The following is a 138,094-nucleotide window of genomic DNA, read 5'->3' as shown; positions in this document are numbered from 1 at the left end:
GTTTGCAGAAGATCTCACCAAAAGCTGGCTCCGACTATTTTAGTAGCGTATGAATTATTTTAGTTACAAGTTTCCTTCCCACTGCTTTTCGACAACAGTTATTGCACTAAGAGAAGTGAAAGAGACAGCTGTGACTGCATCTAGATGGTTCTTTTTAAAACCCTGAAGAGCGTGGCAAAAAAAGCCAAGCATTCCTCCAAATTTCTTTGGCCTAAGGATGACTGGTAAAGAGGAACTCTGGTGCCTTCTTTTTCATTGTCATTACAAAACCCTTCCAAGGTTGTTTTTGCTGCTTCTAAGAAAACCTCCAGTTCTATCTTTGTGGGTTTTAGGAAATGTTGATCAGGTGTTTGAGACAGATGTATCAGATAATACAGAGACTGAGGCTTTTCCTTCCTGCTGCTCAGGTTTCAGCCTCTGGTGGAGCACAACTCTCAGCCTCATGTACCTGACATTTGCTTTGTCTACTCCCATTCCAAAACTGATGGTAGCAACAATAACTGGGATCTTCTCCTCCATCCATTCATTCTGGATTGAAGTCCGGTCAGCTGCCTTGAGTCCTGGAAAAGGAAAAAAGTGGAAGGAAACAAACCAAAACAAAACGGCAAGTAGAAGCATTTTCTTCCTCCTCCATTCCCCCATTACGAGCCAAGCCCCTCAGTAAAAACAGATCGATGTACACACTCCTCTCTGCCCATGTTTAAACTGGCCTGGGATCAAGCAGAAATCATCAGCAGCTGTTTCTATTTCAAAAAGAAAAATGTAGAACACTCTTGTGAGGAAACTGGTTGTTATATTTAGGCCATGCAAGATCCAACAAAATGAGCAGTTCTGGAGCAAAGGGAATGCCATTCCGCTGAGTGGTCCGTACTTACCTCAAAGACCTGATGTGTGAGCATTAGACACATTGCAGACCATGTCTAGAAAGCTGCTTGCTAGGTAACCCCAACCCAGGCCTTAAAGGTGGTACGGTTCAGTTCTACCAGCTCCTGAGAGATACAGAAGCAGCCTCCAGTACCTGCATGATAGGCCTTGGCTTTCACTCCTCGGTAGCTCAATTCAATAGCCAGCTGGTCACACACGTCCCTCATCCTGCAGTACACAATGCCGCAACCGGAGTACACCTGGGCAGAGAGGGGAGAAAGTCTGTGAAACTGCCTGAAGCCCATCAGCAAAGCTGCAGTCCTCAGTACGGATGAAATGGAGGGATGCCCAAGGCTCATCTCATCTCCAAGCTGATTCTCCAGCAACTTAAAGACATTGTCATGACACAAAAATAAAGAGAGTTTCCTACAAGGCCTAGGAGACATGGACTGAATATGGTCTCCCAATCTTTTCCCAGTGAACACAAGGCAAGCAGCAGTCTCTCTTCACATTACAGACAAATTGAGGTGCGGAGGCTGATGGAGTTGCTGAGAGTTATTCCGGAAATTAGTGTTACCACAAGAAATTCAATACGACACTAAGTGCTGCGGCTCACCCTTGCTATATTTCACCCTCAGCATAGAGAAAGAGCAGAACCCAATCAAACACACACTTATCGCCAGGGACACGACAAGCCAAGACAGAAATGCTATTTGCATATTCCTAATACATTTTCTTTTAGACCAGCCCTTTTCGGAGGACACCTCTGTTTGAAAGAAATGCAGCTCAATATTCTAATTATTTTAGAGGAACTCAAAAAACTATTGAGCACTTTCCTTCAGGGACCTCCTCCTTTCCCACCACAGACCTGTCAGGGCCATACCAACCACTGGAAGATCTCTGACCATTAAGGAAGATTTTATTCAGTTTAGCCTTCTTCCCCCACTGAAAAACCTACCCCAGTGGTGTCCTTCACTTCAAGTGCCTTCAGACAGAAATCCTTCAAGTTGGCATAAGGATCAGTCAAGAGCTCTTTGAACTGCACGTCGTAGAACAAGTTAGATCTGAAGCAGGGAGTCTTAAAGGTGGCAAGCGGCTGCTTTAGCTTAAGTGCCATCACAATGTCCTCCTGGACCTGCTTGGTGGCAGTGGCAGTCAAGGCAACACACGGTGTATTGGGTATGCGAGTGCGCAAGGTGCCCAGCCGCAGGTAGTCAGGTCGGAAATCGTGTCCCCACTGGGAGACACAATGCGCTTCATCAATTACTAGGTAGGACAGGAGATTTCGAGACAGCAGGGAGTTCAGCGTAGGCTGGAAGGAAGAGGAAGCTGCCATCTCTGGGGTGATGTACAGGAGCTTTACTTGGGGCTTCTCACTTGCAAGGTCAGCCAGGATGGCCTTCTTTTCCTGGGCTGAAAGCTTGGAGTTGAAAGAGCAGGCTTTGATCTTCAGAGCCAGCAGGTGATCCACTTGGTCCTAAGGTAAATATAAAATGAAAATGAAATGAGAAACAAACAGCTTTAAAGAAAGCCACCATCACTACGAATGTCTACTGGAGAGATCCACGTGAGGCCCCAACTTCCACCTCCAGGTTCAAGTCTCGGGACAACATTCACCTATAGCCCAGCTGTTTAGAACTTCAACTCTAGATGCCTTTATTTCATTGCTGAGTGTATCTGTTCAGCTCTAGCATCCACCTCCTTTTCTTTTGGCTTCCATTCACTTTAAGACAGTCATTTTGCTGCTAGGGCACATCAGCATGGAACTGTGCAAAGTACTCGATGATAGCCACAGTGAGCTGAAACAAGCCACCAGCGTGGCTCAGGATTTACACTATCAAGTTGTCACAGATGGAAACTGAGTAACGCCACCCTACGAAAACAGAGCGCGCTTCATTCCAAAATAACCAAAAGACTTTATAAACACAGCTGAGACATGAGATACGGCAAATCACCTCTGCAATACAACTGAGTGTGAACAAGAATCATGCCTTGAAAACCAAGAAGAAAACACAGCATCACATTCAGATACATCCAGACAAACACTGGACACACAATTCACCTACCTGCACTGAGCTGTTCACTTGCACTTGACTAGCACATAACATTTCAGAAGGTATGAATAGTCCTGAAAGATGGATGTCTCATTATTTCACTCAATAACTGGTTTCAGCGACTGATTTAATAGGCACTGATTCTGCTCAGTCAACTCTCAACCTTCCCTATAAACTACACAGACTAAGCTCTTGAAGTTGGGTTAGAATGAAATATATCATGACCTTTTCAGGCACAGCCTCCCCATCGCAGGGCTGAATGAGAAAACCTCTGGAGGCTCACTCCAGCTCTGTTCCCTAGGACTCATTTAGCCCATCTCCATCTACCTGTTGCTCTGACACATTCTGCTTCACCTGCAAATCTTACCTCTGGTAATCCGTTTAACCTCTATTTCACTGATAGAATATTTCCTGTACTGGAGCTTAATTAGAAATTATCTCATTTGGAAAGAGTTCACTATAACACCTTTTTGAGATGCATCACAAAGCCTGTTTTTAATTCTTGATGTGTATTACATTGAGACCGCAGAGGAGTTAAAAAAAAACAACAACATGACAGCAAAAAAACAAAACAGCAGCCAACGCCACCAGATATCATGCAACGTTAATGCTACAGCTGCTATTATAGGAAAGTGTGAGGTGATGAAAACAGTAGAAAAGGCAAAATACATAAGCGAAAAGTCACACAGATGAAAATGTTCAAGGAGGAGCTCTGCTACGACAGCTTATCCCCATGACACAAAGATCACAACAAAAGGACAGTTTGGTGGAGAGCAATTTATGCCTACAAAGGCAACTTCTTCATTCCCAGAGTTATTACTTTATAAATAAAATGGAGTTTTTTTGTGGTTAAAGACTCAGTTTAGTACATTTGAGGTACTCTGCTGCTTTTGTACAGCACACTGTACAAAAGACAACTGGAGAAAATAGAGAAAGGGTCAGTTATAAAAACCACTAGGCTATTATCGAAGAAAAACCTTCTTTAGCAGAGCTGCATAGTATCAAACCAGAGTTACGCTAAGTTGCAGCCTCTTCATCTGTCACCAGGCTAAGGAAAACACACCAAGACATCAAGACAGGAATCCAGAGGCAGGCTAACAGCAGACTTGAGGACAGAAAGGCAAGAGGCAGCGTGCCTCCAGAGTCTCCCGACCCCCTTCACTGACTGCTTTCCACAGCTGACAGGAGACAGTTACCTGAATCAGTGCAATCAGAGGTGAAATGACAATGGTGATGCCCACTGCCAGAACTGCAGGAAGCTGGTAGCACAAGGATTTCCCTGCCCCTGTGGGCATGCATACAAAGACATCCTTCTCGCCTGCAAAGACAACAGAACAAAGCTCAAGGCTACTGAGTGGTGGCGAGTTCCCAGGGCTCTGTCTGGAGGGGTGGGCACAAAGGCCTGTAATCTGTGAGAAAAGGCATATCTGTGCGTGTACCTTGTGGCATACCAACAAAAGACACCTCATTTTAGGTTCTAAAAGCATCATAATACTTTGTATGCCTGCAACGGTTTCCTTCAAAGAACCTCTGATCACTTTTTAAACATTATGAAACAGCCTTACCTAAATACCAGAAGTTACCCAGAAACCAAGATAAAGAGGCGTTAAACAACTGGTCCATGCTCATGTTAATTCTCTTCCACATGAGCTGCTTTCATTCGTCTTACAGCCCTCCAGTTACCAAACCACCAGTCCCAGGGCAGATCTGTATCACACCCTGTGAAAGCTTATCCCAAGAAGTAAATCCCAACCACGTAGGCAGTATTATTTAGTAACTACCACCATGCTAAGGAGCACCCACTTCACGTCAGGGAGATGCCAACGCATACAGCGTTAACAGGCAGAGCCACCCTGCTCACAGAACACTACTTTTGGCCAGTCTGTTATCAGCAGCACAACTGCTGGAGACGAATGAAAACTGTAACTGTGTCCTGCACGCTGGGTTTGGTGCTGTTCTGGTTTGCATTATGAGACCTGAGAGGAGAATGGACGGTCAGCAGCCCGTGTGTGCGTGAGCTGCCTGCCGAACCCGCGGCGGTGTGCTGGTGGATGTGTTAACACCAGGAAAAATGTGTGTTTCTGGTAACACCCATGTGATTCACGGATATAAACCTTACCAGAGAACTAAGTCTTCTGCTGGTACCACCTGTGTCTAACACCATTACAGTAAGGTTTACCCTGCAAGCATGCGAGTGCAAATAGGTTCAACCTCATCTGGCCACAAACTGGCGGACACCTCTAGATCAGATACCGGCACCACCAGACCTGAATGTTACCTGTACTGTGTTTGATGCAACCACGTTCTTACAAAACACGTGCAAAGGACAGCAGGTAGAGCAAAGCCCTGCTCGGGGAGCTTCGATTGCAGCTCAGCCACAGGAGTGACCTCGGAGGGCTGGGGCCCCATCTCCTCAGAGAGAAGGCTCCCGGCTCCTGCAGACCCTGCAGCCGCCGCCCCTCACCTCTCACCACCGCCATGGTCGCGCTCTCCTGCAGGGAAGTCTTGAAGGCCTCAAAGCCGAACACCTTCCTCAGCGCCTTCCGCGCCCTGCCCTCCGGCCCGGGGGCGGCCGTGCTGCTCATCGCGGGGGCGCTGCGGGCGGGAGAAGCGGCAGTGACCGCCCCGCTCCCCCTGAGGCGAGCCCCCGGCCCTCCCCTCCTCCTGCCAGCGCCCCCGGCCCCTTGCCCCCTATTTTATTATTATTATTATTATTATTATTATTTTGGGGCCCCCCCCAAGGCAGCTGCCCCCCACCCTTAGGGCTCTGGGGCTCGTTCCTGACGGGACAACCGCCCCTCCCCCCCCCCCCGGCTGAGGGGGCTCAGAGCCCCTCTCAGGGCCCCCCCCTCCTCAGAGCTTCCTCACTCGCCCCCCCCGCCCCTCAGAGCCCCCCCCACCCGCTCAGGGTCCGCCAGGTGCTGCCCGCGGCGCCGCGCGATGACGTCAGAAGCCGCTCTTAAAGGGCCAGCACCCTCAAAAAAATTAAACACCCCCACCCCCACAAAAAGACCCCCAGCGCACCTCCGCCCCTTCTCCTCATCCCCCAGCCTCCCCCCGGTGCCTCGCTCAGGGGTTTTGTCGCCTCGCTCCGAGCCTTCCCCCGGGCGGCCGCAGCCCGGTTCCGGCAGCGGTAGGAGGGCGCCGTTGCTATGGCGACCCCCGCCGCCTGCGTCACGGGCACGCGCCGGAAGCGCGGCGGGGCCGGGCAGAAGATGGCGGCGGCGAAGCGCAGCGTCCTCTCCTCCCTGGCCGTGTACGCCGAGGACTCGGACCCGGAGTCCGACAGCGAGGCCGGGCCGGCGGGCGGCGAGGGGGCTGCGGGTGAGGGCGGGCGCGGGCAGAGGGCCGCGGGTGGGACCCGGGGGGTGTCCCTTGTTGCCATCTCGCCTTCCTCGCGGTTTTTTGTTTGTTGCCTTTTTCTTTATTTTTGCCTTTTTTTTCCCCTCTCTGTGCTCTCCTCGCAGGAGAGAAAGGCGGGCTCGTCTCCGTCGGGTACGGGGAGGACGACTTCACGCGGCTGGACGGCGATGAGGAGGGCTACGAGGAGGAGGACGAGGAGACCAGCAGGCAGTCAGTAAGTACCCCCGGCCCCTCAGCGCTCACCCAGCCCCACACCAACCACAGACTCTCCCTGTGGCCTCCAGCACCTTCCAAATGTTTCCGTTCACTTTGCTGTCAAGGCAAATGCCTTCTCCTTGACGCCCAGCATCTTTCGGTGCAGGTCTTGTTGCTCGTTACTAACCCATCGATGCTCTTTGACTCTTCCGTGGAAGATTGTCATGAGACACGCAGCTCCTCCTTCCGCAGAGTTAGCACACATGGAAATGCTGTCAGAGAAACGTGCTGGTGCATGGGCAGCTGGATAACCAAAAATAATAAAGTTCTGTGATGTCCTAAATTATTCTTTTATGTCTAACTCAGCTTACTACATCTGGTTAACTTGATGTAGTGGTGTCTTGTCTAGGCTTGAGTGGCTTTCGTTTGTCGTAGGTGCATGGCATGTAGATAATTCCACCTGAATACCGAGGTACTTGGTGCATTGTCAGGCAGGGCACGTAGCTCCCTGCATCTGAGTGCAGCTATAACATACTAAAGGATAAATGTTTCTGTGTCTAGAGTAGAAAAGCAGTAAGTCTTGGGAAAATGCGGGGAGGTTCTCTTCTTTCTCATCAACCTTCTGCTTACCTCCACGTTGATGTGTTGGCCCTGCTCAAGTTTTTTGGCTACTTAGTACACGAAGGAAATAGTGTTACTACAACTTTTTCTTAATGAAATCTACTTTACGTGCGTTAGTTCATTCTCATACAAGACATTCACTGTTCTTGCTATTTGCTTCCCCAAGTAGCAGACAAGAAACTTGTCTATTTTTTCTTTTTTTTTTCTTCTGCCTCTAACTGGAAGAGGTGCAAGTAAGAGCATTCAGGGTCAGTGTCTGGCTAAGCCAAGTAATGAAGCTTTTCTACTGCTTTAGTCATTCTTCTGTTTATATGCAAAGCTTGGAGACTCTTTCAATAAGATCTCTCTGTTTTAAAGAAGGTGGTAGTTGTGATCCAGTGTTCATTGACAGCTACATGTGTAAATGGGGTAGACTTTATTGCACACACAATTTTCAGTGTAAGTTGCAGTCATCTATCATCTGGGAGGTTCCAGATGTCATTCAAGTAACGGCGATTGGTTTAGACACTGGTGTTTAGCCAGTGGATCTTGCACTTATTTTCAGTTACTGTGCAAATGAATGCACGTTACAGAGGGTATGTTCTCTCTAGTCTCATTGCAGGACAGCAACATGCATTTTTATATATTCTTTGACCAGAATTGTGAGCGTCCTTAATAGATCCTAGCACTGGTATTTCTTGGTTATGAGCTGTTTTTGGAAAGCAGTGCAAATTGGTTTCAGGCTGTCTTGGGTTTTTATCCAAACAACTTTGTACTTACATTATCTGCTTTAACTATAACTGAAAAGCCTTTTTTTCAAGGGCAGTTTCAGTAATGTTTTTTTGTTGTTGTTGCTGTTGTTTCTGAGATGCCTTCTAGTAGGTTAGAAGGTTTTAGGAGCTGTTTCCGTTAAGTGTCTGTATCATGAGTGATTCAACCTGTTCTTTCGTTGAAAATTGCTTATCTTTTTACTATGAGTGGGAGTATGGATGGGAGGGAAATGTTATATGTGATCAAGTACCAAGTAATTTGGTACTATGGTTGTTTTTTTGGTTATACACTTACTCTTATTAACCTTTGAATTATTGGCACACATGCGTGTTTTTGGAAGGTACACTGGAGAGCAGCTGAAGTGAGGGGGTTTGGTGTGTCACTTCTGTGGGATATGCATGTTAATTCAGGCAATTAAAACTTACTGACATTATTGTGTGATCATCCTCTAGCTTGCCTTGTCAGAACTTGCTTGTGTGCTAATACCTAGAGGTGGACACTTCATTGTAAGCCCTTCTTTCAACTGCATGTAATCACCTCACTTCTTTTTTGTTTTTCCTTTGGAAGCTGAAACACCAAATTCTTGTTTTGGGGTCAAAGTTGAAATTGAGCAGCAGAGTTTGGAGGAAAACCCATTCCACTGAGTTGTGTGAGCAAGGAAAACTTTTTTTCTGCTCCTCAAACTTGTTTTGAACCCAGAGTATGTATGTATGTCTAGAAGCGTACCTGACTCTAGGATCCCCAGCGAAGTAGCTCATGGGGCAGTGGAACAGTAGGTTTACTTACCAGTTTTGGATCAAAGCTGTATGTTACGTCTCACATGGTACAGAATTTTTCTTAAAGCTGAGTTCAGTATTTTAAGCTCTTGGGAAGAAATTTGTCCAGTTTTTTCGTTTATTCCTGGGTAGAAAACCGAATGGAGGCTGTTACCTAAAACTAAAGTTAGTTAGAAAACTGAAGTTAGTCCGTTCCCTTCTGTGGAGGTTCATGTCACCTGCAAGTGAGGGTGTGAGATCACTGCACAAGTAAGGAAAGGTGTGGTGTCACCTGGCATCTCTGGGACTTGTGAACTTGGTGCTAGGGCAGACCCTCACCAAGCCTGCATGCTTGGTTGTATGGCAGGCACGCTGTGTCCTGTTTGTGTTGCTGATGTATGCTTGGGAGAGTAATGGGCCTTGCAAACACCGCTTTCTGCGAGTACCACTAAACAGGGGCGAGTGCAAAGCCCCTGCCCGCCAACTGGAAAAAGACAATTATCAATGAATGCTTTTTTCCGCAGTTTTGTTGCTTCTTATTGTTTAGCTCTGCACACTCAGGAGCTGCATGAGTTTTGCGGAGGACATCTTCTACTGAGTGATGCTTTTGCCTTAAAAGGGAAACAAAAAAACCCTACAACTACACTTCTTTTTGTGATTGTAGGGCTTGTTTTCTGGTCCTGAGTGGGTGGGGCAAAGCTGACTTCCATTCAAAGGGTCTTGGACTGCTGCTGGACTGCCAAGCACAAGCCCTTTGCTTTAAGTGCAGTTACTTGCCAAGCCTGCTCTTTAAGCTTAATCCTGTAAATTCTTGTCTTGTAGGAAGATGACGATTCAGAGACTGAAAAACCTGAGGCTGGTGACCTAAAGGTATTTGGAAGTGTGGTGCGGTGGGGGAGGGAAAGTTCAGTACAAGAGGAATAAGTCTTAACAGCATGGCTTTGGTTTTCATTTCTGATCTTCTATAGCTAGTTTCGTACATTCCTTTTTGTAGCTGTAATGTGATTTCTGACTTGAGTTCTGGCTTCTGCCAAAGGTAGTTAGCCAGTTAGGCTATGGACTGAATAATGATCAAGATCTGTGTTCATGAACTTAAGTCTTCTTGTGAATTAGATCTGAGGTGGGTTTTCTGACAGCATCTTGTCTATTTTGCAGTGATCTGGGAGACGTAGCATTCACTACAGAATTCTCTTATGTCTGACCAGCATCAGCTGAAAGACTTTAGTTAGAACAACTTAATGAATAAGTGATCTTATGTTCCTAGAGTTCATGAAACATGTCAAAAGGTATCTCCCTCTCTCTATCCTTCTAAATGGAATTGTTTTGTAAAGACTGTGTTCAAAATTTGTTTAAAAAAAAAAAAGGTGGTAAGATCCCCAGATAATTATCATAAATAGTTGAAATAATCTTTATCCTGAGGTTACATCTTGTTTCTGCTCAACGTGTTTAGCAGCATGTAGGAACATACATCAGGCAAAAAAAACATGAAGAAAAGCCATATACCAAATCCATTTGAAACTTCATAGAGATGTGTTCCCAATTTTCTCTGTCAGATCAATCCCCAAAGTAATATAAGCAGTTGTGTGGGATACAGAATGAATGACAATTGAAAAGGCCTTTATTTTATCCAGTAGCTTCCTGAAGGATGCAGACAATCTCCGAGTTCTACTTAGGAATCCAGAGGGCCATGTAGCAAACGGAAATTCTGCAGAGCATGTGAAATAGCTTAGGGCTTTCGTGGAACCATGAGAAGGCAAATGAACGTGTTTAGCTATCCTGCTTAAATGAGATTTGTAGCAGCACCCTCTTCCAGTTTCCGCAACACTTGTATGGGTTTACAGTGACAGGCAGAGCTGAATCTTGGCCGCTGTACTGCGCTTGGTGAGGTCTCTTGCATACACGTGTGAAATATCTTGTGGTGCCCTTGGCACAGAAGTAGGAGGCACTTGGAAATGGAATATATTGTCTACTTCCCTTGTTGTAATGAAAATAAATTATGGTTTGTTTTGTTTTTTTTGGGGGGGGTTTCTTGGAAGAGAGGAAAGCCATCTCATTTTTATCCCTCTCCTACTCTTAAATTTTTACATTATGCCTGGTTAAGCATGCTAGCAAAATGCTTCTGTTTAAAAAAAAAAAAAAAAAGCTAGATTCAAATAAGTACTATTTTTTTACACCTCTTAAAAGACAAATAGATGGGTTTCTCTCAAATGAGATATGTGGTGTATATCATCATAATGAGTGTTATGAGGGCCCTGTTGCAATTGTTTGCATTTCTGCCTCCTCTAGAAGGACTCTAGGGCTTCAGGACAATGTAGAAGAAGTCTGACAGCTAGAGAAAGGGGAAAAAAAATCAGACTAGAGTAGTTCTTGTCTGAGTAAAGATGGAAATCTTCCAGCTGAGTTGTGGCTACTGCTTTAATATGTTGTTGATGTTTCACGTTAGCTTATTTAAAAAGCTTCTTGATTTCAGTGAGTTCTGCATGCTACCATACAGATGCATTTTTCCCTTCTGAAGAGGAACTCCGTGTGGCTACAGGGCAGCGTCACAGCTTCAGTGGGGAAGCAAGAAACTACCTTAAAAGAACTTGGTATCGAGTGCATTCTGAAATAGGAACTCCACAAGAGCTGAAGTGATCATATATGAATTGTTCTTTGTTCAGAGAGAAACATTTCCAGGTTTTTATGTATTGTAAAGATGTCGGAAGAAAAGGCTGAACAGATTGTAAAAATGACAGTAAGTAGAATGGGCATCTTTCCTCTCAGCTTCTTGAATTTGGAATGTTCTTATTCAGCACAGACATGCCTGAGTAGAAACAGGCAGTTCAGGTAACAGCATTCTTAGTAGTTAACAACAAAAGATGTAGGTGAACTGAAGTGGTAGAGAAAAACAGTTATTCAGACCATAACTGGACCACTTCTGCTTCAGTGTAAAGTTACCAGCTGTCAAGCTGGTGTTACCTCCCTTACAAAATTAGCTAAAATTGATTGTAGCTTTTGGCCTTCACAGATATAAATAAAACACAATTCCTTCCATCTTATCGTGGCATGGAAAGTGGGGATTTGAGAAGAATACCAGGGAGGCAAATCTGAACATCAGCAATTTCAGACTTCTATGTCATCCTTAATTGTTGTTTTTAAATGTATGCGAAAAAGGCAGTAGCCTCCTTTGCTATGTAGTACGCTGCAAGGCAGCCCAGCGCCGTGCTGGTAACGGAGCAGGGGTGTTGTTGGAAAGCATCATGTGGGGCAGTGATGAAGTTGCACTAGCCATGCTGTTAAGAAATTCACTTGGGATGGAGGAGGATGGAACATTACTGTAAAAGCAGGTTTACTTGGAGCAGTAGTAGATGTTTCCTATCCTCCTTTTCCACCAAGTGGCAGTGTTCTCCTGGTTCCTTCCTCATTGCATTGAGCTTGCGTTATCTGAAAACTAGAGAGTAAGAGTTGTAGTTACTCTAAGTTAGACACTTGATTAATTTGAAATTTTACTTTGGGGTAATATTTCTTTTTGTCCCAGCTGAGGGCTGTAACTCTTCTTCCTCTATCAATTTCATTGCAAGATGTCAAAGACCTGGAAACATGTCTAAGTAGCTGGCATGGACGTCGTGTATGTGGCCGGGTTGTTTCCAGGGTCTGAACCTGTGTGCAGTCCTTCAAAATGCATGACTGAGATAAAACCCATTGCAAATGATCAGTTACTTACAGTCTTTTCAAGCCCTGAGTATATATTCAGTTTTTTTCTAGTGTTTGCTTCTCTGGATGTGTGGTGAACGAACTATTTTGAGATTCTCATTTGAATAATTCACCAGGACACTGCGTATGGAGAAGGAGTTCCCTCATTGCTGGTGCATCCCGTGGTGTGGCCTCGTTCTGCGGTTGGACAGTAACAAACACAAAACCTCCAGAAATTTCAGCTGGTGCCAGTTGTGGATATAGGCTGAGGTGACTAAAAAGGGGAATGATGTGAAAACTGGCAGTGACAATTATAATAGCAAAGTGGTGGTGGGGATAGTGGAATTTGTGGCCTGTCTCATAGCTCCAAGGGAGAGAGATTTTTCTACTCCACCCTACGGTATTTAAAATTACCTCTGTTTCTTAATCTTGATTCCAGGGAGCGTGCCCTTATTGATCTTGAAAGCACATCCGTCTGTCCTTACAGCCTTTGTTCCTCACTAGAGATAAAGGCAGTATAAAGGGCTGGATGGGACTGCAGTTCTCATGATCTTTTTTTTCCTGCTTAGCAGCAAGTCACAATCAGCATTTTAACTTGAAAAGCTTATGTCTAACTGCTGTGTTCTGTCTATCCTCAAAGAGTCAAGTGGAGATTTATTATAAATCTGTATGGGGGAAAGAGGTATAGAAGAATGTTTAAATTTCATCAGTCATCTGGAAGTGTTCTTCCAGAACTAGCCCATAGGATTCTCTGTTACTGAGCACCTGTAAGACAGTCTCGAACACTGTATGCTTATAACAACAAAAAAAAGTTCTCCTCTTTAAGGAGTAAAGTAAAATTTCTTAACATCCTGTGACTGTTTGAGATGCTTCATGGACCCTTGGAAAACGGGAGATTCAAATCTAGGTAAAACTAATTGATCTTCCACATTTGACTCTGGGAGGATGTGCTCAGACTCTGAAGCAGAACATGTTCATTAGTAACCAAAATCACTTCAGTGGTCCCTGCTTTTAGTATTAAATAAGCAAAGTGCAGACAAAGCTATTGTCTTAAAGGGATTTCAGAAATAAAGCTTTCTTGCTTAGAAGGGAAAAGAAATGGTCAACAGCAGCTGCTGGCAGAGGATTGATGTTAAGATGGAATCCCACAGCCTGGATGGAAATTTTATGTTCTTTCCTCAGATGATGGAACCGTGAGTACAAAACAAAGGACACTGAAAATATCCGAAATTCGGTGTTCTGGTAGCGGTGTTGGTTTGGAATGAGGAGGGTTAAAGGGCTCTGCAGTGTGTGCAAGTTGCTTGGGCTCCTGCCAGCAGCTGACTATGGTTACAGCCTTGATGCAGTAACAAGATACCAGCCTTCAGAGCTCACTAAATGGACCAGCCCTGCAGGAAGTAGGAAAATGAACCTTAAATGAAATATTGACCTTGTGCTCCAAGTCTCACCTGAGGGATTCTGTACTTCATGTTGTAGGGCTGGATGAATAACAGATTGCAGGCGTTGATCGAGCCCAGCCCTTCAGCTTGGCCGACTGGAGTTTTCACAGGGGGAATCATTAACTCTTGAGCTTTGATTGCAGACTAGCCCGCACAGGAAAGCTGATAAATATTGACACTCCCTTTGCAAGTGAATGCCTGACGCATGGTAACAGTTCTTGAAAGCAATGGCTTTCAGAAGTAGCTCCGTTTTCTGGTTTTTGTTGTAAGGGTCCCCCTGCATCTTTGTGGTGTTGTAGTGAGAGGCATCCAAAGGGGGAGCTAGCAGAAAGGCGTTAAAGTCTCAGAAGAATGCTATGTTTCCGAGCATGTCTAAGTACCCCTCTTTGGTAGTCATCGGAGCTGTTTAGCTCTTATTGATCCACTCAACCTGTGAAATAATTTCCGTGTGTTGTGGTGCGTAGATGTGCACTAATACTTAAGTGGAGGCTTTTGATTGTGATGTTTATTTTGCCTGCCCATTAACCTGTTTGTTTAAATACCAAAATTATCTTGATTTCAAATAAAGGCGATAAGGGATAAGAACTAGTAAATGGGGGATTGTTCAGTGAGTAGTAGTCCTAGTAAGTCACTCGTATTTTGATAAGGCGTTTTAGTTTTTCTGTATTCAGCATTCATTCATCAAGCCAGATTCTCAAAAGATGTCTGAATCTACTTAGTTACTTTTATCTTAATGTAACTTTTGCTCTGAAGAAGGAAGGAAAAAGTGTATTTGGGAAAAGTCGTATCAATAGAGAGCTGTTGTTATATTTAGATATTCCACTGCAAACCCTAAAAATGGAGCTGGCCTTAGTAAACTCTAGAAAATGAATTGGAATTGTTTACTTTGGTGGTGGCAAAGTATGAAAGTTGCTTAGGAAATAGCAGCCCTTGATGCATTCAGCTGCTGAGAGGGAATTCTAAAAATTCTGTTTAGAATATATTTAAGGTCATCTGACTGAAGAACAAGCATTGAAACTACTGTTCTGCCCTGAACCAGTATGCTCTTGATGGCTGGAGGGGCTGTATATTATTTGTCTTGCAGTGGCTGGATCTGGTAGGATATAACCACTTTGTAAATGTGCTGTAGAAAGGCACTCCTAATGTCTCATCAGAATCAAAAAATAAAAGAAAAATCATTATGTTCCCCTGCCCTCCCTTCTCTTGGCATTTTGACACTATCTGGGTTAGTGTTTTGGCCTCTGACGGACAGAACTGGCAAAAGAACAGCCGTACTCTAAAAATGCCCTTGGGTTATGCATGGCTGTGCTAGGTGCCTCCATGCAGTTTTCAGGGCTGGAGTTAAGGTTAGATCTCCAGTGGCTTGTTTCCCACTCATTTCTGTGCCTGTGAGTACAGCCTGAAGCTGCAAATGATAAGCTGTGCAGTTATTCATCGTATTCTGTACTCAGTTTTCCTCCTAATATACTTCTGCAAAATGCTCTCTGCACTTCCAGCTCTGCATACTTTCCCTCGTTTTGGCACGCTGTCTTCCAGAAAGTTTGGCAGTTCAGCAGGCGGCATTACATGTGGAAAGCCTTTAGGGGGAGTAGAGTTAACTCAGCCTCTGAAGCTGTCCTCTGTGCCATTAAAATGAGTGTTCAAACATAAAAACAGCTGATACCTCTCCTGCTTCCCGCTTTTAACCACGTGGCTGACCTTGGTTGATGCCAAAGAGTAGTATCAGCAGCAGGTAAATGGCTTTGCATGCAGGAAACATAGTAAAGTTCAGCATCTTTGACTTTTTTTTTGTCCCTTTCCCTTGTGTACTTCTGTGTCTCCAGTTCTCTCTGCCTGAGAGGGAGATAGATCACAGCATCGTTGGTCTTCAGAGCTGCCTTACCTACTTCAGAGCTGCTGGCTTCAGTCCAGCTCGTGAGCTGTTTGGAAGATGAGACATGTCCACGGACATGCTTGTTCCTTCCTCCCCGCCAGGCATACATGCTGCGGCAGACTCCTCGCTCCCTGCAGTACTAAATACCACAGATTATTGACACAGGTGTGGCTTGCTTTTCTCCAAAGGAAGAGCCAGGTTTTTTTCTATTTGCCTTTAAACTTGAAGAAAAGTCCTTTCTGGAGCTGCTTCCCATTGCATATTTCACCTGATAAAGGTCTGAGTTCTTCAAGTCCAGTTCTGTTGTGTTGCAATTATTTGTCTGCTGTACTGAAATAGCCTGTTCTGAGCCTGCACGTTGGTGCTTGTCAGAGTGAGAGTCTGAACAGTCAGCACGGATGGAGGATTGCCTCAAACACCAACAAATAGCAGAAAATAACTCCTTCCAGCCTCCCTGTTCTCAGTACAGAAGGCTGGAAATCTGCTAAAGCTCCATGGGATCTGCTCATCCCAAGGAGGATGTTTTTACACCCGGCCTCTACTCCAGACCCTGAAGAAGAATGTTCAGTAGTATGTACCTGGGAAGAAAGCTTGTGCAAGAAGTTGTCGCAGCTCTTTTGAGCCTTTTGCTCGTTGCTGTTGAGGTTTAAGACTTCTCACAGTCCAGCTTCACCTTTAGCTTTGTTTGGCATTGCAACAATCTGTTTTTTTTTTTTTTTAAATAAATCAGGGTAGCTTGACACCTCAAACCATGTCATGTGGTGCTGATACTTGACCTCTGAATTCCTGTTCCACTGTAGGAAGCAAAAGTGACTTGAAAGCAGAATTAATGGGCTCTGCAGATGAAGAAACCTCCCTCTGGACCTTGGTGGCTTCTGGTGGAGCCTGCCGGGAGCTATGCTGGCTGCTCTCAGTGTGGCAGCTGGTAGCTGCTATTCTGCTCTCGGGGGCTGCACAGTCTTCATGTAGGTTGCTTTGCACGCTTGCACCAGAGTGTCCTGGTCAGTGTTTGTGCTGTGGAGAGGTCATATTATATGGGCTTGTAGTAAAGTGTATGCACAGGGTGACTTGGAGGCATTTAGCCTAGCAGCAGTCCCGATGGGAGTGAGGTGGAGGAGAGAAAAGGGGCAGCACACTGAGGCATGTGGCTGTGGGGCCAAGCATGGTAGCGAGGCAGGCATTATTAATTGTCCCTCAGCTTGGAGAACAGGAGTCTTGGCGCACGGTTCCTTGACTGGAAATTACTTCTTGCATATCTTTGTCAAATATTGAGCTAGCATATGTCTGTCAGGTGAGTGCAATCAAGTTTCAAAGAAGTTATTTAAAGGCTCTTATAGTATGAAAGCTTCTTTCTTCTAAAGCATTTTCTCACTGAAACGTTTTGCCAGATCTCGGTGTTTTTCAGTGTTTTTTTCAATAGAATTGAAATTAACTGAGGGAGTATCTTTAGACTTCATTTAGCTTAAAAACTAAGAGGCAGTGTCAGCTACTCATGTTCTTTGTTTTGGTAAGGATTAGATAAGGATTTAAGAAGGAATGTCTCAGGAGTTGACTCTTTCTTGTCTTGTTCTTCCTTCCCTCATTTTGCCCGTGACAATAATATCTCAAAATAGGTTTGTACAGGCTGTACGTAGGCTTCCCTGAAGATGAATGCACCAGTTGATTCCCATAGGTGGCTTATTTCTAAGCTGCTGTGCTGCTCTTGCTATCTGGATTGTGGTGCCGGCAGGTTTTTCTTAGTTAAATTTCTTATCCTGTGCTGGGCAGTTTGCCTGGAGCTATGTATCAGAGTTGGCAAACAGGATGTGGCTGTAGGAAATGGGCTTATTTCAAGCTTTCTCTTGGGATTCTCCCATCTCACAATACAAAAAAACAAGGGGGGTTGGAATAAAAGCACTGTACTTCAGTTCCCTTACTTTCTCTTCCCCCATACTGAGTACACATTGCATCTACTCTGGTTGTCCTCTGCCTAGTAGCATGTCAACATTGAGCGGGTCTGGTGAGCGAGAGATAGAAAGCTCTTGTCATGCACTTCTAATATTAAATGAGAAGTTTCTGGTGTTCTCTACCTATGGGCACTCCTGATGCTTGTAGAACATAACTGTTCCTTTAAAACAAAAACAAAATCCCTCTTTAAAAAAAAAACAAACACACAAATACACCTTATCCAGAGATCTTTCTCTTGCTTGCCTATGTATGAACATTTCACCTGCTTGCTCTGACGAGGCCATCTTCACTGTCAGCCTCGACAACTGTCAAGTGTTCTAAGAATTTGTGCAGTTAGTTTCTTTCCATCATTCTCAGCCAAGTAAACGTTGTTGATATGTTAGGACTACAGGACAGAGTCTGAATTGTAGATAGGAGGGGAAAAATACAAAAATTCCTGGCAGTAGTTCAGATGAGAGAAATCCATTGTAACAACTGTTGCAGCAGCAGGTCCACTGGCTAGTGATGGAGGGACTGCACTGAAAAATCCTCTGCATCAGTATCTTCAGACTTGTCTATCGTGACAACAGTGTGACTGGCCTACACATTCTGTGGGTGTCAGTCTAAATTGTTGTTAAATGTCTGTGTCTACATGCAAGCAATCAGGTGAAATAGTTGGGGGGGAGAAGAAATTCTGCGATGCAACAGCAACACCTCTGAAAAAAGAATGTTGTTGAGGTGTACTGTGGAAGCTTCCTAACTACGCTTTTTTTAATATGATCTGCAAGTGGGCGGAAGAAGGGAGCTGTAGGGCTAGTTGGCTGCAAGTCTGGGAAAGCAATGGAGTGGTGGTAAATCTGGCATCAGTGTCTCCATTTTTTTTTTTTTTTTTTTTACAACTTATAACTTAAAACAATCGGCTTCTGTTTTTCCATCTTTTCTGCCTCCCTGCACAACCATTTCTTCTTGTAGTTTGTTAGTGCAGGTGTACTTCATATTCAAGTGCTTCTATGAGAAACTGAAGGTTGGATTTGTACCCTTTGGCAACAGTGAATGCCAGCAGTTATGTCCAATGTGAGCTTTGTACTGGATTTATGGATCTTGTTTCAGGAAGGATTTAGCAGGCATTGTTGTAAGTCAGTCCATTCTTTCCATTAAATAAAGCTGTTCTGGGCAAACCTTTCCAAACGTGAATTCATCAGTCTCAGATTCATATTGTTTTTGTTTCCTTCCGTTAATCTGTGTTCCACACTGCGAGGATTGTGTTTGCTTGTGTTTCTTTTCCATGGAATCTGAGTAGAGGCTGGTTTTTATGTAACTGAATGAAAACACTACAACTGAAATGATGGTCTGTATTTCACCTTTCTGAGGTGAAGTCTTAAGCCAAAATGCATTGCTCTCCTTACATGCGAATACACACACACACTTTCAGCTTGCTGTTCTTCCTTAACTGATTATAATACATGAACACGTTATAATACCTAACTTTCAAACTGGGTTCATGTCAGCCAGGCTCTTACAGGCAGCATTGTCTTGCCCAGGGTTTGAAGAAAGCATGTGTCCGGGAGTAGAGGTGGCAATGGAAAAGCTTTACCTGATTGTAGATGGGAATAGCAATAGAACATCTGCTTTATGCTGTAAGTGAGGTGATATCTAAAGTGTGCTGAATCACTCTTAGAAGCACAGAAATTGTGATTTATCTTGGTGGTCCAGATGTTTTTTTAATACCTTGTTTTTATCTTTAGCAGTTTATGTTCTTCAGAGGTTGCCCTTTGTTAGTGTCTGCATCAGGGGGAGGGAGTCTGTCTTCTGCTTGTCTTGCTGTCTGTCCTTAAGTCCTCTTCCAGCTTGGATCTGAACTTCTACAGCATCCCTTGACTCATTTCAGTCAGTCTGTTGGAGCAAGGCTGCCTGCCTTTAGGCCCTTAAACAATTGATCTTGTGAAATCCAGGTTGCAAAATAAATAGCAGCCAGAAAATCAACTTGCTGAGTACATGAAGAGTGGAGTGCAGTACTGCTTTTTTTTGAACTTATTCTGGCTGTTCTTAGAGGCTATCATATAACACTAGATGGGATAAAGTGGTTGGAGAAAAAGAATAAGCAAGGAACTTTTTTTTGCATGAGTTTTGTATTTCAAAATGTTAGAATTTTTAATATAACTGATGTGTCCAGGCTGACTTTGTGCAAGTAGCAAGAGCCTGGCTGCAGAAGTCAATTCAGAGATGCTCCCATGCAGCCTTTCAGAGGTTGGGTTTGTGAAAACTGTGCAGTATTGGAAGGTGCCACTAGGGAAGTCTTAACCTTGTTATTTTTCACTGATCAGGAAACAGATCAGAAACACCAGATCAGAAACAGATCCATTAAGTAATGCCTGAAGCTCTGGGATACTTGAAGGCTGTAAGAGCTTACATATACATACTCTGATGGAGAGGTTTGATGTATTGTGCTTGTAACCTCTGCTTATAACCACTCACCTGCTTGATTTTTGTGCTCTTCATGTGAGATACTGGTACGTAGGAATGTGGGTGTTGATGTAGCAATCTACAAAAAGATCATCTTGTCCTGAATGGATTTAGATGATTTCCCTACTTTAAGTCCAGTTATATTCCAAATTTTCCATTGCTTAAATGCCTTGGTGTTCCTTTAGAAATTTCTTGTCTGTGTACAGAATGCCTTCCCTTTCACAGCTAAAACATAGTAATTGTGTAGTATTTATTGTACCTTGTTACCCCACTTGTTGATTCTCTATCTCGTTTAACCTCCTATTGGGTTAGATCTGCAGAAAATGCTTGTTTGCAAATGCTATCTGTTCTAATCAATTCAGTGTGTTCAACATCTGTCTCAGACTTAAATTAGCCTAGAGGAATGTAGGGCATTACTCGACTGAAGGTTTGACTGTCCTTAATTTCTGGTTCGTCAGTAGATGCTCAGAGGTTTGAACAAGACCTCTTAAATCTCGCATCGGCCGAACTGTACGTCTTCAGTCAAGCTGTTGATACTTGCCTTGCCATAGTGTTGGACAGTAAACTGAGCAAATATGAACAAGCACGGGAGGAGGAGTAGGTCATCCCTTTGTTTTTGGAAGACATTTGGGAGGCTTGAAAGTAGTCCGACTTAATGAAAAGCTGTGTTGATGTCTTCAGCTCGTTAACGACGGAGCAGTGGGTGTAGGTACGCGGTAACTCGTCAGTAAGCAAAATTCATATCCTTTGGGCAGCGAGGTGTGGTTATAATGCTAGTGAGCTTGTTTTCTTTTTGCTTGAATGTAGCTCTAGGGTTTCTGGTGTCTTAGCTATGTCCTGAGGATGCGGAGACTAGACTTGCTCGAGCGGCTGCGGTGAGACGGGTGTAGGCGATCAGGCCAGGTAGATGCACAGCGGTGGCTTTAGGATTGGCTTTATTCAGCATGTTATAAACGGAGTGGATTCATACTGTAGTTCTAGGATTAAAGGATACAGGTTAAAGTAAAACTTGCTTCTGGTGACAGGAAACATGTTGACGATTCCAGAAATTCATAAAACATACAATTAAACACATCTGACACTTCAGAGAGATGCTTGTCTAATGTAAGGTACGTACTGGGAGAGGTTTTGGCCATCAAATCATCCCTTAGAATATTACTGCATATCTCCTGAGGACTGTGTGCTTATGTTTGGTGCTGGTCCTGAACAGCTATAGGAGACTTGAAAGTGGGCTTCTGAAAACTTCAGAAATACAGCAAATGTCCTTGCAACCCCTGGCCAAATGAGAGGGCGGCCTTCTTGAGGGCACTTAGTACAGGTCTGAAGCTCCTGAGTTGGACTGTGCCACTGGGCTGCTTAAGTAATGCTTGGCACTTGGTCTCTTTGGGGATTTTTCTTTTGGATGATGGGAGGAGGGTTGGGCAGGAGAAGGTTACTGGAATAATAAGTACAGTGCTGGGTAAGCATCAAGAGGTGCTCGGGAACCTCGTCTTTTTTTTCCTCTTCTCTCTCAGTCCATTCAAAACAAAACTTTGAAAAGAAGGGACTGGGCAATGTGATTCAGAATTCAGTTAGGGTTGAAACAAAAGCAGTCACCTCCTCTCACCCCAACAATTTGTTCATTGTCTCAGACCAAGGTGAGAAACACTTTTAAGTAAATACCTAGCAAGTTCTCTGTCTGGAGGAGATAGAGCGGCCTTCTGACCTAATGTGTTTGCTGCCTGGTGAGTAACTGTATACTGCCTGGGCATAAGTTTCTCACATCTGTAGCTCTATGAACTCTTCCAGGCTGAATGCAACACTTCCATACTAATCTGAATTTGTCCTCACAATCTGATAGCTACCACAGAATTGTTTCCGTTTTACCAGTGGTAAACTGAGGCTCACCGTGTTACTGACCTCTCGACGTGGCTGAGGCTCGCCACGTTAATGCTGCATCCGGGTAGGTTTGTGGAGAGCACAGCCTGGATTCCCTGAATTCCTGCCCAGTGCTCTCACCAAAGAGAGCTCCTTATCTTGGCATATGCTTAATTTACTGCTTTGAAATGTCATGCTTCAGTTTTATTTATTTTTCTGCTTGTCATTTCTGAGGACCCTGGGAGAAGAGGTGTTAATGCACTACGTGGAGCACGGTCGGAGCTGTTACACGAGGGCCTGTGCCTCACAAAGGGGCCTGGTGCCTCGCCAGCTGGCCGGCAGGGAGATGCGTGTTCCTTCATGTACTTGATTTTCTGAAATAGCTTCAGCCTTTTTTATTTGTGATCCAAGTGTTCTTATGGAGAAACAGTGCTTTTTTCATGAATGACTATGAAAAATGCCACACAGCAGCTAGTGCCACACAAAGAATTTGTTTTTCTGCACCCCGAGGGCTCTGGTTTCTCTGGCAATCGGTGGCTTTTCACAATTAATTTGACACAGCCTGTTCCCAGATTTGGCTTGGTGACCTTGCTCCTTTCTCCTCACCTTGGCCATCTCTCACCTGATTGGAAATGGAGGAAAGGAGGGGATTTAGAGAGCGGTTACTAAGCAGCGAGAAGGCAGCACTATGTCTGTGTCAGGTTGAATGAATAGCTTCTGTGTTCGGAGGCACTGAGGAATTTTGGACGCACAGTCCAGTGAGTCACAAAAAGTCTTTGGGAGGGAGGCAGGGGGAAGAGGACAATGTTAGCATACAGCTGATATTGTTTCAGAAACTTTGTTTGTGTTGAACTTGATATTGCTTGTGGCTCCCTCGGGGTCTTGCAGAAGTACCAAAATATTTGAACATTAGTCTCAATATGGTGAAAGCATATTTTAAAATGCCTTGTCCTACATAACGCTCCTGCTTAGCAGACTCTGCCACAAACATCTGCTGTGCTCCTCCAATTGAAGCTGCCTTAATTTATATTAGTATAACTAATGAGGGGTTGGCTGTGTTGAGAAAATCTCTGAACACAGCTTGCCCTAGAGTTCCTGGCACAGCAGATCTATATCGCTCCTGGAAAGTAGCAGCCAGGTGGGAGCATTCTTCCAAAATGGGAATACAGGCTCCACATCATCACCACACTCCTCAGCATTTTGTCTCTTAGAGGGTTTATCGGTCAAAGCCAAAGTGGCGAATTCTGTCATCACAGGTAACTGGCAGGCCCCTGCAGCTGGGGACCCCACAGAGCCCTGGGTACCCACAGAGGGCTGCGGGCTCTGGCAGCGTTTCCTTTGTTCCTGTGTAACCCCAGGGAACGGGTCCTGCAGGCCCTACTTAGAGACCGTCGGTTGCCTTTGGGAGGCATTCCCGTGGATTAAGAAGTTTGGGGGGCTAGGTCAAGCTTGTTATTTAGCTATGCTCTAAAACACTGGCTCTCAGCCGGTGCCAAAGGCCAGCCACCAAAAATGAAGAATCTGTGGTTTGATCTATCTTGAGGAAAGGCTTCAAGCACGGCAATTTTCGTGGAATTCAAAAGGAGCTGAGTGTTCAGGACTCACAGAAACAAAGCCTTAATTCTTTCATTAAATTTAGACTCTAGCTTTGAGAGGAAATGGAGCATCCTGTTAGGCTTTGACTTTCCATGGTATGAACATTGCCCTATGATCTAATAACATGCATTTCATTCTTAATATATGTTCTTTTGTCTCAGAAGTAATATGAGAGTTTCTAAACAAATGGACAGTATAGCTTTTCAGACTGGAAGAATACCTTGACTAAAATCTGTTTCTTCCCCCTTTTCTCCCAGGAATTCTCAGAACTGGAGAAAAGAGATCCTCAGGAGCTAGTTGGTAAGTGCTCAGAAGTATTTACTCACATGGTTTTTTTTCAAACTAGACCTTCTAGGCTCCTCTTCCTGTAAGTATGGTGGGGAAAGACATCTCCACTTTGTCCTGGCAATACTGTAGTTTGAGTTACTGCCTCCAATGTTTTACCTCAGTGGAATATTTTCAGTGAAGTCTTCGTCTGGGAGAAGGATGCCATGCCTAAAATATATTACATGTCTAAGACACGGGTACGTAAAGGTTAACATTGATGTTCTTCTAGATGAGCCTGAAAACAAAGATGTAGCTTTGTCCAGATGCCCCTGTGAACATCAGTATAACCAGAAAGGATGATAGGTGACTTGTCTGACTTAAGGATATTTCAATACTTTTTTTAACCCAAATTTGGTCCATTTAGCAATTTGTAGCTGATGTGTTGATGTGGCATACTGTGTTTTGTAATGATTGTAGAAAATTTTGGGTTTTTTTTTGTGACACTTCATTTACTTGTTGCACCATAATTAGATTTAGAAAAAATGCTTGGAAAATACAGCGTAGTCAGCTTGAAGTAGTATCCTCTGTTTGCTCTCTGAGGGGTTATAGAGAAAATGCTGTTGTATTTTATGTTGAAGCTCTTACTGTCTTGAACTAACCCATTGTTCCTGGGGTTACTGGTAGAGTTGTGTGGTAGTATATGATAGTACCATTAAAAAAAACACATGAATTTGGTACTTTATTATCTGTCAAGTCAGCTTGTCCAAGCGTAGGTGTGATACTTCAGCCATAGTGTGGTAAATGTAAAATAAGACATTGGACAGTAAATACTAAGATGTTAAGCCGTAACCCTTCACTCCAAATTTTTTGCATTTGAATCCTTTTCAATTGGCCTGCCCAGACTTTGCACCAACCTAACACTTTAAATGAATTATCATACTCTAGAGGACAAAGTTGCTTTAACCAGTGTTATCGTGGAATACAACAGATCTTTCTCCAGACTGCTGATCTGCCCTCAAAATGCACATTAGAAAAACAGAGGAGACAACAGCACATAGGGTAAAAAGTAAGAATATCTGAAAACCATCTGCCCTTTGTCCTCTAATTTACATGTGAGTGAAGCTCTGCACTTACAAAGCCATGTAGTGGTAAGTCCTTTCTTAGCTAAGGTATAAGGCTCAGGTTACAATTCTGTCAGTCTGCTTTTTTCCCAGTGACCGCCCCATTGACGGGAGATTGAGACTGAATATCTCGTATGTCCTATGATAACCCAGGCTTGCGTGCAGGTTTGGAAACTGCCCAGAGGGTACTCGTACTCATGGGTGGACAGTATTGGTGAGTCAGAGACGTGGATTAAGGCTGCAATACATCTTTATCCTTTCCCAGCAGTGGTGCACACAGAGCAGCACTTAGGCTAGCTTTGTGCAGAAACAGCTACTAGAGGTCAGCATACTTGCTGTGCTGGATTCTGTAGGTCCCTCGCATTAGACCATATCTTATCTAGTTGAAAAGGAACTGTTGCAAGAGCCTTATGGTTGGTAATATAAGAACCACTCCCTTCCTGGAAATTTGAGCTTTCAGAGGTAGGATTCTTGAATGGAAAAACCTGCAGGATTTTCAGACAGAAAGCAAATAACTTCTCCAATCTGGAGAACTAAAATTTTTGTTTAATATCAGTACGTGGAAGTCTAAGTCTTCCTTAAACAGTTTTCTAAAATGGCTTTTTCCATTAAAAGCTTGTGGCTTGCCCTTCTCAGGTAACCTGACGTTGTCCAGCGTCATCTTCATTAAAGTCTATGGTTACGCAGTTGCTTAGGTACAGCATAAATGTAGACTCCTGCCAAAATGTTTCTGTTTTACCTTCCCTGGACTCATGCTAAAATTGTGTGCTGTGAACTGGTCTGGGAGATGGAGCCAACTGAGATCCACCTTCCTTGTTCTTTTTTTTCCCAATGTGAGGCTCCCAGCTGGATCTATTTCCTCATCTTTTTAATACATGCTATGTGAGTACTAGAGTTGGCACAAAAAACAACATCTAGGATGAGCACTTGGGAAAGGGCATGGGTATCTTGACTTATGTTGAATTAGTGATTGTGTAATCAAAGCTTGGAAGAGTGGGAGGGGAGGTTTAGAGCAGTGACCGCACTATAGTTGAAAAGGAGGTGTGTTTGAAATGTCTTTTGATAAATTTCTGCACCAGTGTTGCCCGTCTTTATTTTGTAGCACTCTAGTGCTAACAGCACATCTGCATTTGCTGTTTTGCAACATAATACTTCTAGGATGCTTTTTTTTCTTCCTGAAGTTCTTCGTAGCATAGTTGTTTACCTTTTGGGGTATAAGAAATGTTCTTTCAACTCTTAAGATATCAGAGCACAAAGTCAGTGTTCATAGCAGCAGAAAATATGGCTGAGTTGCAGGTCTCTTTCTGCATTTCTCAGCCCACAGAGCAGAAAGGGAACTAGTGTCCTTCCATGGATGGGTGACTCACTGGCATGTTGTTGCCTCCAGTTCTTCCCTGTGATTTGGCTGTTCTGGTGCCAGGAAATTAGAAACCCACACACCCTGGTTTATGCCAAGCAGATTTGATTAGAGTGCCAGAGAATGCAGTTTTAGAGACCAGGCACCAGTGGTTTACATTTCTCCAGGGGAAAACCATGTCCCTCTGAATACCCTTTCCAGGTCTTTACTTGATTTTTTTTTGTTGTTGTGTTCTTTACTGGGGAGTGTGGCCTTTGTAGACAACAAACTGACACCTGGTACTGCCTGTAATCCCTTGTGGTTGCCTAAGAAGCAGCATGTAAGTGAACCTTGAAGGGGACAAGAGGTTTTAATCCCACCTGGGGAGCAGTGTTATTCACAGAGTTGAGGTAAGATGCTTTAGTAGACCTCGTGAGATTGGCACCCCACTGTGCCCAGGTCCAGCCAGCCGTTCCTATACTCCCTATTAATTTGGTTTTCTCTACACTCGGGATAACTTTCTACCCATTTGTAGGAATCAAAGTTCTAGTGTGCCCTCCCGTCCATGTCTCCAGCATAGCCTTTGGACTGCAAGCAGTCATTTTCTTCTGGAATGAGCCGAGCACATAGTGTGTCCCTGTGGTGCTTTCTGTGGTCCTGTGCAATATGTCTGTACCGTTGTATATACTGGCCAAATAACCCATCTATCAGAAACTGAAGCATATAACCAGATGAAAGTGCTGTATTTATCTGTCTCATCGAGATCTGGAAAGCAAATATTCTCCATTGACTACTGAGATGCTGAATCTTTGCTGAGTACAACCTGATAGTTGGCTGTCCTTTGGCCAGAGCCGAAGGAGCAGCTGAACATCTTTTCCTGCCTTGCAGCACTGCATGCACTGACTACACAAAAAGCCACAAGCACCTATTGCTTCTGCTGCTGAAACTTCTAACTTTTAGGTCAGCTTGTGGAAGGATGCATGGACTAAGAGTGAGTCGCCCTGTCCCTCTTCAGCAGCAGGATACTTTGAGTTGCTGGGCTGGCAGTGCCTTGGCTCCCACTTTCCGAGTCAAGGCATCTGTGTTTTACGACCTTAGTTCTTTCAAATGTTCTTTATCTGTGCTGTGAATCTGATTAGGGGAAGATATTTACTTACTGTGAACCAGAACTTGGGTGTGCCCATGAAGATTAATCATGCTAACGGCCAGCTTCCTGAGGTCCCCACGTGGAGATCCTCTAGGTAGTGAGCCAGCAAATCACAGGTCCAATTAGAAACTGCAGCCAGTGTCACTGCGTTGACTCATGTGAAAGTAAAGCTTAGAGCCTGGCAGAAATAGCAGGATGCATAAAGCAGCTGGATGTATCCTGTGAGGACACACCTTGGCATTAGTTGTCCATCCACGCTTACCACTGTATAGCCAGTGGAAAGCTGTGCTAGGGACTTGGGAAACACAAGATCTTTTACACAGGAGCCTGGGGATATATGTACAAGTTCCAGGATTCCCTTGAATAATAATCCACGCTGTCCCTTTCTCTATGGAAATTATTTGGTGGAAAGAGGCTGTGGAATTGGCCTTTCTGGTATCTGTTTGGAGAGGAAGTATGAGGGCTGCTCAAGGGCATGGGTTATTTGCACTTCCTTACTGTATATATGCCTGAAGGGGTTTAAATCATCTCTTGCTTCATAATGATGTGGATTCTCAAACGGGCTGTGATGTGATGAAATAACTGACTAACGATGAATGTTTGTGTGCTCATGTTTGCCTGTGCTGGGTTTGTGAGGCTGAACAGGGTGCACGTAGCCTTGCTGCTGACTCAGTCTTCAGCCACGTACGGCTACGGTGGGTTAGCCGTAGACAGAGATGTCTAAATTCCAGTTCCTTACAAGCTAAGAGATGCTCTCCCCCATCAGTATAGTGTTGATAAATGGCTGTTTTCACACATCTCAAACAAAAGAGCAAACGAACACCAAAACCTGGAAAGATACGGGTCAAAATGTTGTCTCAGTGGGAGTTAGTTCTGTTTCAAGGGAGCTTTGAATGGGTTGCTGAACATAGTCTTTAAGACTTTGTGACTTTGCAGAGTTCTAGCCCATGGTTCCTGAGTTTATATGAGCCTATAATTCCCCTTTCTGTAAATATGTTGTTTCTCTGTTTTTTTTCTGATCATCTGCAAAGACGAGAAGCCTACGGGATGTCTAGCCTGGAGCTAGGCTAAATTTTTCAGTCCTTTCTTTGCCTTACAAAGTCTGGTTTCTTTTTTTTGTTAATGTTTCTAGTGGTGTTGTGAATCTCTTAAGCCATTAATCAGCTTTCACCTTTTCTGGAAAGCCTCGTGTGCTGTCTATTATGAACACCTCTGTCTATTTGCTACTGTGTCTCCGGGTTCCTGAAACTCTAATTAAGTTAGAGGCTGTGCTGTCCAACCAGCAGCTGTAACCTACAACAAATGTCTGCCTTGTTGTCACGGAGCTCTAGTTTCCCTGCCTTTTTGTAGGGGCTCTGGCAAGCTTTCCTTCTTCCATAAAGGCACCCTCTTAGTAAATGCTAAAGGACACTTTTTGTTCATTGCTAGCAACTGCTGAAGACTTTAACCCTCAGCAACATCTTGATCAAGCAGAATGAGTGGTTGCCTGCCAGCTTTGCATCTCCAAAGGATGTTGTCCTTAGAGCTTTGCGTTTTTGCAGAAGAACTCGAAACCCTAGTAGCACTGAACATGTGTAGTGTTGGTTATCTGTAACCTCAGCTATCTGATGGGCTGTGCTGGGAGGCAGGAGAGCTGCTGCGTTCAAATGCCAGTGTCTGCCCTTTGGGTACTTCTGGGCTTTAGTCAAAGGAGCTGGACTCGAGTGTGCTGGAACTGCAGTTCAAGCAGCTTTTGTTCCCAGATGTATAATTGGAGAGCCACAAATGTGAGTGACTTGCTCGATACAACTTTTGTGCTGGTGTCAGGTCTTTTTTTTTTTTCCCAATACAGACTGTGACTCTGGAATGTGTTCTCTGTACAAATCACGATTGAAAACAATCCCAGCTGCTTCAATGTGACACAAAGCTCTGCTTCAAGATTTAGGTAGAAAACTGCCTGGGTTTCCCGTAACCGAGTGGCAAAGTAGCAAGCAAGAGGGGGACACAGCTGTTTCTCTTTATGCTGTTTTTGTAAACTCATCTTCACAGAGTGATCAGGTACTGTAATAGTATATCCCAACACAAACAGCTGTAGAAAGCTGGCAGTCTATACTGGTCTTTCCTCAGTGCTGCAGAACTAGTTGTTCTTTCTAGTAATAGTCTGACTCTGTAAGCAAAGATCAAAGTGCCTGTTAAGGAAGTACTAACTTAAGGATGACATTTAGTTTCTTGTGGTTAACTGCTGTCAGTCTTGGAGAGGGTTGTTCACTTTGAACCATTTTGGTTCATGTCTTAAAAGGAATGAGGTCCAAACTGATTGCCTCCCAGAAAATGGCCATGAGCTGGGCTGCTCTAGATCGACCCCGTGATCCTCTGCATGCACAGTCTGATTCTCTCTGAGTGTCCTGTCACAAGCTTTGTCACACTCCAGGTTATCTGAGCTGCTCAGGGCAAGACTTGGAAGTGCATATGGAAGACCTGGAGTAGTGGAGAGCTTGGTATGTTGTGTGCAGTGCAGGGTAATAGAGGAAGACTCCACGAACATACGTTCCTCTGCAGATCCTTTGCCTTTGAGGATCTCAACAATTGCAGCTAGAGTGGGGACTGGTTTTGCACGTCCCAGCTCCCTTCTGGAGTGAAGAGACACCTTAAAACGAAGCGTGGGTGCGACACAGCCACAGTAGAAGGTAAACATCAATAAAGCAAGCATCCCATCATTTTGCCAATAACCTAACCTTTAGGTTAGTTGCTTGCTGCTCGGCACTTGGAAAATGCCACGAGTACCAGTTAATGTCATTCCTGTTGCCTTTACACACTGTAACTGATAGACTCATACCAGCAAGGGCATAAAACAATTACGTTGCTTAACTATCCTTCACTATTGCCAGAACTCATTCCTGGTTTGCTCTCCACAGCTTCTTTTTCAGAGAGAGTGCGCAACATGTCTCCAGATGAAATCAAAATCCCCCCTGAGCCTCCTGGCAGATGTTCTAATCACTTGCAGGTTGGTATAATGGTATAAGGCCTCTCTTACTTTATTTTTTTTTAAAGGCTTATATTTCAGTAGCGAGGGGGTATTTGGGAACTCCTAGTGTTTTTCCACAAGTCAAAAATCCAGCATTGAAGTTGAATTCCTGGAACAGTGAGTTTATGTGTACACTGTTAATGCTTTAAATTTTATAGGAATTCCTAGTTTAGGAATCTCAAATTAGCTTAAAACTGTTTTCCACAGTCTGCGTCACTTATGCTTTAAAATGGCTCTCGATCCCACCAGTGATACAGAAGCAATGTTTACTGTGAAGGCTGGTATCTTCTTACCTCAGCAAATTAAGCTCTGTAGGAGAGAACAAATGATTGTTTTTCTACATGAGTCTGAGAATCCCCTAACTGGAATAGTTGAGGCAACATTGATAAGATTCCTTCTCCACCTACGTATCACTAGATGACAAACGTTTAGAGGGAATGCTAGTAACTTAGAGGCAGCAAAAGAAAACATGCATGTTTTCACTGGTACACGCCCAAATAATTGCAATAACCAACTTTTAATCAGTCTAGAACTTTGTCACAGTCTGCTTCCATGAACGTCTCAGCTCTGTCTTGTGATGTAAGTCTATTTTTCATCAATTGGATGTTAATTTACAAAAAATAAATGGTGCTAAGGACTTGATTCATACAAGTCTGCAACTTGCAATATTACAAACTGAGCCTCTGGCTCTGAGTTTGGAGCAGAAATGATAGTGTCCTTTTGGAGTATTTCATGTACCCAGCTTGCAGCGTGCACAGAGGAGTTGGTGCGAGCATTTGTTGATGGCATGCTATTTAACACCTATCCAAACTGTGAGCTACTACGGGGCTGTTTGCCAACGCTGCCTCTTAACTGAATATCGAGGAATGTGTCATCTGCTCTAGAGCAAAAGAAATGAGCTTAAGCTACCTTCCATTGGCAGACTTTGACTTATGGTTTGAGAGGAATTCTGTAGGCTTCTATGTATAACAAAACTTATTCCCAGGAGAAGTGGAGGAGCACCTTCTGCTCTGTTTTCCCATCCCTGATGGAGGGCAAATGAAAGAGCTGTGGCTGCTGTTTTCTACCATTCCCCTGAGTTTAACTGCAGTTGTCTGCCTAGTAAAAGTACATGTAAAGAATCACTTCTGGAGTGCTCTATAAAGTAAGGTACTAATGTGATCTGGATGGTGAGTCATTCTGAATCACACTTTCTTCTCCTCCGCTTATTGTACCTGGGCACACCCATTCGCCCTTTTATGCTGTAGGAGGATTCTGTTGTTCTGACATCAGTGAATTCGTGTGTTAGATCCGAGGAATGCACAGAGCTTGAGAGAATAGGCAGAATAAAGCAGATTTTATTCCCCTTTGACAGCAGTTTACTATGTTAAATCAAAGGAGAGAACTTGTCCTCTGTTAACAGGTCAAACCACATCTTAGAGCACTTTGAGCAAGGAGATGGGATTGTTCTTCAGATTCAAAACATTCTAGGCTTTTACTGCTGATGCACTATTTTCTTCTGTTAGCTATTCGTCTAATAAACTGTATCTTAGCCAAGGGGAATATTCCTTGTTATACAGGTGACCCAGTAGTTCCTCATCTGTGGACATTATGAATGTGAACCATGTTTCTACCTCCAGGAGAAGGTCACAAAAGGGGACATTATTCAATGATTTCAACTCCCCAAATTAACCTCCTTTTTGTAGTTGTTCCTTCAAACTTAATGGCATGTATATTGCATGTGAAGACTACGTGACTTCTTGCTAGTTTTGTGATGACCTGATGAAAACTATCCCACAAAGCTTTTTTTAAAAAGTTGATGAAATAAGTTCTTTTATTCAGATGTCAGTGAACCCTTAGAAAATAGTTGTGTTTGAGTTGACTACCCATACAGAGGGATACAATAAGTGACTTATCCGGAAGCAACACAGGAAAACTGACTCACCTCTGGCATCTTGAAAGACTGAAGTCCTAGCCTTGGATCTTCTGTGAATCCTGCTAAAGTCTGTGTTCCATCCGAAAGTTTCCACTTTGGCATCACCAGAGTAAAAAATACTCCTAAGGCCTTCTACCTTGCTGAAGGAGGAGGAAAAAATAATTATTATCTTTAAATTGTTCAACCTTCTTGGTAGGTCGACTGCTTGTTTCCCACCTGAGTCAGTTGAGATCTTTCATATCTTAGGGGCTTTCATCATTCCTAAGAGTGATCATTCCTCTCATTATTCCTTTGCATCATTCCTAAGAGTGTGTGGCTGCTGGCATTCACCACCAGCAATACCTGCTGATCGCATTGTCCGGTGGGCTGGCTTAGTTTTAGTTCTCCAGCAGAATGTGGCCCATCTGTCACCCAGGTGTAGCCGTGAGCCTTGACTTCTGCACACTGCAGCCCAGCCGCTAGTCTTCAGGTGTGTGGCAGACTGAAGGGAGGTGGGATGGTCACTGTATGTTGTGGGAGAACCCTTGTGGAATTCACCTGTCCCTCCTGGAGCAGGCTTCTGCTCCCCTTCTGAGGGCAAGGAGTGTGCACTGCTGCCTCAAATGCAAATCTTTAATCACTGGAGCCTTCAGGAAGTGCAAAGATCAATTGCTGTACCCATGCAGTCGTTCATGGAGAAGACGCTGTCAGACCTTAAAGCAGGAAGTGTCTGTACTAACCGATCTGCCTGGCCTTAGGGTAGAGGTGGAATCCTTGCTCAGTGCGAGGTCACTGGTTCAGTTGTCTTGTTTCCACATGTATGCTTTGATAGTCGGCTGGAACACTCATCCTTTTTGTATTGTCTCACCCTGTAATCTTGCTCCCTTAGGATAAAATTCAAAAGCTGTATGAGAGGAAGATAAAAGAGGGCATGGATATGAACTACATCATTCAAAGGAAGAAGGAATTCCGCAACCCCAGGTGAGCTACCATCTTTTCCTTCGAGGCCAAAGCACCACACAGCAAAGTTCAAGAATTTTCCTCTTGGTTGGAGCAGTAGCAGGAACAAGATCCTGAGCAAGAAGTGCTATTGCTTGCAAAATTGAGAAGTGCGTAATTTGACAGTAACCAAAATGGTAAAACTCTTCTTTGGTGCTCTATGAGGCAGCAACTAGGTTAGCATAAGTTAGGTATGTAAATGTACAGGCTTCGGATGAAGTATTTTAGAAATTTGTCTGCTCTGGGCGCTGGGAGATTGACCGGAAAGAAGTAGGAAATAATGTGGTTAATGGCATGCTACATCCATCACAGCAAGCACGGCAGCATAGGTGGTGCTTTTATCCTTAGCGTAAAGAGGTGACAACCACTTTTTACTAACAAATCTGAAGCACTTCAGTTTAGAAGAGTGAGCGAGCTTCTGAGTAATTTCTGGTCTTTCCTTTGCAGCATCTATGAAAAGCTGATCCAGTTCTGTTCAATTGATGAACTTGGTACAAATTATCCAAAGGTGAGGTGCAATAATTTTGTCTGTCAAGGTGGAAGATGATATAGGGCTGTGAGCTCTTACATCTGGCTTTCTTTACCCTTCTTGTTTGGAGGTCCTGTAAGGAACTTTTGTCTGATCCTCTGTATTGAAGTGAACATTTTCATGTGGTATTGAGCCTCAGTGCCTCCAACTTCATTTTAATGACTCTGAATGAAAATTGCTGAAGTGTGTACTCCTGGGGGGAATAGAAGCTGAACAGCAAAAGAATGTGTATCTTATCCCAGCATCCTTTTAGTTTCAAGGCTGTTTATTCTTCTACAACAGTACATGGACCCATAAAAGAAAATCCGACTTAATATTTGTGTCACTGGCATACAACAAATAATCAGTAATGAATATCATCAGTGAACAGCAATATATATAATATTTTGAGCTGGGGTTTGCGTATATGTGGAAATAGACCTAATGTGATTTTTTTCATCTTTAGGATATGTTTGATCCTCATGGCTGGTCAGAGGATTCGTATTATGAGGCACTAGGTAATTCCAGGATTTTTTTTTCCTGTCCTAACTTAGCTCTTTGTGTTTTGTAGTTAATTAACTGCACTGGAGTCTTCACCTTCTTTATAAATGAAAAGTATCACATGCTGCTTTTTAACTACATCATTCTGGTTGGATGTGCCTCAATGTTATTGATGCTTCATCAGTCTGGAAAGCCCTTTCATTGAAATCAGTTCTTCAATGTTTTCATCTTAAATCATTAATTTAGTGCAATAATGCTTTTTTTGTACACAATTTGAAGTTCTTGATTGCTTGTTATGGGAAGTGTGTGAGCGAGATAGTTATGGCTTCTTACTGTTTTACTGTTTCACTGTTTCCAGTGTTTCTTGTAACTTCTGTTTTTTCTCAGCAAAAGCCCAGAAGATTGAGATGGACAAATTGGAGAAGGCCAAGAAGGAGCGCACAAAGGTAGCTATTCAAAACCAAAAGAGGACTGAGGTGCAGGGATTTTTTTTTGTTTCCCTGCTGAACTTCATTTTGTTCCTTTGCTGTTTTTTGTGAACTACATTCTGTACTAATAATTCCCATTTTCCCTAGTTCTTTCTTTTTGCATGTCTTTTTTCCTAGACTGAACAAATAAAGTTGTTTGCCCTTTCTTATAGGTCCATTTATCTAGGCTGTTTATCCCCCTATTTTTGTTGATGTTTTGTCAGTATTTTTAAGCCAGAGCTCATAAAATGGTATGCAGTAAGGCAGATACAGGCAAGATACTTTATAAAGCACAGCTTTTTTGTCTTAATCTATGACATTTTGCCTGGTGACATAGCCTAGTATAGCTTGATTTCTTCACCGTATCTCATTGTGAGACAATATTTACTTTCTTTTCTCTTCGATACTGCCTTCTTGCTTCTAATTTCCAGAAATGTTGGGCATATTTTAACTTTAACTGGCAGTGTCTGGGCTTGTCACAAAATGTATGTTCTTCTGTATCTCCCCAAAAAAAGAACACAGAGGAGCTTTATATTCCTGTCCTGTAGTGGTGTTGCCTTTTAGCTAGTGGCTGGCATTAGAGAACTGTCTAAAATCAGAGGCTGCCTTCTAACCTTGCAGAACGCTGCTACAATATTCAGTATGTGAAGGTATTTTTTTCTTGCAGTGCATGCTGTATCTTGCTACTTGTTTTGTTTTTTTGCACAGCAACCCAGGTATCTGATTCTTTCTTTGCCCATATCTGCAGTTTTGAAAATATGAGATTGCATGCTGTTGTAGGTCATGTTGCTAGGTTTCCTGCTATGATGCAGTCGCAGTAAATCATACAGGTAGAGGCTTGTTCTGCATGTTCCTTAAAGAAAAAAGCACAGGGGTTTCTAACTATAAATATACATACTTTAATACCAGGATTTCTCCTTTCTGAGTTGTCAAATTTCTATGCTTATGCCAGTTAACAAATGTTGTCATACCTGACTTAAGATCTGGGATACAGGGATCCTCAATGATCATGACTTCAGCACACTTTGACCTCAGGACTGCATCTTACTTCCTGCGTGGCAGTGAGCTCTGAGACCAGTGTTTCATGTGGCACTAAAGCTGGTCTTTAAAAACAGAGAGGTGTTGTGGGTTTAAAAAAGAAACGCAAACCTATAATATATTAACACTTCATTTTTATCTTCTCCCCTTTCTCTTATTTTTTGTCTCCCTTCCCAGATTGAGTTTGTGACTGGGACTAAGAAGGGTACAACAACAAGTGCTGCCTCTACAACAACCACAACAGCCAGTACCACGGTGGGAGGTAAAGACAAGTTGTAACTGTACTTATTAAGCTGTAGTAAGGCTGGGGTTAATGCTTCCTGGGAACCCTGAAAGCTGCTTGTCGACTGTGTGTGTAATACAAGACAATATTCCTTCCAGGGACTAATGGACTAACTTTCCTCTTGCCCCTATATCCCATGGCTGTCCTTTTGCAGTGAAAGCCTGGGGACGGGTAAGATGATAAGGTTTATTAGTGGGTCAAGAAATCCGCTGATGTCTGGACTGTCAGAGTCAACTGTCTCCCGTTTTGCTGGAGTTCATGTGTACAGTCTTACTTTGACCCTTGAGGTATAAAGTCACCTATCTTCCACAACATTTACTGACAGTGTATGCTGACATTAATGTGAGGGAAAGCTGTCGAGCAAAGTAGTGATGCTTTAAGAGTTGACAAGACAGGCTGTTATGAAAGGATTGGTGTGACCTTTAACACAATGCTAATCCTTGTTTGCTTGATCCAACTCACAGATGCACAGAAGAGGAAGAGCAAATGGGACTCAGCCATCCCTGTAACAACGATAGCTCAGCCCACCATCCTCACCACTACTGCAACGCTGCCAGGCGTTGTCACAGTGACAACAAGTGCGAGTGGATCCAAAACTACGGTCATATCAGCTGTTGGCACCATTGTGAAAAAGGCAAAGCAATGACTAGCATGCTGGGCCTGGATTTTCAGACTGATTGTCATTGAAGCTATTGTTCTCGAAAGGGAGGGGTAGCTTTTGCCTTTGGTAAAAGATGACAAGATTCTTTGAAACAGGCCACAGTTCCCATTTGAAAGAATGGGGGCAGGAGCAGGCATGCCAGCTGTGTGCCCACAGGAATGGACCTCTGCCGAAAATGCCTCTGTCTTTTCTTGCTGCAGGAAGAACCAGTCTATGTGTTGTGCTTGGAGGAAGGTTGTATGGAAAGTCAGCTTGTAAAAGTTAGCTTATTAAATTACTGCATTAGGTTCTTATCCTACTTGCGAGTCTGGTGTAAAAAAAAAAGTGGTGATGGAATATCATATTACCCTTGTGTATTCCAGGTCATCCTCAAAGGCTGCTGCTCGTGATACGTACCTCCCTCACGTGCACTAATTCAGTTTCAAGGGAAGTAGAGCAGAGACAATTGGTTAGTGTCCCTCTTCAAATGTGTAGCAGAGACTTAAGGATCAATCTACATCTCTGAATGTAGGCTCACTCTTTGTTGTAGTACTGACATCTATCTGTACCTGTGTGCATATCTGTGTAGATCTTAGTGATCATGTGTTAAATAGCTGAAATACTGAGGTAACTACTGAAATTGTCACGTTACCATCTATCGGGATGGAGATTTCTATGCAGAAGCCGTAAGCTGTAGAGGTTTGATTTGTGAACTCATTTGTAAAGACCTGTGCAGAAAACTGTTCCATTGCCATGGAATGAGATTGGACAGCAGATAATCAGAGAGTACCTGAACTTGACTGTGACATTGTCTTTGTAGTAGTGTTGTACCCTGAAGTGCACACATGGCACTGCTTGCTCCACTGTTGTGAAAAAGTATTTTCAGTTGAAATTTTTATTGTATAAATCTTCTTACTTGTGTTGCAAAAAGTTATTATAAAAATGGAAAGTCTTTAAAAAAAAAAGTGTCATTCATGTGTTTGCATTTCTCATCTCGGTGATGGAGAATAAATTATCCATTTGTTACACCTTAGGTTACAGATAGCATTAGGCAAGTATGTCACGATTTCGTGAGAGATGGGATGGTGTCACACTACTGATTTTTTTTTGAAATATCAAACACTGGAGGAAAAAAATGGGGCATTAAAATTATTTTAATTGGAGATCCTTTTATTATAGAGGATGTCCTGAAATAGCTGGTAACTCAGCTGCTCTTAATGGTATTTTTTCACATCTGCTCCAGCACCTTGAACTTCAAGTTACCTTCAAGCACTAGCAGCTGTGTTTTTCCTTAAAACCTTTATCTACAGAGGCCAGTCACCTAAAGAGGAGCTCAGCAGCAAATGAAGCATTTTGTTTGCTGTTTTGAGGTAAGTGGGATAGATAACTTGAATGGTTCCGTCTGTTTATAGAAAAAGTTGCTAATGTGGATTTATTTTCTTTGCAGTGGTCACTCCATATTATTTTAATAAGTCTTTAATTCTTATACCATGACTTTTCAGATTTGGTAGTTCTACAGTTTTCTACTGCTTTAAGTTAATTTGAAGTTAAATTCCTACTTAAAGCCTTTTTTTTTTTCCTAATGCATAAGCGGTGATAGAAGATAAGGTTGCTACATCAGTAGAAGTGTAAGGTTCTTAGGATTCAATGTTGCTTTTTCAGGTTTTTATATACCTTATGTCACTCCTGATTTAAATCTTGCGTTTATGGAGACTTAAAGATAAATAAGAGTCTTCTCTCTTGGGACTTAGAGTACTCTACAGAGGCTGGCATTTTCCACCTCAGCTGTTGAAGGTGTTTCTTCCTTTGTCTTGAGGAGAGTTCATAGTTTTTGGGTGTTTCTTTTAAAGGCCAAGGACTTACTTTTGGTGGGAAATACAAGCCACCAGATAGCTTTGCAGCCTTGTAAAGTCTTCTGTCTAGAATATCTGTACAATTCCAGCCTATTTAAAACCTGTATGGTTTAAACATTTTAAAGTTTTGCTGAACAGCATGTGGATGAAGATACAGCAGTAAAAAAAAAAAAAAAATGGGTCCCAGCTGCTTCAGTTTTTCAGCCTATAGATTAATGGCAAACTGGGCACCAGAATGATCACTGCAATTAGTTTAATCCTATGAACAGGAGTGGGAGGTGTGTCTGGGCTTCTACAACAACAAACACTCCTCTAATGAATGTCCATGATATGTATGCTGTGAGCAAGTCTGTCTGAAGCTGGGTGAGATTAAATATCTTGCTGGAGTGTGTTCCCATACCCAAAGTGCAGCCTAGTACCAGAGGTACCAGCCACTCTTGTGCATCCATTCTTCTTCCCTAATAATTTTAACTGGTGGTAAACACAAAGTTGGAGAGTTTGAGACTATGTTGATGTACCTGACCTTGCAGATTAAGCCTAAACACGAATGTAAGCTTTAATGGAAAAGACTTTTTCTGTAACAACTGGTTATCTTTTGCCTAAGGCCTTACAGGTCCTAGTAATGTTGAATCAGAAGTGGTCACTGTTTTCTGATAGACAAAAAAAAAAAAAAAAAAACAAAAAAAAAAACCTTGCAGATGCAATCTTTTTTAGACTGCTTACACTACTGTGATGTAAAACTTGTTCCTGATTTTTTTCTTATGTTTGCTTTCTCAATTTCATTAGTTATTTGGAAAAACTGTATTCCTTGCAAGTAAACAACTGAATCTGACTGATAATGCAGTAAAAGTCATTCTTGATCCTAACCTGAAATAACTGTGCTAGATGACTTAGCTTGATTACAGGGAAATATTATTCACCTAGTTAAACATGTCAGCGCTTGTATCTCTGTATGCTGTACCATATCAGGAAAAGTAGCCGGGGAAAGCGTGTGAATTTCTTTCTGAAAGTTGCTACTAGGTACCAGCATGCAGCTCTGCATGCACCAAGGGAATATGTTTGCAGGAGGAGAAGGACTTCAGAGAAAAAGCGTTGTCAGCTGCTGTGAATTTGAAGCTGGGCTCCAGCCTCTTTCTTGGCACCTGATACAAGGCAAATGCTGAAGTGTTTGGGGGGATGAATCATTTAACTACAGAAGCTACCAAACATTGTTGAAGTGCAAGTATCTTATTCATATCTGACATCCTGGCACCCCACCCTTCCTCTTTCCATGCACCCTCTTCCTTCGTGCTCTGTTGTTCCAGACTTCTGGCTTTCTTTGTGTGCTTTGTGGTCAGAGCTGCTCATTTCACTCCCGCCTTGCTGAGGCATGCTGGGACTGACAATGCCCTACAAATGCTCTTCAGTAGGACTTAATATTCCTGAAAAGGTTAAGGAAGAGACTTCCTAAACATAGCTCCTGGGTAGTGCTGAGGCGAGCTGCACAGAGGTGGCAGGGAGGCAGGCACCTGGAGCAACAGTTTTCAAACTCCTCAAGTACCCAGCTCTGCAAGAGACCTGGCAGCTCGATCTCATGATTTAGTGTTTGTTATCTGCAGTAGAGAAAGCTAACTTGAAGCATGAATGGCTTTTTTTTTTTCCTCCTCTCTCCTTTCCAAAAAGCTGAGGTAGAAATGCCAACCATTGTATAACAACCTTCCAGCTCTTACAATAGCTCGTTGCTCGTTTATCCTGCGTGCTACTATCGGAAGTAATATACAGACACAGTTTGGAAAACACAGTTCTAGGAAAAAAAAAAAAACTGCTGTTTCTGAAGGATAGGGCATACAGGTTGGTAGCTTGCACTCAGCTGTGGTCAGCCAGTGGATGAAAAAGGTGGAGGGAGCTTCAGGTGTGCAGAAGTAATGTCCTGACAAAAACACTCTCCTTTCCTAGCCTCTGACAGCCACTGTCTTAAGTCCTAAAACAGGAGCTTCAACTAATTTGCTTGTTACAAATCTGTGCTCATACCAAACACCACAGTGGCTGTGTCGCTGCTGCTGATCTCCAGAGGGCTGAAGAGACCTGCTGGAATGTTTAAAGGTGTTTTTAAACAGCTGTGAGCTGTGTCCGAGCTCCCCTAAAGCAAACTTGCAACTTACATGGCTAAAAGGTTCTTTATGCTGCTTCAATAATTATTGCTCAGGCTGCACTTCCAACTACTCAAAGTCTTGCTGCTTCTCCCCGAAGGAGACTAATCAAACCCAGGAGAGTAAAACTGGTCCCACTCTCATTACTCCTCCTGAGAACTAAAGGCTAAAGCTCCTAGAAAACCACAGGTCTTCTCCTTACCGCATTTAAGCACAGGTATTTCCCAACCTGAGTGGGTTTCTTAGCTGAAACTCCATGCTGGTGTCTGCCTGCCATGCCGGGCTGCTCTGAGGAGGGAGGAGATCTCCTGTGGCCAAGTCCTTCTTGGCAGGCTTGGTTCTGCTTTCACCCTCCCTTCTGAAACCTTTTCTCCCACCTCCGTGCCCCGAGGTGTTGATTTTCTTTCCTCTTTGCTTATTGTGATTTAAAGACCCGTCCTCCTTTGATGCTGTTGTGGGGAGGGATTTTGTTAAGGATTTGCTTTGGTTTGTGTCTGGCTTGGTGCTAACTGAAGGAGCAGGTGAGGAGGGGCAGCCCTTGCCAGCCCCACCTCGAAATAAAATGTGAGCACCTGAAGCTATGTTTTAGTTGGACCGCTGCTGTGCTTTCTGTTTTAAGAGAGTTATTTACTGAGGCTTTAAAAAAAAAAAAAAGTTCTTACCAAGGCTTTGCGCTATGCCAGGGCTTTGCCGAGGATCCAGTTGGTGCGAGCAGTGCGGAGGTGAAGGCTTCAGCAGGCGCCCAGCCAGCCGCCACCTGCACGAGCTCCTTTCCAGCTCTACATCGGTGCAGGGGAGATGGAAAAACACGCGCACACAGACACACGTAGCTTTCTGCAAAGCCCCCTCGAATAGATGGTCTTTGCAGTGTACCCAGACAGTTCCCAAAGAAGCACGGGTTGCTTGTTCCCATAAAGTAGTGAATCGGGGAGAGCACGGGGCTCTGAGCTTCAGAGATGTTTTTCAGCAGGGCGCTCCCTAACAGTAAAATAAATACACTGCTGTTGAGAAGCAAGTCTCCTTTTCCCTTTGGTGACCGTTCACACCAGCTACCAGTGTTTAGGCATCACTTTTGCAGCACAGTTTCCCACCTCTTAGCCTTGTTCGTGCACCACTGTTCCTCTTAGCGTTTATATTCAGCTTCCTTCCTTTTGTTCCAAGTGAGCGCCATGGACACTGGCGGCTCCCAACATTTAAGCCTTTGTTTATTTGAAACCAGTCTTTGGCTGAGGCTGGGCTCGTGCCTTCGGTTGCCAGTAAACAGCGAAGCATCAGGATTTCACAAGAAAAGGTTTTGCCTTTTCACGTAGAAAGGCGTCCGTCTGTCTGTCTGTCCTCCACCACGTTTGTGTGAGCCAGCGTTAGGAAGCAAACAAAGCCGTGGGCCTGCCTGTCAGAGCAGTGCTAAGAGGTGGTCGCTGGTGCTTCTAACCCCTCCTCGTCACACAGCCTGTTGCAGTCCTGGTGTAACGTGACAAAAGGTGACTGTCCCTCTTCGCTCCTGGTTTATGCTGGCTGGCTCCTTACAGCACCTCACCCACACGTTGCTGTCTTGCACAGCGCCAGCCAACACAAACTGGGAGAAAAGGAGAAATCCCAGGGAATCTTTCAAATGTAACATTGGGGTGTTTTCAGCCTTGGGCTGCAGGACGAGATGCCAGAGTGGAGGGCTTTCTCCGTGTGGATGTTGCCATTGTCCCAGGCTGAAGTTTTGTCCTGGATCCTTTACCTCTGGTGTTGTGGCAGCTCACTTACCTCTTGCTGCCTGTATATCCTGGGGGAAATGGGTGTCTGGTGCTCAGCACAGAGATTTCCCTTTACGTACGTGTTTATGAGAGGGGGCATCCATTGCACAACAGAGGACATGCACAGTGAAGGCTGTCCTAGGGAGAAGTCTGAGGAAGAACACCTGGGAGGATTTCACCCTGTGCTTTTAATTACCTAGATAATTATATTAAGCCTACTTTAGTGTAATAAATTACTTACACACTAATAATACTATTAAGCATTCCTTAGATTGCCAGATAGTCTAAAGGATATTGCCAATACAGTGAAAAGGATAGTATTGCAATCAAGAAAAACGCCTATTTTTCTTTTATCAGTGTATGTGTGTGTGTTGGTATAGAATTCAGAAAGGGAGTGAATGTGTTTCAGCAGTAGGATGTTGGATGTTGCTGCTCGATGGATCTGGAGAAGGCTCCAGAGCTGCCTCTGGGTGCACTGTGGTAGCAGGACAGGGAGAAGAAAGGTTCTGTACAAGAGAGAATTAACCCTAAAACCACTTGTAATTATCAGCAATTGGCACTTAGACTGGTAGTCCCAGCAGGGAGATAAATAATCTACTGGGAGCTATAAAAATGGCTGTCAGCGACTCCAGAGACTCTTTCCAGGAGCCAGCGTGAGCATCCTCCGTCTCAGGTGCAGAAAGGAGGCTGGTCAGAAAGAAAGGACAGAGGGGATCACGGTGGAAGTCAACTGCTTCTCTGGGGAGCATCAGTGGGGCTCCACAGCTCCTGTTGGGGAATCATTGCTAAAATACATTTTTTAGTAGTATATTTCTTGCTTGGAGCCCAAACTGCATGTTTTACCTCAGTGCCTGGCAGCACGGCTTACCACAGCACAAAGGAAGGAGAAGGGCAGAGGCTGCCAGGAGCTGGGCACAGCTGGTGGATGGGACCAGAGAGCCAGGGGCTGCGAGCAGACATGTCTGCTGCCCTCCAGCCTCAGGACCCAAACCCAGCTTTTCCCTACATGCAACAGCATAAACCTGTGCCGCTGCTCCTGTGGCTCCCCCAGCCTCACTGGGACTGATCTGCCCCCTGCCACCAGCTGCTTCCATTTCTTAAGCATCAGAGCCCCACCTGTGGTGTTTCAGCAAATGTTTGTTGTGGTTCCAAACAAAGCAAGCGAAAGCAAAACCCTTAATCTGCACATTTATTTGTTTTAATCTGGGGAATGGCATCTCCAAAAGGGCGAGATTAATGGTGAGATTGCAAAGCTGAGCGCTCAGAAACTGGGCAATAGCAGAGTTAAGCTGCCTGTGCCACCCTCGGTTGCCCCCCTGCCCATTTCCTGTTTGCTGTGATTTTTCATGGAGCGAGCACATCCTCCTTTTTTCCTGGGGATTAATCCATTTGCTCATATTTACTCAAGCTTCATATTTCTTGCAGTGAAAGGAATCCGGTTCCTTGCTTTCGTTTCTTTAGACGCTCAGTCACTGTCGTTGTGGAGTCAACCAGCAGCCACCGTGATGCTGTGTTAAAAATGAGAGGCCCAAAGCGCCCCGCTAATATTTTTAATCTCCGAGCCAGACAGGAAACATCAGATTTACGACTGTGATCAGCTTTTTTTTTTTTTTTTTTTTTTTTGCCTGTCCTTTACTATTGTTGGTAGTGAAGTCAGAGGGGACGCAGCTTGCAGTGTGATCGGGGAGCTAGCGCATAGCCTCTGCTCTGGTCCTGTGCGCTCAGCACCAAGCAGGGCTGCTGCACAGCTCAGCTCTGAGCCCCGAGAGACCCCAGCCCCTAAATCAAAAGGCAGCTGTGGGGCACAGAAAGCCTTCCCTGGGGCTGGCAGTGCGGCCAGGCTCCGTGCCCGCTGCCTGCTCAGCCCTTTTCCTGAAGGATGGTGCTGGTGCGCACGGGAGGGAGGGTCCAGGGCGGCTGCACGGGCTGTGCCTGCCCGTACAGGTGTGCGAGACGCAGAGGAATGCCAACCACTGAGTCACGGCCCCCCTCCCGCCCCAGCTGGGATAAAGCTCGTCCTCACCTGGGCACGGATCTCACTAGCGCGGCTCCCAACTCCGCTCCCCCCTCCCCAGCCTCTCCACGGGCACCCCTGGGACCAAGGGGCGGCAGCGAGGGGAGAACAAAGCCAATTTTTCGGCTGGGGGGGCACAGGAATCGCAGCAGAGGTATGTCAGCCTGCCGGCTGCCTGCCCTCCCCGCAGGACTGGAAGTTGACGTTTAACCGGAAAGAGAAAGGGGACAGAAAATAGAGAGGAGGGAATTAAAAAAAAAAAAAAAAAAAAAAAAAAAAAGAAAGAAAGAAAAGGCCGAGCCTGGAGCTCAACTGGTGGCAGCGGAGCAGCAAGCTCTCCCCTTGCCTTCAGAAGAATTTCTTGGCTTGCTGTGTGGGTGCCTGTTATTTGGATTGTGGCAGAGGATTTGGACGTTGAGTCAGCTCCAGCGCTAATGAGGTTTGTGGAATTAATTCATCTGCGCTCTGTATTGTCAGGCTTGTTTTAATTTTGCCATGTTGATTAACTCGGGGGGCTAATGAAGGTGCAGGGCTTGCTGCACGAGGAGGTAGGCGCAGAGCAGAGCTGGGTGGGTTCAGCTGCGTGTCTGCCTGTTTTCCCCTTTTCATCCAGGTTTAGTTACGTGCTTTCTCCTGCCTTTTTGCTGGAAACGGCAGCACTCGTGCCTGAGCAGCTTAGCTTTGCAGAGCCGTGCAGGGCGCTTTTCCTTTCCCAAGTTACTCAGTTGAACGAAGCTGCCTGGAGGTGCTGTGCCCGTGCCGCGGGCCGGAGGGATAGCAAAGAGCCTGCAGGGAGCAGGTTGTTGCCATCGCTTTTTGGAGACAATTTGTGAGAGGTTACAAAGATGACCTTCTCTCCCTCTGCCTGCCCCATTTCCAGGAGAAAAGCCAGTGGTGCCGTGGAGCTGGCACCTGGGGCACAGCTCCTGGGCTGGCACAGCCCCCGGAGGACACAGAGGCTATTTTGCAAAACAGGTCACTGGGTGCAAACCCCATGAAAGGCGGGAGCTGTTTGGAGCAAGGGGAAGGGGGTGATCTGGAGAGAAAAAGGCCGAGTGTGAGTTGGGGTCAAGCTGTTTTTTTGCAGAGCTGCAAATGCTGGTGTGTTTTCTAGCTGATGAATCTGAAATTTGGAGTGTGGAGACTCCCAGCTGCAGGGGCTCACCTGGAGAGGGAGAAGTAAAAGTTTTTGCTGAAACTAAACAAAATCAAAGGCAAACGTGTTGCGGTGTTTAAACAACGCTTTGATTTGTGAGTCAGGTTTCTGGTGCTTTTCTGGGGGTCTATCCTGATCATTTACAAGTTTTTTGAGGTCGGTGCCTCCGTGTGTGCCACGAAGGGAGCAGCCCGGGGCGGGGAGAGCTGGTGAATTCCAGCACCGATCCGTGCACCCGCAGCCCTGCCCCGGCTGGGAGAGCTGCTCCCTGCGGGGGGCACCCTGCTGCCCCTTGGCTTTGCCTTCATTGCTGATTGCTCTCCCTTGGAGCCTGAGCCCCATGCTGAGGCTGACAGCGGTCCCCAGCCCCCTGCCCGCCCCAGCAGGCTGCAGGGTTTCCCCTGGCGCAGCGGGTGGATGCTCCTGCAGATGCTTCCCACCCAGCGAGGCATCCGTCCCCTGCTCCATGGCACGGAGTCCTGCTGCAGCCCCGGCAGGACGGCGGGGATGTGACCACAGAGGGAGGACAGGCTGCACTGGGGGTCCCCAGCACCATGTCCCCTGTCCCCTGGGCTGCTTTGATGCTGGGTTAGGTCCCTGCGTGCTCCAGCACCTCTGGCTGTGGGAGCAGAGGACTGATGTGTCCCGATGTGTATCAGGATTCACAGCAGGGAGGAAGGGATTTTCAGATGCTTGGACACCCTGAGGCTGCTGTCCCCAAAGGGGGAGTGAGCCAACAGCCCCATCCCAAAGGCACTGAGCTGCTGGTGTTTTGTGGGTCTGAATGCAAGGAAAGGCTGCTGTTGAAGGCTGCGTGGTTGAAGGTGGGGACAGATGGGATTTGGGCTTTCATATCTCCATGTCCCCATCCTGCCCTCCTGCCGTGGCACATCTGCTCCCATTCCTTGATCCCTGTCCCTCATCCACCCCAGGACAGAGCCTGGCTGCGACCTCGTCCTACCCAGCACCGAGCTGCTGGGGGGACACGGGGACAAAGCTCTGCTGCTGCAACCTGTCCCCTGTCTCGTTGCTCCAGTGGGTTCTCTAGAGAAGCTCCTCCTTGTTCAGGGATGAGTGATCCAGCCCAGGGGTTCCCAGGTGCTTTCCAGAGCTGTTTTGTTGACTGCCAAGGCAGAGATGGAGGCTGGGAGGAGAGGAAGAAGAACAGGGGGAAATGTGTGGCCTGGGAGGGGTGGGATGTTTTTGTGCCGCTGGGAGCTGCTCTACTTCGTCCCCTGGTTTTGCACAACTGGACGGGTTTTTTTGTTGTTGTTTTTGTAATGAAAATCCAACCAAACTGCAGCACTTTTCCAAAGCAAAGTGACGTTTCCCCTTCCGGAGGAAATTTTTGAGATCGAGGGATGGCTGTTGGCCTGTTTTTACACCAAGCATGTCCACTCCCGCAGCTGGCAGCGAGGCTCTGTGATGTCCTAGAGCCACCAACGCCCTTGGTTGATTTCAGCCCCACCAAACTTCAAAGTCTGCGGCCCACGGGTATCAGAACATCAATATCAACCTGAGTTTTATAGCCTCTTATCTCAGCACTTGAAAAGACGTGACAGCAGCTGGTGTGTCCAAGGCCCAGGGTGTGCCGGGCCATCCCCTGGTGACTCCTTCTGGACCCGTGGTTGGGAAAGGAACCGGATCTGTACTTTGAGGCTGCCTTGGGTCTGAGCTAAGTGCTCCTGCCCCTGAATCAGGGCAGGGGCTGGTGTCCCCAGTGGGGATGCCCTCCTGAGATTTCCCTATTTTCCACATTTCAACCACAGGGCGTGTATTTGTCGTTGTGTGATAAGCCACTGAGCCAAGCTGACGAGATAAATGAGTCACCCGCATCTCGTCCCGTATCAGCCATGTCCCCAGATACTGCGGGAATAAGGTGCAAGCCCCCAGGGAGGCATCTCCTGGCTCAGCACTGCATGTGCTCAAGACCTTGCCACGGTGACTTCTGCAAACACACAGCCTTGTGCAGTCAGTGTATTCCCAAGGGTTTGGTGACCACGTATGATCCCCACCCATTGATATTTGAGCTGCTCTTCCCAGTAACTTCCCAGGGCTCCGGATCAGCACCTAACTGACCAAGTGCCAGGGCTGTGCTCTGGGTTTCCCTCTGGGAACTCAGACATCCTCAGCTATTCCCGTTATCCTTGAAAGTCCTTGTTTTCAGGGCTTTTCATGGCATTTCTGTTTTGTTTTGTAGAATCAGGGATTATGCTACACAGCAAGAAGCTATAAATCTGTTTGTATCTGATATTTCACGCTTGCATCTTCCAGAAAGATGCCTTACAAATATCTTTATGCCAGAGACTTTTCCTTGACTGTTCTCTTTGCCTTGCCGTGGTGCCAGAGCTGGCACAGCAGTTGCAGAGCTCGAGTTGCAGCTCTGTCTCTCCTGTTTACCACCTCTGACCGCAGACTTCTGGGCAGCACTGGTCGCTCTGCCAGCCAGGTAATCCATCACGTGTGGAGGCAAGGAGAGTGGTTTATTCTGTCTGGGTTTTGGCCTCCGGATCTGCACAAGGGGTCCCAGAGCTGCTGGGCTCTGAAGACCATGAAGTCTTTCAACAGCTCCAGGCAGGCCAGAGTTCCAGGTCTGGTGTTCCCAAAGCCTCACCCTCTGTTTGTTGTGTGCCCATTCTGGAAACTCTTAGTGCCATAGGAAATAGCCGGAGGGAGGGCCCTGCTCTGCTTTTGGGGTGCAGGCGCCTTTGATCTCCTCCTCCCCAGCCCGAGCAAGGCCTCGACCCGGTCGGTCGCTGCTCTCACGTGCGGAGGGTGCTGGGCTCCAGCCGTCTGCGGCGCGGCAGCCGCCCTGCCCCAGTGCCTGGGGACTTTGAGCCTCTCGCACAAGCCCGCATGGAGCAGGAGCCGCTCTCGGTTTTGATTTCGTGCTCTGCCCTGCTGAGACCAGAGATTGCGGCCAGGCTCCAGCTCTCCAGGGCACACGGGGCCATCCCACCGCATCTGTCCTCCTCCGGGGCTGTTTCCCCTGCCGAGCCCTTGGAGCCCCGCAATTTCAGCGTGCCATGTGTTTCAGGAGGAAGAGGATGGCTGCCCTGCCAAGGGCATGTGCCGTGCTGCTGCTGCTGTCCCTGCTCTGCACCACCACCCTCTGCCAAAGGAGCAAAAGTAAGTGCAGCCTTTGTACGTCTACCCTCGACCTCTGCTTGGTGCTGCTCCATGGGACCACGCGAGTCCCCATGGGCTGTGCCACGTGCCTTTCCTCCTGTCTGCTGTCCCCCCAGCACTTGGGTCTCCTCTCTTGCAAACCCCGCTGCTGTTTTTTTGCTATTTTCTGCTAAACAACCCAGCAAAACCTCCACTGGCTCCCCCAGGGATGGGGGCAGCCCTTCCACTGCTCACCCTTTTTTTTTTTTTTTTCTGCTTCCTCCCCCCCAGATAACCGCTGTGTGCAGAGCCGGGCAAAGAGCTGCTCTGAGTGCATCCGAGTGGACAAGGAGTGCTCCTTCTGCACCGAAGAGGTGAGACCTGGCAGGGGACACTGGGGCTCTGCTTCCAGGCTGGTTTCACGCCCTGCATCCCACCACCCCCGGGCAAAACCCAGGAAAGGAACCCAAGAGTGGAGCCAGCTCCCAGCTCCAGCTTCGCCAGACCGAAAGCTCCGAGACGTGGATTTCCCTTGGCTCAGGCACTGGCAAGCGGGGAGGAGGGAGAGTCTGGGGCAAACTTCCAGAATACAGGGATTTATCAGAAAACGCCTGTTGGCCAGGCCTGAAGCTCTCTGTGCGGAGGAGTGCCCGAGGGACGGAGGCAGAGTCTTGTCCCAGACAGCCCAATAACTTGCTGGTGCTCAAATTCCCCTGGTGCCGGAGGACATTGGCGCTTTTAGATGAAATTCATCCCCATTTCCCTGCCCCTCTGCTGCTTGCAAGGGCTCTCTGGACCCAATCACGTCAGCAGGGACCCTCCTATCTTCACAAGCTCCGTGCCCTCCCTGCAGGGAGGATTTGCTGCTTTTGGTGATCGTAATGCTGCTCTCTCCCTGTTGCAGAGCTTCGACGAGCCCCGCTGCGACCTGCGGGAGAACCTGCTGCGCTACGGCTGCAGGGAGGCCAGCATCGTCTACATGAGGGGCGAGATACGGACAGAGCAGGTGGGTGCTGGGAGGCACTGGTGTCTTGGCTCCTCCCGAGGGGCCCCACCATCCCCAGCCTCTTTCCTAGATAATCTCCTGCAGGAAAAATGCAAGATCCAGACCATTTTTTATGTAGGGTCTACTCAAAATCAGCTCCCTCCCACCTGTCCTGGCCCTTTGACTTCCCCTCCTGGCCTTCCCCTAATTGCGCCCTCCTGGGAGCTGATGTCCGTCCCCTCACACCGCTCTCCCCTCGCAGAATATCAGCATCAACACGCGCCTGCAGAGGACCCAGGTGGCCCCCCAGGGCATGTTCATGCGGTTGCGGGCTGGGGAGGAGATGAGCTTCTACATGGATGTCTTCCAGCCCCTGGAGAGCCCCGTGGATCTCTACATCCTCATGGACTTCTCCTACTCTATGTCCGATGATCTGGACAACCTCAAAAGCATGGGCCACAACCTAGGTGAGATGAGAGCTGGGTGAAGCAGGGAGACGGGTCTTGTGCCCGTGAAGAGGGGCAGCTCGCTCCTGCCTGCAGCCCCAAATCCTTTGCTGGCAAAGGACTGAGAGGTGCCTGTATTGATTAGATTATAATTGCGCTTGCCCCGTGCAGCTTGGTGGGGGAATGTCCCTCCTGGCCCTGCAGGGACCTTCCTGTGTCCTCCCAGTGTGGGACTGCTGTCCTGCAGGGCTGTTCTGTGCGGTCCTTTGGCATCCTGACCCTGCCGGTGGGGCTTGTGCTGTTGCAGAAGCCTCAGTCTTGGCAAGGAGCTCCCAAATGTGACATAGATTACTACCCAAAAAAAGACAAGTCCTAAGCCTAAAGAGCTTTAAAGCTGACAGTCTGGGAGTTTTAGCTAAGACATGACCAGCCAGGAAGATGCTAGGAAAGGACACCCTGGAGCAGCAGCCTGGTGGGCGTCTCCTTATTCACGTCCCTTCTTCCCTCCCTCCCAGCCGACTTCCTGCAAGCCCTGACCTCCAACTACACCATCGGCTTTGGCAAGTTTGTGGACAAAGTCTCGTCCCCGCAGACAGACATGAGGCCTGAGAAGTGAGTGGGGCTGAGGGGTCCCTGGGGGCAGCGAGGGGAGGGCAGGAACCCCCTTGTGCTTCTCTGTGGCTTTCTCTGTCTGCAGTGCCAGAGCCTCTGTCCATCTTTCTCCTGCTCTGCCATGACAGGTTGCATGGCTTTCCTTTGCCTCCACCTCCTCCTCTTCTGCTTGGTGTCTGCCCAAATGCTCTCCCACCCTTCCCCTCCTTGTGGCCATGCAGCCGGGGGGCAGCAAGCAGCTCCGTGAGGTCCCCAAAGTGAGGAGAGGTTGAGACTTTCACTCCTCCAGCCACTGGGCAAGCAGCGCTTTGCTGGAGCATCCCTTTGCTCTCCTACTCTCTCCTAGGCTTCGCGAGCCCTGGAACAATGCCGACTCCCCCTTCTCCTTCAAAAACGTCATCCGTCTGACCAACAACATCAACTACTTCAGCCAGGAGCTCAGGAAGGAGCGCATCTCCGGCAACCTGGATGCCCCTGAGGGCGGCTTTGATGCCATCCTGCAGACAGCTGTGTGCAAGGTGAGGGGCTGGGGGCATGGGGAACGAATGGGGTGGGGGTCTGGTCTTAATGAGCCCATCTGGGTAATGAGGGAAAGAGAAGCAGCATGGGGACATCCATGCATTAGGGTGCAGCTGGGGGAGGCAGAGAACTGCGGGCTGGCATTGCTGGGGCCACGTAGCTGGTTGTGTTTGCTGCCAGGTGGAGGTGATGCCGTGTCCCTGGGGTTTTCTGAATCCTGACCTGCCAACGTGCAGTGGTTTGGGCTTGGAGACAATGGTCTCTTCTCCCCCTCCCTGGCTGTAGGACAAGATCGGCTGGAGGAAGGACAGCACGCACCTGCTCGTGTTCTCCACCGAGTCTGCCTTTCACTACGAAGCTGACGGCACCAATGTCCTGGCAGGGATCCTAGCAAGGAACGACGAGAAGTGTCACCTGGACGCCAGGGGCACCTACGTGTATGACACCAAGCAGGACTATCCGTCGGTGCCCACCCTGGTGCGCCTGCTGGGCCAGCACAACATCATCCCCATCTTTGCTGTCACCAACCACTCCTACAGCTACTACGAGGTGAGGAGACCCTGGCGGTGGGGGAGCTGTGGGGGCTCACCTGTCCTCCAGGACCATCACTCCTCTGCTTGCAGCTCAGCTGTCAGGAGAAAATGTTCTCTCATCTCTGGTCCCCACGTGCTGAACCGATGCCCTGGCAATTCAGGAGGGTGCCGTGGCACTTGGTGTCTGCTCTGGGGTGTGGGAGGTCTCAGGGTGTCTTGCTTGGGGTGCAGGAGCCTGAGCTTCTGGAGGTCTCCTAATTTTGGTGGCTGCTTCGTGTAAAGCAGTGTGGGGAGAGCTGGGGAGCAGTTGAGGTTGTGAGGGATCTTAAGAGGTCTCTGCTCCACTGAACAAAAGCTCAAAGCCGAGCCCATGGCAGCGTTAGATGAGGTTTCCCAAGACCTTGATGCAGCTGAGCTGAGAACATCCCTGAGGACCCGACTTAGTTGATGCAAGGACTTTCTCCCAGGCAGTTCCCTGCCTGCTTCCTACTAAAAAATGTTTTCTTTCTTGCTAAAATCATGTCTGCATATCCCAGCAGCCCCAAATAGCACTGCCCTGGTCTCAGGCTGGGCTGAGCACCAGACCCTGGGAGCTGTAGGGGTTGCTGCCCCCAGGCAGCTCCCGGCCACCCAGGAGGGGCAGCAGCTGGACCTGCCATGGCTGTGCTGTGCCCCACTGAGCTCCTTTCTCCCTGCAGAAGCTGCACAAATATTTCCCCATCTCTGAGATTGGGGTGCTCCAGGAAGACTCATCCAACATCGTGGAGCTGCTTCGCACAGCCTTCGAGGTAACAGTGCCCTCTGGGTCTTCGCTCTTGCTCCCAGGGCAGGTTGTGGCCCCTCCGGGGCAGGCCATGGGGTGGCCACAGTGGGGCTGCAGAAAAATCAGGGCTGTAATCACCTCCTGCCCCCCTAGCGCATCCGCTCCAAGATGGACATCCGGGCTGACTACGTCCCCAAGGCCTTGAAGACAGAGTTCAGCTCCTCCATGTACCAAAAGACAGAATCCGGCTCCTTCAACATCACCCGAGGGGAAGTGGTAGGTGCACGGGATGGGAGGCACGAGTGGGGTGCCAGCGGCGGGGTCGCTCCACAGGGCTCACGCAACTGCCCCTTCCCTGCAGGGCAAGTTCAAGGTGCGCGTGAGGGCACTCGAGTACGTCGGTGGGCAGCATGTCTGCAGCCTCCCGGAGAAAGACCGGCAGGGAGTTATCCACGTGAAGCCCACGTCCTTGAGCGACAGCCTTGAAGTCAGAGCCTCGGTGGTCTGCGATGTGTGCCCTTGCGAACAGGTACGGGTTGTGTTTGCCGATGTGCCCCCCTCCTGGGAATGTGCCAGTCAACGTGTGCGGGTCCCGGTCAGCCCTTGCAGCTCAGTGCCAGCAGCTCCCGGTTTTTGGAGCTGGAGGTTTTGAGTTCTGGGCTGGGAGACCCCAGGATGCAGCTTTGAACACCCAAGAGACTGCTATGGGGTGCTGGGCACCCATCCTGCCCGTGCTGAGCAGGCCGGTCTGTGCTACCTGGCTGGAGATGCTGGCTCGCAGGTGACAGGAGGTGGCTGCCCCCAGCTGCCCCCAGAGCTCAGCCCAAGGACATTTTCACCACAGCCCACACTGAGCTGTCCTACAAAGCTCGGTCTCGTGGGCAAAGCCTTTCCCCTGGCTCTGCCTCTGTGATTCCTGAAATGGTCCTGGGGGGAACTGAGTCCACCCAGCAGCACCTCCTCACTCTCTCCTTGCAGCATGCAGTCGTCTCCTCACCCAAGTGCAGCTTCCATGGGGACTTCATCTGTGGACAGTGCATCTGCCACAAAGGCTGGTAAGGACTTTGCTAAGCCTTGTGCCCCTCTGGGGGTTCTGGCCATGTCTGGCAACCCACCGGGATGCACACTTGTGCCCCGGGGGCAGCCCCGTGGCCTGCTCCTGCCTCTCTCAGCGCCATCTCCTCTCCATCAGGCAAGGGGACACGTGCCACTGCTCCTCGGAATTGTCCTCCAACAAAACAGACTGCATCCGCCCTGGCGATGAGAAGGTGTGCTCGGGCCGGGGCGAGTGTCTCTGCGGGAAGTGCCAGTGCAACCTCGAGGGCCAGGCACAGCGCTTCGATGGCGACTTCTGCCAGTATGACGTCCTGCAGTGCCCGCGCACCTCCGGCTTCCTCTGCAATGGTGAGTGCCACCCCACTGCCCTGTTCTCTGGTGCCTGCAGGTCTGAGTGTCCCCAGACGCTGGCACAGAGGGGTGAATAATGAACGGGCTGCGGGGACAGGGGAGATTGGGGCATTCCTGAGCTCAGGATGCACCCCAAGATGGTGGGAAAGCCCAGGGAGGGTACCTGGGATTGGTGCAGCACGGTGACGTCCCCTCTTGCAGATCGCGGTCGCTGCTCCAAGGGTGCCTGCGTGTGTGAGAGCGGCTGGGAGGGCCCAGGCTGCGAGTGTCCCACGAGCAACGACACCTGCATCGACAGCCGGGGGGTACGTCCTGGCAGGGCCACGCCAGGCCGTAGCAAATGTCCCTGTGCTGGGGAGCCGGCAGCAGCTTGCTGGCACCCGGTGCTGCTGCCTGTGGCTGCTCTCAGACACCAACTGTCCCCTCTGCTTCCCAGGGCATCTGCAACAACCAGGGGAGGTGCGAGTGTGGCAGGTGCATCTGTGACAAGGCATCTGTGTACATCAGCTCCACCTGCGAGATCAGCTACTCCCTGGTGAGCCTCAGCCTGGGGACCCTCGGGGCTCTCACTTCTCCTTCACATCGAGAACCTGTAGGGAAGGAGAGCAAAGCGAGGGTGTAGGCATATCTCGGTCGGGAGCAAAGTCCTGAGCAGGGCACGGGCTCGCCTGTGCTGAAATGGCTGGGATGGGTTTGTGGTGGGCGCACCCTGCAGCCGTGGGCTTGCTGTGCCCCCAGAGGCGTTACAGCCCCTGGGTGCCACACGTGTGCCTTGTGTGCCTGCACGCTGGTGAAGGGCATGCACCGAGGGGCAGGGCAGAGTCTGAGTCTCAGCTCCTGGCTTGTTCTGATCTGCCCCAAGGCCATAAAAACTCATTTCATGGCTGGGTGCCTCAGTTTTCCTACTGACAACACATGCTAATCCCACGTGCAGTGGAGAAAGCTGGCTTGGTTGTGTTCTGGGAAGGCCACCTAAAGCCCTTGGAGAAGATCTGATTGCTGCCCTGACGTAGGCTGTTGGTGTAAGAGGTTTTGGAGAGATGGTGAGGGCTCAGCACTTCCATCCAGCCCAAACACCTCCAGCCTCTGGGCCAGGGCTGCGTGGCTCAGGGTGTCTCCGAGGCAGGTGGTTGGAGAGATTTCCCCAGCCTGCCTCCAGGCACGATGCTTGCCCGGTGGCTGGTCTCCTGACGGTGCCTTGTGCCTCTGCCCAGGGCTTCCAGGCCGTCTGCGAGAGCATCCGGGACTGCGTTCAGTGCCAGGCCTGGGGAACAGGCAACAGGAAAGGGAACTGCAGCACGTGCCACCTCCAGGTCCAGATGGTGGAGGAGCTGAAGAAAGGTAGCAGGACGCAGACACGCGTGGTGTGCCTGCCCCGTGCACATATGCCCTGGTGTCTCCTCGTGCTTAGTGCCGGGCTTCCCAGTCCTGGTAACTCTGCAGCCTGGTGATTGTGTCCCCAATCTGTCTGCAGAGGAGGCCAGCGAGCACTGCTCCTTCCAGGATGAGGAGGATGACTGCACCTACCACTACGCCCTGAAGGGAGACCCCAGCATCCTCCCCAACGCCACTGTCCAGGTGCAGAAGAAGAAAGGTGAGCAGGCACGGGAGGTGGAGATTAGCATCCTCAAAGAGCAGCAGTTTTGGTGATGAGCACCCAGCACACGCAGGGAGAGATGCAAGGTGTTGGATGGCCCCTTGGGTGTGAGCCAAGAGGTGGCAGAGCTCTCCCTGGGCAGCATTTCTCCTTGTGAGCACCGGGAGAGAAGCTTCTGGGCTGCTCCATCCCTCCGAGAGCTGTGGCCGTGCTCTCCCCGTTCCCTCCCCTGGCTGCTGCCCTGCAGTTACAGCCGGTGCTGCTGTCGCTTGCAGAGTGCCCTCCGGGAAGCTTCCTCTGGCTCATCCCGCTGCTCATTTTCCTGATCCTTCTCCTGGGGCTGCTGCTGCTGCTCTGCTGGAGGTTCTGCGCCTGCTGCAAGGTGAGTGACAAATTTCCCGAACACATCCTGCCTCCGCCAGGGCTGGGTCCTGATGGCATCCAGCAACTCTGCTGTTGCTGGCATGAATTGCAGTGTGATTTCCCCACTAAAAGGATATCTGGCTAAAATCACCTTCCAGAGCCCCATTCATCCACTGCCCACCCATCCCTGCTCCAGCCATGCTGCTGTGAGCCCTCCCAGCTGGAAACTTGGGATTTTTACACCCTTGGCTGCAGAGTGACTGTGTGTTTGGTCATGTCTTTTCTAGGCTTGCCTGGCCCTGCTTCCCTGCTGTGCACGAGGTACCAGCCCTTTGAATTGGGGGGGGGGGAGGGGTTTGTGAGGTTAGTGCCTTCCTGGGAGGGACATAAGTAGGGATCTCCTCCTGGGGTGGTAAATTAGGGCCATCTCCTAGCAGAGCCAAGCTGCTGCCCGTCCTCCCTGCCCGACAGCAGCTGGCATGGCAGTCTGACTCTATCCCCTGCTCTGCAGGTCGCACGGTTGGCTTCAAGGAGGACCACTACATGCTGCGCCAGAGCCTCATGTCCTCCGACCACCTGGACACCCCCATGGTCCGCAGCGGGTCCCTCAAGGGCCGGGACACCGTCCGCTGGAAGATCAACAACAACGTCCACAAGCAGGGCTTCGCCTCCCACGCTGCCACCGCCAACCCCAAAGATCTCAGTAAGTGTCTCACCCGAGCAACGGGGACCCTGAGGAGGTGCTGTGGTGCCATAAAGGGGATGAATCCATGGGATCTGGACACCATATCCCCACATATATCACGCATATCCCCACACATCCAGCTTTTGCTGGGTTATTTCTCTGACCTGGAGGGAAGAAAGCTGACCGGGGCATTTCTCCTTGCAGTTTCCTACGGGCTGTCTCTGAGGCTGACCCGGCTTTTCACGCAGAACCTCATGAAGCCAGAGAGCCGGGAGTGCGAGCAGCTGCGCAAGGAAGTGGAGGAGAACGTAAGGGCCTGAGCACCTGGGGGGGCTTGGGGTGGGATGGGGCACAGCCACGGCAGTGGTGGCCGTTGCACCTTCCCTGGACATTCAGTCCTTGAAATGAAGAAGAGATTTTTCCTGATTTTTTCCTTTCTGAAAGAAACCACAAATCCTAAGAATTATCAGAGCATCACATTGATGAGGTTTGCTCCTGAAGCTCCTGTTTAGCTTCAGTTTGCAGCCTCTGGCTATGTCCTGGGACAAACCCTGTGTCCCTCTTGCTCCCTGCAGCTGAACGACATTTACAAGCACATCCCAGGCTGCCACAAGCTCCAGCAGACCAAGTTCAGGTGGGTCACCGGGGGGGAGAACGCCTGTCTCAGGGTCAGGGTTGCCCCAGGGCGCTGCTCATGAGGAAGAGGATGGGAAAGGGTGTGAAATCTGTGAGCTGGGAGGGTGCAGGGTCCATGAGCCATTCCCAACACAAACATGAGCCCAGCGAGGAGCTTCACCCGCCGGGGGCCGCAGGCTCTGCAGGAAGGTTTGGCACTGCTCCCCACGGCTGAAGCCCCTGGGGCATCTGCCACGGCTCAGACATGTGCAGGGCTGTGATTCACCCAGAACTTTGTCTCCCCAGAAGCGTTACTCACTCTTATTTATTTTTTATTTTATTTTCCCTCAGGGTACAGCCCAATTCTGGGAAAAGGTAAGTGGAGCTTGCAGCCCTCTCTTCGTTGCTTCTCCCTCTTCATGTGCAGGAGTGTGGGTGGCAGAATGCCCTGCGCACCCACTAACCCCTCCAGCTGCTGCATGCAATGAGCAATCCTGGCCTCAGCTCTTCCCCTGCTTTCTCTTCCCCCCGGCCGCAGGCAGGACCACACCATCGTGGACACTGTGCTCACTGCCCCTCGCTCAGCCAAGACAGACATCATCAAAGTCACCGAGAAGCATGTCTCCCACGAGGCTTTCAATGACCTAAAGGTTTCGCCAGGTTATTACACCGTGACCTCAGATCAAGGTAGAGAATGGAGTCCAGCACTGCATCCTGGCCAGGCAGAGGGGGCATTTCCCACCTCTCACCATTGCCCCTTCCCCCAGATGCTCACGGGATGGTGGAGTTCCAAGAAGCCGTGGAGCTGGTGGATGTCCGTGTCCCGCTCTTCATCAGGGAGGATGATGATGATGAGAAGCAGCTGCAGGTGGAGGCCATTGATGTCCCCACCGGCATCGCAGAGATTGGACGCAGGCTGGTCAACATCACCATCATCAAAGAACAAGGTGAAGGGCAGCAGCCATGGCACGAGGCATGACCAAGGGCATTTGTGTTGGTGTGCCCCATGTCCAGATGGACTCATGTGGTTCCTAAGGAAGGTGCTGAGTTCCCCAGCATCACAAGCCAGAGACTTGCCTGGTGACTGCTATCTGAAGCCACCTGGGTCTAAACTAGAGCATCTTTTAAAGCATCCAGGGGAGGATCATCATCCCTGGTGGAAGAGACCAAAATGTTTGACCATCACAGGTTTAAGTGCTATCAGTTGCGTGGCAGATCCAAGGTTGGCCACGTGCCTCTGCTGCTCCAGTTCTAAGGTTGTTGGAGTGATGTAGCAGAAGCTCTCTTATGCTGTGCTTGGGGCAGGTGAATGCCCCCAGTGATTTGCCTCTGCTTTCTGTGTGGTTGTTTTGAGCAGGGAACAAGAGGACTGGTAAAGTCTCCAGTCCATGCAGTGGTATTTCAAATGCAGTTCATACCCATGGATGGTAGGAACTCTCTTCCCGAGTGCTTGTAATGTGATTTTTCATGTATTTACACATTTGTTCTGTCCTGCCCTTCCAGCCAGCAGCCTCATCACCTTCTTGCAGCCAGCCTACTCCCACAGCCGCTTTGACAAGGTGGCCAAGATCCCTGTCCTGCGGGAGATCATAGACAACGGGAAGTCCCAAGTCACCTACAGGACCCGAGATCTCACCGCCAAGGATGGCAGGGTAAGGACAATGCTCCTGTCCTTGGCAGGCAGGAATGAGCAGACACCAAGGAAGGAACCAACCCCAGGGCTGCAGGAAAACTGAATTGGGTTCAAAGGGGACATGGCCAGGAGAAGGTGGACCCAAGGCTTGTGTTTAGCACAAGGACAGACACGTTCTCCTCTATTCCTGATTTCTGCCTTCATTCCCTGTGCCTCAGGGACCTGAGAGGCTGCCTGCACCTGAGCCAGAGGGTGCTGGCTGCCCCCTGAGCTGTGGGTACTGGGAGGCCAGTTGGAGGTTCACTGGGAGACAAGGGGAAGCTTGCTGGGAACTGTCTCACAGGTGCTGCGTGCTCTGACCACACACCTCTCCCTCCTCCTCCAGGACTATGTCTTTGCAGAAGGCGACCTGATCTTCCAGCCCGGTGAGACCCGGAAAGAGGTCCAGGTCTCCCTCCTGGAGCTCACCGAAATAGACACCCTCCTGCACAACTGCCAGCTCAAGCAGTTCGCCATCGACCTTCTCCATCCCAAGTACGGTGCCAAGATTGGCCGCTACCCCCAGGCCACGGTGACCATCGCTGACCCAGGTAGGGGCTGGCAGATGGCAGCAGGAGGTGGGGGACCCCAGCAGGACCAGCCCACCCGGGTCCTCCAGAGCTCCAAACCCTGCTCTTCACCCTAAGGGCAGGGATGAGGAGGTGCCTCCAGCTCCCACTGGTAGATTTGCGTCTCCCTCTAGAGGCTTGAGCGGGTATAGGCACCGGCTGGGAAGAAGATGAATATCTACACTGCAAAAGGAAATAGAGGGCATTCTTTTTTCCTTTTCCTTGGGGATTTGAAGAAAAAGCTGTTAAAATAAAGGAGAGGCTCCCTTTCTGGGAGCTGTGCTTGGTGGTTCCTGTGACTGTGGCCATACAGAGCTGTAAGAGCTGTCAGCAAATGGGTCAATAATGGAGAGAGATTTATCGTGGTAATGGCTAGGAATACTGGGGATAAAAAAGTCCCTTGTCACTGGAGTAACCAGAGTAGCTTCCCGGGACAGGCAAGGCCTTGGTGGCTTTCTAGGAGAAGCAAGGGGGGGACTTTTTGGGTAGACCTGTGTGGTTCCAGGAGTTGGACTCGATGATCCTTGTGGGTCCCTTCCAACTCGGGATATTCTGTGATTCTGTGACTTGAGAAGGCTCTGCACATCTCCCGCTCCTCTCATAGCCACACAGGGCAAGCAATCAAGATGTGGAAGCATTACTAAATATATTCAGACAAAGCTAAGGGTTTTCAGCTGCAAGAAGCCAAGTTCTTCCTACCTGGGCAGACTGTGAGAAGAGAAAGAGGTGCAGGACTCAGGGGGGTCAGAGCCAGACCCTTGTGCCAGCTAGCTGTGTGGTTTGGGGGATGTCGTCACCGAGTGCCTCAGTTTCCCTTCCCTGTGATGGGGATCTACCCTTCAGAAATGCTTTAAGAGGTTCACTCGATAATGACCAGGTAGTGCTAGGAAGAGGCATGTTTCCTTCTTCTCCATCCCCATGGGGCACAGGCACTGATGTGCTCTCGTTTCCTCATGTCTGCAGAGGTGGTGGATGGCGTCCCCCCGCTGACTGGCATGGGCCAGGTCACCCAGTCCCCCAAAGGCCGCCTGGGTGCACCGCTGAATCCCAATGCCCAGGCTCTCAGCTCCAGGAAAATCCGTTTCAGCTGGTTTCCTCCACCAGGAAAACCCCTGGGGTACAAGGTAAAGGGGGAGAGTGGATTGGGGAGGATGTGGGTCCCATCCTGCAGCTGCTGCATGTACATGGTCACTCATGCTGAAGGGGTGGGGAGAAGAGACCCAAAGGCCGGAGCAAGCTCTCCCTTTCTGGCCTCCCTCCATCCTTGGGATTGCTGGGTGGATGTGGGGGTTGCAGAAAAGTTTTCTGGTGGGTTCATCTCCTTTTCTATCACTTACCACTGGGCAGAGCTGCAGGGAAGGTGCTGGAGGACACCTGCCTGTGCTGTATGGGGTGTAGGTGAGACAGGGAGGGCTGGAGATACCATAAGCGTCCTGGTCCCCCATTTGGAGGGGTGGCGACACACCGTGGCTTTCCCAGAACAGCTTTAAGAAGAGATGAGGAATTCCTTTCCTGTTACGGCAAGGATCTGAAGGAATCATGGCTTTCTCTTGCTTTGTCAGGTGAAATACTGGATCCAGGGGGACCCCGAGTCAGAAGCTCGCCTCATCGATGTCAAATCACCATCGGCAGAACTGAGTAACCTCTACCCCTTCTGTGACTATGAGATGCAAGTCTGCGCCTACAATGCCGTGGGTGAAGGGGTCTACTCCGACATCGTCCACTGCCGCACGCTGGAGGACGGTGAGCGCTCTGTACCTCATTTTCCCCACATGGGAGCAAGCTGGCATCCTTGTGCCTGTAATTCAGGGAGCTCTGAGCACCTGAACGCTCCCAGCTGGAGTAACCTGGGCACCTTGTCCTTGCCTTTCCAGTGCCCAGCGAGCCTGGCCGCTTGGCTTTCAACGTTGTCTCTTCCACCGTGACGCAGCTGAGCTGGGCTGAGCCCGCAGAAACCAACGGGGAGATCACGGCATATGAAGTCAGCTATGGACTTGTTAACGAGGACAACAGTAAGAGCTCGTTTGCTGGCCGGGGCAGCTCTACCAGCTGGAGAGCACTTTCCACATCTGGGCTGGTCCCAAGTTGCAGCAGAATCAAAATGGATCCAAAAGCATTTCTTGTAATAGTGGGATCTGGAGGGGTCATTTCCAGAAGGAGGGAGTTCAGGAAGTCATCACTCAGGGCTTAATCCTTCAAAGCCATGAGCACCCTCAGTTCCTATTCACTTCAGTAGTGGTTTTGTGTTGTTTTTCACCTTAAAAACTTAGTTCATAGGTCTAGAGGGACTATGGTGCCAGAAAGATGCTATCTGGTGACAGTAGCTGATATGCCAGCAATAGGAGACTTCTGCTGTGGGTTGACTTCATCATTCGGTTTGGGCATTTCTCCAAAATTATGTCATGCCTGTCACTAGCAACCCAGATAGCCTCAGCACCTTGTCCCAGAGCCAAGCTATGTCCTGACACCAAACCACAAGCCTGTTGGCCAAGGAAGGGCCGCGGAGGGTTTCTCTGTGTCTCATGGGGGAAATGTGCACCTGTACTTTCAGTACCCATTGGCCCAGTGAAGAAGGTGCTGGTGGAAGACCCAAAGAAACGCATGGTGCTGATAGAAAACCTGCGGGAGTCCCAGCCCTACCGTTACATGGTGAAGGCCAGAAATGGTGCTGGCTGGGGGCCTGAGAGAGAAGCCACCATCAACCTTGCTACGCAGCCCAGGCGTCCGTTGTCCAGTGAGTTTATTGCCCTGCCTGGGTGGGGAGCAGGGGAGGCAGGAGCAGTGCCAGGGGGCTTTCTCCATCACCCCTCTGCTTCTCCACACCCTGCCCTTTCCACCGTGCTGATCACCCTGGTGAAGGCTGAAGGGCAGCCTGAGCATGGTGGAGCTAGTGTGGTTTTGAGCTGCAGGTCTAATGGCATTTTCCACCTCCCCTCCAGTCCCGATCATCCCCGATGTCCCCATCATCGATGCTGAAGGAGGTGAGGACTACGACAGCTACCTGATGTACAGCACAGATGTGCTTCGTTCTCCAGTTGGCAGCAAGCATCCCAGCGTCTCTGATGATTCAGGTATGTTGCTCCAGGTTTTGCAAAGGTCATTTTCAACGTTCATTTTTCCTTAACAGTTTTCAGCAATTAGTTTCGTTGCTCCTTTCCTCCTCACAGCGACAGGGAGATGTGAATCATGGAGCTGGTGGAGACCAGCATTTCCAAAGCATAGTGCTTGGGAACACTTCACTGGTCTTAGTCTAAATAAGATCCGTGTCTCCTTGTCTTAGCCATGAGGCAAAGGCAGATTTTGGTGTGGGGTGGTAGAGGAGTTTTTCATAGCCCTCTGGGCTCATCTTCCCTTCATTTTGGTGTCTGAATGGACCAAGAGTTACTGTCAGAAAACAGGAGCTGGTGAGGCACAGACCTCTGAGTCCCTTGGGTGCTCGGGGTCTTGGCCAAGCCAACAGAAGGGATCTTGCCAAGTGGTGGGGAGGCACTGGCCAGTGAATTGGATCCCAGTGGATCCCTGTGGCCTCTGAGCTCTTCCTCCATCACTTCGCTCTGAGTGGGGCTGGCTCCCCCGTCTGCTGTACTGGGACAACAAGGGAAAGACTGGCCATAAGTGAAATGCTGAGGTTGTCATTGGGATCTGGAGGGTCTTTCCTGGGGAGTTCTCCAGAGCCTGGGATCCAGAAGCAAGTCCCTGGTCCCTGCAGAAAACAGAAATAACAGGAACACCAAAGGTCTTACCATCCCATGTGCACATCGTGGAACAAGGAAGCCTCTCCCAAGCAGAGGACCAGTGTATCAGGCTCTTCGTGACAGGGACAGCCATACGGTGGGACTTGGACTCTCACCTTCTGTCGTGACGGACGCAGGGCTGGAAAACAGTCCTGGGGCTGGGACACCCCATGCATGTCACATTCCCTCCATCTACCACTCACCTGATGGTTGCACCTCCTGGCCTCGTCAGCCAACGGGCCTTGTTCCCCCCGCTGGCTTCCCCTTCCCCTCCCCGGCAAGCAGCACAAAGGCGGTGGGGAGCTCGCCCTGTCCTCCACAGATCATGCCAACACCAGTGCTTGCCTTGTCCCAAAAGGCTCCAGGTGGAAATATGTGCAGCTGCTGGGAGAAGACTTGGATCTTCGCCGCATCACCTGGAGGCTCCCACCCGAAACCATTCCCCGCCTCTCTGGCAGCAGCCACCTCTCCTCGGACACCGAGGGTCTCCTCCGCGAGGAGGACAGCGACGTGGCTACTGGCAGCCTGATGAGGAGTGGGACCCCCCGGCCCCAAGCAGGTGAAGGACGGCTTCGTATGGCCCTGAGTGTCCTGTCTCGTCCTGCTCTGAGCCACGGGGCCTGCGGCTGGGCCCCCCCCAGCACGTGCCCCCTTCCTCCCCTTGTGTGCCCGTCCTCCTGTTGGCGTGATGTTCACGTGCTGTAGAGTCTGCTTCAAAGCCTTGTCCTGGTGTGTCTGCTCACGAGTGTCAAGGTAACCCCCATCTCGGCATGGACTTGGGAGCCTGCTAGCAAGTTGCTTCTACAACAGGCCGGACCTTCAAGGCATGAGCCAAACTCAAATGATGCCTGCTAAGTACCACCTCCAAGGGCAGCTCCTCACCTTAACTGAGTGCCCTGAGCTACCAGGGCAGATCTGCTGGACCGTTAAACAGAAATCACTCTCTCATGGTAGCTGATCTCTCCCAGCCTGCTGAGAGGGGATGAGGATTTGTCAAGGACCTGAACAACGAAGCAGTTTGCTTTTCAGATCCAGCTGAGATGGGATCCAGAGTGAGATTTGGAGAAACCGCCTGCATAAAGGGCTGTTTTTCTTCTTCTGCCTTCTTTTTTTTTTTTTTTTTTTATAACGTGAAATTATAAACTTGTTTGCGTCAAAGGAGAGAGAGAACCACAAGGCAGTGCCCCAGCGAGGCCGAGGTCTGGAGTTACCTTGGGCACCATGGGTGTCTCTGGTGCTGGGTGTAGGCAGTCTCTGTTTCCCCGTTTGTTTCCCCATTATTGCGTTGGGTGACCGTGGCTTGTTCTAGATGGAGCGCTCCACAACCACCTTCCAGAGCGGCTAAAGCCAGGACAAAGCCGAGGCAGGATGCACGTGGTGCCTCCTGCTCCCTCCCCAGGGAAACTGGAGCAGAAGCCCAGCCCTCTATCCACCTTCCTCACGGTGTGCCCTCTTCCACAGAGCACCTGCTGAACGGCCGGGTGGACTTCTCCGGCAGCAGCGGCACACTGACCAGGGCAACAAACACCAGCTACCACCAGATGAGCTCACACGTGCAGCAGGAGCACAGGGTGATGGGCAGCTCCTCGCTGACCAGAGACTACTCCACGATGATGATGGGGCATGGTGAGTGCGGACGTGGCGGGGACGGTTCTTCTCTTCCACCTTCATAACCGCCTTCGGGTTCATGCCCTGCAGATCCTTTTGGGGTGAGGACTGTGTTCACAGCCAAAGGGGACCATGAACCAAAGATCAGGAAGGTTGTGTCCTTACCACTGATGTGCAAATGCTTTGGTAAGGCTGCTCTGCTTCCAGACCACTCTGGACAGGCTGCCCATCCCTGATGTGCAGAGCACCTGGGAAACTGCAAAGCACCCCAGGAAAAGCACGTTTACCTCTTACTCTGTCCAGCAGCATGGTTCTCTTTCAGCTCCATGCATGTACACCAGGCTGGCGCTGTCAGGTTGTAAAAGACCTTAAAATCTGAGCCTTAAAAAAAAAAAATCTCTGTGCAGGAGCCAACACCTGGGCTGAACCCGCTCTGAAGTCTTCAACAGTGTTTTTCTCTTTCTCTCTTTCTCTTACGCTGCTCTGTAGATTACCCAGGGAGACCCCTCCCTCCCATCCGTGAAGATGCTGGGAGGAAAATCCCGCTGCCCCGGGATGTGGGTTTCAGGAGCAGGGCAAAGGTGAAGGGTTACTACCCCAGCACCGGCTTTCGGGACTCTATAATCATGACTGATGGGTCCGCAGGGATTTGCAAGTACATAGGTACAACTTTGTCCAGTGTCTCCTTCCAGCCACTCATCCCATAACCAGCCAGGCCACTGGCCATCCGTGAGCTGTTGCCATCTGCTGCCCCCAAACCCTCTCTCCATGGCTTTCTGTGTGCCACACCAACACCCAGGCTGTGCCTCCATCACACCACCTTTCTATTTGCAGGTCACTTCAGCTGTGTTTCAAGCCACGTGGGCTGATTAACACTCACTGCCGCTGCCACCATGCTCTAACGAGCTGACCACCTCATTGTCCCCTCCTCTTCATTCCTAACAAGCTTATTGTCCCCATTCTTACCCCACAGGCCTTTGGAGGACTCCTGGGGAGAACGTGTGCTCCGTATGAGATGTCCCTCTGCAAACTCTTTGGTCAAAAGTCCATGAGGTCCTGCCAGGAACTTCGATTGTGTGCTGCACTCAGAAAGCAGGGGTAGAAAGCAGCTTCACGTGCCCATCCCTGAGCTTCACCTCCCTGGGAGGCTTCTGTGCTTGCCATAAGCCTTGTGTCCCACTGGGCTGAGCTGCGGGGAGCCAGGAGCACCCCGCTCTGGTCCCAGCTGCCCCTGTCCCCTTGAACAATCCCTGGGCTGCTTTAGTTGTAGGCTAGGGCCACTCTGAACTGAGCCATGCTTGCTCTGAAGATGCCCATGAAGGGTTTGGCAGACTGGACTGCTTTGGGGTGAGCCAGGAGGGTCGCACGCAGCACATGGGCCCCTGCTCTGGTTGCTCCGCCACAGGGCCATGAAGCTTATCTTGCCTTGTCCCACCCAAGGGTGGCACCCCAAGGTCATAGGACATCCCTGTAGGTGTGCAGAGCCATCTAGTCCCCCTCTTGACGGGGCCAGCTTGCAGAGAGGACATCTCACCACGTTCTCACCACGTTCTCCCTGGACCATCAGGACCATCCCACGCTTGCGCGTGCTGCTCCCTCCTCTCCCCCAGCCCAACTAACCCCTTGCCCCCAAATCCCTGCCGTGACGGTCCCGTTCTGCCTCAGATTCCAGGCTGCCGCTGGGCGTCCCCGACACCCCGACCCGTTTGGTCTTCTCCGCCTTGGGGCCCACCTCCCTGAAGGTGAGCTGGCAGGAGCCGCACTGTGAGAAGGAGGTGCAGGGCTACAGCGTGCAGTACCAGCTGCTCAACGGAGGTGAGCGGGCAGGCAGATGGGTCACTGGGCAGTGCTGGGAACTTTTGGTGGTGGAGACTTGCTCAGGTCTTCTGGGCAGCCTGCTCTCTTGGGTTTCCTCGAGCAGAAGGGTTGGACCAGATGACCTCCAGAGGTCCCTCACAACCACTCTGTGATTTAGGGACTGGTCCCAACTCTGCTTTTTCTGTAGCCCTGAGGAAATGCCTCAGCCACACTTTTTATTCCCTGTTTATGTCAGGGGGACAATTCCCTAGCATTGCTTGTGGAGTCACTCCTCCTCCAAAAAACCCTGTGCTCCTTCTCCATCACCGTCTTAGCTGAAGGTTTTTTCATCACATTGGATTTGGACAAGGATTGGAACAAAAATTTATTATTTTTACATGAAACTTGGGGCAGTTAGTGAAAATGTAGTTCTCTTTGCTTGAAAATCCCTGAGTTTTCAAGAAGCCATTGTTTGTCCCAAGCCTTTTTTGGAGCAACATCTGGTCCTGTGCTACCAGCTGGTGAGGGCAAGGTGTGATGGAGGTGGCTGGGGAGCTGGGGGGACCCTGGATGAATTTTTCTGGCCCAGTTTTCCAGGCAGTTCATTTGAAGTAGGGTTTAGGAGAAACCCAGGGCTCTGCCTTTGTGCCTGCAACACAGTGCTGATGTCCCCCTTTCCCGTGTGTCCCAGGAGAGGTGCACCGCCTCACCATCCCCAACCCCAGCCAGAACTCGGTGGTGGTGGAGGACCTGCTGCCCAACCACTCCTACATCTTCAAGGTGAAGGCGCAGAGTGAGGAGGGCTGGGGCCCCGAGAGGGAAGGAGTCATCACTATTGAGTCCCAGGTGGACCCACAGAGCCCGCTCAGCCCTGTTCCAGGTGAGGCGGATGGGGACCTGGGGAGGGGTGGTGCTGATGGCTCTACTTCTGTCCACACTGCTGGTGGTTTTCTCTTCCCTTACCCCATCCTGAGCTCTCCTTTCCTTTTTTTCATTAAGAAATGGGACCTTTTTCCCCACGTGCTGTTAAGCTTCCCTTAGCTGTTGGGGTAGCTGAGGCCTCCCAGCTCGTTACACAAACACTGTGTGCAGCCCCCAGCCAGGATCCTCCCCACCACCTTCTGACCCCTCACTTGTGCCCCCGCAGGTTCCCCCTTCACTCTGAGCACACCCAGCGCTCCCGGACCACTGGTCTTCACTGCCCTCAGCCCCGATTCCCTGCAGCTCAGCTGGGAGAGGCCCCGCAAGCCCAACGGGGCCATCCTGGGCTACCTGGTCACCTGCGAGATGCTGCACGGAGGAGGTAAGGTAGAAGGCTGTGGAAAACCAGTTCCTTGTGCAGAAAACAACCTCCAGCAGAAACTTGCTGCTTTTTTGCTGGGACCAGCAACAGAGTTGTGTGCTCACATCAGCGCAAAGTGGGGACGTGAGACTGGTTCCAGGCCTGGGAACAGCTGGACCCCGATGCTTTGAGTCATTGCATGATCTGGTGTAACAAAAGTGGGGAGACGAAGGACGTGACACAGCCCAAATCCAGTGGAGGTTTTTTGTTCAGGATCAGCACTGTACTGAAGTAGGGCTGTCTTAGCTGCCCTATTTCTCAGGGTACGATCATACAACTTGTGGGTGGCATAGAGCTTAGGGAAAGCCAAGACACCAGCCAGAAGTGGGAGGTGTTTGCATGGACGGTCACTCCTGTCTGTCTGTCTGTCTGTCTTCACCCCAGCCTGTCTGTGTTTTTAGGGGAGCCCAGGAATATCTACGTTGAAGGAGACAATCCAGAAACAACCCTGACCGTGCCCCACCTGAGCGAGAACATCCCGTACAAGTTCAAAGTGCAAGCCAAGACCACCCAAGGCTTCGGGCCGGAGAGAGAAGGCATCATCACCATCGAATCTCAGGACGGAGGTATGGTACCACATCTTCCTGGGAATGCAAAAGCAAGAGGCCTCTCAGAGCAGGAAATATGACTCCTGGAGCCCTTCCCAGCTCTGGTTGTGATTCCATTTTCCGTCTCTTTAATGACAGCATGTTGTACTTTTGTGAGCACTGTCCCTGTCCTGCAAAATGCACTGAATGTGGGACAGTTATGAAAACCTGACGATGTTTTAATTTATTACAAATCTTCTGATTTATGTCTGATTCTACACACAGGCACAGGTCCTCAGTCCTCCCAGTTCCTCCTAAACCCGGCCCTAATGACAACAAGACAAACCCCCTGAACTGACCATTGGTGCTCGTTGTGCAGGGTCACAAGCTTGGAAGCTCCTTGTCATTTCCTGGCTGATTTCTCCCTTTTTCCTTCTCTCCAGGCACTTTCTCACAGTTTGGAGGACAGCAGTACATGAGAGAAGTGTACAACTTTCCTACTGAATACACCACCAAAACCAGCATCAGCCACTCCTCCCTGGACCCCCACTTCTCAGGTAAGGGCATGCTGTCTGCTCTGAAACCCTTGGAGAGCAAAGGTCAGCTCTGCTTTAACCTCAGATGTCCCGGGAAGTGCAGGGGGGTCCACCAGGCAGGATGGATGGAGAGGACCAGGCCCTTTTCTACACCACATCCTGCTCTGCCCTGCAGGCAGTTGCAGCCATATCCCTGTGTGCTGCCTGGTCACAGAGGGAAACACGAGTTTTTAGAGCCCCACAGGAGCTATCTGGTGATGAAATCACAGTTCTTCCTGTAAGGCTAGGTCTCTGCAGAAAAGTATGATGACCATTTTAATTACACAAGTCCAGCTGTCCCACGTTGTCCCCCTTGAGTTCAAGGACTCATAGGCTCATACTGTAAGAAGAAGAGTTTGGGAGCTGGTAGACAATCCATCTTATTGACTGGCGTAGCAGAGTACCGAATTAATTGATTTGGAGAGGTGGTATTTGAGGAGAAACCTCTGCCAAAAAGCACGAGGTAGCACAAACCCCACTCCCTGTGACCCCATACCCAGTGCAGCACCCTGACCGCCAAGCCTTTCGTTGCAGACGGCATGCTGATGACGACCCAGCGGGTGGAGAGCGCCAGCAGCACCCTCACCAAGCAGGTCACCAAAGAGTTCGTCAGCAGGACCGTGATGTCCAGTGGGACCCTCACCAAGCAGATGGAGAGGCAGTTCTACGAGGCCTGAGCCAGGGCAGGCTGCCTGCCAGCGGGATGCCGCCGTTGGGGCTAGCAGGGCTTCATGGCACGGTTCAGGAGTGCTTCATCCAGACTCTGCCGTGGTGCCTGGGCAGCTCCTCCCATGGGCAGAGACTTTCCAGGGCACTTCAGGCTCTGGAGCTCTCCTTTAGAGCCCAGCGCACTCCAAGCTCTCGCATGGTTGGGTCATCAGGCGGGTGCTTGCCATCCCGTCCTGCCTTGCGGAGCCCCAGTCCTGCAGGATCTACAAGGATGCCTTCCATGAGCAATCATCAGTTGCTCCAACACCGTTTTGGATGCCCACCCATCCGAGCACTCCTGCAGAAGTGCAGGTGCCTCGATGGCCCCAGCCTCCCCAGGTAAATGGAAGGCAATGATTTATTCCCGGGTCCTCAGTTTTAAGAGGAGCCCAGCTGATGGCATCCTGAAACAGCCTGATTTATAGAGGGTCACCGTTCCCATCTTTGCTCCAGGCTCTCTGGAAAACAGCTGTATGCTGGAGAGGGTGATTTTGTTCTGGGTTATTTTAAGAGCTGCATGGTAGCGGGTCAGGGTAACCTCTGCTTTCCTACTGCACCTGTCCTTCGCTGCTAACCTTTGGTACCACGATAGCAAAGTATAGCCTTTCATCTGTATAGCACTACTTGTGTTGGCCTCTGATGCATTTTTTTTGCATATGTTATTGTACAGTTTTCGTAGTATATATATAAATATATTATAAATTTTATTATTTTATAAAAAAAAAAAAAAGGAGGTGGATGAGATGTATGCTGAGTGTCTGAGGATAAACTGGGACCGTGGCTGCTGAGAAGCATCACATAACTGGAAGAAATTAGTTAAGGGCTCCATCCAACAGCCACTAAACCCCATGGAAAGCCTGGTTTTGGGCAGCTGACGTCTGCCAGCCCTGCAGCCCTCAGCAGCAGGCTGCCAGCAGCTGTGTGCGCACCACGTCCACCTGCTGGAGCTGCAGCACATGCTTGTGGAAGGACTGAGAGCTGCTGGGGAGCAGGGCAAGAGGAACGGCTCTGTTACGGGGCCCAGAGCTGGGAACGGTGCTCAGGACATCCCACAGGGCTGATGTGGACAGAGACTGTGGACAGAAACTGTTGGATCGCCTTTAAAAGCCCTTTTGCCCAATAGCAATGTCCCAAAATAGACCTGTGAGCACTCGGTAAACACAAGGGAGGAACGGGACTGGGAAGAGCAGTGTTTCTTCAGCCTGAGCTTGTCTCCTGAGCCTTTCCCCTTGGCTTTAGCCGTCCTTGGACAGAGCTGGGTGCGGGGCTGAGCCAGGACCTTGCTGGGCCTCGTTTCCTGGCTCTGGGCAGGATGCCCAGCATCTCGCCGCCCTCTGCCAGCGCAGAACAATTGGGCTCCATGTCTGGATGAAAGTCACGTTTCCCTGGCTTCTTTCAGCAGCACGGGCGCAGGCGAGGAGCTGCTGGAAAAAAAGATCCTGCCCAAAGCAGCAGCTGCCACCTTCCTGGGTTGGTGCTTTCAACCAAAGCAGCAGCTGGCTCTTCTCCCTGGCAGCATTGCCTGCTTGATTTGATCTGATGCTGCACCTTGGCTTATTCTATTTTTTGGAATCAGAGAGAGATTTTCCAGTTCTGACAGTGCCGAGAGCTCCCTCTCCTCGCCAGCCTGCTCATGTGGAGGGGATGGGTTTTACTTGTTTGAGCACAGCTGCACAGGGATGAGTGATGTCCATGGGGGTCTCCAGGAGTGCAGCTGGAGCTGTGGCAGTTTTGAACTTGGAGCAGGGCATCCTTCACCAAACCTGTGGCTTTCCCAAGCAAGCAGGGATGGCTTCCAGCTCCTCTCTCACCCTTGCAGCTGGGCTTTCCTCTCCCAGCCCAGCAGGAACCATTTCCAGCTGCTGCCTCTCCTGCCCACGAGCTCCACGACCCTTTCCCTGTGCTTTGTGATTCAAGGTAAAAGACTGAATGCAGCCTCAAATAGAAGCCCCCTTTCCAAACATTTTAACCGAAGGCTAAGAGAAGCACACAGCTCCCCAGCTGCTGCTCTCCCCGGCAGCATGTGCTCCCTGTGTGCATGAGGCTATGTCCCCAACAGCGTCACTTTTTAATTCTCATCTGGTCATTCGGGCTGTCAGTGTTCCAGGTCAACCTGACAGCAGGTCTTCGATCAGATGGCTCCCTATTGCACTCAATAAATATTTTCTCTGGTCTGCCTCTTTCTTTTTCTTTTCAAAAGCATTGTTCCCCCTAAGTCTTCCACCCGCACCAGCAGATGCAGGATGCGCTCCCGAGGCCTTCTGCCAAGCACTCGGTGCCCACAGCCCCCGAGGCACTACTGGCACAGGGGGGTTACACCAGTGTGAACAGGAGATCCACCAGTCCCTGCCGGGGAGAGGTCCCCAGAGTCCTTGGTGGCTCAGCTCGGTCCAGGCAGGTGCAGAATGACCGTGCAAATGTTTTACTTTTATTAAGCAAATGATGCAGGCACACAGCTTGGCTCCCTGGTGGAGCGAGGAGAGTGGCCGCCATTCCTCTCCCAGCAGGGACACGATCCCAGCACAGACGAGGTGCTTGTTTCTTCTACAGGGGCAGCACCTTTGCCCCATCCGAGGGTTTGGAGATGTAGAAGGTCGCTGTGCCGCTGTACTTCTCCTAAGGGACGAGAGGAGCAGTAAGCGCTCGCTGCGCACTGAGCTGCTGGTTTCAGAGAGCATTGGTGACAGCACTAGGATCTTCCCTGGGCTGCAGCTACCACCGTTGAGCTCAGCATTGTTTATGGATTATTTTCCCCTAGATAGATTTAGCTGCCCCAAAGCTCACCTGGCACCTTTTTGCTCCTTTTCTTGATGTAGTAAAGCCTTTCTACTCTGCTCTGCAGCCAGCACAGTGCAAATTGCCTGGAAGAGCTTAGCAGCATCGGCAGACACAGGGATATCCCTGTGCATGGGGGCTGGGCTACCCTGACCCTAACTGCCTTAGGATCACAGCTTCAACATCATCACAGGCCCGTGCCTTGGTGTGTTTTGGGGATCTTTAAGTCAATCTCTGGGCACTTTTCTGCTGTGTACCTGGATGTGTTGCTGGGCCCTCTCCGCAGCCTCGGCCACCAGCAGCGTCACCGTGCAGCCACCGAAGCCTCCTCCCGTCATCCGGCTGCCATAAACCCCATCGACCTCCAGAGCCGCTGCTACCAGCTCATCCAGCTCTGGGCAGCTCACGTCGTAGTCATCCCTGGAGAGAGGAGACCCAGGATCGGCCCCACGCTGCACCACCACCACAGCAAGAAGGGCTGAAACACGTCTCAGTGCGCCCACTGCTGTAGCAAAAAGCAGCAACGTGGGGTGCCTGCAGACCCCAGCCCAGTGCTTTTCCTATAAAGGCACGCGTTTATAGCAGCGAGGTGCTCTAGCTGTGAGGCAGGGGACCCTGTAAGGTACATGACCAATTGGCCAGGGGATGTGCAGAGGTCTCTGGGGCTTCTCCTTAAGCTGCTACAGGCTGAGCTGGGAGAGATGCTGGGCAGGACATGGCCCCGGCTGCCCCTGGAAGCTGCACTCACAGCTGAGCGACCCCCACGACCAACACCAGCACCCCAGCCCCAGCCTCCCCCAACACGTCCTCACCGCAGGGAGTTGTGGCTCTCCACCATCAGCCTCCCGAACGTGCCGTAGTCCCTGTCCTGCAGCGCTCGCGCCGCCTGGACCGTGCGCTCGATCTCGCCAATGACGTGCCTGGCACGCCGGTACACCTCCTCACCCAGCCGGCCCCTGGCCGCTGCGGGGACACGCACACCCCTAAAGCAAAGCCCCGCCAGCTGGGGAAGGGGGAACACGGCCGCATCCTGCGACCATGTTTCCCTGCCCCATCACGCTGCCCCACGGAGCAGCCGGAACCGAGGGAGGCCCCGAGCCCACCTTCCAGCTCGGCCATGGTGGCATCCCGCAGGCTGGCCTTGCCAAGCGCCGCTGCCGCCTCCTGGCACTGCCGCCGGCGCGTGGGGTACTCGCTGCCCGTCAGCGTGTGCCGCACGTTGGAGTTGGTGATGAGGACGGCCAAGCTGGCATCGGTCAGCGGGACGGGGACGGTCTCCAGGGACCTGCAGCAAGAGAACAGCGCGGGCGGCGTGCCCGTCCCCACTGATTTCTCTGGTGAGGCCACGTGGCACACAGCCTGTGCCTCGCAGGGGCAAAGTCCGCGTGGTTTAGGAGTTCGCTTGAGCAATTCTCTCCTTCCCAATTATTAGGCCCAAATTAGACCCTCATGACTTTGTGGGAAAGCCAGCCCAGGCACGAGGGAAAGGATGCACAAGGGAAAGGATGCATGAGGCGGAATTAAGGCACCTTGGACTAGCCCCAGCCCCGTGGTGAGATTTTGGGTTGGGGGTTTAATGCCACCCTGCAGCTCTGTTTCATGGCCATAGGATCAGCTCGTCCCCAGCCCCAGCTCGCAGGCATGTGCCCAAGGAGATGCTGACCTGCAGTCGATGAGCAACGCGTGACCCTCCTTGCCCATCACGGATATGAACTGGTCCATGATCCCGCAGGGCATGCCAGCAAACGTGTGCTCCGCTTTCTGGCATGCCAGCGCCTTGGCCACCAAATCGCCATCGTCTGTGCCAGACAGGAGAGGGGCAGGGGTTAGCAGTGTCGGGATGGTCACCCCCTGCCCTAGAGCAGGGTGAGCAAAAGCAGCAGTAATGGTTTGCTTTTGTTGGGGTTCACCAAAGAGCAGCCATCGTGATTTGCACCCTACAAAGTATCTAGTGCGGAGCTGTCCCATCGTTGCTGTGCAGCCCCTAGTTTGCACTCTGGAGGATTTTCTGTTTGTGGGACATGGGGAAATGGAGCCCTGGGTGACACTGAGTACTGCACACAGCTGTGGGATGGGGTTTGTTAAAGCATCATCTGCCAGCATTTGTGGCTGCATCACTGCAAATCACCTGCGGCAGCCTGGGGTCCTCAGATCCAGCTGGCTCTGGTAATTTGCTGCTTATATCTCAGCCGGCTGCAGCTGTGGCTATTCAATGGAACAGCATCATCTCCTCGAGGGCTGCAGGATGTCTCTGAGGGTGGCCCTGACTCTTGCAAGGGAACAGAAGCACTGGAGACAAGGACCAGCAAGGACCGTACCAGGGCAGAGCTGCTGCAGGAAGGTGTAAGTAGCCACCTCCAGAGAGGCAGAACTGGAGAGGCCGCCGCCGAGGGGGACATCACTGGCTATCACGGCGTTGAAGCCAGGCACGGGACCGCCTGTGGGAGCAGAAGGGAGGAGGGGGACTGTGAGCCCGCCCTGTAGGGCTGGGGGCTGCCCTGCCCCACAGCTCCCGGGGAATTCATCTCCTAGCAGAGAGGAGCCCCTGTTTGATATTCCATTTTTTAATGCATGATGACCCACAGAATGGGTCTGAGCTTCCCTCTGCCCCAGTGCTGTGATCCTTGTACATGCAAGCACCTTTACTGGAGTCTGGTCCCAACAGCAGCTGCTCCAAAGGGGCTTTTGGCACCCACTGGCCTTGAGCACATGGGGAGCGAGGATGGCTCCGGCCTTACCCCGGTAGTGCTGGATCACGCCCTTGACATAGTTGGCCCAGCGTGGCTGCCCAGGGCTCAGGGGGCTGCTTTCGCAGGGAGTAGGGAACTGCACCCTGTGGGGCTCATCCGCTGACTCCGAGGTGGTGAGGATGGAGATGGTCCCGTCCTGCGTGGGGGAGCCCACCAGCACCGTCCCCAGCTGCAGGGCCTGGTGGGGGGGGACACGGGCTGAGCACCAGCCCCCTGGAGACATCCCTCTTGGTGGCAGGGGACAGCCGGGGCTGCTCCCACCCACACCAATGTCACCCAACAAGCATTACCCTCAACTCTGCCCACATGCCAGCACCCAACATCTTGGCTGGTCTTAGAGGGATCCCCAAAAAAATCCCAGCACCCAAACGCTGTGCCCAGCCTGGGGGCAGCCGGGAGGGCATCGCGGGGCTCAGCTCAGCAGCAAAACCTCTTCCTGCAAGACTTTTGGGGAAGTTTCTTGCCCGATCCGCGGCCTCCCAGCAACTCGCTCTGGGTTTGCTTTGGGGCGGAGCTCGGCCTCCTCGCACGCCCCAAGGAAGCCGGGCAGCCCCTGCCCGCCTCCAGCCCCCCCAAATCCCTCCCGGGGAATGCCGCAGGGCTCGGGGGAGCTGCGGGAGGGGCAGCTCGGAGGCCGGGCGCCCTTACCATGGGCAGCACGAAGCCGCCGTTGTAGTCGGTGTGCTCGCCCAGCAGGTTCACCCGCCCGGGGGCCCAGGCCGCCCCGGCAGCCGCAGCACCCCCGAAGGCCGCCCCGTACGCCCTGCAGGCGGCCTCCAGCAGCGCGGGTGCCCCGGGCCCTGCCATGGCTGCACGGCCCGCCCTGGCTCGGCACGGAACGGAACGGCCCCGCTCCGCCCCGTCGGGGGCCGGGCTCGAACCCGCGGCGCTGCGGGCGGGGATGGGGGGGGGCCGGGGCGGGCAGGGGCCGAGCTATGGGGGGGCAGGCGCTGGGTGTGTGTGTGTGTGGATAGGCTGTGGCTGCCGATAGCTGCGCCAATCTCTGCTGTTTTTAAAAATAGATATTCCTATATCCATGTATTCCTCCTTATATCCCTGTATATGTCCGTGTATACATCCCTATATCCTTGTATATATCCCTATATTCGTGTATACATCCCTATATCTATCTCTTTAGCCTTGTATATATCCTTACATATCCCTATATTCTTGTATATATCCCTATATCCTTATATACCTTATATATGTCCCCATATTTGTGTATACATCCCTATATCTATCTCTTTATCCTTGCGTATATCTTTATACATCCCTATATTTGTGTATACATCCCTGTATCTATCTCTTTATCCTTGCGTATATCTTTATACCCTTGTATATATCCCTATATCTGTGTATATATCCCTTTGTGTATACATCCCTATATCCTTATGTATATCCCTATCCCAATGCCTATATTTTGCTAATATATTATATATGACACATATATACATCCTTCAGTTTCTGTTACGTGCATTTGATGCCTATACAACACCAAAGCATGCTTTGTATAGGTGTGCGGTTATATACGCATATACACGCCGACGTCTCTGCCATTCCTCCGTACGGTAACGCCCACCTGTGCCTCTCATACTTGTGCAAATATATACCGACGTGTGTACACAAGCCGACGTGTCACAAGCGCGTACGGGTGAGGAGGTGCGTGCAGCCACGTATAGGTGTGACGGGGGCTCGCACACCCCCCGTGCTCGTGGCTGAGCTGTGTTGGGTGGCACCTGAGCCGGGTGCGAGCCCCCTGGGCCAAACGGGGTGCCGGAGGTGCCCGGTGCCTCCTGGTTGTCGCCACACGCCCAGGGCTGATGGCCGGGAAGGAGCCGCTGCTGAGCGCCCTCAGAGGTGAGCGTGGCCCCAGGGGTTCTTCGGGGTGGGGTCTGGGCAGGGGGTGTCGCGTTTGGCCCCGCTGCAGCATGACTTGGTGTTTGCGTTGGCGCTGGCTGTGCCCATGCCTTGTTATAGGGAAGTTTTCCAGTTTCTGCCTGCTACCGGGGTGGGTCTCACCCTGCTAACACACTGGGCACCTCCCACGGCACGCACCCAGGGCCACTTGTTCCCCAGCAGCCCCCCAGCATGAGCACCCAAGGGTGCTGATCCTCCCCTCCTGCAGGTGAGGTGCTGCGGCTGCGGGAGGACGGGGGGCCCTGCACGGACACCTCACCTCACCTCGCTGCCGTCTGCCAGCTGCTGGAGAGCGTCCTGCGCAAGGGGCTCCGACGTGAGTGTGCCTGGGCACCTGCATGGAGCAGGGGCACCGGTGTCCCCTGGTGTCTCCCACGTGTAGCCAAGGCACTCGAGCTCTTCTTGTGGCTCTTCTTGTCCCGCAGAGCCAGTGTGGGGCTTCCGGAGACGGGATTATTGGCACTGCCTGGAGCAGCTTCCCCAGGGGGACGGTGGCAGGTGAGCAGCGATGGGGACAAAGCGCAGCCATGAGCCACGCTCGCCCCAAAACCCCCATCTGCAGCGAGGATGCTCCCCGAGGGCTAAGCCCCAAACCTCTTTCCCCTCTCTCTAAGCAGGCCGAATCCTCTCTCCCTCAGCATCCAAAGAGCCGCGACCTGCTCCAAGGTGCTGACAGTGCAGGGCCGTGGCCGCTGCTTCCTGCGTTCGGCGCTGCAGGGGAAGGTGCTGGCGGTGGCCCTGCGGCAGCTGGCGCACAGCCCCCGGCTCCTGGAGGTGCAGCACATGGGGACCCCACGGGACGGGCACCTTCGTGGCTCCTTTGTAGCAGCCTCATGGCGCTTCTTGCTGTGTTTCAGTTCTATGACCCAGCGAGCTCCATCCTCGGCAATGAAGTCCTCCTGGGTAAGCCAGGGGCTCCTCCGGGGAGGAATGGAGCCTGCTGCTGTGGGGGGAAGAAAGGAGCTGGTTGTGATTTTTTTCTAAGCCAAGCTCAGTGGTAAAATCTAAATAGGCCGCTGCAGTGATGGAGAGGGAGGTGGAAATGTTTAAAGAGGGCTTGAATCAGTCTGAGGTTGGTTTAAGTGTCGTGGGGCCAGGCAAATTGCTCCTGAAGTGTTTTCTGTGCTAGTTTTTTGTACCAAGGGTGGCGATGGAGGCACACTCCGAGGGGTGCCTGGGCATGCAGCTCTGGCTCCCTGGGGGACTGGGACTGGGTGAAAGCCTTTCCTTAAAATCAGGAGATCAATAACACCTAGTTAGCTGCCCCTAAATGCCTTGTAAATCATGGCTCCTTGAGGAGGCAGGCAAGGGCACTGGACACTGCTCCTGGCAGGGGTACATATGGAGGGTCTCTGCCTGGAACATCATTAGTTACACTGAAAATGGCTTTATTTACATGAAAAACGCTTTATTTACACCTCGGCCATTCCCTGTGAGGCTGCAGCTGCCAGGGCCCAGCAGTGACACTGCCTCTCTGTCCCCTTCCTCCCTGTGCAGAGCCTTTCCTCTCGCTGGTGCTGGTGGTGACAGAGATGGATTTCTCCCTGGATCTGCAGGTGCGGCGATGAATCGGGTGTGGGGGCCCCGGCCCCTTCCCCGCCGGCCCCAACGGCGCTGCGCTGCTTTGTTTGCAGAACTGCAGCTTCTTGGACGAGAGCTGGCTGCTGCCGGTAAGAGCTTGCTGCTCCCCGCTGCCACCTGCTCCAGCCCTTGCTGGAATGTCAAACTGGGAGAATAAGGAATTACTTGGTTTGGAGGGATTGCCATGCAACTCTCTGGCCATCTGCGGCCGTATGGAAACTGGGTCGGGCTCACTGGCGTGAGTGGAGCTGCCTCTGCGCTGAGGTCGGATCCCTGCCGGGTGCCTGCGCTGTCACCAGGAGCAGGTCCTGGCATCGCCCTGGGAGTAAAACCAAGCCAAGGCAGCACTGAGGCGTAAATCATTGACGTAGTTTCCCCATGCTCCCTTCTCCACTTTATTGCCAAAAAAAAAATCTCCGTTTTTCTGGGCTTACATGCAGAATGCGGGTCAGTTGATTTTGTTCTCATTTTTGCTCATGGTAGTATTTTTGCTCATTGTAATATTTGTGCATTTGCACAGAGGCCACAAACAGCAGGGATGCCTCGACGTCTTCCAAAATTACAGAGCATCCCTCTGTCACCTGTTTTAACCCCAAAGCAGCCCTGAGAAGCTGCCGGAGGCCTGTGTGTGCAGGAGGCAGGGCTCCCGCTGGCTTTCATGCGCTGCTAGCCACGAGCACTCCCGGCTGCCTTTCGGCTCCCTGCCTAATGTGCTGTGACAGCGAGGGCTGCTGTGAGCCACAGCATCTTGGATAAGGGGCAGCGGCATCCACCAGCTGCATGGGGACACGTGGGGAGAGGGAGAGGGGCTCAGAATTCATTTATGGGGCTGGCTCTTTGCTTTAGGGTCAGTTCCAGGCAGATTTGTATCTCCTGAGTCTGGGCACGGTAAATGAGGAGGGTGAGCAGCCACCAATGGTCCCTGTCTGGCCTCAGAAATTAGGGAGCAGACTCTGTGGGCTCCCAGAGCCTTGCTTTGGTGTCTGGGCCAGAAATGACCCACAGCGAGGGGTCCCCATGCTGCCCCCTTGTCCTGGTCATGCTGGGGAGGGAGCAGGAGCTTCTCTGGTGTCCTGTGGCCACTGCTGGGGCCGCTGTCACCAGCCCCTCTCTTGCAGGTGTGCATCACTTATGAGACGGTCCCGTGCCGAGTGCTGGGGATGGTGATCAGGTAGGAGCCCTCAGTCTTCCTCCTCCAGCAGGATCTGGAGGCCCAGGCAGGCAAACCGCCCCAAAAAGGGGAGACAAAGACCCCTGAGAGCAATGGAGCTGAGGCTGGGGCTGTCTTGGGTCCTTCTTTCCCCCATCATCTCGGTGTCTGCGGGGTGGATTTTCCCTGCCTCCACGTATCCATGAAACATCGCTGATGGTACTAAAGGGATGAGGGGATGGGGATGGGTTCTGGCGGCTGAGCCATGGCTCGGCCGGACCCGCAGGTACGTGGACGGCCGAGTCTTTGTCACCGAGGTGCTCCCCGAGAGCCAGGCGGAGGTGGACAAGGTGGTGCTGGCCGGTGACGTCCTGGACGAGATCAACGGCTGCTCGCTGCGCAATGCCTCCAGCGGGCAGGTGGGCGGCACAGAGGGCTGGCGCATCCTCCCCTCTCCCTCCCCTGCCCGTCCTCCCTCTGCTCCCCTCCATCCTCCCCTGCAGGCCGGGGCGATGGTGCAGAAGCTGAAGGGACAGCCGCTGAGCTTCCGCGTGCTGCGGTGGCGGTGGCACGATGGAGAGGTCTACGAGCCCCTGCTGCCCTACCTGAAGGTCCTGAAGGAGAAAGAGCCCCGCTTCCAGCTCCAGCGCCGCCCCCGGCGCCGGGTCGAGAGGGAGACGAGGAAGGTGCAGGGGGGCAGGTGGGCACTGTGGGGGTTAAGAGGGGGCTGCGAGCATCTTCCCCAGCAAAAAGCAGCAGGAGGAAGTGCGGGGTCGTCTTCTCCCCAGGCTGCTCTACAACCTGCGGTACCTGGGCCGGAGCGGCGTTGGGACGGTGAGGAGACGGGCAAGGATGTGCCCGTGGGTTATTTGTCTGGTGGGTTTCTTATGTGCAGGGGGTGTTATTCCTATTCCTTCCTTCCCGCTCTGTTTCAGTTTGGTGGCAAGGAGGTGCTGGAGTGGGCCATCCCCGCTGTGCTGGAGCAGCACTCAGCACCACGGGTGAGCAATGGGGAGCGGGGTGTGCTCCTGCTTGGAAAACACGGGGAGGCTGGACCTGGGCGCAGAGGTGCTTTTGGGCCTGGGTTGCTGTTGTTAGAGCCTTCAAGGGTTGGTCATGGAAATGTTCAGATGAGTGAGCATTGGGTGGTGGCAAAAATGGCAGGACGGGGCCATGGCTCGCCGGGGGAGAGGACAAGGGCAGCCCATGGGCGCTTGCCCTCTGCTGTTCCCATGCTGGTGGCCTTGGTGCAGGGACCTGGCTGTGATGCTGGAATTGTGTTGTGTATCCGTGATCCCTGGAAGAGAGGATGTCTCCACCCCACCCTTCCTTTTTTTTTGATCTTTTTTTCCTTTTAAACCCACATCTGAAGCATGGTAAAGTTAGTCTCTTAATTTGCACTCTCTGTCTCCTCTTTTGATTGGTGGATTTTGCCACCAGCAACCAGAAACTTCTTGGAAAGCCGTGCTTCATCGCGATTCATTGCCTCTGCTTTTGAATAATCTCTGTCTTGCAAGCGTCTTATTAAAATAGAGCGCAGGAGCTGTGATCATTTGGGCTTTTTTTTTTTTTCTTTCCCCCATTCAGGAGGTTTTATTTGATGTAAAGGAAACGGAAATCCTCGTACAAGAGAAGGCTTCCTCCAAGGTGAGCGAGTGACACCCACGGGTAGCTGAAAGCTCGCAGGATGAGCTGGGACCTGGGCCCCACTGGTGGCCAGGGTGCACAGGGCAGTGGGTGCAGAGAAATGGGAATATGTCCAGCTGCTGTGGCTTTTTGGGTGACAGCAGCTGCAGGAAAATCTGTTGGCTCAGAAGGTTGCTGCTCCCAAGGCACGGGGAGCCCTGCTGCAGGGTCCCTGAGCAAACACATGCCCAGCAATGGCTATTTTTCTCCCACAGGGGATTTCAAAACATAGGTAGAGACAGTGAGGGGCCAAAAATAGATGAGGGTTAAAGGTTTTAGGCAGGTTTGCCACCCACAAAGGCTGTTTGAACACAATTTCCTGAACTGGTTGTGTCCGTTCCCGTGCGGGACATGTCCCAGGGTGTGATCTGCCTGCTGACTCCAAAGGGATGCTCGAGGAGCCGAGCATGTTGTGCAGGCACAGCCTGGGCTGTACGCATGGTCTGGTGCTGAGCAGCCACGTGCTGTGCAGGATTGATGCCCCTGAAGTTTTCTTTGTCTTGGCTCTGGCTCGTGTGTAGAGTATTGCACCTCGCATGCCTGTGGTGGTGTTGAAAGGGGGCTGCTCGGGTTTGTATGTGTGGCTGGGGCTGTGCTGCTCGCTGCAGGGCAGGGACACTGCCCAGGGGAAGGAGCAGCCCTGGGGACAACGCAGACCAGCAGCAGCACCGTACCCCAGCCTCCCCCTCGTTCCCTGCACAGGTCCTGTTCCGCTACGTCTACCCCGAGGTCTCCTGCGTGGGACGCCGCCGGGAGAGCAGCCATTTATTCGCCTTCTGCGTCGTGTAAGTGTCACCCGTGGGCTGCGTGGGTCCTCGACATGCAGCTGTCCCCAACCCCAGGGCGAGCATCAAAGCAAGCAAGGGTGAAGCACTTGCGAGGGCAGGCAGCAGAGCCCCCCTGGCAGTGAGGACCCGGTGCTGTGGGACAAACGCTCCCCCCAGGGCAGAGCCTGGCTTGAGGAGCCTTGAGGTCATGGCCAAACGGAGCCATGTGCGGTGTGACCGGTGTGGAGACGCAGCGCCAGCGTGGCAACGCTTTGGCCAGCACGGGGTACATGCAGTGGGGCTGAGAGTGGGCACGCGGGGGGGGTGTGGGTCCTGGAAACACAGCGCTGAGTCTGCCGCGTGGCTGCTCGTGCGACTCCAGGAGCTGGCGCTCAGTCACTGCCGAGTCCTGGCGCTCTCTAATGCATGCGTTTCCATATTTAGCTCGTCCCCGGAGAGCCCCGAAGGGAACACGTTTGACTGTCTAGTGTTTGCATCGGGTTCTGAGCAAGAATGCGAGGAAATCATCAAGAGAATTGGTAAGGGAACACTTTATTTCTTCAGATATAATTACAGTAAAATGTGGAGTACCAAGAATTGCTATTCCATGCCACCACATGCAAGATCTAACAATTGCTTTTGTTGAGATTACTAAGATGAATAGATACTTCGATAGGTGTTTTTTTTTTTCCTTTAGAACTGCTTGACAATTATTTTAAGACACAGCTTCTAGGCATACCCAGATGTTTCATTGTTTCCACTAAGTACTTGGAGGAAACTTTGTTTTCTAGGGATGTTATTTTACAACATGCTTTTCCTCTAGGAGCCCAGCCTGCTACTGCAATTTAACACCAGATCAAGCGTTAATAAATCCCATCACTTGCAGTTCCTATTTTTAACCAGCCTATGTACAAGCTTCCCAAGTTAGGTGGCTCCTGGGCCACCACTGACCCCTGGTTTCCTGTGGGACATCCTTGCTCGGTGTCCCCTTGGAGGGCTGTGCCCGGCAGGAGGCACCTGCCCCATGTCTGTGTGGGATCTGCAGCCCAGCTCCCTCCCCGTGCTGTTACCCAAAAACCTGAAGGCAGCTCCTGAGGCAGTCAGCTGAAGGTGCTGAGATGGTAACAGTCCCCTCTGTTCAGCTTCCAGCCAGCCCTTGAAAACAATTAAGTTCACAATTTAGGTGCGATGAATTCTTTTTCCCTCCTGGTTTAGCAGTGAGGAAAAGCGTTGTTTAAAGTCTAATCTTAGGTCGCTTAAAATCGTATTTTTAGCAGCTCTGTGGCAGTTATGATAACGATCCTAAGCAGGGGCCGCGTTTGTTCCAAGTACATTTGGAGCAGATAGGAAAGGGTGTTGAGGAAGTTGTGTAAGAGCCCATGGTAATGAGCACTTGTTTCTCCAGCTGCAGGATTTAAACACACCGAGTGGTTTGTCTGATAAGGGCCAGCCCTGGCTCGAGCCCTGTGCTCCCCCCTGCTCTGCTGACCCAGCTCAGACTTAGCCCAAAACTCAGCCCCCCAGGCAGCACCCCCTTGGGTGAGACTCGGGGTCCAGCTCCCGTGCCTGGGGTTGGAGCGGTATTTTTGTACTTTCAGGACGTTGTTGGAGGAGGAAGTGCTGTAAACGCATCCGGTCTTAAAACAATTGCATGCGAGACCAGTGTTGACTTACTGCCTCCTCTTTTGTATAAACAACTCCTTTTCTTCCTCCCCAAATGCCTCTTTCTCTGTGGATTTTTTTTTATTGAAATAAATCAAGATGGACTAGCTTAAGCTACTTCCTCGTGCAACTTCTGTCTCAACTTCAGCCTTACCAGCATATCCTGTTCTTTAAGAAGCGAGGATAGCCGGTCTAGCAATTCCCATTTAAATGTTAATTACCTGTTTCAGATGTAGTCTGGGCAGCTTTTCCGTACCACAGCTTAATAAGGCCTGGCTGTTCCCAGCAACACTACTAAGAAAACCAGAACTGTGTTAGCAGGAAGCCTGGAGGAACAGGCTGAAGTGCAGGTTTGTGTCTAATCCTGTTTCATCAAAAAAGCTTAGCTGGGAAATGAGGATCTTACTGAGAGCCTAGCAGCCCTCTCCAGTTTGCTAGGCAGCCCATCTGCACTCAGGTTGTCTAATTAGTTTTTACATTTGCATACCATCCTGCGCTGCTACAGCATAACTACACTATTACCTTGGGCTTAGTCATGGGGCACCATCACAGGAACAGGGAGAGGCAGAAGCCAGCACCTCAGCCCCACACAGGTGTCCCAGGCTCCAGGACACAGCCCTGTCCCAGCAGGATAGAGGCTGGGGGTTTCACTGCAGGCAAGCCAGCTGTAACACTTGAACATGAACTTCCCCTACAGGTACAAAAAGGGAAGAAAAAAAGCTTAGCACTACAGCTGTGCCTTAGCAGCTGCCACCACTAAGCAGTTATGCTTTAACAAAATTCCCCCCACAGAAGGCAAGCAGCTGGAGCCTAGCCCAGGCCTGTCCACCTACCCCTCCTCTGCTCTCAGACAGGGCTCCAACTACAGCAAGCCTCCTAAAAACTCAAGGGTGACCAGGGCAAGTTCTCTGGTTGTGTTGACAGCCTAAGTTGCCACAGCAGCAGTCCAGTATTGCACACATCTACTGCTAACATACTGGAGCCAGAAGTAAGCTTCAAGCCCATACAAACCAAATGACAAAGACTCCTCACATGTGAATGTAAAACATTTAATTTAAAAATGTTGACACTACAATATATAAAATAGCTATTATAAATGCACATAGTGTATTCTATAGCTGCCAGGTTTACGTTTTTAGGAAACTGTAAGTTACACTGTGGTTAAGACTTGTAGTTTCACCCTCTGAAAAAGTCCACATTTGATCACAGTGATGTATGGTCAGACTAACAGCCCCAATTGTTAAACACTTGGATCAAGTCATAACCAGTTTTATTGCAAAAGGACCCTGTACACATTTATATCAATTCTAGTACCTTACAAGTTTAGCTACCCAACAAGTCATTAACATACAGAAACATGCATGAGAAGCAAGAAAGATCACCCATCCCTTCTGCATATTAGCAACTTGTCACTCCTGAGCAACAAGGCTCACATCACTGAGGTTTATGTGAACAGTCACTTTTAGCATTCATCCTGAGTGAAAGATGGAATGACTTAAGTACAAATGCAACATATTATAAACAATTTCTTACAAAAAAGTCACAAATTAAAACCAAAGTATTTTACAGAATTTACTACAAAACACCATAAAAACAGCCTTCACTTAAGCCCTCTCTCCCCGTATCCTGCGAGCCAACTGGATATCTTTGGGCATGATGGTGACTCTCTTGGCATGGATGGCGCACAGGTTTGTGTCTTCAAACAGACCCACCAGATATGCTTCGCTGGCCTCCTGTTTCAAGAGCACAAGAAGAAATGTTAGAAACCCTCAGCGAAGCACGCTCAGCACCGCAAGCGCCGAGGCCCAGCAGGCCGCCAGCAATACCTGCAGCGCACCGATGGCTGCACTCTGGAACCTCAAGTCTGTTTTGAAATCCTGGGCGATTTCCCTGACCAGCCGCTGGAAGGGCAGCTTGCGGATCAGCAGCTCCGTCGATTTCTGGTAGCGACGGATCTCACGGAGGGCAACGGTGCCCGGCCTGGGTGGAGGAAGGAGGAGCAGGTGAGCCGGGGCAGGGGCAGCAGCAGGCCGGGCCGTACCGTGCCGGCAGCCTTACCTGTAGCGGTGAGGCTTCTTCACGCCGCCAGTAGAGGGAGCGCTTTTCCGGGCCGCCTTGGTGGCCAGCTGCTTGCGCGGAGCCTTCCCCCCAGTGGACTTGCGGGCAGTCTGCTTTGTACGGGCCATTTTTCTTCACTTACCTACGAAGACAAGCACGCCTAAGATAGGGCCCAGCTGTCCCGGCACGACCCTCCAGGCCCGGCACCGCGGCATCCCCCCCGCGTCCCCGAAACGGCAGATGCCGGCGGGCTGCCCTCTCCCTCCCCCGCCGCCGAGGCGGGCAGGCGGCCAGCGGCCTCCCTCGGGAGGAGGAGGAGGAGTCACGGTTTCCCCCTCCGCCCCCGCTCTCCGCGTCGCGGCCCGGCCGCTCCCCTCCCCGGGGGAAGCGGACTGAGTCACGCCGCCTCCCGCTTCCTCCCGGGCCGCCCCGGAGGGAGGGGAAGGAAGGGAGGGGGGATGGGGCCCGGCCGTGACTCAGGGCACGTAGGCAAGGCCCGGCCTGGCCGCCAGGCTCCGGGAAAAAAAAAAATGAAGAAAATAACAAAAAAACAAGCCGCACGACACCACCGCTCGCCACAGAACGCACCCGGTAGCCGCCGCTTACCGCTCGGAGAAGAAGGACGCACCGGCGCCGGTCTCGCTGCGCACCGAAGCCTGCGCTGCTCCCACCACGACCCTCTCCGCAGCCTGCCACCCCCTCACTGCGCCCTCCCCGCCGCGGGGACCCGCTTTTTATAGCGGGGGCGGCACACGGCGCGGTGACCTCACAATGCCCGAAAGCAGCGCGCCGTCCTATTGGCCGGGACCTCCGCCGGCGCCGTGGCGTCACGAGACACAAAGGCCGTGCTCCGGTTCCTCGCCGCCGATTGGGCGAGCGCCCGGCCGCTGATTGGATGTTAAAGTAGGCGGCTGATTGGGCAGCGCGGAGCGCCAAGGAGCCAATCGGCGGCGGGCGGGCGCTCTGCGCGCTGATTGGACGAAACGGGGCACGGTTTGGATCCTACCCTTTGTTGCAAAGCTCCACAATGGGAAGTCAATAGGAACGGGGCGAGCGGCGCCGGGCCACCGGGCTACCGGGGCTATCCCCGGCCCCGCCGGGCCACCTCGCCTCGGGGGGGGGGGGCTGCGAGGTCCCCGCCGCCTGCCGGCCCGCCCGCCCCCCGGCCCCGCCAGAAAGCGCCTTTGGCGGCGGCTGCGAGCGGCGGGGCCGGGCCGCGGTGGGTGCCCGGGTCCCGGTGTGCCCCCCCCCGGGCCGTGCGGGGACCCGCAGCCGCCGGACCCCGGGGCTGGGGGGTGCCGGAGAGGTGGCAGAGAGGGGGTGCGATCCCCCCCGGGCAGCAGCGTGTGCCCATGGTACAGGCACGCAGCGTGGCCGGGCCGCCAGCGCTTGTCACCCGCTGTTGTTGGGGTCACGGCGGGGTTTGGGGGGGCTGGAAGGGCTCGTCCCGGGATTGGGGGGGGGGGGGGGGGATCGGGGCAGTTCTGCAGCTGTAGGACCCGCCAGGAGGTGAGGGGGGTCGGAGCGATGCTCTGTGCCAAGCGGGGACGTCGCCCCGGGACGTGTGCGTGTGCTGGGTGTGGGTGTGCGAGCACGCACGGGCTCGAGGCCACGTCCCTTGGTGCCGCCACCGCTCTCCTCCTGACACCAGGCTCCCACGCGCCTTGTTGGGCGCCTTCAAACTCCCGACGCCGATTGCAAAGTTTTGGGGAAGTGGGAAACCGAAACCCCTGGTCCCTGCTGGTAGCATCGAGGAGGATAACAGCAATTAGGTCAAAACACCGTGTCTCTTGGGGCAGGTCGCTACCTCCAGAGTTGCGGCTTGCTGCGCCTCGTTACTTCATTACGGTCGGAGCGACTGCTGGGGGTGGAGGCGGGTCCCTGCCCCCATGGGAAGGGTGCCATGGTCAGGAAGAACAGGTCCCAAATGCCCCGCAGTTGTAGCACGCGGAACATGGAGTGAACACAAACAGCCACCTGCTCGACAGCTGCTCCCAAAGGTACCCGCGCGCTCGGCACAGCGGCGCGCAGCTGCCATCAGGCAGACTTTGCATGGGGTTTTGCATCCTCCCCGAACGCCTGCGTCCCTCAGGCCAACGCCCGGTGCGACGGGCAGAGCAGGGCTGCCGCCGCACGTACGGAGCGTGTGTCTCGTTTGCTTCTCTGCCCTGGCGAGTTGAGCAAACGCACGCCAACGTGGTGCGACAGGACCATGACGTGCGGCAGGGCAGGGGATGCTGAGGGCACGTTGCATCCCCCCGGCCTCCCATCGCCTTTTCGGGTTGATTTTCTCTCTGCGAAGAAAAACGTGACTTACTCATCAGAGACAAAAAGCAGCATAGCAAGGGGATGACCCGGGAGGCGTGTGTAAACAGTCATTTGCGTTTTACGTGGTTTGGGAAATTGAGACCTGAAATAAAGAGTTCCCCTTTAGTGTGAGTTGCTCGTGCTTAGGAGAAAAAAAATCTAGAAACCTGTTCTGAAAACTGCATAGCCTTTAAATTTGGTATTTTTAAAAGCATACCACACTATTGCTAATGTGAGGGGACCGGTGCTGTGCATTTGTTGCTGGGAGGTGAGAGGCATTGCTCCTCAGGTATTTCCTCTCCCCTGTTTCTGGAGCGATGATTGCTTACGCTTCTAATTTTAGATACTTTTGATTTTCGTTCTCCTTGAATTAAGGCTGGAGAAAAGCTGTGTGTCCTGTTAGGTTAAACAGAGGATGAGGGAAAGGCGTAGAGAGCAGAGCCGAGTAAATGAACACGCGTTAACAAAGATGTGCATGCAGACAGAACTAAGTGCACCCTGGGCACACTTAGCTGGCGTATCCTAAACGTTTCTGTCGCTTGGCAGTTTTCCTGTGCTGAGTTTTCCTGACTGCGAAACAGAAGAGGAAACAGCGTCCGCACCAGATTGTCAAGTAAACAGCAGCACACAGTGACTCGAGTCAGTGGTTTCCAAATCCCTGTGCACGAAGTGGCAGTGTTATTAGCTGATCAGGTTTTTCCTGTGGGTTCATCACCGACAGCGCCTGTACCTTTGACCCAAAGGGGTGTGTATGGATGGAGACACTATGTGACATGCTTCCACACATACTGACTTTGAAAAGTTGTCCTACTTGACCACGAGCTGTGTAATCACAGCGCTGCAGCCTGCTGCGGAGGGCTGTTCCACGAACACGGTGTCGGTCCCATCTGGATTACCCTGCGAAGGCAGAGAGCACGCTGTTAGGTGACCCCGGTGAGAGCCTGCCCACGGGAGATGCCAAGCCTGCGTGGCGATTAAAGACCTTCCTCTCCTCCCCGGCACAGCTGCCCGACCTCAGCAGGCAGACCTGGCCCAGAGGTTTATCATTAACGTTGCTCAACGCTGGAAAAGTTTTTTTTTTTTTTTTTTTTTTTTAAAAAAAGAGGGTGTTTGCCACAGAAACTCCTGCTGCCCTTCACCACACGAGCGGAGCCGTCCCGGGTGGCAGCCTTGAGAGCAAAGTCCCCGGGAGGTGCCATCCCGGCCCGTCCCGTCCCGGTGGGTCCCGGGGAGAGACGCGGAGGTGCCGGGGGGCTCCTCAGGGAACTGCTGGGCTCCGGGGGCAGCAGGGCCAGGCCCTGTGCGAGGCCTGGGCTTAACCTGGAGCCCCCCCGGGTTTCGTGTCGCCTGCTCGCAGGTAGGTCGCCCGCTGCTCGCTGGGCCTTCCTCCCCGTCCTCCTCCCCCTCCTCCTCCTCCTCCCTGCAGCGCCCAGGCCCGTGGGGAGGCCGCCGCCACGAGCCCCCCCACCGCCCGGGGGCGCCCTCCCTTCGCCCCCCGCACTACAACCCCCAGCACCCCCCGCGCGGCAGGAAGCGGCCTCCCCCACCGCCCGCGCGGGGCCCTCTGGGACTTGTAGTCCCTCCACCCGGAAACCGCCTCCCGGCTATGCTGAAGCCGCGCGGGCGGCGGGACTACAACTCCCAGCCTGCCCCGCGCCGCCGGGGCGGCAATGGCGGCGGCGGCGCCTGCGCGGGGCTCCCTCCGTGCGGACCGCGCAGAGTGAATAATAAAGGTCTCCACGGCGGGAGCGGCGGCGGCGGCGGGAGGCGATGTCCAAGGGCCCGCTGCCGGGCGGCCCCGCCGCGGCCGGGCCTGCGAACGCCGCCAGCGCGCTGCAGGCGCAGCCCGAGAAGCCGCAGCACTACACGTACGTAAAGAGCGCGCGCGCGCGCGCGGGGCTGCCCCGCCGCCGCCGCCCGCGCGCGCCAACGCGCGCCTGACGTCAGCGGGCGGCACGCGCCCCAGCCCCGCGCCCCGCCGCGCGCGCGGCACCGGCTGGAACCGGCCCCAGCCGGCGCGGGCCGGAGGGAGGGGGGAGGAGGAGGAGGAGGAGGAGGAGGAGGAGGAGGAGGAGGAGGAGGGGCGGGGGGAGCGGCTCGCGCCCCCCCCCCTCCCCGCAGCCCCGCCCGGCATGCACCGGGGCGGCCGCGGAGGGGAGGGGGGAAGCGGAGGGGAGGGGGGAGGACCCGTTGGTGGCGGGCTGTGGGGGGGAGCCCCCCCCCCCCCCCGGCGGGGTTCCTGTCAGTGGGGGTCTTCTGCCAGAGCGGGGTCTGCGTCCCCGGCGGGCAGCCGTGGCAGAGTGGGGACCCCCCCAGCTGTCAGCTGGGATAGGGCATGGTCCCTGTCACCGTCTGTCACCGGGACGGAGCGGGTCCCCGTCCCCATCGGTCATCCACACGGAGCGGGGTCCCTCCCGTCAGTCACCCGTGACAGAGCGGGGTCTCCCGTCAGTCACTCTGACAGAGCAGGGTCCCCATCCCCGTCTGTCACCGGGACAGAGCAGGTCCCCCTATAAGTCACCCAGCTGGATTGGGGTCCCCTCGTCACTCACCAGGCCAGAGGGCTCGCACCTGGGCTGTGCCTACCCCCAGTGAGCCCCCGGTTCCAGCCCGGGCTGGAGCAAGGTCCCCCTTCCCCATCTGTCACCCAGCCAGAGCAGGGTCCCCCCATCGGTCACCGGGATGGAGAGGGGTCCCCTGTCAGTCACCCGGCCAGAGTTGGGACCCCCTGTCAGTCATCAGTGGCGCAGCGGGGTCCTTCTGTCAGCCGCTCTGTCAGAGCGGGGTCCCCATCCCTGTCTGTCACCAGTCTGGAGCAGGGTCTCCCTCCCCATCTGTCACCACGCCAAAGTGGATCCCCATCCCCTATAAGTCACCCAGCTGCAGTGGGTTCCCCCCTGTTGGTCTCCCAAGCCAGAGTGGGGTCCCCCCATCGGTTACCCATCTGGAGGGCTCGTACCTGCCCCGTGCCTTCCCCTGTCGAGACCCCGTCACCCCGGGGACGTGCAGGGTTTATGCCCCTTGGCTCAGCCCGTGCTGAGGTGCTGGCTGGGAGGCGAAGGTGCTGAGCCCCAGTGCCAGGTGGAAGCGTGATGTGTGGATGGAAGGAGCTCAGGTGTTGCCTTCCCTCCTTAAAATAATAAAGTTTGGGAGCGTTGTTGTGAATGGTGCACTATACTGTCCGTCCTTATCTGTGTAGGGTGTTGGTGATGTATAGGAAACACAGCACAAATTACCCAAAGTGAGAGGGGCAGGATCAGTGTGCTCCATGTTCTTGTCGTTTGGTTTTTCATAAAGTTGTGGTGGGCTTCCTCGTGATACGCTGAATAAAACCAGCTGCGGAGATGCAGAGGGTTGCACGGCTGTGGGGATAACAGGGTGTTTGCCATCCTCACCCCTCGGGCTGCGCAGGGGATGGAGGCTGCAGTAGACCGAGGGCCTCTAGGTCTTATTTCCATTGCACAGCTCCTGGCGTGGTCCTGAGGGAGCTGGCGGGTTGTGGCCTCGCTGTATTTGTGGTGGTGGCCACGGTTGAAGTTTGGTGGCCTTTTACAGGAGCTGCTGGAACGAAGGAGTCCGCTGGGACTGCGGTGGTAGTGACAGAGAGGGGACAGGGCCCGCCCTGGAGGTGGCGTGGCCGCAGGCAGGGAAGCAATCAGTCAGGACATCGGGTAGGGGAAGATGAAGGTGACAAAGGGACGAAGCATGACCGTGGAAACGAGGATATCAAAGATTAGGAAAGAAACTGTGCAGGAAAGATTGTTGGAAATGGGAAGAGGAGGAGGAAGAGTGGGACCGAGTAGCTGAAAAGGAGGAAAAGAGGACAGTGTGGAACAAAGATGACGGTGTAATTAGCTTTCTTTTTTCCAGAGGGGAAAAACACTAATTTTCAAATGGATGCTAAAAATAGTTCAGTGAAAACAGTTGCAGGAACAGCGAGTAACCACGAGTAAAAGATGGGCTTGGGGACCGCGGAGTGCTGTCGGTGGGACGCAAGCCATGCTTGGAAAGTTTTCGATTCGTACACGAGGTCACATCAGACTGTAAACCTCCTTCTGATAGCATATGGGAACTTGCTTGGTGGTCGTTCGCGTGAGCAAGTTGTACGTTGTCGAAATGTAAATATTTTCTTCCTTTTTTTTTCTTTAAATATAGTTTGTTTCCATAAAATGACATGAAGGTTACAAGTTGTAAACTCGAGGAAGCTTAATTATCTGCATACTTTGCTGTTCCCTGGGGACATGCAATCTGGTACCGGGGATCTCTCTCTTGGAAAGTTTGGGTTGTATTTATTAGGAAACATTCCAATTTCCGTGTTAGTGTCAATTTCTAAGCTCTTGGTATTTGCATGAGATTTTTAGGTACTTTGGAGTGCAGCTCTATATCTTGCGTGGACGTTTTTTTATTTAGATGCAAAGCAAAAGAAAACGTGGAAAAGTAGAATTATTGATGATATGCCACCCCTTTGTCGCGGTTTGCTGGCAGAAGAAGAGCCTAAAAACCCGTTTTGATTGCGTCCTTGCTAGCAGTTGCAGCGTGCAGCTAGGTACTCCTAGACACACAGTCATTTTGGTGCCAAACTCCTGTTTAATTATGAATGCCATATTTCTCACCTGGGGATCTGCTATGCTGCTGTCTGCAAAATTCAAGTGAGTAAGGGAACACTCAGCAGCTGCCGTTACGCTCTCCCCGGGTTCGTGGATCGGAGATTTGTGCGTGTGGCCATTCCCCACGATCCCACAACTCGCAGAGCAGGGCGATGTGGTGTCCCCGTGTCCCTCGGACCGAGGGCAGGAGCCGGGCTCGGGGCTCGGTGCCCGCAGCGGGAGAAGCACGGTGCGGGGTTAGCTGATGGCTCAGAATGGGAAGCGGGTTTGGTTTGGGTACGTTCTGTCAAACCTCAACTGATTGTTGGCTGTGCACCGTTTCTTAACTCTGGCTGGCATGGTTATTTCTGTACGGGGCTCTTTCTTTAATGTGTTATCTACGAGTGTGAGCAGAGGCTGAGTTCAAAGAAACTGAAAGCGAAGTCACTTAGCATCGTTGATACCGAGCGGTTTTGTTTTGGTACGGTCTGTTCGCTTGGCTGTTGCGGTCTTCATTGGTTTTTAGTCTGGCTGACCTCATTAATTGTGAATTGTAAAGGCTGGATCAGCTGCTTGGGTGCTCGCTGATCTCGCAGATTTTAGGGAAGTGCAAGCAGAAAGCTCCTTTGTTTGCTGTGCGTTCACCTGGAGTCAGACACTTCGATAAGTGCAGGAAAGTAAATGTTCTGGTGGAGACGAATTAACCCATTTAATAATAATAATTTTAAAAAGTGAATTCATTCTAGTCTATTCAAAATAAATGTTCAAAAGCAGTGTTGAAAATATCCCGAGTTAGGTTATGATCTCTGTAGGGCGCAGACCTGGTGGGCACAACCCAGACCAGCTCTACTCAAGACGATTCTCTGGAGTGTGCCTGTCTCAAATATCCGCAGCCATCCCGTAAATAAACTTCAGAGTTTCCGTGTCCCCGCAGGCTGTACCCTTGCTCGAGTTGTGGACCGTGATGCCTGGAGCACATCCTGTCCCTCTTGCTGCACAGAGATAAGCTTTGCAGCGCACGAGGCCACAACTTGCCTTCCCTTTTGCACCAGGGGATGAATCGTGGGAAGCTGCTGAGGGATTGGTGCCCCGTAAGCAGTGCCGGAGCTGCATCCACGCGGGGACGTGTGCCTTGTGGTCACATTAGAGCCTGCTGGGTCGCCCTCACCTGGGCTCTAACTCGCAACCGTTTCGATGCCAGCCATTTAGAGGTAAAAGGAGCAGTGCACTTGAGTGAAGGGCGTTTCGAGTGGGGATGGGAATCGGGCTGATGCGATGCTGGAGGTAGAGCTCAAGCTGAGTTTGTGTCCAAGGCATTTCTGTATCTGCATGTGTTTGAGTAGTGCCTTGTCTAGTGGTTTCTCGGCTTTAAATAGGAACTCGGATTGGGACAGCGCTAGAAATACGAAGTGAAGAAGAAATAACAGTAGCGAGATCATAGGTGGATTTGGATTCCAGCAAAGAGCTTGCACGCACAGTTTTATCTATCTCAAAATCTTACTTTTAAATTCTTACTCAAAACAATGGCATATGGAAACACACCTCAAAACATTTGTAGGAGCGCAGAGTAATCCTTATCTTCTTATCAGCGGACAGTGTCTTATTGCTGTCAGGGCTAGCAGTGTCTGATCTCAACCATGCAGACTGTCTGTGGAAATAAAAACCAAAAAACCCAGATGTGCAGCAAACTCATTTTCAGAGTTGTTGCTTTTTTTTTTGTAAATGGCGTGTTCCTCCAGGACCCTCAGCATTTGTCTTACGAAAAGATTTGCGCTGTTAAATTCTGCTTTTGATGTGCCTGGATTGTGCCTGGTCCTCACAGCCTAGCGAAGATGTTTAGGCTTTTGAAATTGTGTTCTTTTTAAACCAGCGGAACTCTGAAATAACAAACTGCTGCCTAGTGCTGCTTTGGTTTTCCTGATGAGAACCCTTAACCAATACACTGATATGGACTTACACAGGAATAGAATCTATCTCCCTATTAAAAAAACAAAACAAGTATGTGCATTATTAAATTTCAGACTGTGCAATACCCTTGGAGGTAGGTAGTTAGGAAAGCACAGAATAAGTGTGCTTTCCTTAATTATTTTTTTTTAAATTCTTTTTTAAGAATAACTTCTAAACCAGAGATCTGCTAGCACTCTGCTATGTTGTTACCTGTAAATGTTGACTTATTCAATCAGGTGAGTATAAGCTGGTTATTTTTGTTGTTATTATTTATTTTTTTTACTTTTTTTTTTTTTTTAAGTCTGCATGAGCTTCACTGAACACAAGTCCACCACAAACTGCTGTTAGGAAGCGTGAATAGCACAGGCAGTTGGGAATGTAAAGTCCTGGAGTGTTTACAGGAAGGCCCGCGCTCACGGTACGTGCTTGCCATTGAATCCCTGCACTGAAGCAGGCTGGAGGATAAGAGCCTGGATTTCAGGGGTCTGCAGAGGATGGGTGTCAAAAGCCTGCAGCTCTCCATGCAGCAGCGCTCTGCTCTGTCTGCTGGACCATGCACGTGGTGCTGCAGCGAGGCGTTTCTCCGTCATGTTAAAGCAGGACTGGAGCTGTGCTTTACTCACTGTGTTTACACTTAAGAAGTGAGTAGTTTGGGTTATGGAAATGGGCAGGGAATGCACGCGCAGATAACTGTTACATGGGATGCACGTAAATATTTTGTGGAGCGAAGGCTTCCTGCTCTGTTTTGACGTCTTCAGAGTTCGTTTTGGCCTGACCAGGCTTGGTGTTCCAGAAGTCTGAAATCCCATGAAAGAGGAGAGATCCAGCCATGCAGAATCGTTCCCACTTGGAAAATGGTTCTTTGATTATTTTTTTTTTGATTTTAAAACAAACAAACAGAAACGAAGACCTTTGTTAATGCTTGCACATTGTTTACGTTAGTGTAGAGAATAATTTTGTGTGGCGTGGGAAACAATTAATTTTAATGGTTGTTTTCAGAAAATCCAGGAGTTTAAAGGTTCCCAATAGATCCATTTTTCTCTTACGTATTACCTAATATTTCTACCTAGCGTGGCTTTATTTTAAGGCAAATTGTCAGAATCCCGTGTGTTATTTTTGATGGATGTGCTCTTCCCACCAGAATAAGGCTTCTAATTTTCTGTGAGACCCCAAAACGTGCAGCCTCCTCCTTGCAGAGCATCTGACCAACTTCTGGAAGCTGTCCCGCAGTGCCTTGCCTTGCAGCATTTCTGCCTTGCTGCGGGTTGGGTGTTACTGCCCCTGCAGCGAGGTGGCAGGCAGGAGTGTGGCAGCACACCCCTTAATCCGATTTATTTGTTAGCACATTAGCACGCCTTCCCTTAACCCTGTCATCAGGAGCTGAAACTTCCGAGATGAGCAAAATAAACGCCTGGAGTAGGAATATCCTGAACTGCCATGTCGTGGCTTGTGGCGGCCTGCTTGTCAGGACCCTGAGAGGGGTGTTTGTTTCGAGGGGATGCCGAGGTGTAAAATTCTTCGGTTAGCTTCGTGCTTTTTGAAAACTTCATAATCATTTTAAAATTCCAAAAGGCAGAGCTGAAAGAGATGGTGAGAAGTTGCCTGGTCAGCCCCTTGGCTTAAAGGAATCACCTACATCTAAACTGTTTCTAAGAGACTAACTCTGTGGGTTTTTTTTTAACATCCCTTACATCCCTCCTTAACATCTGCTTAAATTTCTTGGAGAAATTGTGGACTGCAAGAGGGAGACAGTCATAGAGGCTTCTGTGCTATAAAGCCCTGAAATACTTCATAAACCTGCTGTAACATCCAGCACGTGGCTTGCAAATCAAGTGCAGAGCTGTCAGAGAAAGCCGTGCCCTCTGTGCACAGGCTGGCAATTCCCTCGGTGTCCTCTATAACGCAGACCAGGTGCCAGCAGGCTGTGCAGCAGGGGCAATTTCCTAGCTGCCTTTCTTCTCTACTGTGTTGAGAGAGAGTTTGTGTTTTGTTTCAGGGCAATCAGGAGCACCCAATCTCACTAGGAGGGCCCCCAGGGAGCTGGTGAAGCCTTCCTCCAACCCCACCTAGTGCTGACAGCCCATTTAGGTGCTTATGATAATTTTCTCGGCAATCTCTGTCTTTCCTTGTGTATTTTGATCAGTGCTTGATGCAGTTAATACCAGTTTGACATTTGAAGTATCACTTGGAATGAATGTTCCCTTAAAACGAATGCCAACGATTTCTTCTGAAATTTGTTGCAGGCTGTCTGCTGGGTGGCACGGCCTCGTGCTGCCGCGGTGCTCAGCCCGGCTTTAGGAGGTGGTTGTTACAGCGAGAGAAGTTCGAGGTTTTCTTTGAAAGAAAAAGGCCATTTTTAAGTGCTGAAGCTAATTGCACCATTGCAATGATGAGAATAAATTGCGAGCTCACTGAGATGCTGGCTGCTGGCCTGATTCTTATCTCTTATTAAAAGTCAGAGACGTTAAATTGAATGTGGTTGTTAGAACACCAGCACAAGCGGAACTTGGACTGAGTTTGTTGTCAGACAAGTAAAATCTGAGGCCACCGCTAGCTATCTGTTGGTCAGAAGTGCAGATACATTTTTGTGGAGCGTACTGGCTTGTGAGAACAATTGCACAGTTGATTCCAGGTAGGAAATTACGGTTGGGTTGCTTTTTATCATCGCACGCCTAGAATTTCTTTTTAGATTAATAAGCAGTCATTGAAAGGAAAATAGCTTCTTGAGCCTATACCTGATGAGTATCTGCAGAAGTCTGAATTGCAGTCAGTGTTATTTTACTCATTAATCTTTATCTTCCGCGTGTCACTGCTGTTCATAAAGCAGCGGCTGCTCCACGCCCGGTCTGCTCAGAGGTGATTGTTCTCCTCTTAGTTTCAATCAACTGAGAGCTTCCCTTAACAGCACCTGGCTATTACCATCGGAACAAGAATAAAACCAGCAGATGCCTCGGGGCAACTGTGCAGCTCTGCAGCAGCAACAACAAAAAAGGTTTGCACGTTTAAAATGCCTTGCAAGATTTGTTCCCATCTCAAAATGAGCCGTGGTGGTGTAGCCCAGGGCTTGCCTGCTTTCCCCTCGTGCTGTGGTGCTGCTGTGGGAAGCATCGGTGCTCCTTCCAACCTGGCTGGGTGCAGGGTTTTGGTTCTGAGGTGTGCTGGTCCTGTGGTGTGTCGAAAGAGCCCGCTGGACTGCCACGGACCCAGAGAAGATCACTGGCACGGCTAACACCAGTTCTTTAAAATCAGCCCGTGAGAGCTGGCTTTTATCTCTGTGCTGGCACATGTGTTATGGCTGCAGGTTTCTGCTTGCTAGGTAATCATCGTGTTTTGTTTCAAACTCACAACAGGAAGTGTCTGTTCACAACTGTAAACCTTTCCAAAAAGATCTGGCTGACACTCAGCCTGGAGAGACGCAGACAGCGTTGCCTGCTCACACGTGGACCGGTCTGGACGAGAGCACTGCAGAGACTTCATTTTGTGCGGAGTTCGGGGTTTATGCTTGTGGTTCAGTGCAAGTGTAGACCTTCAGACAGTTCGTGTCCTGCCTTAAAACTGTTGTGAGCGTGGGACTGCAGCTGATCCACGAGCTGCTTGTTAGATCATGAAGGCTGCGGGCACGGTCAGGAGAAGGAGGGCTGCTGCGTTTATTTGGAGCATCTCCTGTGAGGCTAGGTGCTGAAGGTTAGCTGCCGGGAAGATGCTCCTAAAAACCCGTCGCTGAAAGCCAGAGCTGTGTAATGGCTTGTTTGGAAGTAATGTTTTTCTGAATTAGAAATCCTTGCGCGTGGGATGTTTTGTTGTAGGGAGCTAGCAGAGCGAGTAACGCAGCGCTTCGAGCAGCCCGGCCCCGTTGCCAGCCTCCCTGAGCGTTCCTACAGATGCTGACCCTGGGTAGGCTTTTGAGCGACTGAAGGAGTGCCGAGAGAAGTGCTGTGTCAGAAACCTCACAGGAAGCTGGCATTTTAATTTTTACAGCATAGGACATGGATATATTCTTTGGGCCTCGGTTTCAGTCCGGTCCAGCAAACCTGATGCATGTCAACTCCATACGAACCCAGCGTTTCCAAAGATTTATTGGGTGTTCTCCACGTTTGGGACTGGCTACAAAAAAGCCCACGGATAGATGTTTTTGTTAGGTAATTAGTGGTAAAATACATGCTCATATTTATACACACGTTGATGTATTGTAGTGGGAATTAAAGCAGGTGGAGGCCTCCAGCAGCGTGTAGCTGTCCAGCTTCAGTAAGTTCGAGGATTTTCACTGAAACAGTTGAGCTCAATCCGCATGTTGCTGAAAAATAATAATTTCAATACGATCCTGGTTTTGTAAGCTCAGCACTTAGGCAGGTGCTGTAGGGAAGGAATAATGTGGTCCTGAAATAGGGTGTAGAGTGGAAACCAACCTGTAGGGTGATGAGGGCTGTGCAAAGCGGGGCGAGCTGTGTTTGAGGCTTGCTTTAGGCACAGCTGTGGTGTTTCCATAAACTAAGTGTCAAGTTGAAAGTAAGTTGCTCCCACTTGGAAAAAATGGACATGTTTTTAAAACATTGTGTGGACTGTCTGAATGCATAGTTAATCCTGAGGTCACGTCGAGCAATGCGTGTTCATGGCCAGCTCGTTCGGAGATCAAACTGGGTGAAATGTGAGCGTGAACTGAAGGCTTCATGGCTCCTAAGGAAGCAGCTCCGAAATGCCCTGTAGTTAAGGGTTTGCATGTGCCTGTCCTTGGATTGTTTCAGTTATAAAGATGAAAGCTCCATGCAAACAAACGCTTGTGTTTAAGACGGATTTTATTGGTATGGTCGGCCATGTACCATTTGTGGCCTGCTGATGCAACAGGTTGATGCTTTAAAAAAAGAGCACACAGCCAAAAAAAAAAAAAAAAAAGCCTCCAGGTGTTTTGCTGGGCTGGTTTGAATGACACAGCTCCACGCTGGGCTCCAGGGAAGAGGGGCTGAGCACCCCGACACCCACCGTTGGTAACGAAACCCTAACCCATGAGGCTGGGGTCCTGGCTGCTGGTGCACAGGGCAAGCGTTGATTTTATTGAGTTAACTCGGAGTGCAAAGCCACGCTTCCCTTTCCTCACTGAGACACGGCGTTGGTGAGCTGCTCGAGCTGCATGGCAGTATTTCTCTCGAAACGAAGCCATTTTTGGCTGTCGGTCTGGAAACCGAGCAATGTTTTGCCTGAAGCTGGTGCGGGGCTGCCTTCCTGTCCTGGCTTGGCACCGTGCTGTAGTGTCTCTGTTTTACTCCTTAGTTTTTCAGTATACACAAGAAACAACCATTTGTCAGATGTTTTGCTTTTCATTGACAAATCTCATGAAAATTTCTGAGAGTTGCCACTGTTCTATTTTGGGACGGGCAGGGTTATTTTTAGCAGTCAGTTACAGCTTTCGTCTATAAAGTGACGGGAAAGTGATCGAGTGCAAAGCAATCCGTTGTTCTTCCCGTGTAGTCCGACTGACTTGCTCGCATTGTCGTCCGCCCCGGTGTGCTTTGAAATCCCAAAATAGCAGCTGGTGCTGTAGCTCCTGCAGCACACGCAACCCTTTAGCGTTTAAGCAGAAGCTTCAAGCTCAGCTTCGCTTGCCAGGTCCGTCGGATGTCGAGGAAAAGGAAAACTTGTGCGTGCTGCCTTCCTAGTCCTGCAGCGAAAAGCGGGGCAGCCAGTAAGCTCACCACACACTACGGACGTGAAGCCATCGTCCTTTTGCTCACAAAGGTACGCCGTGAGTTATGGGAGCGCTTCAAACAAAAACGCCTCTGCGACCAACCAAGCCCAGCTCCGTGCATCCGTAATAAGTCTCTCCAACTTTCACTTTCTTTATTCGCCCTTAGACTGACATTATTGTCAAGCCCTAATGGAGAAGGGGAAATCGAACAGCTTTAGAATCGCCCGGTGCTGTCTGCGGTGTGACCTTTTTCCAGTTGATGGTTCAATTTATTTAGGTGATAAAGAAAACACTGAGGCATGTGAAGTCTGTCTTCCTGACAGATGTGAGCTTACCGAAACTTTTTTCCTCATCCTTTTTCCTTCCCCGCGTTCGCAGTCAGCCTTTTGTTTTTATAAAGTGGCCCATATATTTTTCTTTGAGGTTTAAATGCTTTCTAATCTTTTCAAGGCTTACAAAACTGCACCTGACTTGACAGCATGGAAAGGGAAATAGCCGAGCAATTGTTGAGGTGTGCTGAGAACGAGAGATGCTCGTGTTTTGTGGAAGGCGATGCATGGCATGTGCAAAAGTCCTTTGTGATGGGGGGTGTGAGGGTTTGATCAGGTCTGTGAGGTGGTTGAGAAAAACAGCATTAAATGGGTATTTTTGTCCAATGAGTCCAGTTGTGGGATTCTATCACGATAGTGGTGAGCCACTGTAACTGATAAAGGTTACTGGTAAAGCCTGCTCAGAAAACTTTCCCTGAAATCATGATGAAAACCGTCAAGCTTGCTGCTAAACATGTTTGCTATTATTAAATGCTTATTATTTTGTTTGATACTCAGCTGTGACTAGCGTGAGACTGTATTTCAATATGAAATGACATCTGTTAGTTGTTTTTTTTTTTAAACAATGGCAAAAAACCCCACCACACTCAGCTCCCCCCAGCTGTTTATTGGAACAAACTTGTCTTAACTCCTGCTGTGATTAGAAAGATGCTGAGCGTTTCCTTGCAGGGGTCTAGGCAGGCTTTAAAGCAGGCTGCAGGCAGAACCCTGCTTTGGGGTGGGGAATGCGGTTTCCCTGTGCCCACCCCTGTGAAGTTTCAGCTCCTGTGAAGCTAGATTGCTTCTTTCATGCTTTTTTTTTCTCCCAAACCCCAAGAAATCACGGGAGTGGAAGGCTGTGCTCCCTGTCAGAAGGCTCGCTTTGCATCAAAATGAAAGCATTTTATAAGATGTCTCAGGAAAGGTAGTGTCAAACCCTGTTTCTGAAAGGTGTTCTGAGTCCGTGGTTGCTGGCAGCAGTAAAAGCCCCCGAGGCTGGCGCCTCGCTGACCTCCTTGGCGTGCCGAGGAATTCCCTAAAAGCAAAGCCTTCCAGCCGCCCTGCCGGTGTGCCAGAAGATGTGGAAGGGTGTTACAGGGAACTGCCGGCGCAGAGAAACCCAGATCTCCTCCACAATATCCATTCTGGGCTAATTATTGTGGAGCCATGCTTTTCTTTAAATCCCCATTTCTTTATTTATTTACAGTCGTTCTGGAGTATCTTCTTTGCCCAAAGAGCAAAAACTCCGGAGCAATGTCAGAGCTGCGTATCGTGGCTTTCCCTCTGTCAGTAATGATATGTTAGACAAAAGGTACATTAGCAGGATTTTTATTGAGTATCCTGTTGGAATAAGTAGATTCTGTCATGCACCACTGACTCATTTCAATTGGAATACCACAGTTCAGTAAAGGAAAATAATTGAGTCATGGGTTTCTTACTTAAAGCGTGTTTGATATCATCTTTTGTAATAAAATTTTATGAGGGTGAAATGAATTCAGAGAGCTGATTAAATATGGACAGCTCTTTTCCCCTTGCATTGGGTTGGCTCTCCGAGCTTAAAAAGAAAACAGCAGTTTTGAAAATATTTTCAGTAGATAAGCCGTATTGAATTTGAAACATCTATATCTACAGTTACGTTATTTTTTCCTGGGTTTTGCAATGCTGCCTACTTTGCAGGAGTGTGTTGGGTAAGCACGTTGGGCTTGCTTCAGACAATTCTGTGTTAGCTTGAACCACTCATTTAAACTTTGAAGCAATGCTGGTAATTTTATTTATTTATTTATTCCTAAACTGAATTAGGGAAACTTTGAGCAGCCTGTTGCCTGGGCAGGTGGGTGCTGAGGGGATCTTCCAGCAGAGGAAAGCCGGGGACCAGCCGGGAGCAGTGACCTCTGTCATTCGCACAGCAGCGCTCAGAAAGCTCTGCCCGGGGCTGCGGTGTGCTGGGACCACCTGAAACCTTACAGAGAGGTCTGTGGTGTAGCCTTGTGCTGTCCTGTCTGAAACAGCAGGATGTCACCGATGTAAAAAGGCCAGCAAAAGCCCACGGCATTCTCAGCTAGTTTATGCCGATAAAATTATATTTTTGCTGCATGATCCTGTCCGTCGAGATGCAGGCAGACAGGACTAAAACAAATGTTAATGGCATGAGAGCATTTTCTTCCTTATCTCTGAAATCTTATCAGGAAGTGGAGGTTTGTTTTCTTTCTTTTTTTTTTTTTTTTAAACAAAAGGCACTTTATTTGCAGGATTCCTGGTTAGATTTACCTGAGAGCGACCCACGCCGCCTCCTGCAAGTGGTTTCATGTGACGGGAGCTGCTGTGGGGATGGAGCCTCATGGCTGGGGGAATGGGGCTGTTGGGCTCCCAGGAAAGGTGTCCGTGGTTTATTTCGGTCTCACACCACGAAACCCGGCACCAGTCACTCACGTGGGCCTCTACGAGGGGTGCTTTAGCATAGTTGTGTGGGTGTAGGCACCCACCACGTGTGTGCAGAACCTGGATGACGCTGGCATTAGGTCTCTCTGCTGTCCTACTTGTACAGGCAGTGCCTTAGTCCGGATTAGCCAATTACCTAATGGTTTTCTCTCTGCTGTCCTACTGCTGCAGAAGATTTAGATCCCGTTTGTCAGCCTCGGTGCTCTCTTTGGGCCCGAAAGGAATTTTGGCAGAAAGGGAATTGACGGGGAGGAGTGAGGGGGGCTGCGAGGAGAGGAGCCCGTCCTGGGGCTTGCAGAAAGACTTCAGACAGCGCAGGGGTGCTGGAAGGGAAGGAGGGCCTAGCTTTGTGTTGTGGGAAGAACAGGGATTTGGAGGAGTTGTTTTTCTCCTTTCTTTTCTGCGTTCGTCCATAATGCCTCTCCCCCAGGTCCTGATCCCTCTGCTATAAAGCAGAGATTTCTCTTCTGGCATCATTGTATGTCTTCCAGTGATTTCAGGGAGCTTTGGGAAAGGCTTTTAACAAGGAATTTAGAGCTCAGCTGTCTTCATGCATTACCAGCACATTTTCCTGAATTGAGCTCACGCCAGTGCATGCGTGACTTTTATCAAGTTTGGCAGGAAGTCTGCGGCCCTGGAACAAGTTATGGATGCAGGTATCCTGCGCGCTGCGCTGCTTGAGCTCACCGGCTGCTCGCACAGCCATACCAGCAAAGCTGCAGCAAACAGAGCAATCTTTGCAGCAGCAGGCGAGGAATGCGACCAGGACAAGGCTGCAATTATTGAGTTTGCAAATGAAGCTTCTCAGTTAGTTTCTTCTTGTGTTTTTCTTCCCCGTTTTAGGTTTGAATTTTTTTTTTGTTGGTGACATTTGGAAGTGCAATTTTGCATCTTCCCCCTGCCCATCTTTCCACCTGCAGCTCCTGAAGCAGGTTGCAGCTTGATTCCCCCCCCCAGGGCAGAGGGGGAACTGGCTGCAATTGCTGGCTGCAGATGTAAACACTTGCTGAGCTGCTGCTAGCAGTTACAGGCAGTTGGCAGTTCCCCCGCTAGTGTAAACTCTTGTGGAGAGTAATTGCTGCCCCTTCCCACTTCCCAGCCCGCAGGAAGTGGGATTTCAGCAAAGTAAAATTCTTGGTGTGTCATCCACCCCATGCCAGGACTTTGCAGCTCCTTTCAGCCACCGGGAGTTCCCAAAGCTAGTTGGGAAAAGTCATCTTTCCTCTTGTCTTCCTAGTGAAAGAAGCTTTCGTTTCTAGTAGTGTCTGTCCCGCTCAGCAGCAAGTTCAGTTCAGCCCAGTGACTTTGATAGGCATTGTTCTGCCCAGTATTGTCTTATTTGTTTAGACAAATTGCATTTGTCTTTGGTAGGAATCGTAAATTATAAGGTTTCCTCCAGGAACCTGGGTGTTGCCGTTGATATAATGTAGTATCAGGAGAAGATCATGCTATGTGCTTTCTGCTTCTTAAAAAATTACGAGCTTGAAAATATTAAATAAAGCACTTTCTCTTGTGTTATATGTGTTAAGTAGACCAATGCAAAACTGATCAGTTTCACGTCTTTTTTTTTCCCAACAAATATAGAAGTAACTCCTATGTGAAGTGGGGTACTAATTCGTCTGCCCCTCGTGTAGAGTTTCCTGAGGTCTTTAGAGAGTTGAGAAATATGAGTTATCATTGCTAGATTTCCTCTTCCTGTAAAGGCATGGCATTTGGCTGACATGCTGTGAAATATGTACCAGTTATCAACATGTTTTCTTTTTGAAGGGTCGTTCAAAAATTCCTTTTCCCAAGTCCACTGGGAAAATATTTGCGGAGACCATGCACGCCAGGAGGATCTGTCACGACAGTGTGTTCTGCGTTTTTCTTTAGAGCCTTTGCCGAGAGATTATTGAAATATTAATAGCATTCTGCTTAGTGAGCAATCGCATTGCAGTCGTGCAGTCTGTATATCCTTTCTCTGTTCCCAAAACACATGTGGTTTGGACGTCTTTCATATATTTTAATGCAAAGTGGCTGGTTGAGTGGCCCGTGTTCCCCCAAAGGAGCCAAAACTCAATTCATAAATCAAGAAAATAGAGGCCTATAAGGCAATTTATCATTCAGACTATTGTGGAGGAGGGTGATTTAAAATGTTATAGTGGGCTGAAAAAAAAAGAAGAACCCAAAGCAGTGATTGAAAGGTTTGAAATGACTGAGTTAATGTGACAACTCTGGTTTTCCTCTGTTGGGCTTGATGGCAAAGGTGATGGTGCGCAGTTAATGTGTTGCTGCCGAGCTGGAGCTCGGTGATACCTGTTTGCGGGGCTCGCTTTGAAATTAAGAGTGAGAGATCATTTATTTAATAGACAGCATCAAAGCATGAGTTTCTGATGAAGGGAGTTAGGTGTTAAACACTTCTCAGGTGAACCATTTACTTATGTAATTATCTCTCATTTACATTATAATAAATGTTTCTCCAGGGAGTTTAGCCAATCATGAAATGCAATTAATTTTCAAATGCTCTTCAGCAACAATTGACACTCCAGAGACTGATCTCCCTCGGCAGTGTGTACATTTTTAAACTCTCCAGTTAAAGCAAAGCCATTTCAGCTTGTTGGTCGTATATTTTTAGTTTTTCTTTTATTTTTTTACACAGTGTTTCATACATGCCTTTCACTAGAGGACTGGAGTGCTGGGCTTGATGCCCGGGTGGTTTAGTTCTGGTATCTCCCCTCAGGTCCCAGAGCACTGGTGAGGTTCAGGATGCTGGTCCTCAAATTAAGCCTGGACTCTTCACTCACTGTGGTGAAGATGAATGCTCTTTTGGTTTCCGTCGCTGGCTCTGTATGCTGTATGACACTGGCTGTGGCACGTAGCCCCTGTTTTGCTGTTCTCTGCATGTAAAACAGCAGCAGCATAAAAATGAAACCTCCTCTCTAAGGTGTATGTGGAGACGTCTGGGTGGAAGGGCCTGGCTGGTGACCAGGCCGTATCCTTCAGAGCAGTCAGCTCATGCTGCTTAAGTTTGCTTAATTCACTTTCTAACCTAAGTGTTGTTACAGTCACTTCTCTTCTAAGTCTTATTAGCCCGCTGATAAGATAAAATAATCTGGACAATTCCGCCTTTTACACCTGTACTTGGTCCAACAGCTTGGAAAGCTGTCCAAGCGTGGATTAATTCTCTTGTGACATTCCCTTTTCAGATGAACTGCTGTGCTTGGAGTGGGGACCTCCATTTGAATGGAGCCGGCTTTTTAAAAGCCAAAAGGAACAAAGCGGTGTTGTTAGCCCTCGCCTACTCCGAACGGACCTGTTTCTGCATGCTGCCTCTGCTTTTTCTGGCATTAAGCATTAGGCCCCAGTGTGGATATTGGTCCGGGGATGGGTGGGCTTGGGGTGCAAAGGGTATGTGGCCTTCACAGATCCAGGACGAAGGCACGTCCCACATCTTTGGAGGCTAAAGAGGAGGAGCGTTTATCCTTCCGCACTGGCAAAATCCCATGTAGGAAAGCTCTCACCACTGATAGTCTATTCTCAGAGCAAACACATAAAATCACTTTTGTTGCATACATGTGTTTTCCTGAGGCTTTTTCCTCAGCCAGGGGTAAGGAGGAAAGGATACTTAATTTACAGCTGTTGCTCTCTGAATGAGTTCAGTACGATATCTGTAAGTACATCTTCAGGCGTCAAGCACATTTCCATTTATTTAGAAGTGTAATAGATTGTATGGTATGGGAATGAATACCTCAGAAATTCCTGTACTCCGTTGTTTTGCCTTGATATACACACACAGCTCAAAATGAGTCCGCATCTGCTGTTAGATCACCCTGTTGCTTCCAGCAGAATGCCAGCACTTATCTGACTGACAGATTTTGTTCCTCACTGCTTTAAACCTCTAAACATAAGAGACCAGAGCGTGACCTGTTGTGGAAGGCAGTTATACCCGGTCTGCTCTGTGCCCTCTGTGGTGTTGTTGGAGCCTCACCCCATGGGGTTCGGGTCCAAGCTGCTCAAGCTGGTGGCGTGTTCCCTCAAAATACCTGGGGGGTTCCCTGGGGGGTTTCAGGCAGCATGGACTTGGTAAGCACCTCCACACAGATCACAGTCAGTCAGATCATCGTGTTGATCTAAACCATTTTGTAATCCTCTACAATCTGGGTTTAGAGACTGTCATTAGTGTCACAAATAAAAGCTTGTGACTTCTTTAGTTCCCAGGATAAAAGAAGGCACGTACTTCCAGAGAATTACATGTGAAAGTAAAGCACCGTAAGCTTTGAGGATAGTTATACTGCTTTTCAAGAGTGAGTCCTGAATTCACAAGATCACAAGAGAGAAGTGGATTAATTTTATATTTGCAGCTGACCATGTACCTGAAGGAGAAAGAGGAAACTAGGAGGAAAATGGGTGGAAAAGTTTGTGTTTTTTTTTTTTTTCCTAATCTTTCACTAGCTTGAAGGTTTAAACAAGGAAGTCTATTTCATTGATTTATTCTTTTAAAACTGAACTCTAAGGGGAGGAAACCCTTTTTGCCCACGTCTCAGATTTAGAGATAGAAATGGTTGGAAAGGTACTTAAGAGTTGTCTTTTCTCACAAACTGTTTTCTAAGATTGTGAAAAGCCTCTCTGCAATGATACTGAAAGACACACAGCGATTTCAGCTACTTTTAGCTTTCCAGTTTGTATTAACTGGCCTGGTAACTGATACCTGCCCCTTACGGACAACCAGCAGCTTCCAACCTGCAGTGCTGAGAGGAAAAATCAGGCAGGTGTGGGAAGGACAGCATGCACCTCTGTGACAGATGCTCTGGTTTGGCACAGGCTCTGTGGGGAAATTGGTTACCTCCGACCAGCATCCCAGTCCTAAAATTCTGCTTTTTGGGCTTCTGTCTGCAGTTACCTGAAGGAGTTCCGCACGGAGCAGTGCCCTCTCTTCGTGCAGCACAAGTGCACTCAGCACCGGCCCTACACTTGCTTCCACTGGCACTTTGTCAACCAGCGTCGTCGCAGATCTATCCGCCGCCGGGATGGTACATTTAACTACAGCCCTGACATCTACTGTACCAAGTATGACGAGACCACAGGAATCTGCCCAGAAGGAGATGAGTGAGTAAAGACTGCACCCTGCTTTTCAGGCATTAGGCTTTTGGGATCGGTCCAGTGATGATTCCAGCCAGGTCTTGTAGAGATGAGGCAAGTCAGCAGCAAAGCAGCTTTGGAACATACGTACCATGAGAACAGATGTAAAAACTGTAGTAGCAATCCCTGTACTCCAGGCCTGTTGCAGAGATGATACCAAAGTTGATGGGAATTCAGCTTTCATGCATTTTTAGCAAAGCTGGTGTGAAAAACTGCTAGCTGACAAATGGACTGAGAGAGATTCTTCCTGTAAGTCCCTAACTGTCAAATTATAGCTTTTGCTCAGTAGCTTTATAGCTCAATTTTTAACAGATTGCTGAAAGAGTAGGAATTTTGTCCTCAATCTGTCCCTGAATTATCCATCCCCAGCTTTTTAAATCATATTCATTACTTGCCAGTTTGTTTTGTCTTCGTGAACTTTTAAGAAGCCAGTAGGGAAAGGTCAGGTACCTGGAATAAGGCAACAGGAGGAAGAGTTTGTTTTGTTGGGTTTTCCCTCCTTGTGACTATGGTAAGTTTAAGTGAGAGGTGCGAGTGTTTTTGCTGTGTATGTGGCAGATTCCTGTAATTAATGGGTTAACACAGCAATATGACTTCACCCACGTGACAGATGTGGAAGAATAAATAGTGTAGCCAAACCGTGGTCAAATATAGAGAGTGTTTTATATAGAGATGCTATAGAAAGATGGAATTTCAGTTCCCTTTCTTTGTGCCAGTATAAACACACATAGAAAAATGCTATTTATTGGGAAAATAATATTTTTTTGCCGGATTAAGTAAAGATCTTGTGGCTGCAGCAGAATGAAATAAATCCCTAGCATGAGGCCTCTGTTTCAATACGTTTCTTCCTTCTTACAAGAGAACTGGAAGGGATTGAAAAAATAATATATTTGGGGCCTTTGGCTTCTAGATCACTGGCTCATATCTGGCTCAAAGTCAACAAATGAAAACTGCTGCTATCTCAAAATCCTGCTGATTTGTATTTTTAGCTAAACACTGCAACATATAAACTTCACCTATTCTATCATGGTTTTTTTATATTTCCCAGTGTAGATTATTCTTTTTCTGCCTAGGAGGGGAAACAAAACACCAATTAAAATGTTAGAATCGTAATTCTCCTTTCTTGTCCTGTGCTCTGCATAAAGGATGCATCTGGCTATAGATAGACTGTCGCAGCCCTGTAGGAGTACATCAGCAGGAAACAGTAACAGCACGAAGTCTAGATGGGCTGCTGAGGAAATGGTATGTGCCATGTGATGTCCCTTCAATCATGGCTAGTATATCAGAACGCCTTGACAGTGTCCTTGCTCTTTTCCAGATCCCTTGCAGTCACTAGGGTAGAATAATAAGCTGCTGCTGGCTTAATAATTCTGTTGTCTCTTTGGGAGGGAAACTATTAAATACTGTGCAGTGACAGGTTTAAGGGTTCTTTGTAATGTTGGAAGGCACAATAGGAGAAGGAGAGTTAGCAAAAGCGTTGTCAACCACATCCTATATTGGCAATGTGTCTTCTGATAGTGTTGAGTCTGTGTGACTAAACTGTGTCTGTTCTTCCCCTTCTTCTGTATTTCAGATGCCCCTTCTTGCACAGAACTACTGGAGACACAGAGAGGAGGTATCACTTGCGCTACTACAAAACTGGAATCTGCATCCATGAGACAGACTCCAAGGGAAACTGCACGAAGAACGGAGTCCACTGCGCTTTTGCTCATGGGCCCCATGATCTACGCTCTCCGGTGTATGACATCAGGTTAGTAGGGCTTGGGGCTGTGTACAAAAAGGGTAATTTCTGGGCCCAGGTGATTGAAAGGCCCTATTGCTTCAGAGTGAAATGCTTGGTGTTGTAGTGATTATGATGTACCCATTCCTAATAAGGCAAATCTACAAAATCTCCGGGGAGGATGCTCAAAACGGGGCGGGAGGGAGAGAGCACACTTTAAACTAGTTGTGATGTGGGGACTGGTGGAGGCATCAAAATAGTGCGTCTGGAATTCTCAGGGGATGAAGAGCATGTATTGCAGTTACCGTTTGACTAAGGATGTTCTGACAAATAAAAAGTATAAATGAAATGCACTCACTTAAGAATTGTTGCATAGTATGTCACAGTTTTTATAGGCATTTATCTGTCTCTACCTGCTCAATCTGTTGTTTGCTTAATTCTGTCCACCAAGGGAGCTTCAGGCCATGGAGGCTTTGCAGAATGGTCAGACTACATCAGAAGGTGGCATAGAGGGTCAGTCTGCAGTTGCTGCTAGCCATGCTATGATAGAAAAAATACTCAGCGAGGAGCCAAGGTGGCAAGGTGAGTGTCAATTAAACTCTGTGCATTTGTGGAGTGCATGTTCCTGTTAAAGTCTTCTGTGTAATAAATACAGATCGTGTTAATCTCTGACTAACTGGTTATGTCTCTTGCAGATACAACGTATGTGTTGGGAAATTACAAGACAGAGCAATGTAAGAAACCCCCCCGCCTCTGTCGCCAGGGTTATGCCTGTCCCTACTACCACAATAGCAAAGACAGAAGAAGAAGCCCAAGAAAACACAAATACAGGTAATCCTGGGCCTGGGTCTTCTGTTTCCCCGCTGAGTGGTGAGGTATAGTAGAAGCCTGTAAGGAGGAAGGATTTAGGATTTTCTCTGCTAGATAGTTTTTTTTTTTAGCGTGCCTCTAAGGCCTTTACTGACAGATATGATGGACTGTTACTTCCATCGAGGAGATGGGGTAACAAATAAACAGGGAGTTCTGCTTTATAGAGGAACCAGTGTCTCTAATAAATAACTGTTGCTAAATCATGTTACCACTGGTTTTATGGTGAACAGGATCTGCCTCTGTCTTCCCCTTCTCAAATAAACTCTTGCTTTAAAAAGCGCTGCAAGAAAAAAAATAATCCCCATCTAGACAAACTCTCACAGCAGTGTTTTCATGGGTAAAGGATTCAGAATCATCAGGCTGCTTGTTGGATGTACCCGGTGATGGGGATCGTGAGGCACAGTGTGACCTGTACTGTAGCTGGACGTGCATTCCTAACCAACTGCTAAAGACTGCTTTTGAGGCACCAGGGTGTTCTTGTCACTCAGCTGTCCCTGGATTTTTCGGCATGCTGCGTCTCCCTGAACGAGTTTTATCCAAGTTATAGGCCCTCATTTCCTCTAACACAACAGAGCTTTTGTTGTGATCTCAGTGGGGCTTTTCCTTAGTTCCCTTTTGAAAAACATAAGAGCAGACCAGAAAGCCAGGAGAGAAAATACAGTGGATGTTCTCACTTCCCCTCCCCACCCCCAGCGTTCACAGAAATTTTTGAATCAATACTGAAGTTCTGTATTTAAAAAACATAAAAAATCCGAGGAACATTAATCCCAACACCTTCAGGAGAAACAGGAACAATAAGCCAGTCTTCAGGCAGCAGCCACGTGCTTTCTGCCTGTCTGGGTACTTTGGGGAAGGGAAGAGGTGAAAGCTTCTCCCCTCCTGATCTCTTCTTGCTTCTGTGTTGCTTTCCCCACCCCCAGCAGATGTGGCTGCCTCTTCTGTGCAGGCATCTGCTGCTGCTGCTGTCTGCTTCCCTCTGCTGTTGTTTTGGGGAATGGATAAGAGCATAAAGGGCAGAGGAAGGAGGTCACAGCAAAAATTCAAACCTGGGAAACGGAACTGTTCCCAGCTGGGAGAAAGAAAATGGGTTTGCCTTTTCCCCAGTGACCTGACTCAGCCTCTGTTCCACATGGCCACACTACAACCCTGGAAACATACCACTGGAAGGGTATTATGTGTTTTAGGATTAGCCAATTAACTTGTTAGCTTTCTATGAATGTACAGTTCCAAAAGAGAAACCAGACCTAGCATCTCTGACACTAATCACATCAGCTGCTAATATTGTTGAGTTACGTTGGTTCAGGTTGTATTAGGTTTCAGACAGAGAGCTAAGCCATGCTACTTTCATTGGGAAATTGGGAGAGGGGGAGGAAGATGCCGTAGCAGCACTGTGGGGGCTGAGGAAGCAGCAGTCAGCCAAAGGGATTGTACAGCTGGGGAGGGGGGGGGCAGCTAAGCCTGGTTCCCAATTGAAGAAGCAAAGCTCAAAACACATTTGTGCATCTGATGCAGTCTGCCGCTACCTTATTTCCACAGATCTTCGCCGTGTCCCAGTGTGAAACATGGAGATGAGTGGGGAGATCCTACCAAGTGTGAAAATGGAGACTCGTGCCAATACTGCCACACTCGCACAGAGCAGCAGTTCCATCCAGAGGTACAGTAACCTGCTCTGACAGTTTGGTAGCTGACTAGAAAAGCAAATGAATTCCTGGTTTATGTGATAAATTAACGTGCCAGCTGGGAGTGTGTGGTGCTGCTTGCGGTGTGGTCCTGGGATACAGAGAAACTGCATGTTGGAAACTGAAATTCAGCTGCTTGACAGAGGTGCCTTTAGGTAGATCGTATGGGAGGAGGTAAGAGAAGCGGGTGAAGACTCAGGTGTAAGAACGGACTCATGGGCAGGGGTCCTTTTGAAAGCAGGGTGTGGGTTTTCAGGTGAGCACACAGCATCTGTTTTTGTGAGAAAAACCGGCTGATGATGATTGTGCTGAAACATAAATACCCACAAACTGGTGGTACAACCTACCAAGCTCTTAGATTGCGCATTTGCAGAGGATTCCTGTATCCTTACAGAAAGTTTAATAAAGACTTTGTCCTAGTCTGCTTAGTGTTACAGTGCTGAAAATCTTTGTTGGACCGGTATCAGCAAAGTAACCATTGTCACTGCCTGTCAAACTGGGGTGGAAGGGAAATAAATAATCCATTTCCTACAACCGTTGTCAACAGTTTGTAATTTTCCTTGCAAACATGGCTGTAGGTTTCTGGGCTGTTATCTACCAAGATTTCCTACCTTTTAGCACTTTGAACATCCATGGAGCTCCCAGTGAGACTGAGGGAGTTGATGGCAAACTAGTAACCTTTGGGAGCTGACTGTGGTGGGGTTGTTCTTTGTGTGAGCTTAACTGTAATGGGCATACTCTGGTGTTCCTGTAGCTATAGTAGGTTTTATAATAGTGGGTCACCCTGAAACCTGCTGGCCTTTTTGCCTTTTGTCTGTGTTTCTATCTTGCCATTGAGTCTCTTCACAGTACTTTTGTACCTGGGCTGCCAGTCACTGTTTTTCCTGTTCATGTCTGGTTGTTTTTTTTTCCCGTCCTTAGATCTACAAATCCACCAAGTGCAATGATATGCAGCAGTCTGGCAGCTGTCCCCGAGGACCCTTCTGTGCCTTTGCACATGTAGAACGTACGTGGGCTGCTTCTCTCATCTTTCATGGATGTTTGAAATTGAAGCTATGGAGAGCTTCTGGCCAGAACAGATAGCTTAAAATATAGGGCCACAAAGAGCTTCTGTGAAAGATTTTCAGAAACAAAGTATTAACTTTGATAATTTCTATAAAACTGTGCTAGTGAGAGGTGTTAACAGAGCTGAAGGCAGTAGGTAGTCCTGTTGCACTGTCCCTTGAAGCATTTTTCCCTCTGTCTTTCACTTGCTCAGTTCTCCATATGTCAATTTAGGAGAACGAACAGAGTGAGAGCTGCTTGTCTTCTGTACATAGATGAACAGTTCATAGCTAAGTTGCAAACTGGTTTAATTTCTAAAAGCTGAGGATAAAATTACAGGTTATAGATAACGTATTGATCTGTTCTACAAATTAAATAGCATTTTACTATTTATGTTTTGCATAAAGTTTAAATCTTCAAGTTGGTGAAGAAAAATATACAGCTTTTTGTCCACTGTTCCTCAAATCTGCTTTTCTTACTAGCTCCTTGATTTATAGAGCATTATTTCAATCCATTCATAGGTAATGGTTAGCTCCCAAGTCCTATGGCTCATACTCAGTTTTTACGCTCCAGTCTCATAGTTGAATTTGCAGTAATTAGAGCAGGTTACGTACAAGTCAGTAGATTGGCTCTGATATTGCCTTGCTTCATGGCCTTGAGCACATCTCTTTGTTATTTGATTATCCTTTGTGAATGGTGGAATTAGTAATTGCTACCTTTGTCAAAGAATGGTGAGAGTAAATTCCCTACCATTTACAGAGCTCCTTTATAGGAAGCCTGGTAGACAAGCAGTAATTATAGCTAGGGCTGTGGGCTATAGTGGCCCAAAACACAATAATGCAACTGCACTGTTTGATGCTGCAAGCTCAAGAGAGAATGAAATCTTGATAGAGAAACAGCATTTAGCAAAGTCCCTCATCTATAACACAGCATTTCTGTTTAGGAGATGCCTTGTTCATAACAAGGTAACTGTACTTGATACTATAAAAAAGCTAGAATAATATTCTGTGGCTAGCTAGGTCACTCAGTCCTGGTTATTTCTTGTGCAATCTTATAGAATTGTATGTGTGTATATATATTTTTTCAGTCCTTTCTTATTAAGGTGAGCACTGAGGGCCTAATTAACTTGAAATAACATGAGTACATTTATTGTACGTGCTCTTAGCATGAGTTTTGCTGATTATTAACGAGAAACATGTTAGAAATAAGTACGTTAAAGATATTGCAGTGTAAGTATGGTGCCTGTCGTGTAGATCTTGTAAAGATGCTGAGCTATATTAGATGGAAAGACTACAAGTCTGCAGCAGCTCTACTCCACCTTCCAAGTCAATGACACTTTCTTTTTGTGTGGTTGACAGCTGTACGCCTTTCTATGTATGTTACTTTCTTTTGGTAATGGTTTCTACTGAGAGCAGATGGGAACTTATCTCCCTCAGCTAATTATAACGCACCCATCAACTTTGTGCCTAGCAAAGAAGGAAGCCCTGCTTAGTTCAAGACAGCTGAATGAATAACACACAATTCATGCAAGGAAGATAATTTTGGAGCAGTGTTAACAGACTAATGAGCAGCACAGTGTACAAGTGGTGACAGTAATAATGTAAGGAATATTTGATTAAAAAGTAGCTATTTGCCAGATAAGGTTGCTCCTTGCTTCTGTTCTGCTTATAAGTAGGTGTTTGTGGAACATTTCTTCTCTCAATAATATCTAACTATTCTTGTTCATAAACGTCGTGTGGTCCATTGCAATTGTACAGCTTTGAGTAATGTTCCATGTGCTTTTATTTCTTCCAGAGCCTCCTCTCAATGAAGATTTACAGCAATCCTCGGCTGTGTCTAGCCCTACCCAGACAGGCCCTGTGATGTATATGCCATCAGCAGCTGGTGATTCTGTTCCAGTCAGCCCTTCCAGCCCACATGCTCCGGACCTTAGCAATGTATGTAGCACTGTGAGGAGGCCTTCTATGTGCTTTATAAATCTGGATTTCTCTGAGTTGCTGTACTTCCTTCTCTAAGAAGAGAAATCTTAAAGTATCCAGAGACACAAAGGATATGACATTCTTCTTTCAGATGTCAACTACATGCTTTGTAGAGGGATCTGTTTGTTTGGCACATACAGTTCAATGGTTTTAGTATTGTCATTTCACCTATAAAATTTCTAAGCCTTCCTTTCTGCGCAAAGCTTGTTGATGTACTTTCAGGAAAGTGCAATAACACTGTACATGAAGTCCAGTGCCTTCGTGTCTGGAGGTACATATCAGGCTCAGTTTCCCAAGTACTCATTAAAGGCTGTGAGCCAATATAACCTAAAGTACATAACTACAGTTGAGTTTGTTTACATACGTAAACTCAGAGGCTTAGCCTGCGCATTTTGTGTTGCATTATAGGATATCCTTGTTTCCCTCCCTCTTTTCCTTCTGGATATAGCTAAACACTGCAATATGTTTAAATAATGCCCCAGAGTATTGGTAGTACTTCTGGTTGTACACACAAGGAAGATTTTCAAATGCTGAATGGAAACACACAGAAAGATGATAAGCATATGGAATGCTAGACCACTTTATTTTTTTTAGTTCTTGAAGTCTTTCCTGTTTGCACTACTGTTGATAAGGTGTGTAACCTTTTCAAATGGTTGGTCAAGGTTTTGAGAAAGCAAAATAGCATGAGTTTAACTGGCTTCAAACTGGTCAGGGTGAAGTGAACTCATTTAGGACCTGTTTTATCCTATTTGAAAAGAGAAACTGATAGTTTGATTTTTTATTAGTGCCAAAGCCAACCAACAGTTCATAGTTCTGCTGAATTTGATCGCAACTAGAATTCCAAACAGATCTTGGAAAGACTGGACATAGTATTTTCTCTTGGTAAATAACACTGTAGAAAGAAGTAAAAACCAGAAGCCCTTTATCCTACGAGTATATCAGCTAAATGCTCTGAAAACTGCAACAAAATTAACAATCTCTTCCACTTAATAGCCCATTTAGGTCTTTTTCTGTCTCCAGCTTTTTACTCTTTTAAACAGTCTCTTTACGAATCTTTGGATGTAAGCCACAAGGCAACACATGTCTTTCTGTGACTTCATCACTCCACAGGGCATCTGCATGTAGCTTGCAAACAAATATGGCTTTGCTGGTGATCATTTTACATGATGAATTAATCAAAGGAAAAGGTCCCTCTAGCAGCCAGCCTCACATGGCGTGTTCTGTTTTGTATTTGTACTGTAGGTGTGGAGTAAAGCAGGAACTCTGCCAACTAGCCCCACCTCCACCACAGTGAGTAGTAACTTTGCGACTGTAGGGAAGCGTGGACAGCAGAATGTCTGTATAAAAACTAAATCAAAACATTGTAGGATGCTCCCTCTTCCTAATGCAAGCCCAAACTGTGCCATGTTTGAATCTGTGGTATCAGTAATTGTCTAAATGTTGTTTGAAACACAGTCATGTTTGCCAGTGCAGGCAAATAACTGATGATAATCCCAGAGAAATGGGATGTCTGCACTGATCCACATAGGCTCTTTCTCTAAAACTCCTCTTAATCTCCTTTGCTGCTGTTTGTGGCTTCATCTACAGTGCAAAACTAGACTTGTTGCATGTGGTTGTGATCCCTGATTACAGTCCAAAGAACAGAACTGCTGGAAATCCCTTTTTTTAATGCAGCTGTTGATACTTGAATTGCGTTTGCATTAAAACTTTCAGATTTCCAACTGAAAAACAAAAAATGCAGCATTACACATAGCTTAAATATTCTTGGTTGTTCTGACTGCCATAATACCTTTCCAGGTTTCACACTACTCCTCAGAGCACAGATAGGATCCTTATCACACTACTGTCTAAGGAAAGTGAGGAGGGTTTTGGTCCGGTTTGGAAACTGTCACATCTAAGGCCTCAGAAAGAGTAAATGTTTTTAGAGCTGTAGGTTGGCTTTTATAAGATTGCACTCTGTACAAAGTGTTGGCAATAAAACCATAACTGTGGGATTGTATAAATCCAGTATCTATGGGAGCTTTTCCCTGTTTTTTAGCTCCTGTTTACTGGAAGCCTGTACACTTGTGTTGACTGTTGGTAAAATTGATGCACACAGAAGTGATTGAGCTGTTCCCTGCGATGTCTTTCTTCTTTGACTTGGTGCTGCTGTACTTTTCTGACTCGTGTTCCTTCTATTAGATTCTTTGTAGGAACAGCAGTCTCGGAAGCCCATCTAATATATGTGGGTCTCCTCCTGGCGCAATTGGAAAGCCACACAGCTTGGAGAGCATTGGTTTTCCTCCAGATTCAGTAACGGCAGCCGGCAGCTACAAGAAAGCACCGGGGTTTGAGCGAGAAGATCAGGTGGGGGCCGAGTATTTGAAGAGTTTCAAATGCCAGGTTAGTAGGAAACACTGGCTGGAAGAGTTGGGGGGATGAAGAAGACTGAGAAATTGCCCGCTTTAGCTTGAATGTACTTTTATTTTTCAAGGAACAAAAGGAGAAAGCACTATTCTCAGTAGCAGTTCTCAGACCTGTGCTGTTGCTTTCAGTGTCCGTTCCAGTCTCTTCCATCTTACATCTGTTCTTGTCTGGTTAGCTGTCATCACACACTCAGTTTGTAGAAGTTAAGCTGCAGCTTGTTTCCATAATCCCTGACAACTTCTGTCCTGTCTTGACCCTGGGTAGCTTCCCATGTATCACTTCTTGCTCTCTTTTTTTTCACGTTTAGGCCCTTGCCAAGAGTTACAGTTTCTTTTGCTGTATTGTCTTATGGCAACTCATCCTTCTTTCTCTGTTCTCACTCCAAACTCCAACTGTTCTCACTCCTTCATCTCCATAACTTGTTTTATCTTCTGTTTTCAGCATTCATTTCTCTGATGTGTCAAAAATGCCATGTTAGTTGTCTCTTGCTTCTCTGGCTGTATCCTTCTGATCCTTGACGCTCTCTCTTCCTTGGCTTCTGTCGTAAATTTAAATTCCTCATTCTCATTTGAAGAACTCTTATCCAAGCCACATCTCTAATGACATTCCCTCTTATCCCTTTTGGATTTCCCAGTCTTGCTTAGCTGCTTCCTCAGTTGTCTCCTTCTCGATGTCATGCTTTGTACAAACAGCTCCCTAAGTCCAGCTCTCTTCCATGTCTTCTGCCACGTTAGCTTTTCCACAGACAGCTTCTTTCTGTGAATTTCCTTTCTTGATGTTAGTTAACTATTTTCTCTGCACCGTCCCTTCCAAGTCAGCCGTGTCCAACCCAGAGGAGGGGTTAGCTACTTTTATGAAGAGCTGCCTGCAGAAATGTTTCCTACAAGCTCACTTAAAAAAAAAAAAAAAGTCTGTGTTGCTCAAAAACAGAGATAAGAAATACTTTTCTCAGCCTGGCTTCACTTAAGCTCTTGCCTATAATATTAAGAAGCTAGTCTTAATAAGCTTATTGCTGTGTTAGTATTGCACTGCTGTGAGAAAACAGTGGAAATATCCTGTCCAAACAAGATCTTGCAGAAAGTAGTTGAATTTAGAAGCAGACTGTGGGTTTTCTTGTATTTATTTTTCCAACTTTGGGAAAATATGATCAAGCTTTGCAGTAGGACCAGTCTCGAGGACTGCTTAGTCTAATTAAAATGATTTAGTGACACTTACGGATTAAGCTATATACGTGTAGGCTTTCTTGTAAATGCTTCCATTGTTTGGCTTAACGTGCCATGTGGCTTAGGAAATGGCTAATTGATGCAACGCATCTTTGGGGGTAAAGTGCAGAGCATGCTGTGATCCTGGCACTACTTGCGGGCACAACAGCTTGTAGCAGTTGTGCAGAAACAAAAGGAGAAACATGTGCTCGTTCTGTTGCCTCTGCTGCAAAGGAGGAGTGAACCCAAAGCTGAAGGACCGAGAGAACCCCTGTTTCCTGCCAGCAGAGGCAGGGTGCCAGGGAGGCCCAGCTTTGGAGAAAATGGGCAGCAAGCCTAAGCCAAGGAGAAAGAGGATGGAGCTTAAACAGAGCCTTTAAAAAGAGGGCCAGACGATGAGCATTTATGTCTGAGGTCCAGGCTGGGCTACAAAGATACTGTATTCAGGTAGCTTCTTATTCATGTGGCTTTAATTAAGTAAAAAACTCTGTTAAATGACTGGAATAAATGTCTGTTAACACAGAGACAGAAGTAATCACAGTCGCCTTATGCTGGGCTTCTAAAGACAAAATTAGGTGTCTCATAAGTGTCCTGATTTAATTTTGTTTCAATCTATAATTACTTACTTAATCTTCTGTAATTCCCTTTGGCTGCAGTGGGCACCAAAGATCCTCGTGTATGCTGTAAATTAGACCAGTAATTAGGCACTTAACTTTGTTCACTCATATTTGGAAACGTAAGAGACGCTCCGGCTCACCCCTGCAGTCGGGTTGTAATTTTTTCCTTGGTTGTATTAGTACAAATAGCTTCTATCTTATTAGAATGAAAAATGTGTTAATAGATTCCACATCGCTTGTGGTAAGGCTGAGCCAGCAGTTAGGGCTAAAAATACTTTTGTGAAGTCCCGAAAGATTTAGCAAGCTGGAAAATGCTGGCTGCGCTGGGAGGAGTTGTGTGCCACGACCAGGAGGTGTTTCTGTGTCCTGACACAGTGTCCAGCAGGCTTGTTCCGTACAACATTCAGTTTCATTCATAATTTATGCCCTCTGTTTTTCTTTCCTGACTGCAACAACATGAGCTGGAGAATTTCAGCGTGCCCTTTGAATTCTTGTGTTGATGTATGGCCCTTTTTTATGTTAGTCAGAGCTAAAGGAGACTGGCTTAGTGGTCACAATTGGTTTGCTCCATTTTTACACTGATGTTACATGACTGCAAGGTGGTGAGAATTGGGACTAACTCAGAAATGTGTTCACTTTTTCTTTTATTTAAAGGAGGGGGGGAAAAAAAAAAAGCTTCCAGTAAGACTTAGCAGCACAGAGCCAGCCACACTGGCAGGAAGCCTCCAGTGAGGGGGGTACAGCTGCATCTGTGCCTTCACTTCAGCTGCTGACGTCTGTTGATAGCCCATCTTGTGTTCAGCTGAGTGTCAAGCAGGGTAGGGATGTGCCGGATAATCTAGCAGGCGTGTTATCAGACACACACAGATGCACGAATTTAGCGCATCCAGAGCACACAAAGGAAGACAAGCCTGGGAGCGGTTCAGGAGCCGTTTTGCTGTATGTAAACACACTGTAGGTTGTTCAGAGAAGCATGAGAGAACGGTACCTGCTGCAGAAGGATCTCTGCAGCCGTATCTCAACTGCCTGTTTGCCAGGCTTTGACTGCTCCCCCCACAGGCATACGGTTAAGTAGAGAAAATGATTTAATCCTGTAAAAACAAGGGATGAATTCTTCTGCTTCTCTTTCGCCTGTCTGGTTATGTCATACCTTCCCAGCAATCATTTATCTTTTTCATAAGGCTGTTTAAGCCAGAAAGTCACGGCGTATCACTCAGGTCAGCGTGGCGTCTCATGCCCTGCTGTTGTGCATCGTGCTTGAAACGCCCCTGCAGAGATGGTGGCTGCCTGTGCTCGTGATAAACACAAGTGAGCAGACTTTATGCCCGGACCACGTCTCTGATTCAGATGGAGAGGGCTGGAGGAGGTTGGTAAACAAGCAGACCTGACTCCAAGCAGTTGTTTTGCCCCCTTTCCGTGCCCAGAGGGTGCGAGCTGATCTCCCTGTGCCTTGCTATTGCACACGTAGCAGCATGGGAGGAGCAGAGCACAGGCTGCAGACCAGATTGTTACACACAGACAGGCACATGAGACCACTTCCTTCCCAGCTTTGGTTGTTGTAGCTCAGAATCAACTATGTCTTGAGGCAAGAGGGCTGAAATCTGTTAAGGACATAGTGCTGCAAGGTCCTTACACTGATTTTTTTTTTTTTTTTTTTAGGCTGGATAGTGGAAATCTAAATATGTTGGCATTCATGCAGTTCTGCAATTCCAGCCAGCATTGACCTCGCTTGTGTTTTATAGCTTTGAGGCCTCTGCTTTAAGGGATGGGGGAGGGATTTTTTTAAAATCAGTTTAGATGATTTTGCTTTTAAAATTGGTCTATTATCTCTTTATTTTTGTTCGTGACAAATTAAAGGAATTTGAAGAGATTATCCAGATTCTTCCCCATAAAATGACATTCTCTGTAATATTACATCTGTTCTGTTCTTCTACAAACTGTGCAAGCCCAGCTGGGAGCTTGAAAAGTTTGAGGGAAGAGATAATCTGCATACTTTATTTTCCCAAAGCTGCAAAACAGTTACATAATTTAAAATTATAGTTAATTTCTCACTGCTCTATTTTTATTTATTTATTTTAGATACTAGTAGGGCTGATGAGTTATTTATAGCAAGGCAAAATAAGTCATGTTTGGTCTAGGTTCTTAAGATGTCCTTTGTGGCAGCAGAGACTGTAGCAATGCTGAAGGCCAGTGTAATTGTGATGAGTCTGTGCATAACTCTGAGAGTGATGTCTCGGCATATAGAAAGCAGATTAGTTGGGGTGTTCTCAGTTTGCTCTGGTCTCCTACACTGAATTCTCTAGTATGTAAGGCTGTAAGAGAGGAGGGGACTGTTTCCCATGGCCTCTCCAAAGCCAGTGCTCAGCCACCTTTAATTTAGCTGCTGATCTCCCTGCTTATCTTTTTTTTGTTTTGTTCATTTACTGTAGCAAGCAAAAATGAAGTCCCATTCACTGGAACACAGGAGCCAGGAGCAACCTTTGTTACAACCCAAACAGGTATGGTACTGCTGGCAAGGCTCTGAACCTAGCTTAGTGCTCACACTACCACAAATGAGGACACGAGATCTCTGCGGATCCAGATCACTCTGCAGGGAGCAAATTATAGCCCAGACACCATGAGGGATGCTCAGCTCGAGGGACTATTTTATGAAGATGGGGTTATTTGCTGGAGGGGTTATTTGAGAATGGCTAGGCCTGTGTCAGTTCAGGATAAATTCATGGACCTGGACACAGTAGTGTCAGAGAGTGTCTCCAAATTACAGAAAATAGAGCTGGAATGATTCTCTGGAGTCATCTAAGTTCAAGGATTCGGCGAAGAGAATTTTATATCAGGTTCTAAGTCACGTACAGAACAAAGTCTGAATGAGTGATTATGTGACCCATGCCTTTGCTTGCATGCAGCCTGTGGGTTACAAGAGTTAATTCAGGGGCAGCCTGAAGGCTGTAATACTGGAGGGAAAAAAAAAGGTCGGCAGAAATTAAAGAAAAGCTGTTAATCTCTCCCCCACCCCCAGCCCAGTAGTAGCACCAACCATCTGTCAGGTTGGAAGCAGACAGGAGCAGGTTTGTTGCTGATCATTGGCTCATTCCTGTGTGTTGTTGAAGGGATTTTTCTACATAGACATCTTATTTTGTACCTCTTTTCTTTTTTAAAACTCTTGTTTCAGGACATACTGGGTATTCTCCCAGTGGGGAGCCCACTGACATCCAGCATCTCCTCCAGTATCACCTCCAGTCTGGCTGCAACACCACCAAGCCCTGCTGGCACCAGCAGCATACCAGGCATGAATGCCAATGCCCTTCCCTTCTACCCAACCAGTGACACCGTTGAGTCCGTCATAGGTAACTTTGCCATTTTCACTTACGTTAGTAGGGCTTCCTCAGACGTGGATCACCAGGTATGAGAGCTGGGATTAGCGTGGGTGTTCCAGTGAACTCCAATTTTTCATGTGTGTCAGTGCGGGCAGACTCCTGAGCCTGTAGGCTTTTTCTGCGACTAGGATGCATCCGATGTTTTCTGCAGGTTATTAGAGGTGAAATTCACCTAGAGGACCAACAGCAGGCCAAAGGCCTCTGTGCTGCTTATCCAGAACGTCAGGTGGTGTAAAGGGCCTTAGTTTTAGGTTTGTGAAAGTGACAAAAAAAAAGAAAAGGTTTGGAGCAGGCAGGAAATCATCAAGACGTTTTCCCACAGCTACAACCCCTTATATTCTAAATGACAATTTTATAGGAAGGGCCCCCACGAGGTAGATGGCAAGGACTTGCCCTTCACAGGTTGTGGGACAGAGGCTGTAAGAAAAAGGAGAACAGGAGAGTTCGTAGCGGGGAATCACTCCTTTTAGATAGATACACTTTTTTTGGTCACCTGTTTTTTGATCTAACATTTCTGAGGTGATCTCATTAATTTGTTAAAAACAATAATAGAAATGAGTGGGCATGTGTGGGATGGAACTGTATTGATCAAGGTTAGTGATGAGGCATGTTCAAGTAGATATAACGTTTGCAGGCATTCATAAGCTTTCTTTATTTTGTCGTATCGTTGAACCTCAGAGATGTTTTTGAAGTGTTCCCTTCTGCTGGTATTCCTTTTCCAAGTGGCTCTTCAGCGAAGTAGGGACAAAGCACAAACCAGACCCAGACATGTCATAAGCCAGCATTACTGCGTGTTATGGACAGACTTGGAAGAGCTATTTGGGGAAGACTTATGGGAACTGCTGTTATTTCTTCAGACTTATTTTTTTTTAATAACATTTGGGAATGCTTTGAGACAAATCAGATCAGGTAAAAGAACCTGAACTGAAAAGCTGCCCATGACACTTCTGCCAAACTGTTTTAGCAGCAGCATTGCACAGGATGGAGAGTAGGGCGGTGCAGACTGGCAAACAGAGAACGAAGGCTCCTCTGCATGTAGGCTCTTTGGGCCATCCTATCTCTTGAAGTTGTTGGTCCTTTATAACATAATTGGTACCTCTGTGTCTGGCAGAGTCTGCCTTGGATGACCTGGACCTGAATGAATTCGGAGTGGCTGCCCTGGAGAAGACATTTGACAGCAGCACAGTGCCCCACACGAGTGGCATCATGATAGGTACATGAAAGCAACAGAGCTTTCTTTATCTTCTGCCAAGCAGTGTTGCCCAGTCACCTCAGTGGAGCCAGCCCAACCAAGCTCTAAAACCAGTCCTAAAATATCGTTGGTTAAAACAGCCGTTATAACAAACTCTGGCAACCGCTGAGCATCTTTCAAGGGAAAGCTTGCCCTTATTGACTAGCAGGGCTGAGTTCTTGCCGTTGGGCCCAGGTGTCCTGGGGATGTTTCTTGAGACTGAATGGGACTTGATTTTATTTATTTATTTTTAAGTATGTAAGTAGACTCTAGAAGGTATTTGATACCTTTAAAACCAAGCCAAAGTATAACGATTTGCATCTTGAGCAGAAAACTCTCCTTAGTAGTAACAGGAAACTCAATGACCTGGTAATGCTATCCATCTGTCAGTCATCACGGCCTGCTGGTTTGATTCCTGTAGTGTCTGTCTCATCTTTAAGGTGTGGAGGTAGGCTGAGGCCTCTTCTACCTGTCTCTAGGGAGTGTCCAGAGGAAAATGAAACGTCTCCTAGCTTTTTAGAAGTGCCTGTAGTTTCTGGTTACCCTTGTTCTGTAAGACAGGTTTTGATTCGGAGCTAACTTTCATTGTCTGAAGGTTTCCAAGGGCGCTGCTCTGCCTGGAGCTGTATTGAGGTGTGGAAGGAACCCTAAAGAATATCACTTCCACTGCCCTGCCAAAGATAAGAGTCCAATCAGAGAGCTTATTGTGCATGTCTGCTGGTAGCCCTGCTTCTGCCACTACCCATCTGCAGGGCTTGGAGATCCTCCACACTTTTCCCTCTTTTCCCGTCGGGTCTCGGTGTTTTCTGGTGGTCTTCTAAGAAGGAAGATCAGACGAGAGTGAGGAGCAGGGCTGGGATCTTCCTCGGTCTGTGTGTGGCAGGCAGACTGACCTCTTGTGTAAGGGAAGTGTCGTATCTTTGGAGGTTAGGTTTTTGTTTGTTTGATTATTTTTAATTACTGGTGGATCCAAGCACTCAAGTATGTCTAAAGCTAGTCACTGATTTTTCAGTAGTTCAGGTCGTGACCTGGCCCAGCGTGATAGTCTTCTTTTATTACAGGTTGTTTAGAAGCGTTAAAGGTAGAGGAACGTGCTTTAAAAGTGAATTTTTCGTTACGAAGTATTTCACCAGATACCAAATTCATCTTCTCTAGACTGACAGGGACTGAAGCTTGCTCAGAAAACCTTTCGTTGCTTTGGCCAATGAAAGGAAGTAGTCCATTGAACTCTGGAGGGTCTTAACCTACGTGGCTCGTGGGACAGCAGCTTCAGTGTTCCTCCTTAAGGCTTAGAGGGGGAATCCAACACGGTGAGAAGTGGAGGGGATCCTCAGGGGCTTAGGAGAGAGGGAAGCTAACGCCTTCTGCTCTGAACTCCTGCGCTGTGCCCTGGCCCATACTTCACAGTCATACATAGCCATTCTCTGTGTGTTCTTTGTCCAGGTGGGAGTTTGCTGCAAAGTTCTGCTCCTGTAAATATCCCCGGCTCCCTTGGAAGCTCTGCCTCCTTTCACTCTGCCTCTCCTTCTCCACCGGTCAGCCTCTCATCGCATTTCCTCCATCAGCCCCAGGGACACTTAAGCCAATCAGAAAACACGTTCCTGGGGACATCAGCTTCTCATGGATCATTAGGTAAATGCACAGTGTGTGTGTCCCATGTACATGCCTGTCTGTGCCATGTAAGTATTTTCTTTTAAGTTAGCTTTAATTTTAATGTGTTATTTCACTGCTGCCATTTATAGCTCTTCTTCCCATGAGAACAGCAACAGTACTAGAAGCTGCTTTACCAAAAATCACCTAATACCTCGAGAACAAGGGAGCAATTCCCTCTGTTCCCCGTGTTTCCAGACTGAGAAAAAGGGCCTTGCTCTGATGATGCCTTTTGGGAAAAAGAGCTTTGTCCTTTTGAGCCCCTGTGCTGAGACTTTACTTTTATATAAAACTCAGAGTTGGTTCCTCAGCTTTGCTTGAGGTGGGGATTGCAGTTTGCTGTTGGGACTGCTCCTAGGATAGGCTGGCTTCTGGGAGCTATAAAGCCAGCTTAGTTCGTTGTACTTGTCCAGCTATGTCCCCTTTGCTCCTATTTTTTCTCCCCCTCTCTTGAGGATCCATTTCCTGTATGAGGGAATGTAAAGGGAAGGGAAATTACTTTGGAGTTTCAGCTGTATTGGGCAGAACTGGGATCTGAGGGAACAAATCCACTTTATTATCCAGATGCTGGGTTTCCTTGAGAAATGTTTGGGCTTAAGGCTACAGTGACACTTGCTCTGCTGACTTCTGTTTGTAAATATTAGTTCTTTCTATTGATGTAGGAGTAAATGCTTCGATTTTGATATACATTTTAACCTCTAATATTCAGCTTAAAAACACTTAATCATTTTATTATGCTGTAATCTACTGTTGCATGCACTTCTCTGTATAACTGCATCCGTTGTTTGCACAGGCCAAAGCCACGCTTCCAGGCCTTGCGATTGCTATTTGGCTTTAACAGCTTTTACAATCACAGTAATAAGAAAAGACACATCAGAGGGCATCTTTGCTATTAATTAGTGTTGGGGCTGGCTGTTTGTTCCAGTTTCAGTAAGAAAAGGGAAACTTGCTAATAAGGTCTGCTTTTAATTTCAGGAAAACATTAGTTATTAAGCAGTTTACTCGTGTAAACGCATAGTCAGGACAAATATAAAACCAAAGAAATGCAGGAAGTTTCCAAATACATTTAAATATTTTGTTTTCAAGAAAAAAAGTTGGATATTTTCTTGGAATACAACAAAAACATTTTTGCCAAGGTTTTGATAAGGTTTTTAAAATTATAACCTGGCAGTTGGGGATCTGGAATCTGTTCCATGTGACTCACTGAATGCATACAAGTGGATGTGTAGTTATTGCTTTTATGTATTGCTGTTTAGTTGAAAAGATGTAGTCCTAGGCTGGTCCCACTGTGCTAGATGCTGTGTGTGCAGAGAAGGCATTCGTGACTACAGGGACCTCATATTTCAGATGCGTGATGAGAGCAGCAGGTGGAAAGAGGGAGTAAAAAGAAACAACGAGATCAGTTTGGTCAGCGTTACGGCAGAATTTGTGGCTTGCCAGCATCCTGCGTAGTGCTAGCCTCCCTTTCAGGTCAGCCAGAGTTTTAAAAGCAAAATGTGAGTTGGGGTTGCGTTAAAATTTCTCGCTCTCAAGCGAGCGTACTTCTGAGCAGCTGAAACGCATCAATGGTAAGTGGCTTGAGCCAGTGAAGAGCCCTTGCTGCTCTGCTAAATGACTTGTTTATGCAGCTAAGCCCATAGTCAAGACAAGTTACTGGTTTTCAGCTGCTCCCTCGAGGCTATTTGTGTCTTGGCTGGCACTAAGTGGGACATAAGTTGTGTTAGTTTTCAATGAGAGGCTGTTGGCCCTAGGGCTTGCTTGCAAACACAGTCGGTTTGGCTTCTGTAAAATCACAGTTATCAGTTGCAACAAGATTTAGGAATGTCCACACCCAGTGGTAAGCACCAGTAAATAAAAACGATTCCTACGTCAGGCTGGTGGATGTCTGTGTGCGTACGAGGCCATATCGCTCAGCTCTGTCTGGAGATGAGCCTTTCCTACCAGTTCTCCCCCGAGTACAAACCGTGGATTCTTATTTTGAGTGAACATATTTTTTGTCATTAAAAGAGTACAAACCTTAGAGGCAGCCAAGTCTCAGAGGCTGGCATCAGCCTAAAGAGCCAGCTTTGTTTACAGCTGATTTTCTATTGCTTTGTCTCCCAAGCCTTGAAGTTCTTCCTGAAGAGAGGAATGATTTGAACATGCTAAAATAAGGAAGTGGTTAGTTGATCTTTCCATGGTGCCAGTCACTGATTGCGTGCTACAACTCTGCAAGGGATGAAGCTGATGTGCATACTGCTGCTTCCGCTTCTTCCTTTATAAACAGGGTTTTCCAGTTCTGTTTCTTGCATACAGGGACAGTAGTGACATTGAAGCGTTTTAGTCTGGCTGTCTGTTAAGCAAGACTCAGAAAAGCACCAAGCTGAGGAGACAAAAAGAGAAGTAAAGGCCCAACACACGTTTTCTTAGGGTATAGTCAGTTCTATTTGAGAAGGGGGATTCAAGGTGGTAGTGAACTTGACTGTAAAGTCAATGCTTCTAAAAACCACCTGGTTCAAAAATTGCTTCAGCTGTTCCTTGGATTCTCTCTGTATTATAAAAGAGGCCTGCTGGTGTGAAACTTCCCCTATAAAGTCCCTCTGAGATGGACTCCTGGGTCCTGAGGATGAAATAAATCTTCTCAGTCCTATATACGCATTTTTGAAACCTGGACTTCACAGGGGTAGGGAGGAAATGGGGGAATTGCCAGCACCTGTGACATAACCCTCTCTATTTCCCTGTGAAACAGGTTTAAATGGGATGAACAGCAGCATATGGGAACACTTTGCTTCGGGGAGTTTTTCGCCCAGTACCTCACCTGCATTTCTGTCAGGTCCAGGTGCTGCGGAGCTGGCACGACTACGACAAGAACTGGATGAAGCCAATGGCACAATAAAGCAGTGGGAGGAGTCTTGGAAACAAGCCAAGCAGGTACTTGGGCAACTCCTGGGAAGCGAGATTAAGGAGGGTAAAGGGAGTAGGAGGGTGTCAGCCTTTAAACAGGAGCTTACCAGAGGCTGAGGTGATGAGGAAAGCTGCAGGTTTTACAAGCAGATTCTCTTAAGCGTTCTTATTCTTTCTCCTCCCTCAGAGAGACTGAAACAATTTGTTTTATGCGTTCAGATGCTGCAAGTGCAAGGCCAGGTGTCGTAACAGATGCACTGAAGTGCTTGACAGTCTCCTAGACTGGCAATTGACTTAGATCCGTGACAATTTAATGTTATGCAAATTTCATCCCCTTAGCTGCCTGAGCCAAATCTGTAGCCTGCAGCCCAACTGGATGGGGTACCCAGAATGAGCAGCGCTTTGAAGTGAAGCTTCAAGGATGTTTGAGAATTTGGGAACAGGGCAGATTAGACAGAATACACTCCTGTTGAGGAGCATGTAGAAAAAATGGATATTTTTGCCTAGGATTTCCTCCTGGAGGCTGACTGAGTTTTCAAACTGCTGTTACTCTCTTTGTTGGAACTCATAGGCTTGTGATGCTTGGAAAAAGGAGGCAGAGGAAGCAAATGATCGCGCCAACACAGCTAACATGGAATGTGAACTGGCTCGGGAGCAGAGGGAAGCCTTGGAGCTGCAAGTGAAGAAACTGCAGGAGGAGCTGGAGAGGATCCACACGGGCCAGGACCCTCAGTTTCTGCGCTCCTTCTCTGACCTGGAAACTCTCTCGCTTTCTTCGCTTTACACCCTCCAGAAACAGTTGCGGGCAAACCTGGAGAAAGTCGATAAGGTGAGTGCCAGGGATTTGCAGAGCAGGGCCTTGCTGCCTCCGCTCCTACACATAGCAGCCCTTTTTCTTTTCTTCAATACAGCCAGAAATCAGCAGCCTATCAAAGCAATTCTGTGTGGAGGTAGCCAAGTGAGTTCTAGCCACCTTAAAGGAAAATATCTGCCTCTTCTCTGTACCTAAAGTACAGAGTTTCAGTCAATCAAAGCTGCTGTGATCCTAAAGGTCCTAAAGGACACCATGCTGTGCTGCTTTGCTTTTGCTTCAGAAGATAAATGTATGGACAGCTGCAAGTCCGTCCCCTGCTGCCTCCTTGCTGGTCCCCAAACTGTGTAGCGCAGGGCTGGAGCCCTTGTGTTTTCTCGTTTTGATACTTACATTTTGCCCTGTCCCCATCTCTTGCAGGCAGTATTTCAGATGCAGTCAGTGAAATGCCTTAAGTGTCAGGAAGAGAACCGGGTGGTGTTACCGTGCCAACACGCAGTGCTGTGTGAAACGTGCGCCGAGGAGGGCGAGTGTCCCATCTGCCATCCCAACAGGCCCCATTCTCTCCAGTCGTGACCTTCCAAGGACGCTTGTTCTAATCATATCGTATAGAACTTTTTAACTTTATACATACGTACATATATATGTATGTGTACATATATATATGTATGTGTAGATATATATATGTATATATGTGTGTGTATGTGCATGTTTGTGTATGTATATATATGCACACACATGCACATACCCACATAAAACAAAAATTAGTTGCAGAGCACTTTTTAATATTTTACAACCCGTATCTAAACTGCCCCTCACCCGTGCCCCACTAATTCTAACTCTTGAGGAACTTTGAGAGCTGTTTTTAATACAGATCAAAGGGCCATTTGCAAAGAGTCTGTGTTTCTCCTCTTTTCTATTTAGGTGATAACAAATTTTTGACTATTTCCAGAAGGATTTAGAGTGGGCAAGAGGGGCTTCCACGTGCTTTCCAGAGGAAGAGTTGAGATCATGGGGAGGATCGAGGTGGATTGAAATGACTTTTTTCATGTCTTCGGTCTTCCTGCTCTTTCACTGACCCAGCTTGGTTAAAGCCGTCCTCCCTGATGGAAGCTCCGCTGGGTCCCTGCCTGGTGGGCCTCACATTGCCGATCTCTGAATGTGCAGAAACTTTGTCTGTCATTTAAAACAGCAAAGTTCACTTTTTAAAAATTTTTTACACTCTTTGTATATTTATATGAAAAGAAAAAAAAAAAGGGGAAAAAATATATTGTACCTAGAGCAAGCCAGGCCCCCAAATCCAGTGACTAGTAATCATTGCTGATACAGCTAATGCTGCAGGTTTCAGCAGCCTTAGAAGTATTGCCCTTGTGCCAGCTAAAGCCCTTTATGAAAGGAGTACGGATGCACAAGTTAGTTCTCTCCAGGCGCCCCTTTGTGTGGTGGCTGTCTAGAGGATTTTTAGCATTTCAAACCAGATTGATTTTCCTTTTAGCCACAGAGACCTCTTTCATAGTCACTGCTGAAACACATGAAACAATTCCAGATAGGACACTTTTTTTGAACGGAATGGATGTTTCCCGTTTCAGCATCTCAAGGATGAATTGTGGGCTTCTAAGTTCAGAAGCCATCAAGCCAGGAATCACGTCTGCCGGTGGTGACAGAGAAAGCCCAGCATGGAACAAGCCGCTGATAAATCTATCCCGCTTGAAAGTGGAGCTGGAGGAGAGTGTAAATTCCTCACCACCTGCTCCTAGGTGCTCCTTCCTGCCCTCAGCTGCTCATCATTGTGGCACAAAACACGATGCGTATCACCACTTAAGCTTATAAGTGCAGCCACCATTTTTACGTACATAAGAAAGTGTTGTTGTTTAGAAACTCTGAAGCTAGTTAGTCTAACAGTGCCCTGTGGTGGTGGTTCCTGGGTTAGTTATGATCTTACAGAGCAAGGAGATAGAAAGGAAAAGGACTTCAATTTCAGATATTTGCTTAGAGTAACTCATCAACCAGTCCGTCCATGTACTGGTGACTTAGTAGTAATGTGGTAGCCTGTTGCAGACGGCTGGGTGCCCAGCTCCAGTGCTGTGTGCTGGCAGGGATGCTAAACTCATCGTGTTGGAGCAGAAAGAAGCATCTCCCATCAGAGGAATAGACTTCATTTTCCTCAATGCAAGCAAGATGGTGTTGCAGGGTTTTCCAGTCCTCTCCTTCCTCCTATTTCAGACTCCTTTCCTGAGCACATGACTTTCCACCACCCTTGCATAGCTCTCACTGGCATCTCTGCCCTGCTGAGTTTGTTTCGGGCCTTTGTCCCCATACACCATCTGCAGAGATGCTCAGGGACTTTCTCCTTATTAGGATACTCTTTGTATTTGTCCACAGGGAATTTATTCTCTTGGATCATTTTAGAAAGGCAAAGAAAGAAATCCCACAGACCAGTCCAATACACACCACACTGTCCAGTGCAGCTCCTTTCTAGGGAAAAGAAATGCCACCAGCTTAGACCTGTCCAGCAGCTGAGCTTCCTGTGACTTTCTTTACCAGCATGTACATTAAATTTTTACATCGGGTGGATTGCAGTAACCTGCTGGGATCTCAACTAGAAGGCCACTCAGTTGATTAAATATTTTTATTTCGCACAGGGTTGTGTCCTGTGCTACCCCTCCCTGACCTGGAAAAGCACTGGAACCTCCAGCAGCCCACTGTTGTTGTAGGAACAACTGAATTGTTACTGGAGCCTCTCAGAAAGCTTCATATTTTAATGCAAAGACATAATTAGGTTTGCTTCCATAATTCCACCTTTCCTTCATATGGAAGGGGTTAATATGCATTCCCAGATGATCTCTTAAGTGCAGCTCTGTGTAGTTCTTTTTTTATGTTTTCCCATTAACTCGTTCTTTTTTTTTTTTGGTAAAAATGCTTTTTTTTCCATGTGTATTTTATTGTAACTAGCATCAGTTTTTTAATTTTTTTTAATGGAGAGACACTGTTGGGTGAATATTGTGGCTATGTTGTTTGGTTATAGCCTTTGAATGTCTGTGCCATGGGGCAGCACATCTGCCTTGGTCTGATCTTAAGGAAAGACCTTTTATTAAAATATGTGAACATTTCTTTTTTTAGGGGAAAAAAAGTGGGGGGAGGGAAGGATAAAAGTTGCGGGAGAAAGAAAAAGCCCAATGAAGATAAAAGGAAAAAAAATTACTAAAGTTTTTTGTAACTAACTTAAATCATAGGAAATAAACTCTTGAATCAGGTCTTTAATATTTATAAGAGCCGGAGCTCATCAGCCTGTTTTGGCTCTTGGTTTGTAATGCTTACTTTTTGTTAGCGTGGTGGTTTCTCCGCTCTCCTGCCTCCTGGGGACCTCTTCAGGGTGATGCTGTCTTCGGACAGCCCTCTCTTTCCAGAACTAGCACCACCCGTGTGACTTCAGCTGAGTCCCAAGAGCTCTTCGCATTGTCCCCTCTCTTCAGATGAAGCTTGTCCGCTGTTTGCAGCTCTGTTGCAGTGTGACTGCCAGTTACAGTGTGACGTGTGTCTCTAGGGTCCAGGGGGAAGAGACACTTGCCCCTCATTTCTGTGGGGACCCACTGCTTAGCCAGAGGGCTACAAGGACCATTCCAGACCAGAGAAAGCATTTTTACTTTTTTTTTCCTTTTCAGTAAAACAGTTTCTCTGTTTTAAAACTTATCCTGAAGGACCAAAGAATTCAAGATTTCCCTAGTTGTGGCCCTTAAAATTTAACTTTCTGTTGCCACGCTGCGCCCGTGGCAGAGCAGTGACAAGGAGTTAGCACTAGCCCCGGGATGTCGCATCCCCTTCCCTCGCCACCGTCCCAGCCTGTCTCAGCACTCTTAGCACAAGCACATAGACTGTGTCTCTTCCCTCTGGTGCTTCAAGAAACACTTCTTCAATTTAGGTTTCTATCAATTTGTTTGCTGCTTTCCAAATAAAGAAGTATCTGAAATGTGAATTATTTTCTTAGGCAGCAGCTGGGAAAGAGAACTTCATCGTTGTGTATTTTGTGAATATTTTGGGGGGTCAAAATTTCATACCTGAGTGAGGTGAGAGCAGGGGGGAAAGGCAGCGTTTCTGACCCACTCCAGCAGTTGTTACTGCTGGCCCCAGGCAGGCAGGATTAACCACAATCACAGCACTGCCTTCAAGGCTTCAAGAGTCTGTGGTCAGCTTCTGCGTGGTGTAAAAAGAGACTTGTAAAAATAAACCTGGTGCTAATATGTACAGCCCGTGTAATGTACTGTCGAGCTTCTTTCTGAAGCAGGAACTCCCAGTTACAGGACATGCAGTAATACATCAGAACCAAGGCGACTTTACTTTTTTTTTGGCTGTCACGCCTCGAAGCAAAGTGTTGGTCCCCAAGTGGTCCCCGAGGCTTCTCGCTGAGCTGCCCCAGCTGGCTGCCACTGAGCAGCCCTGAGCGTGGCCGCATCCTGCCCCGTCACAGGCTCCTCGCTGGGCAATGATATGTTTGCCTACCTGAATTTTTGGGAGCCTCGCAAGTGTTGACCTCAGTGACTAACTGTGCAGGTCAGACACTTCTCGGCTGAGAGCCGGGGAAAGGGAGTCTTTAACTGTCTTGTGGAACCGCAGTATCCTAAAGGTCAATACGCTTTTACTTTATTATAGAGAAACAATATAGAAGCAGATGGCTTGAGACAACAATATCCTGGGTAGATAAGTTATCAAAAGCAAGGATCTAGCTGTAGAGGATAGCCAAGAGCTGAAGAACATTGGCGAGCATCACTTTGGGCTACCAGGACCACTTTCAGGTCCACCCCTGGCCTTCGCTGCCATAGCCCAGTGCCGGTGGCACAGGAGGGCCCGGGGGCAGGTCTCGGAGCTGGAGCTCCTTTCCCTTAATTCACCTTCCCCGGAAGGTGACCGCTGCAGCTGTTCCCATACCGAAGGGTTTTATACTTTCCGTACATCTCTGAAGCTGAACCTGAGCCACTTGCAAGGCTTGTGCAGCTGAGACAATGAAGAGAATTCCTTACCATGTGAGGAAGCCTTTAATGCTGAATGGACTCAGTAATTCATTGCTGTTCCACCAGCCTCCGAATCTTCTCTCTCTCTCTCTCCTTTCCCCCCCCCATCTAAGAAGGAAGAATATTACCAGTGTTTTCCTCCAGAATTGTAATAATCTTTGGAGTGATGGCCAACAGCAACGTAGATGTTACTGATGTAAAATCTAGTATTTTAAAGGTGAAGTATTCCTGCAAACTAGTGACTGCGCCAGAGAGCAGAGAGATTTCTGGGGCTTCCCCACTCCGTAGCTTCCAATGTTAAAACAAAATAAGTACAGTATGCGTTTTAAAAAAATAATAATAATACACACTGCAGTATTTCTCGTGGCAATTCTTGCCCAGTCTCTTCCTCGCTTTCCCCGGGAGGAAGGGCACTGGGCAGAAGCGCCCGAAGTCCGTGTAGAAGTTGGCAGAATGGTGATCGGTGGTGTGTAAAACGTGTTGTTGATTCCATGTATAGAACTGTGATTTCAGCTGTCGTTCTCTCGTACTCTGTAAATATGTGTTTTGGCTGTCGGAAACCTGGTTTAGACTCTTTTCTTGGCAGAATGAATTTGCATGTGGGGCTGAAAAGAACTCAATCTGTGTCACAGTTTCCAAGGGCAGGATGGATTTTTTTTTTTTAGAGGACAATAAATTTTTATTTTTTTGCTAAGAAACAGAAAAAAAAAAAAAACAATAAAGCCGTGTGTGAGTGTGTGTGCGCGCATGCGTGCCCGCGTGTGTGTGCAGCCCGTCCCTGTCTCTGGGGCTCAGGAAGGAGTGGAGAAAGATACGCTGGGGAGCCCTCAGAATGACAAATACAATATATCTCCGTGGCCAGTTTGTCCTGCTCCCTTTTACACTACCGAGAACAATTTCTTGCCCTGTTCCCTTCTGGCTCAAGCCCCGTTTTGGGGGCAGTGGTGCCCTTGGTGGTAAAGGTGCCCGCGGTTAAGTGGGGCAGAGACTCCTTGGGGAATGGCGGAACCACAGATCCAGGAGCATTTTGTCATCCAAATTCGAGGCTTGGACAATAAATTGGCTCTGAATGCTTCCTGCGAGAGCCAGGCCAGGCAGAGGTGAGCTCTGTGTGCCTGGGTGACTGCGGGGGCTGCTGCAAATGGAATTTCATGTACTGGCAACCAAACAAACGTTTCCAAAAATGAGCTTTTATTTAAAGATGTATCCACAACTTACTGTTAGTTCAATCACGACAGTAACCCAAATCACCCAATTTATATTAAAGTTTATTAGTAATGCAGTAAAATCAGTAGGCATAAGTGCCTGCCCCCTTCCCTCTCGTGTGGCAGTGAGCTGTCTGTGCCAGGAGGAAGAAGAGGATGGTGGTGATGGGGTTTTCTTCCTCCTCGGCCTTGGATTTGCTGGGAGCTGGCTTTGTGTGCTTCAGCCTCTATGTTTCAACGCGTTAGGCTTGTCTCTTGGCAGTCCATGGGGTAAGTTACGCTCTGATTGCCTAAGGCTTGCTGGTTCTTCACTGTATATGACACCATTTCTTGCAGGGTGGGAAACGGCCTACAGCACTGCCCAGAGCTGGGCAAAAATTAAGCTAAAACCACTTTGGGTAATGGCAAAAACATGCTGGAACCACAGGGTAGCCCCTGCCATCCGCTCACTGGGCACATCGCTGTTACAGCAATGGATCAGCCCCTGTCAAGTCATAGCACAACATATCTGTAAAAAAGAATTAAATAGCTACAAATCAAGGTAAGCCATGCTCAAAGCTGCAGCCTCACATAGCTCAATCCTTGCTGTAGTGCGTGAGGCTGGCTGCTAGCAGGTGCCACCACCAAACGGGCTGCGAAGCGCAGGCGTGGGTTTTCCTCTGTCCCCGAGCAGAAATGACAGCAGGGAACAGCACCCTCTGCACAAGCAGGCACCCGTCTCCTCTGCCTCCTGCTCCTGCCCGGCCTCGCTGCTCTTCTCCCACATCTCACTTCTCTGCAGAGCTGCAAAAGCCCAAAGGGGGGGGGGGGGGGGGGGGGGGGGGGGGGCTGAGAAGAGAATAAAGCAACCAAATGGCTTCCTCGTGAGCGAGCAGCATCTTAATCCCTCCTGCTGCAGGCTTGGCCGAGCCTTGCCATGTCACTTCCATGCCAAAGGAGCTTTATTTTCTGCTCCCATCAAGAGCTTGACCTCAATCGCCTGCGCAGCCGCTGCCCGCCGAGGCAGCAGCCGAGGGTGATGCTCGTGGTGCCCCACACGCCGCAGTTCCCTGGGGACCCGCGGGGCTGGAGCGCGGCCACCCCCTCTCTGGGCACGGGCTGCATGGAAGGAATGTGTGGCGGGAGCTCTGGGCTTATAATTAGTATAATTGCAGATAAAACAAGCTTAAAAAAAAAAAAAAAGAAATAGCAACCGGCTGCTGGCTGGGAATTGTAGCTGCAACACCTGGGCACCCTGCATGGAGCTGCCACCTCTGTCCTTTGTGTGCTGGAGCCGGAAGGGTACAGGTGCCTGGCATGGGCTCAGGGCAATGCCTGACTCCTGGCCTCTGTTTTTAGTGTTTCGGCAGCCCAAATCGCTGCTTGGTTTGGCTCATGGGGCTCCGGTGCTCTTTGTTGCTTGCTGCCCAGGTTCCTTCAGCTCCAGGAAGCACCGTGAGGTTGGTATGGTTGGAGGTAAAATACAAAACCATGCAAAAGAACCTAACATATTTTAAAAAATATATGAAGTAAAAATAAAATAATAAAATAAAAAAATAAAATAAAAAATAAAATAAAAAAATAAAATAAAAAATAAAATAAAAAAATAAAAGGAAATAAAATAAAATAAAATGCCTGGCTGGCTGCACAGGGCTGTGGCAGCCGTGGAGCAGGTGGTGCTGTGCTGCTGTCACACCCCGTGCCCCTGCCCGGCCCAGCTCAGCCTCTGCAGCCCCAAGGACACGGACGTGTCCTCATGCACCCACCATGCACGCCATCCTAGAAGCCCTTTGCCACAAGCAAGCCAGAGCTGGGCTTTACATGCGGCTGGTCAGGCCTTGGGCCGCCACCCAGCGAGCTGCCGGCCAGGCAGAGCTGAGCTGCGAGCACCGCTGGGCGGCGAGAGCCTTGCGAGCAAGCGGATTTACACCTCGGTGTAAACCCCATACCGTGTAACAGCCCCGTAACCCAGTGCTTTGTCTGGTTCCCTGCCAGCACTGCAAAGCGGAATC

General features: G+C 48.9%; 6 protein-coding genes across 35 annotated transcripts in view; 3 read left to right on the top strand and 3 right to left on the bottom strand.

The window, feature by feature from the left end:
• RECQL5 (RecQ like helicase 5) overlaps nt 1–6,187 on the bottom strand; it is a 39,358-nt gene extending 33,171 nt beyond the window's left edge. For 2 of the 8 annotated variants that reach the window (XM_035558619.2, XM_035558618.2), the window contains exons 1-6: nt 5,943–6,066; nt 5,383–5,513; nt 4,115–4,236; nt 1,823–2,341; nt 1,019–1,124; nt 449–560 (exon numbers count right to left, since the gene is read on the bottom strand). In XM_035558619.2, coding sequence (XP_035414512.1) covers nt 449–560; nt 1,019–1,124; nt 1,823–2,341; nt 4,115–4,236; nt 5,383–5,503 — 980 coding nt within the window. In that variant the 5' untranslated portion in view covers nt 5,504–5,513; nt 5,943–6,066. Of the gene's footprint in view, nt 1–448; nt 561–1,018; nt 1,125–1,822; nt 2,342–4,114; nt 4,237–5,382; nt 5,514–5,818; nt 5,871–5,942 lie in introns of those variants that run through there. The other 6 variants (XM_050714311.1, XM_050714310.1, XM_035558615.2 and 3 more) reach the window with 5 other exon arrangements.
• SAP30BP (SAP30 binding protein) lies at nt 6,084–39,145 on the top strand. Of its 2 annotated transcripts, XM_035558613.2 has the most exons (11): nt 6,084–6,242; nt 6,386–6,495; nt 9,425–9,472; nt 23,686–23,728; nt 30,194–30,282; nt 33,087–33,178; nt 33,644–33,704; nt 34,171–34,222; nt 34,593–34,651; nt 35,888–35,972; nt 36,458–39,145. In XM_035558613.2, the coding sequence occupies exons 1-11, from the start codon at nt 6,134–6,136 to the stop codon at nt 36,637–36,639; spliced, it is 930 nt and encodes a 309-aa protein (XP_035414506.1). In that variant the 5' UTR covers nt 6,084–6,133; the 3' UTR covers nt 36,640–39,145. The 2 variants fall into 2 exon arrangements, with proteins under 2 accessions (XP_035414506.1, XP_035414507.1); XM_035558614.2 differs by lacking the exon at nt 9,425–9,472 and having other exon boundaries at nt 36,458–38,641.
• Nucleotides 39,146–48,556: 9,411 nt separating this feature from the next.
• ITGB4 (integrin subunit beta 4) lies at nt 48,557–70,311 on the top strand. Its single transcript, XM_035558723.2, has 39 exons — nt 48,557–48,659; nt 48,930–49,012; nt 49,543–49,644; nt 49,886–50,090; nt 50,585–50,681; nt 51,028–51,199; nt 51,486–51,749; nt 52,432–52,521; nt 52,650–52,772; nt 52,858–53,025; nt 53,475–53,551; nt 53,689–53,900; nt 54,105–54,208; nt 54,340–54,438; nt 55,118–55,244; nt 55,378–55,497; nt 55,776–55,882; nt 56,151–56,184; nt 56,375–56,566; nt 56,753–56,856; nt 57,124–57,182; nt 57,515–57,538; nt 57,702–57,850; nt 57,931–58,110; nt 58,667–58,815; nt 59,182–59,386; nt 60,368–60,528; nt 60,967–61,147; nt 61,279–61,416; nt 61,956–62,138; nt 62,344–62,475; nt 64,600–64,764; nt 65,236–65,409; nt 66,412–66,561; nt 67,235–67,423; nt 67,691–67,846; nt 68,287–68,451; nt 68,856–68,969; nt 69,522–70,311. Exons 1-39 carry the CDS (start codon nt 48,557–48,559, stop codon nt 69,662–69,664), a joined length of 5,400 nt encoding a protein of 1,799 aa, XP_035414616.1. The 3' UTR covers nt 69,665–70,311.
• A 1,790-nt stretch (nt 70,312–72,101) lies between these two features.
• GALK1 (galactokinase 1) lies at nt 72,102–76,491 on the bottom strand. Its single transcript, XM_035558923.2, has 9 exons — nt 76,448–76,491; nt 75,869–76,109; nt 75,209–75,398; nt 74,789–74,908; nt 74,134–74,269; nt 73,574–73,755; nt 73,283–73,433; nt 72,728–72,890; nt 72,102–72,311 (listed from the first exon to the last, which is right to left on the bottom strand). Exons 1-9 carry the CDS (start codon nt 76,489–76,491, stop codon nt 72,240–72,242), a joined length of 1,299 nt encoding a protein of 432 aa, XP_035414816.2. The 3' UTR covers nt 72,102–72,239.
• An 8,525-nt stretch (nt 76,492–85,016) lies between these two features.
• LOC118253911 (histone H3.3A) lies at nt 85,017–86,865 on the bottom strand. 2 transcript variants are annotated; one of them, XM_035558794.2, is made up of 4 exons: nt 86,648–86,865; nt 86,042–86,183; nt 85,810–85,963; nt 85,017–85,716 (listed from the first exon to the last, which is right to left on the bottom strand). In XM_035558794.2, exons 2-4 carry the CDS (start codon nt 86,167–86,169, stop codon nt 85,588–85,590), a joined length of 411 nt encoding a protein of 136 aa, XP_035414687.1. In that variant the 5' UTR covers nt 86,170–86,183; nt 86,648–86,865; the 3' UTR covers nt 85,017–85,587. The 2 variants fall into 2 exon arrangements, with proteins under 2 accessions (XP_035414687.1, XP_050570337.1); XM_050714380.1 differs by having other exon boundaries at nt 86,630–86,747.
• Nucleotides 86,866–89,996: 3,131 nt separating this feature from the next.
• On the top strand, nt 89,997–135,584 carry UNK (unk zinc finger). 21 transcript variants are annotated; one of them, XM_035558985.1, is made up of 17 exons: nt 90,002–90,216; nt 108,184–108,393; nt 110,000–110,176; nt 110,598–110,728; nt 110,842–110,977; nt 112,553–112,670; nt 113,617–113,701; nt 115,534–115,676; nt 116,961–117,008; nt 117,900–118,100; nt 122,373–122,441; nt 123,113–123,287; nt 124,429–124,530; nt 125,992–126,180; nt 128,927–129,108; nt 129,653–129,910; nt 130,313–135,584. In XM_035558985.1, exons 1-17 carry the CDS (start codon nt 90,119–90,121, stop codon nt 130,466–130,468), a joined length of 2,478 nt encoding a protein of 825 aa, XP_035414878.1. In that variant the 5' UTR covers nt 90,002–90,118; the 3' UTR covers nt 130,469–135,584. The 21 variants fall into 21 exon arrangements, with proteins under 21 accessions (XP_035414883.1, XP_050570390.1, XP_035414892.1 ...); XM_035558986.1 differs by having other exon boundaries at nt 90,053–90,216; nt 117,900–118,064; XM_035558988.2 differs by having other exon boundaries at nt 90,066–90,216; nt 129,011–129,108.
• The last annotated feature ends 2,510 nt before the right edge of the window (nt 135,585–138,094 follow it).

The sequence above is a fragment of the Cygnus atratus genome, chromosome 18 (genome assembly GCF_013377495.2).
Source record: "Cygnus atratus isolate AKBS03 ecotype Queensland, Australia chromosome 18, CAtr_DNAZoo_HiC_assembly, whole genome shotgun sequence".
Taxonomy (NCBI): Eukaryota; Metazoa; Chordata; class Aves; order Anseriformes; family Anatidae; genus Cygnus; species Cygnus atratus.
Note: the sequence above shows the minus strand (reverse complement) of the source record. Positions and strands in the feature narration are given on the sequence as shown.

What these genes read in the sequence shown, in the direction of transcription:
- ITGB4 (XM_035558723.2), top strand. Translation starts at nt 48,557, where the DNA reads ATGTGTTTCAGGAGGAAGAGGATGGCTGCCCTGCCAAGGGCATGTGCC. An exon ending in GGTTCTGCGCCTGCTGCAAG is followed by an intron (nt 55,883 to 56,150) that starts GTGAGTGACAAA and finishes TGTCTTTTCTAG; the next exon opens with GCTTGCCTGGCCCTGCTTCC. An exon ending in GAAAACCCCTGGGGTACAAG is followed by an intron (nt 60,529 to 60,966) that starts GTAAAGGGGGAG and finishes TTGCTTTGTCAG; the next exon opens with GTGAAATACTGGATCCAGGG.
- SAP30BP (XM_035558613.2), top strand. Translation starts at nt 6,134, where the DNA reads ATGGCGGCGGCGAAGCGCAGCGTCCTCTCCTCCCTGGCCGTGTACGCC. An exon ending in TTCGTATTATGAGGCACTAG is followed by an intron (nt 34,223 to 34,592) that starts GTAATTCCAGGA and finishes GTTTTTTCTCAG; the next exon opens with CAAAAGCCCAGAAGATTGAG. An exon ending in CCAAGAAGGAGCGCACAAAG is followed by an intron (nt 34,652 to 35,887) that starts GTAGCTATTCAA and finishes CTCCCTTCCCAG; the next exon opens with ATTGAGTTTGTGACTGGGAC.
- LOC118253911 (XM_035558794.2), bottom strand. Translation starts at nt 86,169, where the DNA reads ATGGCCCGTACAAAGCAGACTGCCCGCAAGTCCACTGGGGGGAAGGCT. An exon ending in AAGAAGCCTCACCGCTACAG is followed by an intron (nt 85,964 to 86,041) that starts GTAAGGCTGCCG and finishes TCCTCCACCCAG; the next exon opens with GCCGGGCACCGTTGCCCTCC. An exon ending in CAGCCATCGGTGCGCTGCAG is followed by an intron (nt 85,717 to 85,809) that starts GTATTGCTGGCG and finishes CTCTTGAAACAG; the next exon opens with GAGGCCAGCGAAGCATATCT.
- GALK1 (XM_035558923.2), bottom strand. Translation starts at nt 76,491, where the DNA reads ATGTATAAAGATATACGCAAGGATAAAGAGATAGATATAGGGAT. An exon ending in CCTGCAGCAGCTCTGCCCTG is followed by an intron (nt 74,270 to 74,788) that starts GTACGGTCCTTG and finishes TGTCTGGCACAG; the next exon opens with ACGATGGCGATTTGGTGGCC. An exon ending in GAGAGCCACAACTCCCTGCG is followed by an intron (nt 72,891 to 73,282) that starts GTGAGGACGTGT and finishes TCCTCTCTCCAG; the next exon opens with GGATGACTACGACGTGAGCT.
- UNK (XM_035558985.1), top strand. Translation starts at nt 90,119, where the DNA reads ATGTCCAAGGGCCCGCTGCCGGGCGGCCCCGCCGCGGCCGGGCCTGCG. An exon ending in TCTCCGGTGTATGACATCAG is followed by an intron (nt 110,177 to 110,597) that starts GTTAGTAGGGCT and finishes CTGTCCACCAAG; the next exon opens with GGAGCTTCAGGCCATGGAGG. An exon ending in CGAGGAGCCAAGGTGGCAAG is followed by an intron (nt 110,729 to 110,841) that starts GTGAGTGTCAAT and finishes TGTCTCTTGCAG; the next exon opens with ATACAACGTATGTGTTGGGA.